The sequence below is a fragment of the Neoarius graeffei genome, chromosome 2, assembly GCF_027579695.1.
Source record: "Neoarius graeffei isolate fNeoGra1 chromosome 2, fNeoGra1.pri, whole genome shotgun sequence".
NCBI classification, from domain to species: Eukaryota; Metazoa; Chordata; class Actinopteri; order Siluriformes; family Ariidae; genus Neoarius; species Neoarius graeffei.
In genome coordinates this window covers 39,207,562-39,329,457 of record NC_083570.1, presented here as the reverse complement: position 1 = coordinate 39,329,457, position 121,896 = coordinate 39,207,562, and the positions used below count along the sequence as shown (strand labels likewise).

Below are 121,896 nucleotides of genomic sequence, written 5' to 3'. Positions count from 1 at the left end.
GCGACCGAATTTAACAAAATTACAACATGTGTATTACCGACATATACCAAAGAATCCTGCCAAGCTTCGTGAAACTCCTCCAAAAATTGTGAGAGGAGTTGATTTCAGAAGGTGACCACCCTTCCCGGGATGGACTGAAATAAATCGCCATGACATCATCCCCCTTCGGACCTTTCAGCCAGCACGGGATTTAAAAGTGTGGTTTGGGGCATTACATTCACTTTAAGGGTACAAAAATAGATATTTGACATTAAATTACTGGCCAAATCTGTGCGCATAAAGGATAACATAAGAGACTGTTGATAGCGATCAATAATACATAGCTTCCCTTCTGTGGAGCTTAGGCCTGGTCCTGACTTTATCCTATAAGATTATTTTTAAAAAATTAATCTTAAACAAACTAATGTGATATGCATATGGTCTGGAGATAACCTCCAAAAATCAAAAGTCATTCAGAAACAGAGAGAGACATACAACCCCAATTCCAAAAAAGTTGGGGCACTGTGTAAAACATGAATAGAAACTGAATGTGAAGATTTGCAAAATCATGGAAACCCTATATTTCATTGAAAATAGTACAAAGACAACATATCAAACATTGAAACTGAGACACGTTATTGTTTTTTGAAAAATATATACTCATTTTGAATTTGATATCAGCAACACGTTTCAAAAATGTTGGGACAGGGGCGTGTTTACTACTGTATTGCATCATCTCTACTTTTATCAACACTGTAAACGTTTGGGAACTGAGGAGACCCATTGCTGTAGTTTTGAAAGAGAAATATCATCCCATTCTTGCCTGATATAAAATTTCAGTTGCTCAATTGTTCGGGGTCTCCTTTGTCGTATTTTCCACTTCATAATGCACCAAATGTTTTAAATAGGAGACAGGTCTGGACTCCAGGCAGGCCTGTTTAGCACCTAGACTCTTATACTACAAAGCCACGCAGTTTTAATATGTGCAGAAAGCGTTTTGGCATTGTCTTGCTGAAAGAAAGAAGGCCTTCCCTGAAAAAGATTTTGTCTGGATGGCAGTATATTGCTCTGAAATATGTAGATATCATTCAGCATTAATGACGCCTTCCCAGATGTACAAGCTACCCATATCACATGCACTAATGCACCCTCATACCATCACAGATGCTGGCTTTTGAACTGCACACTGATAATAAGCCAGATGGTCCCTCTCCTCTTTAGCCTGGAGGACATGGTGTCCATGATTTCTAAAAAGAATTTCTACTTTTGATTCATCAGACCTCGGGACAATTTTCCACTTTGCCTCAGACCATCTTAAAAGAGCTCGGGCCCAGAGAAGGTGGCGGTGTTTCTGGATATTGTTTATATCTGGTTTTAACTTGCATTTGTGGATGCAGTAATGAACTGTTTCCACAGACCATGGTTTTCTGACGTGTTCCTGAGCCCATACAGTGATTTCCACTACAGACACGTCTGCTTTTAATGCAGTGTCTCCTGAGGGCCTGAAGATCACAGGCATCCAATGTCAGCTTTCAGCCTTGTCTCTTGCATACAGAGATTTCTCCAGATTCTCTGAATCTTTTAATGATATTATGGACCATAGATGATGTGATCCCCAAATTCTTTGCAATTTTACATTGAGGAACATTATTCTTAAATTGTTGCACTGTTTGCCCTCACAGTCTTACATAAAGCGTTGAACCCATCCCCATCTTTACTTCTAAGAGACTCCACCTCTCTGGGATGCTTTTTTTTTTTATATCCAGTCATGTTACTGACCTGTTGCCAATTAACCAAATTAGTTTTTTTTTTTAAGCATTACACAACTTTTTCAGTCTTTTGTTGCCCGTGTCCCAACTTTTCTGAAACGTGTTGCTGACATCAAATTCAAAATGGAGCATATATTTTTCAAAAAACAAAATTTCTCAGTTTCAACATTTGATATGTTGTCTTTGTACTATTTTCAATGAAATATAGGGCTTCCATGATTTGCAAATCTTTGCATTCTGTTTTTATTTATGTTTTACACAGTGTCCCAACCTTTTTGGAATTGGGGTTGTACAACCTGCTGGTATAGTTATCAAATATCCAACTTTCTGCAACTTTGTCCATGGACACTGTATTCTCTTTTATAGTAAAATATCCCCATCATTAGAAGCCCCCCATCATGTGAATTAGAATTCACATGGTCATACTATTTCGTCGGCACATTACACAACCACAATATCCACCTGAAAGACAACGTAGAAATGCTGTCAAAAGAGGACGAGCCATATAATTATCCATCATGGATAACGTACTCTAAAGCAGAATAAACTCAGTCTATGATTCAGGCTCAGCAGGTAGGGTGAGCCTAAAAAGGTACAATTAAAAAAAAAAAAAAAATTATATTGGTTACTGAGCCAGTGGTCTGCCCAAACTCATGACATAATGGCTTATGATCTGCCACACGCCGTCACTCACTGGCTGGATGCCTTCTGCCGTTTGCTCCAGTAGTTGCTGTAAGCCTGTTGGAACATGTCCTTGCAACTTAGCTTGGCATTTAGGCGTGAACAGATAAGGAAGGAGCCACCCATCTTGCGGTGTAGCGAGTAGGTTTCTTCAGGAGGAGGCGTGAGCCGTTGCTTCAGCATGACTGGAATCAGACTGTGGATGCGCTCTGTAGTGCTCTGAGCACCGAAATTGAACGGCTCGGCTGAGGCGAACGCCTCACCCAAGATCATCACTGCATCCACGTGGGCTTTCTCCATAGCCTATGGAAGAGAATGTGTTGCAGTTTTAAAAACAAGTTAGGAAGAGAATATGTGAAGGTGTTTCATCTATGGTCAGGCAAAAATCCCAAGCACCAAAAGCAGTCGTGTAATACAGTCCCTTCCAAAAGTATTGGAACATCAACACTAGTTCATTTGAAGACATTTAGATTTGAAATCAAAAGATGAATGAGACAATAGATCAGAATTTCAGCTTTCATTTCCTGATGTTTACAACTAAATGTGTTAAACAACTTGGTACATGGCATTTTTTTGTTTGAATCCACCCATTTTTTTTTAAATCAAGTGATTAAAAAAAATATTGGAACATATAACTGACAGGGGTTCCTTTTTGCCCAGGTGTGCCCTGTTAGATTGAATGAAGGTTGAATTGGAATTCAGAAAAACAAAGAAAAAGAAATAAAAAAACGCAAACCCAGAGATGAGCCATAAAATTTCTGGAATCTAGATTAACCTCCAATGAAATGATGGAAAGGCCAAAGTGTGGAGAAAACATCCAAAACATATATGAGGGTACTTCAAAAAGTTCTCAGCCTCACCCAGAAACAAGGGAAATAACTCCCATTTTGGGGCATAAATGTATACTACAAAGTCTTATCACCATTCACAAAAACTCAAATGAAAGGAGAAATCAAAGAAAAAAGGAGAGGAAAGCTTCGAGCTGGCGTGATGTTGCTCCAGGACGATGCACCTATCCACACAGCACAAGTGGCAGAAGCAGCCAAATGTGCCTTTGAACTGTTACCTCATGCACCTCACTCACCCAACCTGGCACCATCTAACTTCTGTTTCCCAAACTGAAATCCCACTCACGTGGTCGCCATTTTCAGTGTGATGAAGTCATCCATGCTGCTGAGGAGTATCTGAAGGTTCAAGATGTGCTCTCGTTCTATGAAGGGATAGCGAAGCTTGAACACCGGTGGACCAAGTGCACTGAAGTTAAATGAGACCATGTAGAAAAATAAGGCAAAAACAAATCTTTCTCCTGTGATGTTTTCTGGGTGAGGCTGAGAACTTTTTGAAGTACCCTCATATGAGCTCATAGGTCAAGCACAGTGGAGCTAGTGTCATGGCTTGCATGGCTGTTTCTGAAACAGGCTCACTAAGCTTTGTTGATGATGAAATTCATGATGGGAGCAGCAGAATGAACCATGTGTCATGCATTTTAACACTGCCTGCTCCAATACTTTTGCCTGCCTAAAGATGGGGTGGCGTGCAACCAAAGGTGCCATGTTCTGGATTGTTTAACATATTGAGTTGTAAAGATCAAGAAATGAAAGCTGAAATTCTGTTCCATCGTCTCATTTATCAAACCCCAATGTCTTCAGTGTATAGCATAAGTAAAAGAATCAGCCTTGCCGTTCCAATACTTTCAGAGGGAACTGCATATCATCTACATATATGAATTAAAATTGACAATCAATTAAAATATGACTTGTGTCCCCTACATCATTTATTTGAAAAACCTGCTTCCATTACTCTTTTTCAGATCGTGTCTTTATTGATGGACCAACTACAACCCCGATTTGTGGTTGGTAGAAGAGAGCAACTGGACTTGCTTGAAAAGTCTTGAAGACGTTTCGCCTCTCGTCCGAAAGGCATCCTCAGTTCTGTCTGTCTAATAAGGAGTATAAAGTATTTATCCTCTCATGGATCATCATAGAATCCGAATCAGAATGCTGATGGCTGCATTGTAGGTGGCTGAGAGGTGGGTGTCTATGACATCTATCAGCCACCTACAATGCAGCCATCAGCATTCTGATTCGGATTCTATGATGATCCATGAGAGGATAAATACTTGATACTCCCTATTAGACAGACAGAACTGAGGATGCCTCTCGGACGAGAGGCGAAACGTCTTCAAGATTTTCCAACCAAGTCCAATTGCTCTCTTCTACCAACCACAGATTACTATGTACCTGGATGACTGAGTATCTTCACAGATATGTACAACCCCGATTCCAAAAAAGTTGGGACAAAGTACAACTTGTACTGTAAATAAAAACTGAATGCAATGATGTGGAAGTTTCAAAATTCCATATTTTATTCAGAATAGAACACAGATAACCTATCAAATGTTTAAACTGAGAAAATGTATCATTTAAAGAGAAAAAATTAGGTGATTTTAAAATTTCATGACACCACCACATCTCAAAAAAGTTGGAAAAAGGCCATGTTTACCACTGTGAGACATCCCCTTTTCTCTTTACAACAGTCTGTAAACGTCTGGGGACTGAGGAGACAAGTTGCTCAAGTTTAGGGATAGGAATGTTAACCCATTCTTGTCTAATGTAGGATTCTAGTTGTTCAACTGTCTTAGGTCTTGTCATATCTTCCGTTTTATGATGCGCCAAATGTTTTCTATGGGTGAAAGATCTGGACTGCAGGCTGGCCAGTTCAGTACCCGGACCCTTCTTCTACGCAGCCATGATGCTGTAATTGATGCAGTATGTGGTTTGGCATTGTCATGTTGGAAAATGCAAGGTCTTCCCTGAAAGAGACGTCGTCTGGATGGGAGCATATGTTGCTCTAGAACCTGGATATACCTTTCAGCGTTGATGGTGTCTTTCCAGATGTGTAAGCTGCCCATGCCACATACACTAATGCAACCCCATACCATCAGAGATGCAGGCTTCTGAACTGAGCGCTGATAACAACTTGGGTCGTCCTTCTCCTCTTTAGTCCAAATAACACGGCGTCCCTGATTTCCATAAAGAACTTCAAATTTTGATTCGTCTGACCACAGAACAGTTTTCCACTTTGCCACAGTCCATTTTAAATGAGCCTTGGCCCAGAGAAGACGTCTGCGCTTCTGGATCATGTTTAGATACGGCTTCTTTGAACTATAGAGTTTTAGCTGGCAACGGCGGATGGCACGGTGAATTGTGTTCACAAATAATGTTCTCTGGAAATATTCCTGAGCCCATTTTGTGATTTCCAATACAGAAGCATGCCTGTATGTGATACAGTGCCATCTAAGGGCCTGAAGATCACGGGCACCCAGTATGGTTTTCCGGCCTTGACCCTTACACACACAGATTCTTCCAGATTCTCTCAATCTTTTGATGATATTATGCACTGTAGATGATATGTTCAAACTCTTTGCAATTTTACACTGTCGAACTCCTTTCTGATATTGCTCCACTATTTGTCGGCACAGAATTAGGGGGATTGGTGATCCTCTTCCCATCTTTACTTCTGAGAGTCGCTGCCACTCCAAGATGCTCTTTTTATACCCAGTCATGTTAATGACCTATTGCCAATTGACCTAATGAGTTGCAATTTGGTCCTCCAGCTGTTCCTTTTTTGTACCTTTAACTTTTCCAGCGTCTTATTGCCCCGTCCCAACTTTTTTGAGATGTGTTGCTGTCATGAAATTTCAAATGAGCCAATATTTGGCATGAAATTTCAAAATGTCTCACTTTCGACATTTGATATGTTGTCTATGCTCTATTGTGAATACAATATCAGTTTTTGAGATTTGTAAATTATTGCATTCCATTTTTATTTACAATTTCTACTTTGTCCCAACTTTTTTGGAATCGGGGTTGTATTTAATCTCAGCAAACCTTTGTAGCCGTGTACATTTTTTGAACTTTTCCACCAAGTTTTTTCATTCACATTTTCAAAATTCCAATGAAAAAGTGCTGGATATAAAACTCTACATTGTGTGTGGTTGTTGGAGCTATTTTTTTAATATATATAAAAAACACCCACATATCTAGGTTTGAGTCAGCGTCTGGGGTTTGAGCCTATAGCGGAACTCCCTGTGTACAAAGCATGCGGAGTTGAGCCCCATAATTAAGAGAATGCACCGATCTGATTTTTGACAGCTTGACCGCACGACGTCGGTGTACCACCACAGGGAACCCGATCATAAGAACAAGGCAACGCATCTCAAACACTTGACCACCGGACAACAAAATATGTATCTATATTTCCATAAACTAGATGGGTTTTTAATCCAGCACTTATTTTTAATTTGCTTTTTTTAAAATAACGTGGGATCATTTACGAACACGTTTTACGGAAAATATTCACAACAGTTTCATATAAAATGGTTTTATTAGTCCACTAGCTTGCTGGACAATTGACAGTTTCTGTCATGCAAGGGCAATAGATGGATGCAAGTGCAAGAAGAGTTTTACTGAAAACGTGCTTTAGCAAACAGATCCAAAGTCCAAAACACAAACCAGGGTCAAAACCAGAAAACCAATACAAAATACAAGGCTTGGTAATGTGAGATGCAGGATACAGAGCATATACTTTGCAAAGTCTATATGTTAACGAGAGTCCTTATGTATATGCTGTGATTATGCTCTAATCAGGAACAGGTGCATGCCAATTAGTCCAAATGGCACTGCATGCGCCAATGCATGTGGATGTGAAAGATGTAACCAGACAACTGTTTGACATATCAAGTTTGATATTTGATTACAACTATATAGTAATGATGTAAAGAGAAAGCGCTAGCTCACTGCTGTCCACCAGGCACCCAGCAGAGTCACACCATAATAAAATGTCGTGGTGGTGTTTTTGATGCATGGCATGCAGTGTCAAAGAAAGGAATAAATATGTATCGTAACTGTGGTGCATCTCTCATTATTTCTATCATGGTCACAAGAAAATGCAGCAATTTATTGACGTGAAATTCACTATCCAATTCAATGGTTCATATGCTATATTATTATTATTATAATAGTATTCAGGTTGATTTTGTGCCCTTGAAGAGAGCAACTGGACTTGCTTGAAGATTCTTGAAAACGTTTCGCCTCTCATCCTAAAGGCATCCTCAGTTCTGTCTGACTAATAGGGAGTATCCAGTATTTATCCTCTCATGGATCATCATAGAATCCGAATCAGAATGCTGATGGCTGCATTGTAGGTGGCTGATAAAAGATGTCATAGACACCCACCTCTGTTCAATGATGGTCGTTCCAGGTTGACAAAAATGAACGATCCTCTCTGGCTAAGATGTCTGCCAGTTTTCTGGAAGTCCTCTCATAGGGATTTCATCCAAAAGTGCGTAGAAACAAACAGAACTGAGGATGCCTTTAGGATGAGAGGCGAAACGTTTTCAAGAATCTTCAAGCAAGTCCAGTTGCTCTCTTCAACCAACCACAGATTACTATGTACCTGGATGACTGAGATTCATCACAGATATGTTTCTACGCACTTTGGGATGAGATCCCTATGAGAGGACTTCCAGAAACCTGGCAGACAGCCAGAGAGGATCGTTCATTTTTGTCAACCTGGAACGACTATCATTGAACAGAGGTGGGTGTCTATGACATCTTTTATCAGCCACCTACAATGCAGCCATCAGCATTCTGATTCGGATTCTATGATGATCCATGAGAGGATAAATACTGGATACTCCCTATTAGTCAGACAGAACTGAGGATGCCTTTAGGATGAGAGGCGAAACGTTTTCAAGAATCTTCAAGCAAGTCCAGTTGCTCTCTTCAACCAACCACAGATTACTATGTACCTGGATGACTGAGTTTTGTCACATATATTTTGTGCTCTTGCAAATATTTTGCTAATAAACTCATCAGGAGCGCTGCTTTTAGGCACTGCCCAAATATCTATATTGTTTATTAAAGATGCGCAAGTCTGCACTTTTAAGTATGATGGAATATCAACAGCCATTTTCCTATTTATGGGAAATGAAATTTCAAAGAAGGAACAAGAGTGCTCTGAGAGCACAACGTCCCCTGCTGGCAACTGTGCCATAACTCTGGCAAAATGCAACTGACTTGAATGAAATTGTAATATGCGCATTACTGACATATAACAAAGAACCCTGCCAAGTTTCGTGAAATTCCTCCAAAAATTGTGAGAGGAGTTTATTTCAGAAAGTGAGCACCCTTCCTGGGACGCACAGACATCACCACGACATAATCCCCCTTTGGGCCTTTCAGCCAGCGGGGTATTTATTTAAAAAATAAAAAAACATAATAAATATTGTGAGGGAAGTTGATTTCAGAAAGCAAGCACACACACCTTGATAAAATTGCCAAAGTACAAGTTTGTTAATAATCAAGGGCATAACTCTGGTAAAATTTGCCAAAATTAAAGGAAATTTCAATCTGCATATAACGGTCATATAACAAAGCCTTTTGCCAAGTTTGGTGAAATTCCTCCACAAATTGAAAGAGGAGTTGATTTCAGAAGAACGTACACCCTCATGAAATTGTCATAGTACAAGTTATTTAATCAAGGGTCAAAACTCTGGTAAAATTTTTTAGAAACAAAATTAAATCGCAATCTGCGTATTACCGTCATATAACAAGGCCTTTTACCAAGCTTCGAGAAATTCCTCCAAAAATTGTGAGAGGAGCTGATGTCAGAAGGCAAGCACACCTTCATGAAATTGTGAAAGTACAAGGTTGTTAATCAAGGGCTGTAACTCTGGTAAAATGTGACTGAATTTAACAAAATTACAATATGCGTACTAATGACATACAACAACGCGTTTTAGCAGGTTTCATGAAATTCCTCCACAAATTGTGAGAGGAGTTGCTTTCAGAAGGAAAACACACCCTCACAAAATTGTCAAAGCATAATGTTGTTAATCAAGGGCTGTAACGGTGGTAAAATGTGACTGAATTTAACAAAATTACAAGATAAGTATTACCGACATATAACAAAGAATCCTGCCAAGTTTCGTGAAATTCCTCCAAAAATTGAGAGAGGAGTTGATTTCAGAAGGTGAGCACCCTTCCCGGGACGGACATTGCCACGACATAAGTCCCCTTCGGGCCTTTCGGCCAGCGGGGGATAAAAATGTTCAAGCACAACATAATAGAGTGTTGAACATAGAATGAGACTCCTTTGTGAAAAGGCATAAAAAATAGGACATGCTTATGTTTTTGCAAATATTCATCAAATTCCAAAAATTGTGTGTGTTTTTGCCATGTTCACACTTCTCAGATTAACGGCAATTGAATTAAAGGCAAACGCACAAGAGATGTTTCTACGGTAACATTTAACTTTTGCCTGCACCTACTGGTGGATTATGTTTAACCTTCATCCTACCAAGTGGGGTCCATCTGGACCCCGCACCTATATGTTTGTTTGCCATTTTAAAAATATGTGACATACTGCCTCACCGTTTTATGAATTTGTCGGAATTTATGTCTTAATTAAAACACTAAAGCACCGGAAGATCAGCTTTTTGCATTGTGAAGGTATAATTAATTTGTTACTGGGGTCCAACCGGACCCCAGAGTAAAGTTTATCTGTCTTTCATTTTATAATTGAATAGCACACTGAAAGTTAACTTCTTTTATTTCTTTTATGTTCCATAATGAAACTACCAAGGCCTTCCTTCTTGGGGTCCGTGTGGACCCCACTGCTGCAATAAGCACAGGCTGCAAAACAAAAGCCTTAAATTATTTTACAATTACTTTTTTGTTTTAAATTCTGTAAGAAAAGACCTAAGTTGTAATCCAGAATGTTTTACAACTGCATGAGCTGCAAAAATCATGCATATAATGCCAATTTTTTTTGTGGCGCTATAATTTGCTACATGTATGCTAGTTATTGCAATATTATTGCAATGTTATTGCATTTATAATACATCATTGATATTCAGCCATAGTGGATTTTGTTCTTCAATAAAGTTATGTCTGTTTGCTGCATTGAATTGGTTCTTACTGCATTGATTTCAAGGTATTCCCTCCTGGGGTCCATACGGACCCCGCCTGGTAGTTTGTGTATGTAAAATTGGCTGGTAGGATGAAGGTCAAGTGTGTTCTTTATGCCTTGGGCCCTTTAGTGTATTGCTGTTATTAATACAAGATGTTCTGAACAAAACTTATCTGGTGATTATGTCTTTATAAGCTTTAATTTTAAAGAAAAGTATTGGGGTCCAAACGGACCCCACATGGTAAGATTAAGGTGTAAAATAGCATGGTAGGATGAGGGTTAAAAAAAAAAGTTATATGATTGATACTGATGAAGTGTTTTAACTACTCTGTGTGTGTGTGTGTGTGTGTGTGTGTGTTCCTACTTTAGACTCGAATCCAGTGAGAAACTTCATATCTACTGAACGCTTCAGGACTCCTTCTCTGTCCCCGTCTGCAGCTGCCTTGATGATCTGTTACAACGAACACTTTAAAAATCCACTTTATACATCATGTATAATTAATGACCTAGTAATAAATCCATTTTTCTTTTACCTCTATGTAGCTGTCTGTGAAACTCTCATCAAAGCCTCGAGTTGCACCGAAGTCCAACAATGCAACCTGTATACACAATCAGGAGCCTGATTTCTAGGAAATCATTCCTTTACTGAGCCATATCAACAGAACAGTTACGCCAAAAGAAAAACTCTGACCGAACAAAGACGACGACTATTAGATTGTATGCTTACTATCACTAAAACCACAATAACCAGCAGATTCGATACCTTGTGGATCTGTGGGTCATACAAGAAGTTGGACCAGTTGGGGTCTGTTTGCATGTACTGAAATTCAAAGAGCTCTCTCAGGCAGAGAACCAGAATGTTCTTACAGATCTGAAAAATACAGCACAGAGACAAAACATTGACAGGTTGATGCTGCAACGATGAACAAGCAGGTTTATTAAATCACAAAAGAACACCATCAGGTGTCTAGCTGACCGTTATTATAAAAGGTTCTTGCCAAAGAACTGGTTTCATATAAATAATTAGGGTATTACATTGCAGGAGGGGTTGCATGACTACTAATAGAGGCTTTGCACCGTCACGTGACACCCCCCCCATAGCAACGGTAACTATGCCGCCATGACAGGAGGCATGCTTGTAGTGCTCCATTCAGACGAATTAGTTATTGATCAGTATTGGAAGGTTTTGCTGTGGTTTTGGATGTGTGAATTGTTTTGAATGAAACAAAGACATTAGATTTTTTACTTTACCAAAAGTAATTCATAATTGTATATAATATATAAGCATAATATGCATGTAACACTTTGAGCGGGTGGTTAGAGCACAGAAGTGTGGTAGGCCAGAACTGAGTTTTCAAAAACTCTTTATTAGCAGTTTTTCAGCATTCACACTCTCCCAGTTCACACAGACACACACACACACACACACATCATCCGTCTGGCTGGGGAGAGACCTCCCTTCCTCGGCTCTCTCTCTCCTTATATAGGGCGCGGTCACTGGGGAAGACACGCAAACACAAATTAACAGACATCAGGTACAGTGATTCTGCCACTTACCTTCCCTGACTCCGCCCTCCGGTCACAGACCGATGCTTGACCACGCCCCTGCTGCCACAATGCATAATTATGATATGGGTGTCTGTGTACGTATGGATGTGTATAGTTATAGGTATTAGGGTGCATCAGTTGCCCTCACTTTCATAAAATCTGATGCATTTTTGTTTGGGTGTTCCTTTTCACCAATAAAGACATCCTGTAAAATTTTTTGACCATATTCAAAAGTCTAATGGTGGCACCATGAGGTTCATTTTTTGCCAAAAAACGCTTATTTTATGTTTTCGCATAAGGTTTGAATCGCAATGTTGGACTCCGTTTATTGATTTCTTGTGAGCCAGAGATCATGTTAAGAACCTTTGCAAAGGATTGAGAAGCATTAATGTGATTCACAATACATTTGTATTGTTTAAAAGTAGTTGAACGATTCAGTGAACAGCTAAAACTCAAACTGTGCTTGATAATATATTTAGAATATGTACTAAAAATGTGTATCTAAGATATTTGGTATACTCTATAAGGTGCCATAATGTTTCATGAAAAGTGATTGAAATTTTGTCATAAAAGTCATAAAATATCAGCTTTTTCCAGAACTTTGAGCTCCTGGTGCCACCATTAAACTTTTGAATTTTGTCAAAATATTTCACCCAGTGCGTTTTCTTACCAAAAGGAACATAAAAACAAAAATGCATCATGATCGGAGGAACTTTTCATTTTTAGGGGGCAACTGATGCACCCTACTGGATGTACAAGTGGGAGAGTGGGAGCTCGTCCTCACAGCACTGGCCATGATGAAATTCATTCTGCCACAATGCAGAGATTATATTTAAAAGTGTAACTTCAGTCCCAGCTCTGAACCTAACTCCACCCACTGCATAATTTTGAAAAATACTAAAAAGTTGGGGGAGACGACAAACTCCTGTCAATGACGCGTCTCAAATCAGCATGTATTTGATATATTATTTGGCTGCCCACCTCTAATTAGAGGGCATTGACTTTTTTAAAAATAAAATTTAAAAATGATCTAAAGAAATACCAAATGGTTCACTCTACCTTAGCATCGGCCATGCAAGGTTCAGGATGATTTTAACCAACAGACAGCGCTTTTAGCCATTTTCAACCAATAAAATGCCAATTTTTTTTTTTATATAAAAATGGCAATTAAACCAGCAGTGATTTGTTTCATCACAGTACAGTCATATCATTTAGTTGACAACACAAAACGAGTACTCTGAGAGCACAATATCCCCCGCTGGCAACTATGCCATAACTCTGGTAAAATTTGATTGAATTGAACGAAATTGCGATATGCGTATTAACGACATATAACAAAGAATCCTGTCAAATTTCATGAAATTCCTCCAAAAATTATTAGAGGAGTTAATTTCAGAAGGTGAGTACCCTTCCTGGGAGTATGGACGGACAGACAGACGCCATGACATAATCCCCCTTCGGGCCCTTCAGCCAGTGGGGGATAATAACACACTGAAGTGTGCAATACCACTTTAAATTTTATTTAGCTTTAAAACAAGAAAAAAAAAAATACTGTCTGAGGAAGAACTTCAGGTCTTGTGACAATTAATACAAAAGTGACAAGGTCTTAAAAATCTTTTCCCAGTATCATCTTTTGCAGTTGACTGTAGAAGTGGCTTCATCTAGTCTGAAACATCTTCAGACTAAGAAAGTAGATTTACTGTGCTTCCTGTCTCACAGGGTTCCCCCCCACTAACAGAATCAGATACCATTCTTGGAAGTATACAAAATTAATATTTAAAATAACGCATATTTGTCCCCCAGTTAATCAGGAAGTCATGGATTACAGCTTGAAAGTTCCTACACACTCCAATCACCTCAATAACGTACAATTTACATGGGAAACATGCTTCAGTTACTACACTGTTCACTATAATTTCCAGGGGTGCCAAAATTAGTGGCACGTTTTTGTTGAAAATAATTCTTTTCTTGATGAGGGATTTGTTTTTCTCTCAGTCAATTTTTCTTATTTTTCCAGTATGAGCTGAAGCTACTTCACCAAAAGGTGGATTTTTTTTTCTAACCCTTTTTATTAATCTTTATAAGAGGTGCCAATAATCATGGATCGCACTACAATTACCGATAGTGTGGTGTTTTGAGCTTCAACAGCTTGGATTCAGCACAAACTTCATATTCTTTTTTCTGCCCCAAAAATAATTATAAGAACAAGTAAAACATTTCAAATTGAACTGCATTTCTTGTAAATATTCTCGGGGCGCCAATAATTTTGTCTGTGTAATATTTGAGGCAGACAAAAAAAAAAAAAAATTAAATTTGTTCGAGGAAAGTAGTGTTTCCAACTAGACTGAAAAGTTAATTATTGTAATAATTTCTTGAATGGTTCCAATAATTTTGGAGGTGCCCGTAGCTACCTGTATAAACATAAATGAACAAACAAAAACAGTATATGCTGATGCTACATTTCTGGTTTGGTATACATTTCTACATAATTCCTACGTGTGTAAAAATGAAAGTTACACATGGATCCTTAACATGAACACACGACACTGTAGGAATAATGAGTATCGTGTCATTATGCGAACAGCAGAAAAAAATAGACACACTGAAACAGTTGTCTATGACTGTATATTTAAATCCTTAAGTCAGAACTCACTTCATTTTTGAGGTCCTGCGAGAGTTCTTCAGCTTGATCCAGGGGGAAGCCTTGCACCATTTCAGTGGTAAGAACGTGCCGGCTGCTCAGCTCGTCAATCACGTCAGGCACGTAAAAGAAGGGATGACCTTCCAAGAGCTTCCTGCCAAAAACCACAGCTTACAGTAATGGAGCAGAAATAGGCCATGCCATACTGTATGTGCCATATCGCTCAAAAGTATAGTTAAACTAGAAGGGCACTCCGAGATCGCAGACTTCCGCCAAGGACAAGTCAACCCTCTCTTCTAGGACAAAAACCACTTTATCTATTTGGATATATTCCCAAAGCTATTAGAATTATGTGCCTACGTGTGTACCTGTGAATTTGGACTGTGATATGGAGTCATCATATTTCTACACTGACTAGGTTTTTAGCTACTGTACTTTAATGCCATCTACTGGATTTTAAGATGTATGTCATTGTTGAAAGCAGAATTCAACCATGGCCAATTGCCGTATCTTGCAACATTAGCAAAAATTAAACTAAATTTGTGGATCCATCCTGTGACTCTGTTCCACTCCAAAATTTGACAGGTTCTTCCTTGGCCCATGTGACACCCTTCCACCAAGTTTCATGGAAATGAGGTCTGTAGATTTTTCACAATCCTGCTTACAGACAGACAAAGAAATAAACTGCACTTAAAAAAAAATTAATTAAAACTACTTGGCAGAGGTCATCACTGACTGGGAAATCATTTGTTTGTTTAAAGCTATACAGTAGGGTGCATCAGTTGCCCCCTAAAAATGAAAAGTTCCTCCAATCATGATGCATTTTTGTTTTTATGTTCCTTTTGGTAAGAAAACACACTGGGTGAAATATTTTGACAAAATTCTAAAGTTTAATGGTGGCACCAGGAGCTCAAAGTTCTGGAAAAAAGCTGCTATTTTATGACTTTTATGACAAAATTTCGATCACTTTTCATGAAACATTATGGCACCTTATAGAGTATACCAAATATCTTAGATACACATTTTTAGTACATATTCTAAATATACTATCAAGCACAGTTTGAGTTTTAGCTGTTCACTGAATCATTGTTCAACTACTTTTAAACAATACAAATGTATTATGACTCACATTAATGCTTCTCAATCCCTTGCAAAGGTTCTTAACATGATCTCTGGCTCACAAGAAATCAATAAATGGAGTCCAACATTGTGATTCAAACCTTACGCGAAAACATAAAATAAGCGTTTTTTGGCAAAAAATGAACCTCATGGTGCCACCATTAGACTTTTGAATATGGTCAAAAATTTTTACAGGATGTCTTTATTGGTGAAAAGGAACACCCAAACAAAAACGCATCAGATTTTATGAAAGTGAGGGCAACTAATGCACCCTACTATACAGCCTTTCAATTTCATAAAAATCAGTGAAATTTAGTTCCTTCTGAAATTTGGTCATCGTGATGCATGTTTATTTCTGCAATATCTCAAAAAACAAACAAACAAACAAACAAACAAACAAAAATAAATAAATAAATAAATAATCACCCATGCCATTCTGTGGCTTGGAAGTTATTTAATTTGAGCGGATTCCCAAGCAAACAACATGCATGAAATCGCTTGCTTCGTACAGTCAAGCAGACAGAGTAAGTCCATGTGCACATGAGCAGGTTTACCTTCTTTTCCTTCTTCGAGTTTTACGGCAGCTGGCATCCAGTGTTGCATTACTGCCATCGACAGGTTTACCTTGACCGTGCACTGACCATTACATCATTCTATCACCAAACGAACAGCTGATCACACCGAGGTGCTCGCTGAGCGCCGATATTTATTAGTTTGGTCCTGCGTTTCCTTTCCTTCGTATAGAACATAACGTCTTTTCTTCTCGCTTTCCATTACTGTAGTCAGTCTTTCACGTTTCATTCGCATCCTCCACTTTTCTCTCCCGTTTCAAATATGTATCCCACAACGTCTTGCACAAACGGGGAAAGCCCACCACGTGATGCATGACAAAGTATCTTGTATTGGGTTATGGTGAAACAGGAAAAAGTGGAGAATGTAGGGCCACATGGCCCTAAATTCATTAATTGTTCTATTAAAAAAAACAAAAAAAAAACAAACCTAATACAATTAACTGGAAGTCTGTGATTCAAATTCAGTAGCTTTCAGTCCACTAAACAAAAATAATTGGGTGTCAGGGAAAATTCGGTTTATGACCTACACTTAAAATTGGAAAGGCAGTCTACCTTTAAATGGTTTTGTGGCACTGGAAAAAATTTTTTTTAAAGTTGCAAAGAAGTGAGGTTCAAACTTTAGAAAAGTTTTCCAATTTTCAAACTTTCCAACAGGCTTATACAAAAACCACATTTTTCTGTTTTGTATTTTAGAAAGATGTAAAAACAAAAACCTACAAAACTGGTACATCCCAAACAAAACACTAAAATACCACAAAATTACAAACTGCTGCAAAACACAGGGCTTTCCCCAGAGCGGCCCAGACTGTTCTGTCAGTTGGTTTGGGCTTTATGCTCAGGGACACAGAAACCAGCACTTTACAGAGACACTCACTGTTAGCGTTGCCGGATCATATAAAACGTGCAATAACACAGTGCAGGGCAGTTTTACGTACAAACCCCATTTCTGGAACATTTATATTTTCAAAAATGCAATAACATTGCGGCGGCACGGTGGTGTAGTGGTTAGCGCTGTCGCCTCACAGCAAGAAGGTCCTGGGTTCGAGCCCCGGGGCCAGCGAGGGCCTTTCTGTGTGGAGTTTGCATGTTCTCCCCGTGTCCGCGTGGGTTTCCTCCGGGTGCTCCGGTTTCCCCCACAGTCCAAAGACATGCAGGTTAGGTTAACTGGTGACTCTAAATTGACCGTAGGTGTGAATGTGAGTGTGAATGGTTGTCTGTGTCTATGTGTCAGCCCTGTGATGACCTGGCGACTTGTTCAGGGTGTACCCCGCCTTTCGCCCGTAGTCAGCTGGGATAGGCTCCAGCTTGCCTGCGACCCTGTAGAAGGATAAAGCGGCTAGAGATAATGAGATGAGAATAACATTGCATTTATTTATTTACTTTTTTTTTAACTTCTTTTGAACCTTTTCTTTGTACTTTTGTCAGTTAAATAAAGATGTCCAAAGTTTTCCCTGACAAACAGTTTTTAGACACTAAAATTCCAGAGATTTTCATCCCAAACCCGGGGGGGGGGCCTTCTTCTCCCCACACAAGCTCAACCCCTCCCTCTTCAGCCCAGTTATCACCTATTCGACTTTACATTGTTATGTAAATGCTGAGCACAGGTCAGTTTGAGTAAAGAAGCATCTGACGGTGTGTGTGCGTGCGTGCGTGTGCGCATGCTTGATATAAGCGTCATACAAACATTTAGATTAGATTCACTTTATTCATCCCACACTGGGGAAATTCACTTGTTACAGTAGCAAGAAAATGTCAAACAGATAACAAATAAAACTGAAAGAAAAATTAGACAAATGAAAGATTAAATACAGAGGGCTATTTGCATTATCTACCGTGAAAAAGTATAGAAAAATTGCCTTATCGAGAGGCTCGGAAAAATTGCACATTACAGGTAGACTCCGTATACACACACACTAATTTATTTTTATTTATGAGGAGACAAGTTGCTCAAGTTTAGGGAGAGGAATGTTAACCCATTCTTGTCTAATGTAGGATTCTAGTTGCTCAACTGTCTTAGGTCTTTTTTGTCGTATCTTCCGTTTTATGATGCGCCAAATGTTTTCTATGGGTGAAAGATCTGGACTGCAGGCTGGCCAGTTCAGTACCCGGACCCTTCTTCTACGCAGCCATGATGCTGTAATTGATGCAGTATGTGGTTTGGCATTGTCATGTTGGAAAATGCAAGGTCTTCCCTGAAAGAGACGCCGTCTGGACAGGAGCACATGTTGCTCTAGAACCTGGATATACCTTTCAGCATTGGTGTCTTTCCAGATGTGTAAGCTGCCCGTGCCACGCACTAATGCAACCCCATACCATCAGAGATGCAGGCTTCTGAACTGAGCGCTGATAACTTGGGTCGTCCTTCTCCTCTTTAGTCAGAATGACATGGCGTCCCTGATTTCCATAAAGAACTTCACATTTTGATTTGTCTGACCACAGAACAGTTTTCCACTTTGCCACAGTCCATTTTAAATGAGCCTTGGCCTAGAGAAGATATCTGCGCTTCTGGATCATGTTTAGATACGGCTGTTTCTTTGAACTATAGAGTTTTAGCTGGCAACGGCGGATGGCACGGTGAATTGTGTTCACAGATAATGTTCTCTGGAAATATTCCTGAGCCCATTTTGTGATTTCCAATAGAGAATCATGCCTGTATGTCATGCAGTGCCGTCTAAGGGCCCGAAGATCGCGGGCACCCAGTATGGTTTTCCGGCCTTGACCCTTACGCACAGATTCTTCCAGATTCTCTGAATCTTTTGATGATATTATACACTGTAGATGATGATATGTTCAAACTCTTTGCAATTTTACACTGTCGAACTCCTTTCTGATATTGCTCCACTATTTGTAGGCGCAGAATTAGGGGGATTGGTGATCCTCTTCCCATCTTTACTTCTGAGAGCCACTGCCACTCCAAGATGCTCTTTTTATACCCAGTCATGTTAATGACCTATTGCCAATTGACCTAATGAGTTGCAATTTGGTCCTCCAGCTGTTCCTTTTTTGTACCTTTAACTTTTCCAGCCTCTTATTGCCCCTGTCCCAACTTTTTTGAGATGTGTTGCGGTCATGAAATTTCAAATGAGCCAATATTTGGCATGAAATTTCAAAATGTCTCACTTTCGACATTTGATATGTTGTCTATGTTCTATTGTGAATACAATATCAGTTTCTGAGATTTGTAAATTATTGCATTCCGTTTTTATTTACAATTTGTACTTTGTCCCAACTTTTTTGGAATCGGGGTTGTATACACACACATATACATACACATATCATCCTCATTATCTCTAGCCGCTTTATCCTGTTCTACAGGGTCACAGGCAAGCTGGAGCCTATCCCAGCTGACTACGGGTGAAAGGCGGGGTACACCCTGGACAAGTCGCCAGGTCATCACAGGGCTGACAGACACAGACAACCATTCACACTCACATCTATGGTCAATTTAGAGTCACCAGTTAACCTAACCTGCATGTCTTTGGACTGTGGGGGAAACCGGAGCACCCGGAGGAAACCCACGCGGACACGGGGAGAACATGCAAACTCCACATAGAAAGGCCCTTGCCGGCCACGGGGCTCGAACCCGGACCTTCTTGCTGTGAGGCGACAGCGCTAACCACTACACCACCGTGCCACCCATATATATATATATATATATATATATATATATATATATATATATATATATATATATATATATATATATATTTTGTGTGTGTGTGTGTGTGCGCGTGCGTGCGTGCATATATATATATATATATATATATATATATATATATATATATATATATATATATATACACACACACACACACACAAAATAGTTTAAGGCCCACATTATTGCACATAATTGCATCGATGAGAGATGGCAGAGGTAGTAGTGGTGAAGTAGTGCAAATATTTTGCGCAGAACTCGCAACTTTCAAGACAGACTGTATCAAATGGTGTAAAATAAGTGTTTTATACAAGAATAAAACTGAATACGTTAAAAAAAAAAAGGACTCAATGAGAAATCCCTCTAGAATTCTAAATATTAAATATAAACAAATTTAGAACTTGAACAACACTGGAGGCATATTTCCCGTTGTGTTACATTACTTTTCCCCATGCTGTTTTTAATCATTTGAGAACTGACAATATTAATTGTTGCAGTTTAGTAAGTGGAATTTTTCCCCATTGTAGCTTGATACAATGTAGCTTAAGCTGCTCAACAGCCCTTGGTCGCCATTGTCCCAATACTCCTCTTCATGACGCACCATATATTTTCAATAGGAGACTGATCTGGATTTCTGGCAGGCCAGTCAAGTACATGCACTCTGACTACGAAGCCATCCTGTTGTAGTGCATGCAGAATGGGGCTTGACATTATCTTGCTGAAATAACCATATAGAGTTCTTTTTCCATGTTGCCTTGATGGCAGCATAAGTCGCTATAAATCAAATATATGCTTCTGGGTCAAATGGTACCTTCACATGTATGCAAGTCCCCCATGCTGTGGGCACTGATCCCCCACACCATGACAGATGTTTTTTGCACCTTTCCCCGTGAAGTCTGGATAGACCATTTCACCTTTGGCACGGAGAACTCGACATCCGTTTTTTTCTCCCAAAAACAAGCTGAAACATGAACTCATCTGACCACAACCCACATTTCTACTGTCTTTCGGTCCATCTGAGATGAACTCGGGGCCAGAGAACTCTGAAGCGTTTCTGTACAGAACTGATGTATGGCCATCTCCTTGAGTAACAGAGTTTCAGGTTGCATTTCCTGATGCAGCGTAAGACTCTGTGAAGTGACGACGGTTTTCCGAAATATTCCTGACCCCATCTGGCTATATTTATCTCAGTAGCATGACAGTTCCTCATGCAATGCCGTCTGACGCTTGAAGGTCACACACATTGAACATGGAGTTTCCCTACATGGACTGAGATTTCTCCAGATTACCTGAATCTTTTCACAATATTATGTACTGTAGATGAGGAAAGACCTAAATTCTTGGCAACCTTGCTTTGAGAAATGTTCAGTTCGACCTGATTGACAATTCTCTCATGAGGTTTGGCACAAAATGATGAGCCATGACCCATCTTTGCTTGCAAAGACTGAGACTTTGGTAGGATGCTTCTTTTATACCCAACCATGATACTTTCAAGATTGGCGACCTGCCCAGGGTGTACCCCACCACTTGCCTGAAGTCAACTGGGGTTGGCTCTGGCTTCCCCGTGACCCTGAAGGATAAGTGCTATAGATAATGGATGGAAGGATGGATGGATGATACGCTCACCTGTTCTCAATTCACATGCTTACTGTGGAATGTTTCAAAATGGCGTAACTTGAATTTTCTAAAAACTTTTCACTCTTATTTTGCCCTGTCCCAAATTTGAGTGTGTTGCAGGCATGAAATTTAAAATGTGTTTATATTTACAAAACACAATCAAGATGGTCAGCCAAAACATTAAAAGTAACTTCTTTGTACTTTCGCCAGTTAAATAAGGGTTCAAGAGAATTTACAAATCGCAGATTTTTATTATTGCACTTTTAGAAAATATCCTAACTTTTCAGAAAATGTTTGTACATCCTGCCTTGCTGTGGACGTAAACTCATTTACTCACTTCCATAGTCATCGCATGTAGTGGTTTAAACGAAGGCTGAAAGATGGGGACGACTGAGTGCCCTTGTTTTTGACCTGTTTGAGTTCAAACTCCGCTATATTTACTACCCTGCTGAATCATGGTACTGTTGCTTGGCATCAGGTCATCGAAACCCAACACTTGACTGAAAAAAAACAGAGCCCTTCTGAGTAACCTAAGGGTTATTTATAGCAGGTGGTTAAGAGAGTTTATCTATAATACCCCATCTACAGACTTTCTATTTCCATCTGGCAATGGCCTTCTTCTCAATCATCTTTAATAACTTCATATCTCTTGTGCTTTGTCAGTCAAGCCACATACAACTTGCTCATAAGTTCAGCATAAGGAATCACACTGTTGGATAGGAGACTCTCAGCGAAATGTTTACATATTGAATAATAATTTCAGCAGGCTGTGTAATAGTTGTCTATTTGCCATAAAATACCACTTATATTATGTGAGGTGTAATAAAAACATTTTAAATTAATCAGGCCCACAAACCATACTGTGTGTGTGTGTGTGTGTGTGTGGGGGGGGGGGGGGGGGGGGGGGGGGGGGGGGGGGTGGACAAAACAAAACAACAACAACAAAAAAAACAACAACAACCTTCTTCCTCGTCATCTCCAACCAGGAAACGCTAGCTATTTAACAGTTATTCCACGAAACAGAGCTGCACATGAGCTGATAGCCGACGAGGCGCGTTTTATTCCATCCACATTCACTGGATTTTGAGAAACGGAGCATTTTTATTTTTTGCAAATTCGATAAATAAAAACTTTATACAAAACATCCAACAAAATCCTTTCCACTTAGAATGTAAACAACCTAGCGAAATGACTAGCAATTTGTGAAAAATGCTGCTATAATAATAATAATAATAATAATAATAATTCTTGAAAAAAGATACATTCTTTCCATCAAATACTTTTATTCCATATTTTGCTGCCTTTTTTTTTGTATTTTTTGGGGTTTTGTTTTCGAGTAGAGTTCTTATTTCATCCTCGGTTGGTTCAGCAACACGTTCCGCCATTTTGTTTTTCTCTACTCACGGTATATGAGCTGATCGCCTAGTAGTAGAGTAGCCAATCAGAGTGTGCGATTGCTCATATCCAGTGAATGTGGATACAATAATGTCTCTTCATCTTTTGATTTCAAACCCAAAATGTCTTCAATGTATAGCAAAAACAGTAGAATTGGTCTTGCCATTCCAATAATTTTGGAGAGGACTGTTTATGTTTAGCCAGTCTATGTGCTAAAATCTTGAAGATATTTTTTTGATCAAGGTTCAACAAAGAAATGGGTCTAAATTTAGCAGGATGAGTAATATCCTTTGCTTTCTTTAATGAGACATACACTCATTAAACACTTCATTAGGAATACCTGTACATTTCCTCCTTCATGCAATCTCCTGATCATGTGGCAGCAGTGCAATGCATAAAAGCATACAGATACAGGGCCAGCAGATTCAGGTAATGATCACATCAACCAAACAGAATGGGGGGAAAATATGATCTCCGTGATTCGAATCGTGGCTTGGCTGTTGGTGCCAGATGAGCTAGGTTGAGTATTTCTATAACTGCTGTTCTCTTGGGATTTTCACGCACAAGAGTGTCTCAAGTTCAGAACTGTGCAATAGAAGTTCTGAGAATGTAACACCTTTTCAACAAGAGACATTCAGTGGAGAATAGCCAGACTGGTTTGAAGTAACAGAAAGGCTTCAGCAACTAGAGAATAACCATATACGTTCCAAGAAGCTATCAAGATCCCACCAGTAACAGCAAAATATATGTTAAAGGTAGACTGCTTTTCAGATTTTTCAAGTGTAGGTCATAAAAAGAATTTTCCCTGACACCCAATTATTTTTGTTTAGTGAACCAAAAGCTACTAAATTCAAAAATCACTGACTTCCAATTTTATGTTTTTTAAAATAGAACAAATTAATGAATTTAGGGCCACATGGCCCTAAAGTCTCCGCTACTTTTTCCTGCTTCACCATGACCCAATACAAGATACTATGTCATGCATCACATGGTGGGCTTTCCCCGTTCACTCAAGGCATTGTGGGATACAAATTTGAAACAGGAGACAAAATGGAGGACATGAGTGTGTGAATGACATGTGAAAGACTGACTACAGTAACGGAAAGCGAGAAGAAAAGACATTTCTTGCAAAAGAAAGGAAACGCAGGACTAAACTAATAAATATCGGTGGTTAGCAAGTGCCTCGGTGTGATCAGCTGTTCATTTAGCGACAGAATCAGAATAACTGTCAGTGCACGGTCAAGGGTAAACCTGCGCACGCGCACTTTCTCTGTCTGCTTGACGAGTGATTTCATGCACATTATTTGCTAAGGAATCCCCTCAAATTAAATAACTTCCCAGCCACGGAATGGCCTGATATGAGATATTACAGAAATAAACATATCACAATGACCAAATTTCAGAGGGAACTAAATTTCACTGATTTTAGGAAATCGAAAGACTGTCTCGCTTTAAGGCCATAAAAAGAAATAAAATACTACTACCAGAAAAAAAAAAAAATCCAGCACACAAAAAGTACCAACAAGCTAAAACCCCAGACCCTTCCCTTCCCGAGACAGTGGGTCACTAAATCCATGAAACTCCATTTCAAACCCCAAGACAAAAGAACCTCTAGACATCTAAAGGATATTGGTTACATTTTACATTTAATAAACCTGAAGTTTAATCTATAAATGAGTTCATCCACATTTTGCAACGGAGGGTCACCGAATTTGTGGCCATTTCAGTGTAGGAAGTGAACTGAAAAGCATGGTCTCCTGCCAGTTAACTCACTTGAATTTGCGGGCGCACTCGGCCTCCCGGAGATAATCACACTCCAGGACCAGCTCTCGCCGCATCACGTCTATCAAGTGCTCTGGAAACAGACCTACTCAGACAAACAGAAAAAGAAACATGTGAGGAACTTTTAAACAAGCTATGAATTACTTTTAAAAAAAAAAAAAAAAAAAAAAAAAGGCATTTAAGTGTCTCGTAGAGTCCTGAGAAGACCGGTAAGGGTTGTTTTACAATCAGGGTACACAAGCTAAAAATCACATTTAACACATTTAATAAACACACACCTCCGTGCGTTTCACTTGGTTGTTTATTGTAGCCCTGTGATAGCTCTATTTACCATGCAAAAAAAAATTTGGTGATAATGTTATTTTTGGTGAATGTATGGCAATATGTGTCATATTTAGCAAAATTACTCGTGTCATTTAGAAAAAGTGCTTTTTTGACCACAGGTAGCTCCAAAAGGGATGCACTTAAATCATTCTTTATACCATAAAACAAATATTTAGTTCCATATCATTGGAAACATAGTTAAGTTTTAATGTTGAATGCCAGTAAGTTTTCAGACTATTTTGATCAAATTAGTATGGAATTGTGTAAAAAAAAAAAAAAGTCCTCTCTGAGACAGCTAATTTTTCAATATAAAATAACATATCTATAAATATCTAAAATATCTATCTAAAATAACATATCTAAAATATTTTCATCCCAAAATGTGGTCAAGATATTGGGACATAAGCCTAGGTCACAACCGGACGTACGATTTTTTGGCTGTGCGATTTTTAGCTTTTCCCCCAAATCGCTGCGTTTTTTTTGTTCGTGGAGAAAGACGCACGTTGGCCGTAAGTTTGTCTTGCAACCTGAAAAAAACGTAAGCGCCCGTAGAGTTTGTTTGACATGACAAAGAACCTCTGCGGCCGGTCTGCGGCCAGTCTATGGCTCGAAAATCAGCACGTCACACGTGCACCCTCCGTGCGTTTCACGCGCGCCCTCCGTGCGTTTCTTGCACGTAGACCGGCCGTAGGAGCACGTACGGCCGGTTGTGACCGAGGCATAAAATATTAGAGACAACTAACACAAAGCTTACAGCCTTATATTTAAAAGCACTATGGAAGTAGTGGATTCTGAATTGTCAAAAAAAATGTCCTCTCCGAGAATCACTTCATTTGTTTCTCCCAGCCCTGCTTAAAGCTACACTTAATCCTCTTTATCTTATAGCAGATTACGCAAAACTACCATACACATATGTCAAAAAATGACCTGAAATCTGTTCTTTAACTTGTCCTTCACTTAAAAACTGGTACAAGAACCAGTTTGAATCAATTTGAATTTTGGACCCCTGTGACACAAATTTGTACCCTGATTGTAAAACAACCCGTAAGTGAATCATATTGGATCTGTACAGGAACAGTAAACAGCTCTTTATGCTCTTCAGGGTTGCTGTCAACAATTGAACTTTTGGAGAATGCAAACTAAAAACAGGGTTAAACAGGAATAATTATACAGTTTTGGTTAATAACAGTACTTTTTAAACACAGATCTGGTCCTGGCCATTAAACCACTGCATTAATGTACAATGGAGAATAACCCCACCACCCCGTGACCACCCCACCAAAGCACAGCTATATGGAGATTTACCCCCTATATCAGAGACTCAGAGAGCGCAGATTGCGATTTGCTGGGCATTGCTTCAGAGCTGAACAAGAACTTGCTAGTGAATTGCTTCTTTGGACCCCCCCGACATGGCCATCTTCATGTGGGTCGTCCCATGACGACATATTAAATCAACTCCGTTCAGACACTGGGTGCCAACCAACCAATCTCCCAGCAATGATGATGGATGGCGTTGGACGGGTCAAGTTTATCAGAGCTCGTTTGACCGATGATGGAAAGTAATATTCACCTTCAGGCAGGGCATTGCTCATGCTAAGAACGGTCATCAGGTTGTTCACGTCGCTGTTGATGCTCTGTGCAACTCCAGGGTACTGTAAACACACACATACAAAAAACCCCCAGTACTGATTATTGTATAATGCAAGTTACAGTGGCCATGACGGCAGTTGATACGAGTGATTATTTATTGTGAATGAATCTACGGTATATGTAGGCGGACTAGAACAGCAGCACACTAGTCCTGTCTGTACTTGATGTGATTAAATCCATGCAAAGACTCATGATCCCTTGTGTTGCCATGTGCTATCCAGTTAACAGACATTCTTGACATGTTTAATCTTCCTCTGTAAACCACCCCCCTTATGCTTCAAGAGGACCACTACCACCATTATGTCCCAAAAAAAGCCTCTGGCTGAATTCCCATAACCCTGTTTCCCCAACCTTGTTGAGTTAAAACCCATATATTATGGGCAGCACGGTGGTTAACACTGTCGCCTCACAGCAAGAAGGTTCTGGGTTCGAGCCCAGTGGCCGGCGGGGGCCTTTCTGTGTGGAGTTTGCATGTTCTCCCCATGTCTGTGTGGGTTTCCTCCAGGTGCTCCGGTTTCCCCCACAGTCCAAAGACATGCAGGTTAGGTTAACATGGGACGGCCTTGGGCTGAAGTGCCCTTGAGCAAGGCACCTAACCCCCAACTGCTCCCAGGGCACTGTAACATAGCTGCCCACTGTTCTAGGTATGTGTGTGCTCATTGCTCACTTGTGTGTGTTCACTGCTTCAGATGGGTTAAATGCAGAGGACGAATTTCACTGTGCATGTGACAAAGGTGGCTTCTTCTTTTATATATGCTTATTATCCTCCGCCATGAAGTACGCAGGGGGATGTAGGAATGGAGTCCATCCATCTCAATCTGGACAAGTTTTCTCAGAAACTACATACAGTTGTGGTCAGAAGTTTACATACAGTGATATGAATGTCATTTTGGCCATGTATGTCATGTCAATATTTGGGCTTTCAGTAATTTCTTTGAACTGTTCTTTTTCTGTGGCAGAATGTACAGCATACATATTTAATTAAAAAAAAAACAAAAAAAAAACAAACAAACAAAAAACACACTAGAATTGTGTGCAAGTTTTACTTTTCTTTGGGTTTTCTGAAATCAACACAGGGTCAAAATTATACATGCAGGGTCAAAAATTTACATATGCTCACTTAAATTATTAATTCAGAGGTGCTGAAACTTCCAAAATGTCTCTCATCTTGCCAAGGCCGAGGTCTCTTAACTTCCTGTTTGTGATCATGATTGACTACAGCTGGCAGCTTCTCTGTGCCTTCATAAAAAGGGTTTGTTTACAGCACTCATTGGCTTGACCAACACACAGTAAAATGGGAAAGTCCAAGGAGCTCAGTGCAGATCTGAGAAAGAGGATCACAGATATACACAACTCTGGAAAGTCTCTTGGAGCCATTTCTAAACAACTGCAAATTCCAAGATCAGTTCAAACAATTGTATGCAAGTTATTGTGAGGTGTAGTCACTTTGCCAAGCCACTTGGCTTCAAGAAAACCCAAACTGTCACTCTCAGCTGAAAGGAAATTGGTTTGGATGGTCAGGAACAACCTGGGAACCACCACCACGGCACAGCCCTGCCATGAACTGGAAGCTGATGGATCACTGTCTACAGTTCAGATCACCATGGACTAATAAGCTGCTATCCAAGAAATAACCCCCTGCTCCAAAATTGACACCTTCAAGCTTAACTAAAGTTTGAAGCTGACCACACGGACCAAAAAAAAAAAAAAAAAGCCTTCTGGAGGATAGCTGTATGGTCAGATGAGACAAAGATTGAGTTGTTTGGCCACAATGACCATCATGTACAGAGGGATGCTGTACCAGCTGGTGGTAGGCTCATCATGCTCATGGCTGTTTTGCTGCCAGTGGAACTGGTTCATTGCACAAAGTGGATGGAATAATGAAGGAGGACTACCTCAGAATTCTTCAGAATCTTGAACACGACTTGGGACTTACAACAGGACAATGAACCCAAACATGCGTCAGAGCTTAAAACAAGTCCTGACTTCAACCCTACTGAAAATATATGGACCGTGCTTATAAGTCGAGTCCATGCCGAGGAAAAAAAAAAAATTAATTGAACTATACCAATTCTACCATGAAGAGTTGTGAAATATCCAACCAGAATTCTGCTGGAAGCTTGTTCATGGTAAACAAAAATGTTTGGTCAAGGTGAATCTTGCGAAGAGACATTTTACCCAAATATTAGGTGTGCTGTATGTATAATTTTGACCTTGTGTTTTCAGAAAACCCAAAGAAAATTAAAACTTGTGCACCAAAATCTAGTGTTTTTTTTAATTAAAGATGTATGCTGTACATTCTACCACAGAAAAAGAACCGTTCAAAGAAATTACTGAAAGCCCAAATATTGCCATGACATTCATATCCAAGATGACATTCATGTCACTGTATGTAAACTTCTGACCACAACTGTAAGCTACATCAATGAAACTTTGCGTGCTCATACTACTGCAAAAAGCTGGGTAGCGTTTTATGAAGGTGTCATAGCACTTACGACGTCATAAGTCCGTATTAAAGCAGTGGGCTTATAATGGCGTAAGTGTTAAGAGGTTTTCATAAAATACTTGTGGCAGGGGATAGAACAAGAAGACATGGTCATCACTATGTACATCTGCCACCCTTGCCAATGTGCTTAGATCAACAGATGATGCACACTTCTCACACATCTAGACAAACAAACAAACAAACCAGTCATGTTAGCATACTGTCCATTAACTACAGCTCTGCATTTAACACCATCATGCTTGCCATGTCCGGTGCCCCCAGGGTTACTTCCTCAGTTTTTCCAGTTCCATACCACTTCAACATCACTTTCAAGTTTGTATGTCAGATTTCAGTCTCCCAGCACACAATCTACTTTTCTATCCAGTCATGAGCAACCAGGTTAAAGAACAGTTCATCAGGACACTAAACAGTCTCTAACCCATTCCCGCTAACAACTTGTCAACGAGTCCTCATACATGTTTACGGCACATTTACTGTCGTTTTATATCCTGTATATTTTATATTGTACCTTATAATGTTATAATGTACTCACCTGGATCTTCATAGCTACCTCTCGGCCATCCTTCATTCTGGCCAGATGCACTTGCCCGATGGAGGCAGCAGCAAAGGGTCTCTCCTCGAACATTTCCAAATTGTCCCTCCAGTTTGGGCCCAGGTCATTATTCAGAGCTTTCTGTACACAGATTATTGCATACACAGTCCTCTGTACATTTTTGTAGGACTGAAATACCTTATATGAGGCGAAACATTATTATATTACTGGAAATATGATGCATCAGTGTTTCCCCACATATAGGTGATACCTTGTGGCCAGGTATGTACTGAGAAGTACATTTTGTCCAATGCTGGAAGATTATTCTCCTTTTCTATTAATTCTTGTAATTTTTTTTTATTCTCTGAGAGTTTGGTTGCTAATTATGCTACTTGAAAATAAGTCAGTAAATTGTTTGGCATTAAATGTGCTGCATCCCAAGATCTGTGCATCATTTACGTGTTGAGGTTAGAACAAAGCATACAGTGGATATAAAAAGTGTACATACCCCTTTAAAATATACTTTTTTTAACATCAGAAAAACCTGAGACCATGATAAATAATTTCAAAACATTTCCCACTTTTAATGTGACCTATAACCTGTACAATTCAACTGAAAAACAAACAAATCTGTTGGGGGGAAACATAAAATTAAAAAAAAAAAAAAACCACAATAAGCTGGTTGCATAAGTGTGCACACCCTTAAACTAATACTTTGTTGAAGCACCTTCTGAGATTTAATTACAGCATTCAGTGTTTTTGGGTCGGAGTCCATCAGCCTGCCACATCTAGACTTGGCAATATTTGCCCACTCTTCCTTGCAAAAGCGCTCCAAATCTGTCAGATTGTGAGGGCATCTCTTTTGCACAGTCCTCTTCAGGTGACCCTACAGATTTTCAATTGGATTTAGGTCTGGGCTCTGGCTGGGCCATTCCAAAACATTTTTAGGATCATTGTTGTGCTGAAAGATGAAATTCCTCTTCATCTTCAGCTTTCTAGCAGACACCTGAAGGTTTTGGGACAAAATTGACTGGTATTTAGAGCTGTTCATAATTCCCTCCGTCTCAAGCCCCTGTTCAAGCTGAAGAAAAACAACCCCAAAACATGATGCTGCCGCCACCATGCTTCACCGTGGGTATGGTGTTCTTTTGGTGATGCGCAGTGTTGTTTTTGCACCAAACGTACCTTTTGGAATTGTGGCCAAAAAGTTCAATCTTGGTTTCATCAGACCATAGCACATCTTCCCACATGCTTTTGGGAGAGTTGATGTATTTTTTGCAAAATTTAGCCGGGCCTGGGTGTTTTTCTTTGACCCTACCTCATAGTCCAGACATATGGAGAATACGGGAGATTGTTCTCATGTAGTACACAATCAGCACTTGCCAGAAATCCCTGCAGCTCCTTCAGTGTTGCTGTAGACCTCTCGGCAGCCTCCCTGACCAGTTTTTGTCTCATCTTTTCATCAATTTTGGAGGGACGTCCAGTTCTCGGTAATGTCACTGCTGTCCCATAGTTTCCCTACTTCTTGATGACTGTCCTCACTGTGCTCCATGGTATATCTAATGCCGTGGAAATGTTTTTGTCCCCTTCTCCTGACTGATACCTTTCAACAATGAGATCCCTTCGATGCTTTGTAAGCTCTCTGTGAACCCTGGCTTTTGCTGGAGGATGCAACTGAGGAAATGTCTGAACTTTATTTGGGGTTAATCAGAGTCATTTTAATTGATGGCGGGTGTGAACCCAAAAAGACCAAATGCTGTAATTAAATCAAAAGCTGCTTCAACAAAGTATTAGTTTAAGGGTGTGCACACTTATGCAACCAGCTTATTGTACATTTTTTATGTTGTCCCCCCAACAGATTTGTTTGTTTTTCAGTTGAATTGTACAGGTCACATTAAAGGTGGGAAAAGTTTTGAAATTATTTATCATGGTCTCTTTTTTTTTTTTACATCAGAAAAACCTTACACTTTTTATGCACTGTATGACCATATCTGGGGGAAGCATTGATGGGTATGCTCTAAATGTAGATATATTATGCAGTATAACTGAAGAGGTTGTTGTGCTCAAAACAGTGTTTACCATCATCTGCTTGATGGGCATGAAGTCTGCACTCTGACGGACCCGCTCAAAGATCTTTGCGAGGTGAGGATTGATGAAAGCATCGTCTGGGGGGAAAAATAAAAAAATATAAATGACTAGAATGTTCAGGCTTTGTTGGTAAAACACCTGCTCACGTTATGCAAGTTTTATAGTGTGTAAATATACGTGTCGAAACCTCAAGAAGAATTCAGGGAGGAACTGCAGTGCACTGCAGTAATAAAGGCTAAAAGGTAGTAGAAATGATTGTACAGCTAATAAAGGACCTTCATCCCAATCTTCATGTTTCTCTGGTGTCTGCAGTAATTATGAACTTTTTCATCCGCAGGGTGAGCAAAGGACTTCTACGGACAATCCAGTGGTTTCTGAAGCACTTTACTTAAATGCTACATTTTTACCTGTATATACCAGTGCTGTAGTCGAGTCACTCAACCTTGAGTCTGAGTCCAGTCTCGAGTCCCCAGTGTTCAAGTCCAAGTCATTAAAGAAAATTTCGAGTCAAGTCCACTACTGATCCGAGTCGAGTCCGAGAACAAGACTCTAACGGAACCGTTTGACGGTGACTGTTGCTGCCTTTATGTGAAAGCATCTCTGCTACTGTGTTGGACTAACATTACTGCTCGACCGCCCCGTTTTAGTTAACAGGCTACAGATAAAAAGCTTGCTCATTGCTCAGCAAGCTCCGCCCATTATCAACAGGGCAAGGAACATAGTGCGTCACTTCCTTCTCTGGGTGGAGTCTTGCCAAATGATGACTGAAGTTGGAGGTTGTCCCTGTCGTCTCCTCAATAGTTCTTCTACATATGGAACACATAGCAGTGCTCCCCCCCACTGCGTGAGAAGTCTGTATAAGCAAAGCGGACAATCCTAGGGACGTTCTCTCCAGGCATTTTAGCACCATTAACGTTAGTTTGTTCTTGAACATGATGTATGAACAGGTGAATGTGCGTTCTCTTGCACAAAATTAGTATAAAAATGAATGTAGATATAAATATCTTATGCCAAATTATTATGGCAGGTTACAAATAATAAAGAAAAAATCCGAGTCCTCGTCTCCAATTTACAAGTCCGAGTCATCAGTGCTCAAGTCCAAGTCAAGTCACAAGTCTTTAAAATTAGGGCACAAGTTGAACTCGAGTACTACAAGCCTGCTATATACTACTTACATATTCCTCATACACTCCTCACATTCATTCATAGGATTTTCCTCATACGCCTCACAATGTCTTCTTTCTCAGCATCACTGATTAGGGAATAAAATGTTACACATGATGCTATAAAAACCAATTAAAGTCCGGTGCATCAGCTACCCTTACTAGGTTGCATCAGTTGCCCCCTAAAAATGAAAAGTTCCTCTGATCATGATGCATTTTTGTTTTTATGTTCCTTTTGGTAAGAAAACACACTGGGTGAAATATGTTGGCAAAATTCAAGAGTTTAATGGTGGCACCAGGAGCTCAAAGTTCTGGAAAAAGCTGCTATTTTATGACTTTTATGACAAAATTTCGATCACTTTTCATGAAACATTATGGCACCTTATAGAGTATACCAAATATCTTAGATACACATTTTTAGTACATATTCTAAATATATTAATCAAGCACAGTTTGAGTTTTAGCTGTTCACTGAATCATTGTTCAACTACTTTTAAACAATACAAATGTATTCTGAATCACATTAATGCTTCTCAATCCCTTGCAAAGGTTCTTAACATGATCTCTGGCTCACAAGAAATCAATAAATGGAGTCCAACATTGCGATTCAAACCTTACGCGAAAACATAAAATAAGCGTTTTTTGGCAAAAAATGAACCTCATGGTGCCACCATTAGACTTTTGAATATGGTCAAAACATTTTACAGGATGTCTTTATTGGTGAAAAGGAACACCCAAACAAAAATGCATCAGATTTTATGAAAGTGAGGGCAACTGATGCACCCTAACACCTACACATACACTCATTAGAATATAAAAGCTGAAGCAAAAGCTGTTGAGCATTCTGTTAAATGAAAACCTCGGAGTTTACTGAGCTTGGAAGCTGACAAGTGTTTGAATATGAAATGGTGTACACGTTAAAATTATGAACATTAAATTAAATTCCTTTTTCTGTGTTGTATTTAATAAATGTACACTTTTGCGAATGCTTATTCCTTTGGTTTGAACCTATTAGCTGGACGATTTGCCTTTAAACAACAGCAACATAGAATTTGAAATAACGGGTTACAGTTGTCAGAATCTTAAAAAGTCAAACAAAACCCAAAAATAAACGGCGTTTGCTGATCACGGAAAGTGCCCTGATGTGCCCTCTGCACGTCTCATTCTCATCTCATTATCTCTAGCCGCTTTATCCTTCTACAGGGTCGCAGGCAAGCTGGAGCCTATCCTAGCTGACTATGGGCGAAAGGCGGGGTACACCCTGGACAAGTCGCCAGGTCATCACAGGGCTGACACATAGACACAGACAACCATTCACACTCACATTCACACCTACGGTCAATTTAGAGTCACCAGTTAACCTAACCTGCATGTCTTTGGACTGTGGGGGAAACCAGAGCACCCAGAGGAAACCCACGCGGACACGGGGAGAACATGCAAACTCCACACAGAAAGGCCCTCGCCGGCCCCGGGGCTCGAACCCAGGACCTTCTTGCTGTGAGGCGACAGCGCTAACCACTACACCACCGTGCCGCCCTCCCTCTGCACGGTTTAATTAAAAATAAAACTTTATAACTTTTAAAATGGATAAATTATGATATTGCTAAAAATAGGCTTACCTGGCCACAGCCATTTACACTGAAACCGGATATCCAGCTGTGACATTAATAGCACCCTAGAACATCGTTTAGGTGGGAAAGCCATGGCCTAAAGGTTAGAGAAGCAGCTTCGGGACCAAAAGGTTGCTAGTTTAATTCTGGACCAGCAGGAATGGCTGAGGTGCCCTTGAGCAAGGCACCTAACCCCCAACTGCCCCCCCAGGCTGCTCACTGCTGTAGGTATGTCAGGGTCCTGTTGTACATCGCTCTGGATAAGAGCGCCTGCTAAATGCGTGTAATGTAAACCTTCTAATTCTAAAAAAAAAACATCACAAGGTATCACTTCTCTCTCTCTCTGTGTGTGCGCGTGCCTGTGTGTGTTTTCAACCCATCTGAAGCAGTGAATACAGAGAAAGAACTTCTGTGCCGTAATGTATGTGACAAATAAAGGCTTATAATTCTAACAAGAGTGCTCCGAGAGCACAATATCTCCCGCTGGCAACTATATCTATGCTATAAATGCTTAATACACCCTCATGAAATTGTCGAAGTACAAGTTTGGTAATCAAGGGCCATAACTCTGGTAAAATGTTACTGAATTGAATGAAATTGCAATATCCGTATTACCGACATATAACAAAGAATCCTGTCAAGTTTTGTGAACCTTATGGTCTTTAGCAAATCTCAGCCTGGCTCATCTTTGCTTCTCATTGATGAAGGGATTTTTTTTCTAGCTATGCAAGACTTCATCCCTGCACGGAGGAGCCTCTTTTGAACCGTCCTTGCCATGCACTTAACCTCAGCTGCCATTTGCCATTCTTCTTGACGGTCATTTGATGTCATCCTATGGTTGTTGAGTGGCATTCGAAGGAGTTCATCATCCCGCTCAGTGGAGAGTTGTGTTTGCCCTCTGCCAGTCTGTAACTTTGTCGTCCTCAATGCTTGCTGCTTGACCTTGTTCTTATGGACTGATGTCTTTGAAATTTTTTAGGAGAGAAGCAACCTGATGCTCACTGTATCCCTCTGCTAGCAAAGAAAGAAGTGAACCCTTCCTTTTCTCACTCAAATCTTTTCTTTTTAACTCTTTTGGCAAGATGAATCAATATTTTTGCATTCCAATTAAATTTAAGGTGCTACTAGCACTGTTTTTGCCATCCAAATTGGTCCTATTGCAAGAGGATAGTGATGACCACAGCAGTGGTTTTTATACTTTTCCTCATTAAATAAGAATTGGTTCAGGTGATTTCCTAATCAGTACCTCAGTACGTAAAATAAGGAGTGCTTGTGTTGGAATTCCAGCACAGACACTGGAATGAAATGGCTGCCATACATAGAGATGCTGATTTAAGAAACAAGAGTGCTCTGAGAGCACAATATCCCCTACTGGCAACTATGCCATAACTCTGGTAAAATGCGACTGAATTGAACGAAATTAAAATATGCATATTACTGACATATAACAAAGAATCCTGCCAAGTTTCGTGAAATTCCTCCAAAAATTGCAAGAGGAACTTATTTCAGAAGGTGAATATCCTTCCCGGGACAGACGGACAGACAGACAGAGCCACAACATAATCCCCCTTTGTGCCTTTCGGCCAGCGGGGGATAAAAATTGAGAGGGAAGTTGATTTCAGAAAGCAAGCACACTTTGATGAAATTACCAAAAGTACAAGTTCGTTAATAATTAAGGGCATAACTCTGATAAAATCTGCCCAAACTGAACGAAATTTCAATCTGCGTATAACTGTCATATAACAAAGCCTTTTGCCAAGTTTGGTGAAATTCCTCCACAAATTGAGAGAGGAGTTGATTTCAGAAGAACGTACACCCTCATGAAATTGTCAAAGTACAAATTATTTAATCAAGGGTCAAAACTCTGGGAAAACTTTCACAAATGAAATTAAAATTGCAATATGCGCATTATCGTCAAGGCCTTTTGCCAAGCTTCGAGAAATTCCTCCAATAATTGTGAGAGGAGCTGATGTCAGAAGGCAAGCACACCTTCATGCAGTGGCGTGCACAGATAGACACGAGGTGGTGCTCAAGCACCTGCCCCTCTGCCCTCTGTCCAAAAAAGTGCCCTTTTGAATTTTTTTTTTTACAGTTTACTGAGGCCAATGTCGACATGATCTTTTAGAAAAGCCGCGGCATTAAAAGCGTGTGTGAAAATAATGTCCCGATGTGTGCCCCCTCCGCACACACACCGGACCTCTGTCTCTCTTGCTCTGTCACATGAATAAGCGTGCAGTGCATTCAATGTGAGGCTGCAGCAGCATAGCGTCCTGGAAGCCACGGCCTTGTCGTAGCGCAGACAACACATCGGGCAGTCAGTCAGCTCTTCCCCTGCCCCACCAGCCAGGTAACACATGAATCGAGTGAAGATGTATTGTTTGCCCTCTAAGCCCAAGCTGTAATTATTTTGTCGTGAAGTAGCCCATCGCATACAGAAACAACTGCACATGGCAGCCTTTGCCAGCTTATTTGCTCCCTTTCCATATAGAGAAACAAACTGAACATTTTAAATGTAGCCTAAACCATTGAGGCAACCCCACTCTCCATCAATTCCGACCTGTTTTTATAACGTGATTAAGAATATCACGTTATGCTAGTATGCACACCGTTATGTAAATAAAGGAGAGCTCCGCTGAGCCCATTGAGTGTGTACATTTCGTTACAAATTTTAAGATGATCTCACGGAAATCTGTGAATAAACACAGTCTTGAGACTCAAGTCAGTGACGGGAAGATCAGACTTTCAGACTTTATCAGACTTTTTAAAGATGGAACTACAGAAAAATACCCAAAACTTTGATATGATTATGAACACAAGAGGAGGGTTAAATCTCAGACTTTTATAATAAGGTGTTCCACATGCGCAAAAAAGTGCCCTTTTTCCCCCCCCAGAGCACTTGCCCCCCAAAATGTCTGTGCACGCCACTGCCTTCATGAAATTGTGAAAGTACAAGGTTGTTAATCAAGGGCCACAACTCTGGTAAAATGCGACCGAATTGAACAAAATAACAATATGCGTATGACCGACATATAACAAGGCCTTTTGCCAAGTTTTGTGAAATTCCTCCACAAATTGTGAGAGGAGTTGATTTCAGAAGGAAAACACTCATGAAATTGTCAATCAAGGTTGTAACTCTGGGAAAATGTGACCGAATTTAAAATATGCGTATTACCAACGTATAACAAAGAATCCTGCCAAGTTTCGTGAAATTCCTCCAAAAACTGTGAGAGGAGTTGATTTCAGAAGGTTAGTACCCTTCCCAGGACAGACATCGCCACGACATAATCCCCCTTCGGGCTTTTCGGCCAGCTGGGGATAACAATTGAAGTGGTCTCAATTTTGTTCCAGAGCTGTGACATGGACCTGAAGAAAATTTCACACATTCCAAAGCAAATACTTCTGCTACCATGCCCACTTTCAAGAATATAATAATCTGTACTCATTTAATACAGATCACAAACTCAAAAAATAATAATAATTAAAAAATAAAAGGGTTATCCAGTTGCTGTGATTAACTTCTCAACACCCCCCCCCAAAAAAAATGTTCCATAGACATACATTTTGATCGTGATTAAATATTTTGATATATATATATTTTTAAAAACACGAACACACAAAATTCATATTCAAATATTTTCATCATCTTCCAAGCTGTATAGGAGTTAGCACTGCATGGCATAAACAAGGCTGTAGGGGTGCAAAAATACACTGACACGATGCAAAAAATGCGACTATGTGCGTCATGGAAACATGCGATTCTATTAGCTACGACTACATAGGACATGCTTATAGAAGCAAGTTATTTATAAATCAGGCTATCTATTATCACCCAGATGAGGATGGGTTCCCTTTTGAGTCTGGTTCCTCTCAAGGTTTCTCTCTCATGTCCTCTGAAGGAGTTTTTCCTTGCCACCATTCCCTCAGGTTTGCTCATCAGGGATAAATACATTTATTCAGGATAAAATTAGTTCATATGCTTAAAAAAAAAAAAAAGTATTTTTCTGTAAAGCTACTTTGTGACAATGTCTGTTGATAAAAGCGCTATACAAATAAAAGTGATTTGACTTAAATATGCAATCCAGTTGCACAGTTTGAACACCAGAGGTCCCAATCTGCACATCCCATTGCAACAACCAGCACACACACATTATATGGTTACAAGACCACGTCATAACTGTTAAAATAGCTCTTCAGTAGCTTTCAAACAACAACAACGAAGTCTGTGGAAATTGGGCAATTTAGCCAACTTCTGATCTCCATTTCTGCTTTGGTGCTCATTATGCTTCAGTCGATCTTTTTCTAGGTCCGATACTTTGCTTTTTTGAATCAGAATTTTTGAGAAAATTTATAAGTGCATTTATTTATTTTTATGATATGGTGAACCTGTAGTCCATTTTGTTTACCTCTGTTCATAGCAATTTTTAAAAATCTTTTCAGTCATTATTTTTCTTCATTTGAATTTTGTTCAAAATATCCAGAGAATTGAAATCAACTCAAAGTCGTGAAGCCAGTATCATGAACTGAATCACAATTTTGACTAGGGTGTACACTACCGTTCAAAAGTTTGGGGTCACCCAGACAATTTTGTGTTTTCCATGAAAAGTCACACTTTTATTTACCACCATAAGTTGTAAAATGAACAGAAAATATAGTCGAGACATTTTTCTGGCCATTTTGAGCATTTAATCGACCCCACAAATGTGATGCTCCAGAAACTCAATCTGCTCAAAGGAAGGTCAGTTTTATAGGCCCTGTCCACACGGCAACAGATTCAGGTGAATCTGATAAAATTGTTTATCGTTTCGGCCTGGCGTCCACATGGCACCGGCGTTTTGGGTGCCCCAAAACGAAATCTTTTGAGAACGGGTTCCAGAGTGGAAAAATCTGGCAACGTTGCCGTTGTGAAGTCGTCTGGATGAGTAGAACGGATTTGTTTACGATGACGTCACAACCACATGACTGTCAGTGCTTCACGCCGGGTAGAAGTGTAACGAACTCGATGCGAGTTGTCAACAAATCCTATAACTTGGTTCATGAAACGCGCTTACAGAATATTTTCACTGTGAATATTTATTCAGGCATGAAAACGGGTCGGGGTGAAAAAGGTGAGAAGGGTGCGCGAGTGGTGACGTGGGTTCGGGTGTTGTTTTATTTTGTTTGGGGGGTCCTCCCTCAGAATAAATATTGTAGCCTCCTTACTAAGTATACTGTATTGACATTTGCACAAGGACATACAGTACAAATACAAATTCAAATACATGTAGTTATAGTGAAATTATGCCCTGGAAAAAAATGTGAATAATAGAACGAAGAAAGTGGAGAACACAAGGAATAGTGATCATTTTTTCCTTTTATTTGCCTGGACCACCAGTGTCTCCATGGCCCGTTTTCGCTGAGTTGACATGTTTCAGCCTTGCCCGCTTCTCTCCTTCAGCAGTCTGTTTCTTGGCCTGCTGAGCACTGCAAGTTGCTTGAGAGCCATACTTGCTCTGCTGCTGCTGCTTTTCCTCCTTGTTCACCCTCTGCTGGTGTTTGTATGTGGCTGCTGCAGAGTTAATGTTCTTGCACAATGTTCTGTCCACTTCCCCAAATTTCACGTCCTCCCTTCTAAAGAGCTGCATAGCTGTCGTCCCCCTGGACATCAGCGTGTACTTGACCGTCTGTATTGCATTAAATGTTTCCACATTCATGTTGCCACTCCTTTGATCAATTACATCATTCATCAGACTAAATGAGGACTCGACTCTAGGTCCATGAAAGATGGAGAGGCAACACTTAACCAGTGCGCCCAGGGAGGGTTACTTGTCTGGTTTGTCGAAGACATGACCCCACCACTCCACAATGCTCTCTCCCTCCTTGAAGCTGGGGATGGTCAGGTCAACACTGAACCGCACAAGCTCCCTCTGGATATCCTGGTCTGCTGGCAAGAGGTGCCCCAGCATACCACTCAGCCTGCCAAGATATGGAAGTACCTGCAGCTTTCAGCTCTTTTTAAATCAAGGCTGAATACTTTCTTCTTTGCTGCTGTCTTTTATTAAATCAAATTTGAGGCTTTTAATTTGATTTCTTTCAGCACGGACAGCACTACAAAATGGCGTCTCCACTATACAGTGCCCTATATAGTGAGTAGCGAGCAATTTCGTACACAGGGATTGTCAAAAGACGCGCGCGCCCTCTTTCGAATGCTGACGTAATCAAGCCGGAAGTTTTGTTTGTTTTGATAGCGATCAGGAAAGTTTGAAAAAAGTAGGAAATTCAGTCCAATGACTCAGTCCAGCTTCCAGCGGTCTGGTCTGCACTCTGACTGATGTGTGCACGCTCTGGCCAGCAGGAGAAGAGGCGCGAAATGATGCTGCTTGCCCGTCGCAGCGAGATGTACTCGTTGCTATGGCATCAATATCAAAGCAGGAGGAGGAGGCGCAAACCGGCACGAATTGTCTATGGGTGCGAAGCGACCTCCTTGCCCTTTGGGTCAATATCAAACCCCCCCCCATTTTTTTTTCTCATCGGATCTACACGATTCACGTAGGTCACCCATTTTGGTTTCAAAACGGCGAATTTCGCCGAAAGGCGAGGGATTTTCATGTATGTTTATTGTGTAATGGTGCAAAGTGAGAGAGAGAGAGAGAGAGAGAGAGAGAGAGAGAGAGAGAGAATAGCCCTTAGGGCAGAGTCTTTAGTCCAAACACTGCGGAAGCAGTACCAAACCGCGCACCACCCGTGCGCTTTCCAAAAACAAAAACAATCCCGTCAGCAAAAATAGAAAAAAAAAAAAAAAAAAGAGCGGTCTCACCTCTTCAGATGTTGGTTTAAGTCCGACAATACATTCCTCAAAAAGGGCGTAGAAGAACAAAGTAATCCATCAACGTGTAGCATTCAATTTATTCCAGACCATTAAAGAATTCTGGAGGATATCAGAATGTTGGCGTACCGGCTTCCATCTACCCCCATTCATTCCTCTTTCCGCGTCTTTCGTTTTACGCTACTGATTAATAATCAAAACTATGTGGGTGATGCTACAGAAGAAGGGGTTTATGCGCATGCGTCTACTTCTATTGTTCTGGTGTCTCCGATGGGACCGTCTTACAGCGCACGTAGAGGTGTGGCATGTGTATTGCATCGTTTTCAGCAAGCGTTGCGTTGCCATATGAACCTGAAATTTTACTGATCCGTTGCTCATGTGGACGCGATATTTAAAAAAAAAAAAAATCTCGTTGCCATTGTCGTGTGGATGTAGCCATAGCTTCTCTAAAGAGCTCAACTGTTTTCAGCTGTGCTAACATGATTGTACAAGGGTTTTCTAATCATCCATTAGCCTTCTGAGGCAATGAGCAAACACATTGTACCATTAGAACACTGGAGTGGTAGTTGCTGGAAATGGGCCTCTATACACCTATGGAGATATTGCACCAAAAACCAGACATTTGCAGCTAGAATAGTCATTTACCACATTAGCAATGTATAGAGTGGATTTCTGATTAGTTTAAAGTGATCTTCATTGAAAAGAACAGTGCTTTTCTTTCAAAAATAAGGACATTTCAAAGTGACCCCAAACTTTTGAACGGTAGTGTATTATTATACGCTAAAAGCGTGAGGAAAATACAGGGAAGAGAGACAACATAAGAACACTGCTTACAAACACGGCTGCTATTTGCTCAGTTTTCCCTGTTAACTCGTTTAACCTTATGATCATGATGTAATGTTAAGGATAATTACTGTTCATCGGCGAGTTTCCCAAAAGCACCACAGCACGAAGATCACGGTTGCATGGTAGAGCGAGCAGCACAAAGAACACTCTTTGCAGTTAAGACGCTCTTTGCGTTAAGAGACTCGGCACGGACGTCTATTTCTCAAACAGCATTAAAAAGTGCAAAGACTAGGATTTAGTCAGAAAAGGACTACGTATGTTGGTTTCACATTTTAAAAAGCACCTTTATGGTTGTTGCAAAAACACAGACAAACCGAGAGAGAGACAGAGAGAGACTTTAAACAGTTCATGGAGCTATTTGTTTATTATAAGCCATCTGTGCTTATTGTGAGCAAGGGACAATCCTCACAGAGTGAAAGGTCAAGCTTCTCTGCATGGCTGCTGGCTTATTTTAAGCTCAGCCCATGCCGAGGCTGTTCTGCAAGACACCTGTTTAACTAACAACTGTTCAAGGACAATGCCAGTCATATACCATTTACCACTGCCATGTCTCCAAGTCTTTAGTTCCCAGAAACTATAATGTGTTAGCAGATTGTGAGATTTCTTTTCGTCAAATGTCAAGATGGATGGTGATGAGAGGCAGCAAAGCCGTTCCCTCCCACCACCACCACACACACAAAAACTAAGACACTAAGTGAAATAACTGACATTTCCATCACATTTGGATCTGCTCACTGCAAATGAGTATGCTATCAAAACCACTAAATAAATAAATAAACAAACAAACTTAGAGATACGCAGAGCCATGGCCTCGCTTTTTGTTTATAAAAGCCTTGAGACCTCAAGAATGGCAAAGGAATAGTTTTAAGCGTTAACAATAAATCTAATATAGTAATTTTTACAATTAAAATGATTCATATAGGTAGTGGTCTGAGTGAATGACCTTGACGTCCATAACGTCACAGCAGGAAGTCTATTGGTCTCATCGCCATTTCTGCTATACTAAAACACAGAGCTGACTGCAACTCCGATCCTCCATTTTGAGCTAATTTATCGCCATGCCACGTAGATGTGTCGCTGGTGGGTGTAGCAATACGACAGAAGGTGGATTTACGTTGCATTCATGACCCAAGAATGTTCAAACTGCAAAGATTTGGACGCGTTTTGCGAGAAGTTCACGGGCACATTGGGCGCCTACGAAGTGGTCTCTCCTCTGCTCTGCACATTTTACTGAAGACTTGTACGAAACCTCTGATCTGTTGAGGAGCGTTGGCTATAAGCCCGTACTGAAAGAGGGTGCAGTACCAACAATTAAAAGAAAACTACAAGAAAAGGAAAGCAAGTTCAGTTGCACCAGTTCACCTGAAGCGTGAGCCGAGGGTTGTTGCTAAAACCCGGGAAGGAACGGGACACATTATCGCTTGGGCAGTGACCTCCCCATGGTTGTTGCTAAAACCGGTGACATCCCGTCCCATCCCGGGTTTTAGTAATTGCCTGAGCCGAGCAGTAATGGCGGAGTACTCAGTATGGAGAAAATGGAGAATGAGTGGACCAGCCGCGTCTGATTTCTCCGCTGGATATGCTTGCCTCAGCAGCAATATCTTGTCCTTACATGAAAGAAGCGAATGAACGGAGAACTGAACGAACAACTGAAAGTCAGATTGTTTCAAAACAATCGGCCACAAGATCAGCCTTCAACAAGCGAGAACACAGACTGGTAAGCTGCGACTCTCAAACACCACTCGTTGTTTACCTGCATTTAGATTAATACATGTAATTTGTATTGTGTATTTAAGTTACCGGTATGAGATTACTTAATTTGCTTCATAAATGTGATTGTCGGCGACACGGTGGTGTAGTGGTTAGCACTGTTGCCTCACAGCAAGAAGGTCTGGGTTCGAGCCCCGTGGCCGGCAAGGGCCTTTCTGTGCGGAGTTTGCATGTTCTCCCCATGTCTGCGTGGGTTTCCTCTGGGTGCTCTGGTTTCCCCCACAGTCCAAAGACATGCAGGTTAGGTTAACTGGTGACTCTAAATTGACCGTAGGTGTGAATGTGAGTGTGAATGGTTGTCTGTGTCTATGTGTCAGCCCTGTGATGACCTGGCGACTTGTCCAGGGTGTACCCCGCCTTTCGCCCGTAGTCAGCTGGGATAGGCTCCAGCTTGCCTGCGACCCTGTAGAACAGGATAAAGCGGCTACAGATAATGAATGAGATGAGATAATGGATGGATGGATGTGATTGTCTCAGTTCATCTGATTATTTAATTAGCCTTTAACGTTTTATCAGTGAAAATGCATGCATGTACATGCATGTTGCATAAGTTATAGCAACTATCCTGTTTTAATGAGAGTCAACGCACAATCAATGAAGTCAAATCAGTCTTAGTTGAGCAAGTCGGTAACGCTATTTCTTATTTTCACCATAAATTATTTATATGACTTTGGTCTATAGCTGTCAAAGGCCTCGGCCTTAAAACCAGTTCCTGCTGTGACGTCACGCACTCAGGGCTGGCTGGCTCAGCAGTGCGGCTCGAATGCTAACTTTGCAGTCAATTTTAACTCTCGAAGATATATAGTTTTTTATTCCCCATTTATCCAGCATACAAGAATCAAGGATGGAGATACTATCCACTCAAAAATGTATTTAAATATAAAAGGTTATGTACATCTCCTTTAAAGGAGAACTGAAGTCATTTTTAAACTTGCTTTATTTCTTAATTAACGTGTTATTCAATTACGTTTTTGGTTTTAGTAACCTGATATCGTGACTCGTATTGGCAACTAACTGCAATTAAATATTATACTTATTGGCCTATTTGGTTTTTAGCCATGTTGAATTTAGTTCGTTTGGTCCACGGCAGGCGTTGCTTATCCATGTGATCTTCATGAGACTTGCGTGAGGCTTCGAAACATGACGTGTCAGCCAGGTGTCAGTGCTGCCATTTTGAAAACTGTTTTCCAAACGAAATATTGCAAAAAAAAAAAAAAAAAAAAACACGAGTTTAAATGATGATTACTGCCTACTTTTTTCAAACTTTCCTGATCGCTATCAAAACAAACATAACTTCCGGCTTGATTACATCAACATTCGAAAGAGGGCGTGTGCGTCTTTCGACAACGTTGGCAGATGTTGGTCACTTTGATTTCCGCTGTACGTTTTAATTCCGTCCTACGATGTCTCGCACAGGTCTCAGTGAATCTCGTTTACACCCATCGCTTTGACATATGGACTGATATATTACATAGCATATTTCAAAACACTCAACCTGCTATAGCAGTGACAAAAAAAAAACTATCAAAAATGCATTCCTATATTATATTTAATAAAATGAGATAAATAGAATTTTGATTTAAACAAAAAAAAAAAAAAAATTGCCCTCAGGTCTCCGTTAAAGTTTAAGATACTTTAAGAAACTTGTCCAAGATAATTTTAATCCATGAAGTAACCAACAGTAATGCTGACCTCCTGTTCCAAGTGTGACTACCAGTAACGAGACTCTCGCCAACCAGTTATGTAAGCAATGAGTAGCAGAGTTTAGTGTGTCACCTTAATGTTAAGGATGAGCAAGGCTCATGGCCGCCAAGAGTGTGAAAATGAGCAGGGGTCATAAAACGTAATATCCAGTAATCATGAGTGTGGTTAAGAGCATGATGTAGTGAGGTCCTTCTAATATATGAAAGTTATTCACCTACCCTGAATGCTGAGCATCTGTCCCAGCTTGAGCGCCGCTCCGCGTACTTTACACAGCGTCCTGACAATACGCTCTGCATTGGCCTCAGACAGGAACGGGCTGGAGTGTAAAACAGCCTTTTTGTTTCCTGGGAGGACAGATTATACAAATAAATACTCAAGGTTTTTAAAAGTTGGTAAAACGTAACAGAATTGTTCAAGTCTGGGCAACACAAGAACCACAAAAGTAAACCAATGCCTCATTAACAAGGAGCACACAGACAAGATCGTATGTAGGATATATGAGTCACTGACGTATAAGGATTTTGAAAGGAAATCTGTAATTCTGTAATATTTGGGTGAATACTTAAGTGGCTATTTATATATTTTTAACCAACTCCAGGGTTCCCATGTGAAGTCAAATGTCAAACTCTCTGGCTTTTCACAGGCTGCTGTTGTACTGAGCAGACCAAAAAATAAAAATAAAAAAAAAATAAACACCAGCCTTGGTATTTTAAACCCACTGATTTGCAAGCTTTATTCAGATATGTTTTTTGGTACAAAACTTAACGATTTAATTCCTTAAAGCTGTCCTGCCTTTCAGATTTTTCAAGTGTAGGTCATAAAAAGAATTTTCCCGACACCCAATTATTTTTGTTTAGTGGACCGAAAGCTACTGAATTCAAATCACAGACTTCCAATTTTATTAGTTTTTTTTTTTTTAACAGAACAGTTAATGAATTTAGAGCCACGTGGCCCTAAATTCTCTGCTATTTTTTTCCTGCTTCATCGCGTGGTGGGCTTTCCCCATTCGCGCAAGGCATTGTGGGGTACAAATTTGAAACAGGAGAGAAAAACGGAGGACGTGAGTGTGTGAATGAAACGTGAAAGACTGACTACAGTAACGGAAAGCGAGAAGAAAAGACGTTATGCTGCGAAGGAAAGGAAACACAGGACCAAACTAATAAATATCAGCGCTCAGCGAGCACCTTGATGTGATCAGCTGTTCGTTTAGCGACAGAATGATGTAACGGTCAGTGCACGGTCAAGATAAACCTGCGCATGCACACACAGACTTCCTCTGTCTGCTTGACTGTGCGACGTGAGAGATTTCATGCGCATTATTTGCTCGGGAATCCCTTCAAATTAAATAACTTCCCAGAAACAGAATGGTCTGGGTTTTTTTTGTTTGTTTATTTTAATATTACAGAAATAAAAACATACATCACAATGATCAGAATTGAAAGGCTGTCTACTTTTAAATATAATCAAAGAAAAATACTGCATGGAAAATATTACATTTTGATAAACAGCAACTAAAATTTAAACGTGCGACAAATAAAATATAGTATATAAATAGTATAGTATATAAATATAGCATAGTGGATAGTATAATATTTTTGTCTCATTTGTTTAACTGGGTTCTCTTTATCTACTTTTAGGACTTGTGTGAAAATCTGATGATGTTTTTGGTCATATTTATGCAGAAATATAGAAAATTCTAAAGGGTTCACAAACTTTCAAGCACAATTGTGTGTGTGTGTGTGTGTGTGTGTGTGTGTGTGTGTGTGTGTGTGTGTGTATGATTTTTTTTATTGCTTTTGATGATTTCATATATTTTTGTAATATTTTTATTTTCTAAATAAATAACATACTGCTGTTGTGGCACGGGAACCTGTGATTGGTGGATTGCCGACAAAGGGTGTCTCCCATTGGTTGTAAATTGTGACATAAAAACCGTAAACACATACGGGACGCACTGATTGACAATTCACATACTGAAGCCAAACGGAGATGTCTGGCATCTGTTGCCCGAAGAAAACTACAGCTAAAAAAGCTCTACTACCGGATTACTTGGACAATCCTGGTCAGAAAGAAGTGAAGAATAGATATACACAGAAATTAGGAGTTTATTAGGAGTCCTGATCTGTACAAAGTTCCTCGAAATGACTGGAGTGATGGTGCAGATTTGTGGCCTAGCACTAGCTACATCTTGGAATATACACCTTATTTTTCCCGAAAAGTCCCGATATGGAAGAACAATTAAAAAAAAAAAAAAAAAAAAAATACAAAAGCAAGAAAACCTTCTTTGTGTCAAGACTTTCTCGACATCAGCTTTTGGGAACAGAATGTTGTGAAAGCTGAAGCATTTACTCTCAAAGGACTCCGACCTGAACTGTGGGCTAGATGGTATCCCCACCCCTCCATGTCTCATCAACCCCAAGGACATACAGTTACACAGCTATTTGCGCTCCATCATTTATACAGTGATGTTTATTATTGTTAAAATAGTATCTGAAGTGTTAGTTGTAAAATAAAATATCTTGCTCTAGACTTTCAAACAATATTGTAAGATTTCATTTTATCTAACAGTAGATGGTACAGTAATTACAAACACTAACAATCAGCACATTCCAGTTGTAGCTGTAGTCATACAGTCATACAGTAACTATAATCACCCTTGTAATAATAATTTCAAATCAACGGTTAATGTTCAGTTCCCTCTTCATTTATTCTCGATTCAAAAGGCACAACTGAGTCACACAGGTTGATCAGTGTGTAACTGACAGTAACAATTTTATCCAAAATAGTTTTTCCTGCCTTAGTCAATTTATTTCCATTTCACATGTGTGCAGCTGTTGTAAAGTTCAGTGTGTTTGTGTAGAACTCTCTTGAACTGTAGGTTCATTTCTACACTCTGGTTCCACAGTGACATTTTGCACAGGACTGTGTTCCTTTGATAACAGAAACAAAGTCCTAGCACTGTTATAATGCTCATTCAAAACTCTCCACAGTTTATTATACCCTAAATTATTCATTCCTCTGCTACTAGAACGTCTTTCTTTCTGAATATGTCTGCATATATTGGTGTTATGGTTTTGTGGATTTATCATAATTATGCTTCTTCACCTATAAATTAATAATAATAATAATAATAATAATATCAAATGTATTCTGTCCAAAATAAAATAAAGCTCTGGGCAAGTGGAATTGTTTTTCAGGCAAGTATGATTTGGGTGCTGCTTACACATTGGGCAAGTAAGACTGGGAGACTTTTTTCGAGGACTGTATCTGTCTGTGTTTACACGTCTCTCTGTCACTTAGTCTTTTAATCTCTCTCCACTGCTTTAATCTGTCCTTACCATTCTTTTCTTCTGGGCGCAGGCTTTTCTTGGCCACCTCAGCCAATGCTCCAATGCCAAGACCTACTGCGAGGCCTGTTACACACACACACACACACACACACACACACACACACACACACACACACACACATAAGGAGGAGAGGCTTTACACAAGTCCCACTTACATTAAATTCACAAGATAACACCTTTTTTTTTTTTTTAAACATGAATCCATAAAAAGCAGCCATTCAGACAAAAATCAGCATTTCTGTTTGTCTACAGTTTCACCCCATTCATTCATCGTCAGTAAACTCTTTATTCTGGATCTGGAGCCTATTCTGGGAACACTGAGCGCAAGGCAGAAGAATTCGCTCCAGATGGAAGACCAGTCCATCAAAGGACAACTGAAATGTGGGATAAAGGGCATGCCTTAAACTCTATATCCAACCTGGCAGAAGGTTCTCTATGGCTTGAGCAACCAATAACTTTACTCCTGTAAAAACAAACGGTGTTGCTTCCAAAAACAAAACAAGACGACTCATCCAAGTAACTAGGCCTACTTTGCATGCGTTCACACCTGTTTGCTATTTGCCAAGTAACCTTCTACCCTTAAAAGTAAGGGGAATTACATACTGGGTGAATTACTCAAGCAATAGTAAGCCACAAATAGTAAAATACAAGTCCTTAAGTACCTAACACACACACACACACACACACACACACACACAGCATGTAGAAATACTCCTAAAACAATAATGTTTTCGAGTTCATTGCTGCACAGCTGTATACAGACAAAATATGTAAATAAAAATGTTAATGTTTAACATTATCATTTAATAGGGCTGTAAAAGTCCTGTATAACATTCTGCATAACTAATAAGTTTACTAGCATTATCCAAAACAAAATTGGGCTCTTACAATACTAACACTATCTATAAACAAAAGATAAGAACAAAACGCTTAATAAAAAATTAGATAAGAATAAGATCAAAAATTCTGAAAAAAAAAAAACCACAGGAAAATTATACATGTATACAAATCCAAGACAAATCTAAATAAGGATACTAATAAACAGCATACAGCAACAACAAAAATCTAATAATAAAAAGCAAAAAAGCAAGCCTATGTCCTTGAAGAAGAAAAGAATACAAATTCTGTTTAAAAACTCCTTTACATTGTGGCATGTAGTGCAATCACAAGGCTATGTGTAACACAGGGTTTGAGAAATTATGGAGAAGCCGGAGAGGAGTTGTGAGCCAGGCAGCCTCACGGTCAAGCACAGAACATTTAAATTAACCCTACTTTATTAGAGGTTAAGCAGCTGAAGTGCTTTAAAAGTAAATGTGTACTCCTTCCTGGCAAGCTAGTGAGATTACAGGTCAGCTCTGGTGAATGATTAAACAAGCTGTTTGTGCAGGTTAATCTACCAAAGATCTGGAAAAAAAATTAATAATAATAATAATAATAATAATAATAAAGCTTTCCACCACAGGTCGAATATAACCTTGTACCTCAGTTCTTCAAATACTACACAAGGGTGAAATTCGTGTAATGTAGGATATTTTACAGTAATTCACCCTCATGAAACATCAAATTAATGTGTTCCATATTACAGTAATTCACTATAGCTCAGCTCTTCAAAGCCACACTGTACCACAGCGCTTATACCTCAGCTCTTCAAGGCCACACTGCAACTGGCCTCTTGTACCTCAGCTCTTCGAGGCCACACTGTACCTCAACTCCTTAAAGCCACACTGTACCTGGTCTCTTATACTTCAGCTCTTCAAAGCCACCCTGTACCTCAGCTCTTCCACCTCCTCTGTTCAAAGCCACCATGTACCTCAGTGCTTCACAGCAACCCTGTACCTCAATGCTTCAAAGCCACCCTGTACCTCAGCTCTTCTACCTCCTCTGTTCAAAGCCACCATGTACCTCAGCGCTTCAAAGCCACCCCGTACCTCAGCTCTTATACCTCCGCTGTTCAAAGCCACCCTGTACGTCAGCAAGTTCAAAGCCACCCTGTACCTCAGCAAGTTCAAAGCCACCCAGTACCTCAGCTCTTACACCTCCGCTGTTCAAAGCCACCCTGTACCTCAGCTCTTGTACCTCCGCTGTTCAAAGCCACCCTGTACCTCAGCTCTTATACCTCCGCTGTTCAAAGCCACCCTGTACCTCAGCGCTTCAAAGCCACCCTGTACCTCAATGCTTCAAAGCCACCCTGTACCTCAATGCTTCAAAGCCACCCTGTACCTCAGCTCTTGTACCTCCGCTGTTCAAAGCCACCCTGTACCTCAGCTCTTATACCTCCGCTGTTCAAAGCCACCCTGTACCTCAGCTCTTGTACCTCCGCTGTTCAAAGCCACCCTGTACCTCAGCTCTTGTACCTCCGCTGTTCAAAGCCACCCTGTACCTCAGCTCTTGTACCTCCGCTGTTCAAAGCCACCCTGTACCTCAGCTCTTATACCTCCGCTGTTCAAAGCCACCCTGTACCTCAGCGCTTCAAAGCCACCCTGTACCTCAATGCTTCAAAGCCACCCTGTACCTCAATGCTTCAAAGCCACCCTGTACCTCAGCTCTTGTACCTCCGCTGTTCAAAGCCACCCTGTACCTCAGCGCTTCAAAGCCACCCTGTACCTCAATGCTTCAAAGCCACCCTGTACCTCAGCTCTTGTACCTCCGCTGTTCAAAGCCACCCTGTACCTCAGCTCTTATACCTCCGCTGTTCAAAGCCACCCTGTACCTCAGCTCTTGTACCTCCGCTGTTCAAAGCCACCCTGTACCTCAGCTCTTATACCTCCGCTGTTCAAAGCCACCCTGTACCTCAGCTCTTATACCTCCGCTGTTCAAAGCCACCCTGTACCTCAGCGCTTCAAAGCCACCCTGTACCTCAATGCTTCAAAGCCACCCTGTACCTCAGCTCTTATACCTCCGCTGTTCAAAGCCACCCTGTACCTCAGCTCTTGTACCTCCGCTGTTCAAAGCCACCCTGTACCTCAGCTCTTGTACCTCCGCTGTTCAAAGCCACCCTGTACCTCAGCTCTTATACCTCCGCTGTTCAAAGCCACCCTGTACCTCAGCGCTTCAAAGCCACCCTGTACCTCAATGCTTCAAAGCCACCCTGTACCTCAATGCTTCAAAGCCACCCTGTACCTCAGCTCTTGTACCTCCGCTGTTCAAAGCCACCCTGTACCTCAGCTCTTATACCTCCGCTGTTCAAAGCCACCCTGTACCTCAGCGCTTCAAAGCCACCCTGTACCTCAATGCTTCAAAGCCACCCTGTACCTCAGCTCTTATACCTCCGCTGTTCAAAGCCACGCTGTACCTCAGCTCTTATACCGCCGCTATTCAAAGCCACCCTATACCTCAGCTCTTCTACCTCCGCTGTTCAAAGCCACCCTGTACCTCAGCTCTTATACCGCCGCTATTCAAAGCCACCCTATACCTCAGCTCTTATACCTCCGCTGTTCAAAGCCACGCTGTACCTCAGCTCTTATACCGCCGCTATTCAAAGCCACCCTGTACCTCAGCACTTCTACCGCCGCTGTTCAAAGCCACCCTGTACCTCAGCTCTTATACCTCCGCTCTTCAAAGCCACCATGTACCTCAGCGCTTCAAAGCCACCCTGTACCTCAATGCTTCAAAGCCACCCTGTACCTCAGCTCTTATACCTCCGCTGTTCAATGCCACCCTATATCTCAGCTCTTCTACCTCCACTGTTCAAAGCCACCCTGTACCTCAGCTCTTCTACCTCCGCTCTTCAAAGCCACCATGTACCTCAGCGCTTCAAAGCCACCCTGTACCTCAATGCTTCAAAGCCACCCTGTACCTCAGCTCTTATACCTCTGCTGTTCAAAGCCACGCTGTACCTCAACGCTTCAAAGCCACCCTGTACCTCAGCTCTTATACCTCTGCTGTTCAAAGCCACGCTGTACCTCAGCGCTTAAAAGCCACCCTGTACCTCAGCTCTTATACCTCTGCTCTTCAAAGCCACACTGTACCTCAGCACGTCAAAGCCACACTGTACCTCAGCTCTTATACCTCCACTCAAAGCCACACTGTACCTCAGCACGTCAAAGCCACCCTGTACCTCAGCTCTTATATCTCCGCTCTTCAAAGCCACCATGTACCTCAGCGCTTCTACCTCCACTCATCAAAGCCACACTGTACCTTGGCTCTTATACCTCCGCTCTTCAAAGTCATACTGTACCTCAGCTCTTCAAAGCCACACTGTACCTTGGCCCTTATACCTCCGCTCTTCAAAGCCACCATGTACCTCAGCGCTTATATCTGCAACCTTCAAAGCCACACTGTACCTCAGCTGTTTTACCTCAACACTTCAAAACTACATACCTTGGCTGATCTACCTCAGCACTTCAAAGCCACACTGTACCTCAGCTCTTCATTGATTTCCCAGAGCCCTCAACCTCAACTGAAGATTAACAGCTAGAACTAAAATCTTCTCCTTTCAAAGATGAACATGAGAATATATAGAAGCCAGCAGTGAACATTACAACTGGCTAATTGATATCAGGGAACTACTTTTACTAAATAGTAAAAGGACTTTTACTTGCAAAGTGCAGTTTTGTACTGCATCTTTTTTAGAAAGTAGCCTGTGATGCATGTAATTAGTGCTGACATGCTGTATACAGCTACCGCTTCGTGTAAATATTAACCCAGGCCTCAGTGAGAAACCGCAGATATGCTGGCTAATAGGAGCAGGCTTATGTGCACACTTACAGGTCTTGTGTTCAAAGTTGGTAAAAACTGATACTCAAAATCACACACCTATTGTAACATGAATGCGCTTTAAAATCGATTTATCTTACCTCCAAAATTTGCCAGTCTTCCCAGTCGTGTCACAGGAACCTTTTGCTCCCTTGCTCTTTCACTCAGCTAAAAATAGATCAGAGCATTCAGAATGTCTAGCAAGGGAAAGAACTACATTTTTTCTATGATTTAAAAAAAATAAAAAAAATACAGCACAACTTGAATGTTGTTAAGCTCTAAAGTTGAAACTGCAAGCCCCCCCCAACAACGGGCCTCATTTATCAATCTTTTAGTAAAGTTGTGTGCAAACGTTTGTTAGTCAAACCAAAATGAAAAATACCTGCTAGATTTAGAAAAGTTTCAGAAATGCTGATTTTCACCCAGGAGCACACATGTTACAGCATTTGGTGACAAAGCATCACACACAAAAATCCACCAAAGCTCACAGAGTTGATAAAGAGTAAAAGGTAAAAATACTTTAAGAGGTAGAAGCAAAGGTTATTTTAATTCTCACACACTATTATTATTATTATAGGATTCTTTTTTCTTAATTGAGCAGTGTAAAAGCACTCGAAATGCTGGAGCCAAATTACACAAAAAGTGAATTCGATCTGAACAGAAAATGGTTCGACATGAAAATAAACCAAATGAAATCTCTATACTGTACCCTGGCGATCATGGACAGCAAGCATCACATCATGCAGAGAAACTGCTATGCTTAATTGTTTTGTTTTTCTTTAATTAAAAGCTAGACAGCTTTTTGATTTCATAAAAAAGTCGGTGAATATATATACACTTTTTTTTTTAATTAAAAAAAAAAAAAAAACCCACACCACCACCCAACCCCAGGCCATTCTGTGGTTGGGAAGTTATTTAATTTGAGTGGATTCCCGAGCAAATAATGTGCACGAAATCGCTCGCTTTGCGCAGTCAAGCAGACAGAGGAAGTCCGTGTGCACATGCGCAGGTTTACCTTCTTCTTTTGGGTTTTACAGCAGCTGGCATCCAGTGTTGCATTACTGCCATCTACAGGTTTACCTTTGACCGTGCACTGACAGTTCCATCATTCTGTCGCTAAACGAACAGCTGATCACACCGAGGTGCTCGCTGAACACCAATATTTATTAGTTTGGTCCTGCGTTTCCTTTCCTTCATATATAACATAACGTCTTTTCTTCTCGCTTTCCATTACTGTAGTCAGTCTTTCACATTTCATTTGCACACTCACGTCCTCCATTTTTCTCTCCTGTTTTAAATTGCTATCCCACAATGCCTTGTGCAAACAGGGAAAGCATACCACGTAATGCATGACGTAGTATTTTGAATTAGGTCACGGTGAAGCAAGAAAAATAAAATTGTGGAGAATTTAGGGCCACATGGCCCTAAATTCATTAATTGTTCTATTTTAAAAAAAAAAAAAAAAGAAAAATAAATAAAATTGGAAGTCTGTGATTTGAATTCAACAGCTTTTGGTCCACTAAACAAAAATAATTGAGTGTCAGGGAAAATTCTTTTTATGACCTACACTTAAAATCTGAAAGGCAGTCTACCTTTAAAGCCAAGTGTCACAAGGACTTCCTCCTTTTCTACAGTCGCATTTTTAATTGAAGGACTGGTCGTCTTATTTAATTAACTTACAGATCTGCATTTGTTAGCTTTCTTTAATGTAATATGTCTTCGATTTATATGATTTGAAGCCAAGCTGGACATAGTTAGCCTTCTTCTGTGTAAATTTACACGCAAACTCAGGAGCATGAGTAGGATATGGACGCTTTGCTGTAATTACAGGATTTTCACGAATACCAAATGCTCCGACAAACAATTTACAAATAAATCAGTTTGTCTCCAGACAGATAAATGAGGCCCAGTCAACCTGAAGAAATTAAAGAAAAATAATAGTATCAATGATGGTTTGAGGAAAACAAAGTATGTAAGACTTTGCTGCAACATAAACTTTACATTACGTTTTGCCAAAAAAAAAAACCCCTAAACCTTCTGGCAAAAACTAAATTCATGTAATCAAGTAAAACAGCACAATACACAGTCTGGTTATTCGGGTGAAGACGAGCTACAAGATCGGCCTTGTTTACCATTTGTTTTTGGGGCTTGCTGATGCTCTGCTTGGACTCCCTGGCTTTGTTGATGTCTTTGGCCGTGAGCCCACCTACAGACGAGTGATCCTGGTGGTATGAGCGAGTCCCTGTGAACTGCTTTGTCGGATCCTTATAGCGTTCAAAAACATTGGATTTGCCTACTGACTGGTAGGATGTTCTAGCACTGTCCACACTGGCATCCGTGAACGCGTTATCACACTGCTCTGTCTGGGTCATGCCCTCAGTGTAATCCTCCTCACTGGAGAAAGCATACTTATCATCCATGCCTGTGCTGAAGTCCGTCACACTTTGTTGCTTGCTTCCAAATTCCTGCAGCAATTATAGACCAGAAGGAGCAGAAGGTTATTTTAAAAAGAACATTACTGCTTCAATACTTTTAATAAACAAGTGAAAGCAAATGCAAAAGCCCTAATGTGCTACACTGAGTTTTTATACACTGACTATCAGACTTAATAATATTAACAGAACAGTAATTATCTTCATCTGCCAGTGTGCTGATTACTGTACTGATTAATTGATGAAGGCATTTATGCGCATCCCAATTTTGTAGACATACACAGTGGCATGCAAATGTTTGGGCACCCTTGCTGAAAATGTCTGTTACGACAAATAGTTAAGTGAGCAGAAAATTAACTGATCATCAAAAGGCATCAAGTAGGCATATCAGGTGGAAATTCAAATCCAATCCAAATTGCTTGAGACTGCTCTCATTGAATTCAGAATTGAATGCTAAACAACGTACTTCTTACAGAATTAAAATACGTTTATCCGTTCTTGAGATTACAAATCAAAGATTGAAAAAAAACCGGCTTAATTTTTAGAAAACTACGGTAATATTCTGTATGAGGATCACATGGTCCAAAATGGGCCTCATTAACAAATGAGATCAAGAGTTTCTTCTTAATAACTTTATTTTTCAGGATATTTACATGAAAATTGGCGGGCACATACAGTTAGGTCCATATATATTTGGACACTGACACAAATTGTTTTTTTTACCTGTTTACTGAAACATATTCAAGTTATAGTTATATAATGGACATGGACATAAAGTCCAGACTTTCAGCTTTCATTTGAGGGTATCCACATTAAAACTGGATGAAGGGTTTAGGAGTTTCAGCTCCTTAACATGTGCCACCCTGTTTTTAAAGGGACCAAAAGTAATTGGACAATTGACTCAAAGGCTATTTCATGGGCAGGTGTGGGAAATTCCTTCGTTATGTCACTCAATTAAGCAGATAAAAGGCTTTGACTCAAAACAACATGACAGTTCTGTGGAAGTGAGTAGAGGGTTCCTACAAACAAAACGAAGTGTCTCTAGCTCTGCAAGTGCACGGACAGAGTGTGTAGAAGAGTAAATACAAAGCCAGTGACCTTACCTGAAGTTGGTCTTCTCCAGATGCCATCTTCATGGGACAGTCCATAAAAGTAGAGTGCCGAGTGCAGAGCCCATCCCACTGGAAATGCACAATTGTGGTATGTTGTGCATTTCCAGCGGGATGGGCTCTGCACACGGCACTCGACTTTTATGGACTGTCCCATGAAGATGGTATCTGGAGAAGACCAACTTCAGGTAAGGTCACTGGCTTTGTATTTACTCTTCTACACACTCTGTCCGTGCACTTGCAGAGCTAGAGACACTTCGTTTTGTTTGTAGGAACCCTCTACTCACTTCCACAGAACTGTCATGTTGTTTTGAGCTTTGCAATGGTTTTAAAACTAGCGTTTTGTATCAGCAAAAAGACATGCCCCGCGCACTGCCGTGTTAGCGCTTTCCGGTTGAAATTGCAAAAAAACGAATTTTCTCAAAACACATCCGATTGATGTGATTGTGGTAGCAACTCAACGTATGCACTCCCAATAATGCGAAAATAGACCTAGAAAGCATTTCACTCCAGAGTATTCCTTTAAACAATACCAGATTTGGAAACTTAGATGAGCGTCTGCATGCACAGTTTTCACAGCACAACCAGCAAGCGTCTGATATGCATAGTGTCTTGCAAAAGTATTTATCCCCCTTGGTGTTTGTCCTGTTTTGTCGCATTACAAGCCAGAATTAAAATGGATTTTTGGGGGGTTAGCACCATTTGATTTACACAACATGCCTACCACTTTAAAAGGTGCAAATTGTTGTTTTATTGTGACAACCAATAATTAAGATTGAAAAAAAAAAAAGAAATCTGGAGTGTACATAGGTAGTCACTCCCCCCAAGTCAATACTTTGTAGAGCCACCTTTTGCTGCAATTACAGCTGCAAGTCTCTTGGGGTATGTCTCTATTCGCTTAGCACATCTAGCCACTGGGATTTTTGCCCATTCCTCAAGGCAGAACTGCTCCAGCTTGTGTACAGCAATCTTCACGTTATGCCACAGATTCTCAATTGGATTGAGGTCTGGGCTTTGATTAGGCCATTCCAAGACATTTAAATGTTTCCCTTTAAACCACTCCATGTAGCTTTAGCAGTATGTTTTGGGTCATTGTCCTGCTGGAACATGAACCTTTGTCCCAGTCTCAAACCTCTGGCCGACTCAAACAGGTTTTCCTCCAGAATTGCCCTGTATTTAGTGCCATCTATCTTTCCTTCAGTCCTGACCAGCTTTCCTATCCCTGCAGATGAAAAATATCCCCACAGCATGATGCTGCCACCACCATGCTTCACTGTAGGAATGGTGTTTTCAGGGTGTTGGGTTTGCACCACACATGGCGTTTCCCATGAAGACCCCCCCAAAAAAAAAAAAAATTTTAGTCTCATTTGACCAGAGAATCTTCTTCCATGTGTTTGGGGATTCTGCCACATGCTGTTGGGCAAACTCAACTTTTTTTTTAAGCAATGGCTTTTTTCTGGCCACTCTTCCATAAAGTCCTGCCCTGTGGAGTGTATGGCTTAAAGTGGCCCTATGGACAGATACTCCCATCTCCGCTGTGGATCTCTGCAGCTCCTTCAGTGTTATCTTTGGTGTCTTTGTTGCATCTCTGATTAATGCCCTCCTTGCCCGGTCTGTGAGTTTTGGTGGGTGGTCTTCCCTTGTCAGGTTTGTAGTGGTACCATATTCTTTCCATTTTGCTATACTGGATTTAATGGTGCTCCCTGGGATATTTTTTATTTTATGATTATTATTTTTTAAAATAACCCAACCCTGATCTATACTTCTCCACAACTTTGTCTCTGACCTGTTCGGAGGCTCCTTGGTTTTCATGTTGCTTGCTTAGTAGTGTTGCAGAGTCAGGGTCCTTCCAGAACAGGTTGATTTACACAGACATCATGTGACAGATCACGTGACCCTTAGCTTGCACAAAGGTGGATCTTAAATCAACTAATTATGTGACGAAGTGAATTGGTTGGACCAGATCTTATTTAGAGGTTTCATACGAAAGGGGGTGAATACTTATGCACACTCCAGATTTCTGTTTTTTCATCTTAATTATTGTTTGTGTCACAATAAAACAGCAACGTGCACCTTTAAAGTGGCAGGCATGTTGTGCTAACCCTCCAAAAATCCATTTCAAGCCTAGGTCACAACCGGACGTACGATTTTTTGGCCGTGCGATTTTTGGCGTTTCCCAAATCGCTGCATTTTTTTTCTTCGTGGAGAAAGACGCACGTTGGCTGTAAGCTTGTCTTGCAACCTGAAAAAAACGTAAGCGCCCGTAGCGTTTGTTTGACACGACAAAGAACCTCTGCGGCCGGTCTACGGCTCGAAAATCAGCACGTCACACGTGCGCCCTCCGTGCGTTTCTTGCATTTTTTGCACGTAGGAGCACGTACGGCCGGTTGTGACCGAGGCATCAATTAGAGCAGTGGTTCCCAAACTTTCTCTGCTGGGCCCCCCTTTGGTAGATAAGAAAATTTTTGCACCCCCCCGACAAAAAGAGAAAAAAAAAAAAAAAAACCCGGACACACATACACATTTTGTTTTCAGACTCCATTGCAGTTTATTAATACAAACCTCAACCTTTTTTGAACAAATAAAAGTAAACTGCCATAAACTACAGGTTGCAATATAATTATTTTAAGTATAACTGTTTTCAAGCACCTTAACTGTGTAACAGGTTTCTTTTTTTAATATTCAACATTATCAATGCAGTTTTCAAACATTGCCTCTCTGCAAAAATGGGTTTTAAAACATGACCAACTCCCTGAGAAGAAAAAAACAAAAACCTAAAGACTTGTTGTGCAAAAATGACACCTTTAATCCTCGCATCTTTTCAGTGACTGGTGTGGGCCTGCTTCATGCTGCAGATCTTCTCAAATCTGGGTTGCAGTTTTGAGATTGCCACTCAGAGTTCATTTTCAATGTCCAGCTTTGATCTGTATTTTGTCTTGATTGAGGCCACAGCAGAAAAAACCTCTCTCACATACAGTCGGAGGAAAATGTTTGTACACCCTTTGGAATTTTTTACATTTCTGCCTAAATTATTCATAAAACGTCACCTGAACTCTCCAGCAATCTTAAGAATGAACAAACAGTGTCTGCTTGAACTAAAACCACTCAAACAATTACATGTTATCATATTTTTATTGGCCATAAGATGGAAATATTGACAGGATAGGGAGGCATAAGTAAGTACACCCTTAGCTAAGGCTCATCCAAGAGCTAATTAGATGATTAAACAATTTGACTCAGGTGTGAGCCAACCTGATGTCCAATCACTGAGGTGTGTCGTAAGCTACCCACCCCACTGGAAAACCAGTTAAAAGGTGCGTTTTGATGAGAGGCATGTTCTGTGCATCATGCCTCGCTCAAAGGAGCTGTCTGAAGACTTAAGACACAAAATAATTGATTTGTATAAAGCTAAAAAGGGTTACAAAACCATCTCTAAGACCCTTGGTGTTCATGTGTCTACAATTAGAAAAACTGTGTATAAATGGAGACAATTTGGAACGGTTGTTACTCTGCCAAGGAGTGGCCGCCCTGCGAAGATCACTCCAAAGGCACTTCGAGTCATCATCAATGAGGTAAAAAAGAATCCAAGAGTGTCCGCTGAAGACTTGAGGAAATCACTGAAACATGCTGACATCTCTGTGGACACATCTACTATAAGAAAGACACTGAACAAGAATGGGATTCATGGGAGAAGGCCACGGAGGAAGCCATTGCTGTCCAGAAAGAACATTTCTGCTCGTTTGGAGTTCGCGAAAAAGCATTTGGATGTTCCTCAGCGCCACTGGAAAAACATATTGTGGTCTGATGAAACCAAAGTTGAATTGTTTGGGGGGGGGGACACACACCACATCATGTGTGGAGGAAAGTCGGTACAGCACACCATCAGCAAAACCTCATCCCCACCGTCAAGTATGGCGGCGGTAGCATCATGGTGTGGGGGTGCTTTGCTGCCTCTGGGCCTGGACAACTGGCTATAATCAATAGAAAAATGAATTCTCAAGTATATCAAGATATTTTGCAGAAAAACCTGAGGCAATCTGTCAAAAAAGTTGAAACTCGAGAGGATGGGTCCTGCAACAGGACAATGACCCTAAACACAGAAGCAGGTTGACATTAGAATGGTTTCAGAAGAACAAAATTCACGTTCTGGAATGGCCCAGTCAAAGCCCCGACCTCAATCCAATCGAGATGTTGTGGCATGACCTCAAGAAAGCCATCCATTCCAGGCATCCCAGGAATCTTGCTGAATTGCAACAGTTTTGCAAAGAGGAATGGTGCAAGATTTCTCCTGATCGTTGTGCCCGTCTAGTCTGCAACTACAGGAAATGTCTGGTTGAAGTTATAGCCAGAGGAGGGTCAACCAGCTACTGAATCAAAGGGTGTACTTACTTATGCCTCCCTATCCTGTGAATAATTCTAATCTTACGGTCAATAAAAATATGATAAAACGCAAATGTTTGGGTGGTTTTAGTTCAAGCAGACACTGTTTGTTCATTCTTAAGATTGCTGGAGAGTTCAGATGATGTTTTATGACCAATTTAGGCAGAAATGTAAAAAATTCCAAAGGGTGTACAAACATTTTCCTCCGACTGTAGGTAGGATGTGGCAAAAGGAAGAAGTATGGCCAGGGCTCTCTTACCTAGCAGTGGGTAATCTTTTTCCACTCCAATCCAAAATGCAGCCAGTGTCTTTGACAAACTGCAGCCTCATTGTTGAATCAGAGGTGACATCAATGAACTGTTCCTCCTCTGACGTACTGGAGTCGGCAGGTGGTGTTGCACTGAAGGGGTCACGGATCCAGTCATATTCTTTGGGATCCTGCATCAGGAAATATTTCTGGAAATGGTTCTGAAGGGCAGAGATGTGTGCTTTCATGCATGGAATCACTGTGTTCTGCAGTTTGTTGTCTTCAATGAATGATTTCAGGTTCTCAAATGAGTCCACATTTCCAACCTTCACTCGCTGCAGCCACATCTCAAGTTTTCTGGTGAATGATGTGATTTTATCTGCCAGATGTGGGAGGTGTGTATTTGTGCCCTGCAACTGCAAATTCACTTCACTGAGTTTCAGAAATAGGTCACTGAGGTATGCAAGTTTCATGAGGAACTTGTTACAGTAAAATTTGTGGGCAAGATCATTGCCCTCTTCCTTCAAAAAGATGCGGATTTCATCTCGCAGTTCAAAGACCCTGGACAGCACCTTCCCACGTGACAGCCATCAGGACTCGCTGTGAAACAGAACAGCTGTGTGGTCGGAGCCCATTTCCTCGCACAGTGCCGAAAAAATCCGGGCTTTGACAGGTCGTGTTTTGATGTAGTTGACGGTGGCAATGACGCCAGTCATTACATCATTCAGCTCGGGACTCAGCTGTTTAGATGCCAGGGCTTCACGGTGTATCATGCAGTGCGTCCACTGCACATTGGGGGAGACGGCTTGATGAGCGCTTGCAGCCCTGCCCGTTTCCCAGCCATAGCCTGCGCCCCGTCAGTGCAGATCCCCCACACAGTCCTCCCATTTCAGGTTGGCCTCTTTCAAGTAAGAGTCAATGATTTTAAACAGTTCTTCTGCTGTGGCTCTGCCAGTAACTTTTTGCAGAAAAGCAATTCCTCCCTCATGTCATCTCCATCTATGAATCTGACGTAAGTAATGCCGCTTTTCCACTACAAACGCGGCTGAGTCGGGCTGAGCCATGCCGTGCTGAGTTGGGCTGAGTCGAGCTGAGCGGGGCTGTTGGAGTTGCATTTCGACTACCACCGCGCTGAACCGTGCTGGCTGGAAGTGGGTGGACACATTGGGTGGAGTTAGCGAAAGTGGGTGGACGTCACGTGATGTCGTTAAGCGGCGCAAACAGTGACATCAGTGATCTTTTAAGCAGTAGTCTCACGACCCGAATAGTAAACAATAAACATGGAGGACATGGAGTCGTTAGTGTTGCTGGTCTTGGTGCTGTGGCTTGTTGTCACTGACAACGCGGACAGATACTGGCAAGAGCGTATAGATGAGGCGAGGCGCATAAGGCTTCAGAAATTCTCGTAATTCGTAATTCTTCTTCTTCCGGGTTTACGGTGTTTACAGATCCCAGCGTGCTTGCGGGGCGTGTGGGCATGTGAGGACACTCCTCCTCACCAATCAGTGCACAGGGGAGTGTCTCCTCACGCCCCTAGCCCCACTCGGCTCGGTTTGGCTCGCTTCAGCCCCACTCCAAAACCGTGCGAGTTTTGGGGGCTAAGCAGGGCTGAAGCGAGCTGAGTCGTGCTGTTTTGAGATAGTCGAAACGCGAGCCGTGTTGGGCTGAAGTGAGCTGAAGCGAGCTGAAGTGAGCTGAAAAAGGGTAGTGGAAAAGGGCCATAATTAATAAACAGTCTTTGTTACTGTCAGTGGCTTCATCCATCTGAAGAGAAAAGCGGCTGTCACGCACTGTCATTAAGCTGCTCCTCTATGTCCTTTGACATGTAATAAATGCACCTGCCGATGGTGGTGTTGGACAGAGGAATAGCCCTTAGTTTGCTGGCTGCAGTGTCATCAAGCATAGTTGATACCATGTCCATAGCACAGGGAAGTTGAGCATTTGCCGGCATGGATGCAGCTTTAGTAAATAGGGACTGTTGAGCACGGCGGTTTACGAGTTTTTGTCTGAAAAACTCAACTGGCTTGTCTTTGTGCTCTGGATGTTTTGTCTCCAAGTGGTGTCTTAGCTTGTTTGGCTTCAAGCTGTCACAAGCTAGCACTTTAAGACAGACAACACACTGTGGTCTCTCCTCATTACCCACTGTTGTACAGGTGAAGCCAAAGACAAGATACGTGTCGCCATATTTTCTTGTCTTTGCCTTGGAATGAACTTGCTTTGGAAGCAAATTTGGCGATGCTTCATCCTCTGATTTGCGTTTACGTGGGAGCCCCGCGCCCCCCGCCAAAAACTTCTCCATGTTATGCTAGCAGTGTAATTTATTGATTCATTCATTCATTCATAATTATTAGAGCTTGTAATGCAACAAAACAGGACAAAAACCAAGGGGGATGAATACTTTTGCAAGAAACTGTACATTAAGGTAAAGATGAGACTTTTTTTCCAGAATGTTCTGTGAGATTTGTCTATCATATTTGTTTTGTACAATTGTAAAGTGGAAAAAAAAAAGGAAAGGAACACTACGTGAAAGTTTGAGCACCCCCAACACATTTGAGTTCTCAGGTAACTTTTCCAAGGTTCCAGACCTTATTTAGCTTATTGAGCTGTGGCTTGTTCACATTCATCTTTAGGAAAGGGCAGGTGATGCAGATTTCAAAACTGTATAAATTCTCCAACTCCTCAAGCTTGTCCCTAAAATCAGCAGCCATGGGCTCCTCTAAGCAACTCCCCAGCATTATGAAAAATAAAATAATTGATGCTCACAAAGCAGCAGAAGGCTACAAGAAGATAGCAAAGGTGTTTCAGGTAGCCGTTTCCTCAGTTCATAACGTTATTCAGAAATGGCAGTTAACAGGAATGGTGGTCAAGGTGAGGTCTGGAAGACCAAGAAAACGTTCTGAAAGAACTGCTTGCTGAATTGCTAGAAAGGCAAATTTAAAAAGTTTGACTGCAAAAGACCTTCAAGAAGATTTAGCAGACTCTGGACTGGTGGTGCATGGTTCAACTGTGCAGCAACACCTGAATAAATATGACCTTCATGGTGGAGTCAGCAGAAGAAAACCTTTCCCATGTCCTCGCCACAAAATTCAGCATCTGAAGTTTGCAAAGGAACATCTAAACAAGCCTAATGCATTTTAGAAACAAGTCCTGTGGACTGATGAAGTCAAAATAGAATTTGTTGGCCACAATGTGCAAAGGTGTGTTTGGAGAAAAAAGGGTGCCGAATTCCAGGAAAAGAACACCTCTCCAACTATGAAGCATGGGGGTGGATTGATCATGCTCTGGGCTTGTGTTGCAGCCAGTGGCACAGGAAGTATTTCATTGGTAGAGGGAAGAATAGATTCAAATAAATACCAGCAAATTCTGGAAGCAAGCATCATACCGTTTGTAAAAAAAAAAAGTTAAAAAGAGGACGGGTCCTACAACAAGATAATTATCCGAAACACCTCAAAAGAGGTGCAAGCTGAAGGTTTTGCCATGACCTTACAGTCCCCTGACCTAAACATCATTGACCGGAGTGTCAACGACGCAGTAGCTCACACGGTCGTAGCATGAGAAACCAGACTTGTTTATTTTTAATTAGCCAAGCTGCTCTTCATGAGGACAATAAGAACAAGTTGATCTTCAAAACAAAACAATGAGAATCAAAAACCATTGAAAACTGAGGGAGGAGGAGGAGGAGGAGGAGCGATTTTCCTGAACGTTCATTAATCAGCAACTTGTTAATGAGAAACCACAAAACCAGGGAGTAACTTTTGTGCAGACTGATTAGATCTTCCAAACAAAACAAACAATCAGAATCAAAATCCATTGAAAAGTCAGGGAGGAGTAGCAATTTTTGTGAACTGTAAACGAACGACAGATGCATGATGGCAATAGCTCATCGCTTACAGCCTGCGAGCTAAAAATCTGTGGATAAATCTAAAAAAGAACAGTGCATGCAAGACGGCCTAAGAATCTTGCAGAATTAAGGATGAATGGATGAAAATACCCCAAGTAAGAACTGAAAGACTCTGAGCTGGCTACAAAAAGCATTTATAAGCTGTGATATTTGCCAAAGGGGGTGTTACTAAGTACTGACCAGGTCAGGTGCCCAAACTTTTGCTTCAGGCCCTTTTCTTTTTTTTTTTTTTGGTATTTTGTACCTGTACATGATGGAAATAAAATGTGACCTAGCCAAAAATATTAAAGAAATGTATCATCTTTACCTTTACGCCCTTGGGTGATCAGTTCATCTTCTGTTTACTTAACTACAGTGGATATATAAAGTGTACACACCCCGTTAAAATCGTTTTTTTGTTTGTTTTTTAAAAACAACATAAAAACCTAAGACCATGATAAATAATTTCAAAACTTTTCCCACCTTTAATGTGACCTACAACCTGTACAATTCAACTGAAAAACAAATCTGTTGGGGGGGGGGGGGAACAACAACAAAAAAAAAAAAGCGTACAATAAGCTGGTTGCATAAGTGTGCACACCCTTAAACTAATATTTTGTTGATGCACCTTTTGATTTAATTACAGCGTTCAGTCTTTTTGGGTCGGAGTCTATCAGCCTGCCACATCTAGACTTGGCAATATTTGCCCACTCTTCCTTGCAAAAGCGCTCCAGATCTGCCAGATTGCGAGGGCATCTCTTGTGCACAGCCCTCTTCAGGTCACCCTACAGATTTTCAATTGGATTCAGGTCTGAGCTCTGGCTAGGCCATTCCAAAACTTTAATTTCCTTCTAGTGAAGCCATTCTTTTGTTGATTTCAATGTATGCTTAGGGTCACTGTCGTGCTGAAAGATGAAATTCCTCTTCATCTTCAGCTTTCGAGCAGACACCTGAAGGTTTTGGGACAAAATTGACTGGTATTTAGAGCTGTTCATAATTCCCTCCGCCTTAACTAAAGCCCCTGTTCCAGCTGAAGAAAAACAACCCCAATGCATGATGCTGCCACCACCATGCTTCACCGTGGGTATGGGGTTCTTTTGGTGATGCGCAGTGTTGTTTTTCCACCAAACGTACCTTTTGGAATTGTGGCCAAAAAGTTCAACCTTGGTTTCATCAGACCATAACACATTTTCCCACATGCTTTTGAGTGTGTTGATGTATTTTTTGCAAAATTTAACCAGGCCTGGATGTTTTTCTTTGACCCTACCCCATAGTCCAGACATATGGAGAATACGGGAGATTGTTGTCACATGTAGTAAACAACCAGTACTTGCCAGAAATCCCTGCAGCTCCTTCAGTGTTGCTCTCGGCCTCTCGGCAGCCTCCCTGACCAGTTTTCATCTTGTCTTTTCATCAATTTTGGAGGGATGTCCAGTTCTCGGTAATGTCACTGCTGTCCCATATTTTCTCCACTTCTTGATGACTGTCTTCACTGTGCTCCATGGTATATCTAATGCCATGGAAATGTTTTTGTCTCCTTCTCCTGACTGATACCTTTCAACAATGAGATCCCTTTGATGCTTTGTAAGCTCTCTGTGAACCCTGGCTTTTGCTGGAGGATGCAACTGAGGAAATGTCTGAACTTTATTTGGGGTTAATCAGAGTCATTTTAATTGATGGCGTGTGTGAACCCAAAAAGACCGAATGCTGGAATTAAATCAAAAGGTGCATCAACAAAGTATTAGTTTAAAGGAACAGTCCACCGTATTTCCATAATGAAACATGCTCTTATCTGAATTGAGACGAGCTGCTCCGTACCTATCCGAGCTTTGCGCGACCTCCCAGTCAGTCAGACGCAGTCAGACGCGCTGTCACTCCTGTTAGCAATGTAGCTAGGCTCAGTATGGCCAACGGTATTTTTTGGGGCTGTAGTTAGATGCGACCAAACTCTTCCGCGTTTTTCCTGTTTACATAGGTTTATATGACCAGTGATATGAAACAAGTTCAGTTACACAAATTGAAACGTAGCGATTTTCTATGCTATGGAAAGTCTGCACTATAATGACAGGCGTACTAACACCTTCTGCACGCTTCGGCAGCGCATTGATATCTGAGCTCCGTATCAATGCGCTGCCGAAGCAATTATTTATCATGGTCTCATTTTTTTTTACATTAAATCCCCCCCATCATTTTAATGGGGTGTGTACACCTTATATCCACTGTACTCACAGGAACAGACATTTTAAGTAAGGGTGCTCAAGCTTTTGCATGCCACTGTATGACAGGAACCCAACACGAGAGCTTCTTTATGGCTCAAGAGAGAAGAAAAAGAGGGAAAAAAAAAAAAAAAAAGAGCTGGTGATGATTGTGCCAGCTTCAAATTTAGCTCACACTAGAAATCCCTTTCCCGGCTGCTCCCGAAGGAACCCTGACCAATCACAACGGCCGCTCCAACAGAATGTCGGAGGGACCAATCCCCTTTACTTTCCCAGTTATTACTTTTAGCACCTGTCCGCGATATTTTCTGAACTTTGTCAATTCTGCTTTTCTAAATAAATTGAAAATGTTAAATCATTTAAATACCTGTGATCTCAACCAATGTAAGGTGGTTCACAGATGAAAGAATGAAAGCAGTAAAGACCACACGCATACATGCTCTGTTATATGTACAACCTTTCTTTGTCCCACAAATGTCATGCAAGAAAGAAAACAAAAACGCCTGTGACTTTGTTGGTTCCTGTCCAATCCCAGTCCTGATATCTAGTTTACCGTGCAATACAAATAAGTCCTTTATGAGCTCCTATAGTCAACATGGTGGAAGAACAGATTATTAGTTCAGTCACTCAATGGTAGCTAAGAACCTATTAAAATGACCTCATTAATTCAGGTGTACATTGCGGAACAACACCCACCTGTATTTTCTGTATGGCCACGCTCATAGCCTGCTCTGCTGTCATTTGCATGCTTTGTGTCACGGCTCCGCCGTTCCTCAGGGCACTCGTTTGGGTCTCGAGCACTGCCTGGCTCAGCCTGGCCAGACCCTTCATTAGCAGGACCATGTCACTCGCCATGGCGCCACCTCACTTCTAGGAGAGACAGTCTGTAATAATTCCAGAAATAATGGAATGACACTTTAGAGATGAAACCTAAGCCAAAAATATGTTAGCTAACATAATAGGTATGGTGAGCTGGGTAGTTAGGCTTTTCTACTTTTGCAACCTTGACCAAAAGTTCTCTCATCTCATCTCATTATCTCTAGCCGCTTTATCCTGTTCTACAGGGTCGCAGGCAAGCTGGAGCCTATCCCAGCTGACTATGGGCGAAAGGCGGGGTACACCCTGGACAAGTCGCCAGGTCATCACAGGGCTGACACATAGACACGGACAACCATTCACACTCACATTCACACCTACGGTCAATTTAGAGTCACCAGCTAACCTAACCTGCATGTCTTTGGACTGTGGGGGAAACCGGAGCACCCGGAGGAAACCCACGCGGACACGGGGAGAACATGCAAACTCCGCACAGAAAGGCCCTCGCTGGCCACGGGGCTCGAACCCGGACCTTCTTGCTGTGAGGCGACAACGCTAACCACTACACCACCGTGCCACCCCTGACCAAAAGTTAAATAAATAAATAAATAAATAAATAAATCCATCCATTATCCATTTATCCTGTGCAGGGTTGTGGGCAAACTGGAACCTATCCCATCTGACTATGGGCTAGAGGTGGGGTACACCCTGGATAAGTCACCAGATCATCACAGGGCTGACACATTGAGACAAGTAACTATTCACACCTACGGTCAATCTAGAGCCACCAATTAGCTCAACCTGCATGTCTTTGGACTGTGGGGGAAACTGGAGCACCCAGAGGAAACCCATGCACACATGGGGAGAACATGCAAACTCCACACAGAAAGGCCCCTGTCGACCACTGGGCTGAAACCCAGAACCTTCTTGCTGTGAGGCAACAGCGCTAACCACTACACCAATAAAACCCAGCTCACTAAGTCAGCGAAACAACCAAATCGCCAATTGCCAAGCATGCAACGATTCACCAAATTCATGATCCAATTCATGCTAACGGGTTCACGATTCAATTTTCCCATGATATTTTTGAAAGTTGATAAATTTTCTTTATTCCTTTTGTTAAATTAAAAAAAAGTTAAAACAAACAAACATTTTGTTTCATTTTCTTAAGCTATAGTCACACTACAGCTCACGACGCTTTTCGGTGAAAATGAGGCGTTTTGGTGGCGATGCATGGTGATCTACAGGTGAGAAAGTTGTGGTCACACAGCAGGCGAACACTTAACCGTCACGCCTATACGCGCTCGAGCGGCCATGCTCGCTCACAGGACCCAATCATTATGGGAAACACCGGATGCTGATTTGAGTGCAATCAGCACACGCAGAAAGGACACAGAGGCTTTGCAAAGTATCATCATTCACTGTTGCGTTTGTTTCTAGCCATGTTTATGACTTTGCTTTTGGTTTCATTTTTGTAAATACCACGCCTGCTAATGAACAATCTTCCTGCACTTAGATCCGTTATACCGCTGCACACCTGACAGAATACTTCATAAAGTCTCTGTGAAAACAGCATCCTTATATGCGCGTGCTGATTGCTGAAATCAGCATCAGGTGTTTCCCATAACCACTGGGTTCCAAGCGCATGCATAAAATGCTCCGAAGGATCTCTGAATGTCAATGCACTTTTTTTTTTTTTTTTTAACTCTTGGTGAAGGTTAGGTTATGCTGAGCCACTACGTTGTCGAGGCATCCGTGAGCACGGATTCAAGACAAATGCATCTCAAGAGGCTTGAAGAAGGTTCCCTGAGCTTTGGGAAGTATTCCCAAACCCACCTGCGAGTATTCACCGCTTAGTTTGCCAACAAAAGACATTGCCACCAAATTTCAATAGATGCACTGACATTTTTCACAATTTTTTTGGCCACTCATGAGGTGGAGACACACCAAAAACAACTTGCAAAGCTTGGAGAACAAATCACTGTGTATTGTATGATTGGTGGTGATGCATCCAATTTTTCAGCACCAAATATTCGCAAACCCATCGCGAGCTATAGTGTGACCAGGGCCTTAATAACCAACTATAATTATTTGTCCACATTTGTAAAGGTTGGAGAAAAATATAATAGCCTATTGACTAAAACGTTCCTTCTATTAAAAAATGAAAAACTTAAATAGGCCTTTTTAAAATAAACTTTTATGAACATTTGTACTACCACCATTTGCTTCTCTTTTCTTTAGCTTTCAGCAGTCTGTAAAAAAGACAGCTCTGATTTAACAAAAAAAAAAAAAATATTTGTACAGTTGATCAGCATGGCCTAAAGGTTAGAGAAGCAGGTTTGGGACCAAAAAGTTACCAGTTCGATTCCCTGAAGCAGCAGGAATAACTGACGTGCCCTTGAGCAAGGCACCTAACCCCCAGGCTGCTCTGGGTATGTTGTACATCATTCTGGATAAGAGCATCTGCTAAATACCTCTAATGTAATGTAATAAAACAGTTCTTTCCATTTTAGATCTTTGTGTGTGTGTGTGTGTGTGTGTGTGTGTGTGTGTGTGTGTGTGTGTGTGTGTGTGTGTGTGAGAGAGTGAGTGTTTTTTCAGCATTAGACCTGTGTTACTTTCCCCTACAGTGAAGTCACGGGCATTCCCACTACTATACTGTATTGCACCCTCTGCTGTCTGAACAAATGATTACAGTCAGGAAAAACTAAGATTACGCAGCTCAATAACTCACAATTCATTTTTTATTTCATCAATTTAATTGTCACATTGTATGTCTCATCATTGCATGCCTATCAAATGCAGCAAAATAATAAGTGTGCATGATGCCCTCCCTGCAGCGATGTAAGAAATCTGATCATAAGTGGTCCCTGGAGCACATTCAAAACATGAGGCGTAAACAGCTATGTGGTTTGGCTGTCCACTTATGATCGCATAACTCAAGACGGATGTGGATATCAGGTGTGAACAAGGCCGGACTAAAGTGCAGACGATGGTGGGATCCAGAATAAGTAGCACACCAACTGCAGCATTGAGAAGCATCTTTTAAAGTCGGCTATACAAACCAAATGTACATTTTGTGAAAATTGGGTCATTTATTTCTCAGCAAGAAGGTCCGGGTTCGAGCCCAGTGGCCGGCGAGCGCCTTTCTGTGTGGAGTCTGCATGTTCTCCCCGTGTCCGCGTGGGTTTCTTCCGGGTGCTCCGGTTTCCCCCACAGTCCAAAGACATGCAGGTTAGGTTAACTGGTGACTCTAAATTGACCGTAGGTGTGAATGTGAGTGTGAATGGTTGTCTGTGTCTATGTGTCAGCCCTGTGATGACCTGGCGACTTGTCCAGGGTGTACCCCGCCTTTCGTCCGTAGTCAGCTGGGATAGGCTCCAGCTTGCCTGCGACCCTGTAGAACAGGATAAAGCGGCTAGAGATGAGATGAGATGAAAGTAGCCAACTGTGCCAGTTTGGTTGGTATAAACTTGTATTAAGTCCACTCTGATAAGTCGGTAACTAAGAAAAAAAAAAATACACAGGCTAAGTGAAGGAAGAAAAAAAAAAGGTTGCAAGGTAAGAATGCTGAAAAAGGTCATGGATTATACTGGATGGACACCAGCTATTATTCCAAAATACTGACACAATGTTCCTGTGAGAGACGTAGCAGCACTGGCATTTTGATAAAACACTTGGGAGAAGTGTTTGTGGGGTTTTGATAGAAGTAGTAGTGCATTTTATTAAAGCTGGGTTTTTGCACAGCATTACATTTAGGCTTCTCCTTTTTACTTCTTCAAAATATTTGTAAACTAATCAAAAACTTTTTTTTTTTTTAAAAAACAAGTGCATGGTAGTTGGGTATGAACTTGCATTCTGCCACAGTAATTTTCTCCAGGCACATGGCATGACCGAACATGTACCTTAAACATTCTGAGCATCTTACAAGACCGAGATGAGACAAAATCATACAGACGTTACGGTAGTTTAGTTAAAGCGGAGAGCCATAGAACACCAACAGCCAACCAAAAAGCCAGCAGAAGGAAACAGCTCTCTTCCCCCTATTCTTATAGCACAGGATTGTTTTTATAGAAAGAAACGCTTAACAGGGGCGGTGTTCTGATAAACTGTCCGACACGTCAATGCGTCCTACAAAGCCCCACTGTGCATGCGCAGAGCACAAAACGTCATTTCTTGGCATTTGAACAGATTTTTGTCCTACATCAGCTGTGCTATAAACAGTGCAGAATAAACGGTGCAGATTAACAACGTGCATTCAATCTTTACTACTTAATCTAACATAATGCTGATTTCTAACCATTGCGTGAGTCTTGCAATACATCTGAAATATCTCCCCTTCACAATCTTCCACCAAAGCGCTTCAACTTCTGACCTATCTGATCAAACGTAAAGTAAAGATAACTTGAAAGAGAACAAGTTATATTACTTCATTTATTTGAGGCAACGAGTTTCCACCTTTTTTTCAAGTAAGCTTAACTTATTCTTTTTTACAGTCAGTACGTTTACATGCACATCCAAATCGAGCTACTGTCGGTAATCGATCTAAGGGTCCCAGCAGGGGTGCCAGAGAAATCCAATCCTACATGCACACAAGGAAATCGAGCTATTGTGTGAGGTACAGTGTGCACCAGAGCCACAGGTGGCGCTACACGCCCCATCGTGTTGGTACACTTCTGGTTGTCGTCATGAAGAGCTATTCAAGAGTGTAAACAAAGTCATCAGTCTCCTCATTGCTCCAGAAGTGCACGTTTTTGCTCGCCATTTTCTCTTCTTCGTTCGTTCGTTCTCCTTGTTGCTCCTGACCTCTTCTGCTGCTCGCTACTACTACTATTGTCATGCCGACCGAGACTGTTGTGTTTCCCGCTTGTGGTCTCGTCACTCCCGGAAGGGGCAGTGCTGAAGTAAGTAGCTCGACTACGTAGCTCGATAGGGTTTACATGCACTGAGTAGCTCGGCTACAATCGCATAATCTAGGTCGCGTAGCTCGATTACGAGAAATCCAGTTCGGTTCGATTTTAGCCGAGCTACGGCAGAAATTCGATTTTCTCTATGTGCATGTATATTCTGGTGGGGTCATTTGAATTGTCAAAACTTCCTACATTCATATGTTAATGTAAAGGCATATTCTGATGGTCATTGAGTTGTCAGAAAGTCCTGCATTCATATAAAGTAAAAGAATATTCTGACGAGGTCGTTTGAACTGTCAGAATGTCCTACACTCCTATTTTAATGTAGAAGCATATCAGAACACCCTACATTCATATATTGTAAAAACATATTCCGATGGTCATTTGAATAGTCAGAACGTCCTACTTACTGTAGAAGCATATTCTGACGTGGTCATATGAGTTGTCAGAACGTCCTGCGGCGTCATTTGAATTGTAAGGACGTCCTACACTCATATTTTAATGTAGAAGCATATTCTGAAGGGGTCTTTTGAATTGTCAGAACATCCTACATTCATTTATTAATGTAAAAGCATATTCTGATGGGGTCATAGGAGTTGTGAGAACGTCCTGTGGCGTCATTTGAATTGTAATAACGTCCTACACTCATTTTAATAGAGCAAATGGTACTTGTGAATAGTGACAAAAAAAACTATTAATTCTACATATTCTGACAGGGTCAATTGAGTCAGAGCATCCTAGATTCATATGAATGTAAAAGCATATTCTGACGGAGTCGTTTGAATTGTCAGGACGTCCTACATTCATATGAATTCTGACAGGGTTGATGGACGTTGCATCAGTGTAGAAGCTGTTCTTTGCAGAGGGAAAAACCGCGAACTATGACTAAAAGTTAAAGTTGAATCACACTGTAGGATTTCCTGCAATGTAGGACTGCTCGACAGATATGTCTGACAGCCCCTCCTACCGTAGGACGCTTCGCGGATGTAGGACCGTTTACCAGAACAGTGGCACGGTGGTGTAGTGGTTAGCGCTGTCGCCTCACAGCAAGAAGGTCCGGGTTCGAGCCCCGTGGCCGGCGAGGGCCTTTCTGTGCGGAGTTTGCATGTTCTCCCCGTGTCTGCGTGGGTTTCCTCCGGGTGCTCCGGTTTCCCCCACAATCCAAAGACATGCAGGTTAGGTTAACTGGTGACTCTAAATTGACCGTAGGTGTGAATGTGAGTGTGAATGGTTGTCTGTGTCTATGTGTCAGCCCTGTGATGACCTGGCGACTTGTCCAGGGTGTACCCCGCCTTTCGCCCGTAGTCAGCTGGGATAGGCTCCAGCTTGCCTGCGACCCTGTAGAACAGGATAAAGCGGCTACAGATAATGAGATGAGAAACGGTTAACAGTCCTCACGGACATTTGCACACAAAACAAGTTGTTTGGATTTGCCATGTAAATTTTTAAAACAAACAAAAATCACAAGTTAGCGTGAACTAGTGAGTCTGTAACTCTGGAAGGATTTTCAAAAAAATGTTTGCAAGTGCACTGGACAGCCATTTTTAATCTTACAAATCATTTCTGGCAGTAGTGCGACCCCATTTTCACATCATTCGGCTCGCTGGTAGTTTTACACTCCTGAGGACGTGTAGCTTCCATCCAGCATTTTTATTTCCGATAAGTAAGAGCAACGGACGAAAAACAAACCCTATACCATATGATTTACTACAGGATACAGCTTATTTTCCATCTATCCATTATCTGTAACCGTTTATCCCGTGCAGGGTCGCAGGCAAGCTGAAGCTATCTCAGCTGAATATGGGCGAGAGGCGAGGTATACCCTGGACAAGTCACCGGATCATCGCAGGGCTGACACTGAGACAAACAATCATTCACACCTACGGTCAATTTAGAGTCACCAGTTAACCTAACCTGCATGTCTTTGGACTGTGGGGGAAACCGGAGCACCCAGAGGAAACCCACGCGGACACAGGGAGAACATGCAAACTCCGCACAGAAAGGCCCCCGTCAGCTGCTGGGATCGAACCCAGAACCTTCTTGCTGTGAGGCGACAGCGCTAACCACTACACCACCGTGCCGCCCAAAGCTTATTTTGTTACATTTTAATATACAGATACAATTTTTGTACCAGTAGAGCAAAGCAAGTCAAGTATATGACCATGATTGTGTGTGGGAAAGTCAACATGCTGAGTTAAACCAAAACATTCAAAGACGGTCAAGAGTTCATCAGTAAGGGAGCAACTAATATCAACATGAATATTAAAGTCACCCAGAAGAATGACAGCAGAACAGACAGATGAGGCTACAGTTAGCAGTTCATTCTGTTCAGACAGAAAAAGAGATGGTGATGATTTGGGAGGTCGATAGATTAAGATCATCAACATCGGTGTGGGAATGGAGGTTTTCAAAGCCAGATATTCACAGGATGTTACATCATGAAAAACAATCTCTAAGTTTCAAACCACATCGGAAAACTGCAGCTAGACCTCCACCTTTCCCTGTGAGACGGGGCTTCGAAAAATGTGTGTATCCAGCTGGTGAAGACATATTTAAATGTAGATAGTCCTCAGCCTGTTGCCATGTTTCCACCAGCAGAAGTATGTCCAGGGTCTTTTTGATAATTAGGTCATTCATGAGTGACGCTTTGTTGGTGATGGAGTGGGAGTTTAAAAGGCCAATCTTCGCAGGAAACACAGGTGACAATCCAGAGACAGCAGAACATTGCAGTTTCCCAAGTGAGCGAAGAACACTGTGATTAACTCCATGAGCATTCTTGTTGACCTTGGCAATCCGATTGCGTGTCCATATGATGGGTATGGAAGACTCCGAAGCATAATGAGCAGTCGGAGAGCGCGAAGAGCGGTGAATATACCGAGGGCGGCGCGCGATTCCAATAGAACGGCACAGATTAAATACCGCGGAATCCAAGCGGTGCCGCGCACTAAGGCTTTTTAATTCCTCCGGTGAGTAGGTGTAAAACATGGGTAAAAGCCCAGGCCACAAAACCAATACCCAGACCCACAGTCACGATCCAAAAACAGATGGACAGACACAGTCCAATGTAAGGTGCAAAGCCACCTAGCCTAACACCGCTCATAAACGTAGCCAAAACACCAGCGCAGTTCCACACCCAGAGTACAGTGCAGGGAAGCAATTTGACTAACCAGCACATAAAACAGACAACAGCGTGGTGAAAGGTGGAAACTCGCTCACCACTGCTGAAGTCAAGCGGGTGGAAAAAAGCGGGGGCTCGCAGGCGGGTTAGCTACAGGTGATTGCAAAAAGCCGGTGTCAAAACCAAGCAAGAAGAGTCCGAAATTAACCGAAAAGAAAAAAAAAATGGAAATACGTTGCCAAAAATCAAAAGCACAGATAAAGAGAAAAAAAGAAAACGCCGGGGAGAAGAGGCAGCAAACTCGCGCACTACGTACTCTCAACCGGAAACAGGAAGTGTTTTAATGAAGCAAACCTCACTGCCATTTTTGTTTACAAACTCTTGTTTAAGTGTCCTTGGGTTTGTGAAAGGCGCTATATAAATTGAACTTATTATTATTATTATTAATAAATAAAGTGAAAAGTTGCCTCTTAAAGGAATAGTCCACCGTACTTCCATAATGAAATATGCTCTTATCTGAATTGAGACGAGCTGCTCTGTACCTCTCCGAGCTTTGCGCGACCTCCCAGGTCAGACGCAGTGAGACGCGCTGTCACTCCTGTTAGCAATGTAGCTAGGCTCAGCATGGCCAACGGTATTTTTTGGGGCTGTAGTTAGATGCGACCAAACTCTTCCACGTTTTTCCTGTTTACATAGGTTTATATGACCAGTGATATGAAACAAGCTCAGTTACACAAATTGAAACGTAGTGATTTTCTATGCTATGGAAAGTCCGCACTATAATGACAGGCATACTAACACCTTCTGCGCGCTTCGGCAGCGCGTTGATACGGAGCTCAGATATCAATGCGCTGCCGAAGCGCGCAGAAGGTGTTAGTATGCCTGTCATTATAGTGCGGACTTTCCATAGCATAGAAAATCACTACGTTTCAATTTGTGTAACTGAACTTGTTTCATATCACTGGTCATATAAACCTATGTAAACAGGAAAAACGCGGAAGAGTTTGGTCGCATCTAACCACAGCCCCAAAAAATACCATTGGCCATGCTGAGCCTAGCTACATTGCTAACAGGAGTGACAGCGCGTCTGACTGCGTCTGACTGACTGGGAGGTCGCGCAAAGCTCAGAGAGGTACGGAGCAGCTCGTCTCAATTCAGATAAGAGCGTATTTCATTATGGAAGTACGGTGGACTGTTCCTTTAAGTACGGCGGGGAACAAACCCACAGAGCTTTGTGCTGGTTCTGGGGTAACTTCAGACAGAGACATTAATGGCCCTTTTCCACTACCCTTTTTCAGCTCGCTTCAGCCCGACACGGCTCGCGTTTCGACTACCAAAAACCAGCACGACTCAGCTCGCTTCAGCCCTGCTTAGCCCCTAAAACTCGCACGGTTTTGGAGTAGGGCTGAAGCGAGCCAAAGCGAGCCGAGTGAGGCTGGGGGCGTGAGCGGACACTCCCCTGTGCACTGATTGGTGAGGAGGAGTGTCCTCACATGCCCACACACGCCCCGCGAGCACGCTGGGATCTGTAAACACCGCAAACCCAGAAGGAGAAGAATTACGAATTACGAGAATTTCTGAAGCCTTATGCGCCTCGCCTCATCTATACGCTCTTGCCAGTATCTGTTGGCGTTGTCGGTGACAACAAGCCACAGCACCAAGACCAGCAACACTAACGACTCCATGTCCTCCATGTTTATTGTTTACTATTCGGGTCGTGAGACTACCGCTTAAAAGCTCACTGATGTCACTGTTTGCGCTGCTTAACGACATCACCTGACGTCCACCCACTTTCGCTAACTCCACCCAATGTGTCCACCCACTTCCAGCCAGCACGGTTCAGCGCGGCTGTAGTCGAAATGCAACTCCAACAGCCCCGCTCAGCCCGACTCAGCACGGCACGGCACAGCCCGACTCAGCCGCGTTTGTAGTGGAAAAGCGGCATAAGTCAACAAGAGACGGTCACTATTTTTAAAACCGCTCCACTATTTCACAGCTATGCGTGCATAGTACCTGGGCAAGGACCCAAGTTCACAAAAGGATCCATGGGTGCTTGGGTAAAGCTTGTCTGGTGGTGAAAATAGCAACAATATGGAGGACCAGGGATAAAGATCAGTTGGACTCCTGGACCTGAGAATACCACTTTATCCAATATGTTTATCAGCATTTCCTCTTGACTGCATTTGCAATTTAATATGATATGGACACGAGAGTTTTACTGGGAAATACACTGCTCGTATTTTTCACACAAGCCACATCCAGGACATGGAGAACCAAAACAAACCGTGACAAATCTGTCAGTCATGAGGAAATCGATGAATTGTTTTGATAAATTTGGGGACTTTGTTTGGGAATGTCTATATAATAAAAAGAAAAAAAAAATCACGTTAGGTTGAAGATCTCATCTCATTATCTATAGCCGCTTTATCCTGTTCTACAGGATCTGAGCGACATATTTAAATAATACTGGCTGGCGTTGAGTGGTATATCAGATATATTCCATTCAGCTAGCATAATACTGAAGGAGTCGAAGACGAATATATCTGATAGACAACAAAAAAAAAAGCCAGCCAATATTCATCTCATTATCTCTAGCCGCTTTATCCTGTTCTACAGGGTTGCAGGCAAGCTGGAGCCTATCCCAGCTGACTACGGGCGAAAGGCGGGGTACACCCTGGACAAGTCGCCAGGTCATCACAGGGCTGACACATAGACACAGACAACCATTCACACTCACATTCACACCTACGCTCAATTTAGAGTCACCAGTTAACCTAACCTGCATGTCTTTGGACTGTGGGGGAAACCGGAGCACCCGGAGGAAACCCACGCGGACACGGGGAGAACATGCAAACTCCACACAGAAAGGCCCTCGCCGGCCACGGGGCTCGAACCCGGACCTTCTTGCTGTGAGGCAACAGCGCTAACCACTACACCACTGTGCCGCCCCGCCAGCCAATATTATTATAATAATAAAACACACACACACACACACACACTTCATATCAGCATTGTCGAAGGCCAACGCTAGCTTATCCGCGACTCGGTGCTGTTAGTGCAGCAGTTCAGTTACTTTCTAGCCGGTGTAGTGTTAGCGAAGGCCAATACTAATGCAGCCAAGCTGAAAATTATAATTATTTTCCCTGTGTAATTTACTGAGTTACTTTTAAAATCAACATTGACAATGCCACACAATGAAGCGACCTGGCAGTCAAAATTCTCTCAAAATCTTCAGCATTTAAATGACGCAAACCCCGCGGCCATGTTTGTTTACAAACTGTCAGTCACTCGCTAGCGCGGAAGTTTTACATCTCCGATGTGTCTCCTTTCCAGTTTTTCGATGCCCTTTGGTGTTTTTCTCTTGTAAATACGCGTGAAAAATATATAATGAAGTTTTGGTAGCCTTTCAGTTGTTCAGTGCATCTTTAGTTTCAGTTTATTTATTTAGTGCTTAAACCTAGCACTGGATTAGCCTCGCCTTCTCTCTTTCCTGGCCGACAAAGAAATGATCGTGTGCACGTGCAGCAGAAAAGTTCTGTCATTGGATCTTCGCGTCAGCTCCGACGCGCGATATGTCGTCTTGACAACATTCAATATTGTAACAATACTGCATGCTCATTCTCCATTGGGGAGAGTAGTGTAATACATGGAGGATAAGCGATATGACAATATTGCATACCATCAATTAACCTACTAGAAGAGAATAGAATACATGTTTTTATTCCATGGAAAAAGTGTCCTGTATGTATAATAATTCCTGATATTTCACTTTGATGATGTCACTCCCAGTGTTTTCCTGCTGACTTGACTCGTATTGTCAAAATGGCTAAGCAGTTCAAAATTAAAATTATTTTGATTAACATGCGGGGGGGGGGGGGGGGGGGGGTTGTGTGTGTGTGTGTGTGTGTGGCTGTGTCCATATAATATAAAGAACATTACACGGTGGCTCGAAGATAGAAGATAAACTTCATATCTACACTCACCACTTAAAGTTTCATATCTTTGCACAATCGTGTATTATCCTATATTTTTTTCGCAGTCCAAATCCTGTGCTCTGATTGGCTGGTGAGCGGGTCCGTATCCTACGGTACGGACGTCTGGCGACTCACTCGTTCACAACAACAAACATAGTAGCATTTTTTGTCAACATTTATCCTTATTTAAAAAAAAAAAAAGATTTATTTATAAGATTATCAAAAATCTTAAATTTTTGCCAGCATCTCTCAGGAAAATAGCATTAATTTTACAGCATGGATAGCGATAACGACAGTGTTCACAGCGAAAGCGAGTTTTACTACCCTGAGGAAGAAGAAATAAAAGAAAAAAACATTTCAGGAGAAAGCTAAAAACCTGTGACTTGCTAACACCGAGCAAAAACATGGCTGAATCCTGAATGACTCCTAAATATATAAATAGGGGACTACATAGGTGGCTAAATGTAGTTTTTTTCCCTGCCATGGAAGTGCACTTGTATACCGAGGAGGAAGCAATTTGCATTACAGCCGTGAATGAGGATTCAAAAATGGCGGCTCGGCTCGGTTTTCTCTTTCGGGCGCTCTCGTTTTCTGTTAGAATTTAGTAAAGAAAAAAGTTGTTAAAACCAACAACAATAACAAGACCGCAAAAGATCGCCATTTATAAGCGACGAGAAACAGCAGCTGTACAAACGCGAAGTCATCCATTATTATTATTATTATTGCTGCTGCTTCTTCCGTGTTGTTTTTGCTCCGATATTCACACAAAGGTTTATGCAAACGTAGTAACGTAACTGACGTATACAACGACGTAATGACGTGGCTTCCCTTTGCACCGTGAGCTATGGAAAAGCAAACTGGTTCTCAGCTGGCTCGCAAGTTGAACGAGTTGTGAACCAGCACCAGCACTGGAACCGATTTGGTGGAAAAGGGGTAAAGATGTGTCATTTTGGAAATACTCAGACCCAGTCATCTAGCAATCACAATTTGACCCTTCCACTTGCCCATTTTTCCTGCTTCCAACATATCAACTTCAAGAACTGACTGTTCTCTTGCTGCCTAATATATCCCACCCCTTGATGGGTGCCATTGTAATGAGATAATCAAATGTAATTCAGTTTACCACTCAGTGTTTTTAATTTTAATATTGCATTCTGATCTATTGACGGAAAACCATAAAGACAGCTCTGAAAGTAGGAGACTTGGGTGGATACAAGCTCTCCAAGAGGACATTTCAGAAGGCGACTGGGCCAAAATTTGTTCAAAGGCACTCACTCAAACCATCAATACCCGACTGAGATTAATTCATTATAATTGGACAATGAGGACTTGCATCATTCCAGTGAAATTAAACAAATGTGACCCTAATATTCCAGACCAATGCTACAAGTGCAATATTTATCAAGGTACTTTGTACCACTGCCTATAGGAATGTGAGGAAATTCAAAAATTGTGGAAGTCTGTGATACATCTCTCAAATAACATCTGCATTGATCCCCTTAAGCCCTAAACTGTGTATACTAGGTTTATACCATGACAATTGTTCTCTTCCAAACAGAGAAAGAAAAAAAAATTGGTAGATCTTTGTCTTCTACAGGCTAGGCACTCTATCACCCTTTACTGGAGACAGGTCCCTCCCTTGGTCAATGGTAGAAAAACTTAAAGGAGATACACAGAACCTGGATTTTTAAATAAATTTGAGTGGATAGTATCTCCAGCCTTGACTCTTGTATGCTGCTTAAATGGGAATTTAAAATATAGATATTTGAGAGTTAAAAATCGACTGCAAAGTTGGCATTCGAGCTGCCCCGCTGAGCTAGCCAGCCCTGAGCGCATGACGTCACAGCGGGAACCGGTTTTAAGGCCGAGGCCTTTGACAGCTATCGACCAAAATCATATAAATAAAAATTTAAAAGTAAGAAATACCGTTACCGACTTGCTCAACTACGACTGATTTGACTTCATTGATTGTGGGTTGACTCTCCAGCCACTGGGGGTGCATAAGCGTACTCTTGGTGCCAGTCCCAAGCCCAGATAAATTGGAGAGGGTTGAGTCAGGAAGGGCACCCGGTATAAAACTGTGCCAAATCTAACATGCAGATTGAAAAGAGAAATACCATACCGGATCGGTCGGGGCCTGGGTTAACAACGACCACCTCTGGTACTGTTGGTCAAGAGGGTGCTGGTGGAAAGTATGCTACTGTTGTGTCAAAACGGAGAAGGAGAAAGAGAGGGGGGAGGCGTGTTAGGAGAGAGCGTGAAAGATGGAAGGGAAGGAGCTGAGAATTGAGGGTAGGAACACTGAATATGGGAACACTGGCAGAGCGAGAGAGTTAGCAGGTATGATGGAAAGACGGAAGTTGGACATTTTGTGTGTGCAGGAAACGAGGTGGAAAGGAAACAAGGCCAAGAACATTGGAGGTGGATGCAAGTTGTTTTATTATGGAGTCGATGGAAAGAGAAATGGTGTTGGCATTGTTTTGAGGGGAGAGTTGGTCAGAGAGTGATAGGCATGAAGTTGGAGATTCAAGGAGTGGTAATCAATGCTGTGTGCGCGTACGCCCCACAGGTTGGATGTGAGAATGAAGGAGTCTTTCTGGGAAAAGATGGATGAAGTGATAGAAAGTATACCGAGGGAGGAGCACGTGCTGATAGGAGCAGATTTCAACGGACATGTTGGCGAGGGAAACAGAGGAGATGAGGACGTTATGGGCAGATATGATGTAAGAGAGAGAAATGTGGAAGGGTACATGGTGGTTGATTTTTCAAAGAGGGTGAATTTGGCAATAGTCAATACATACTTCGAGAAGAAAGAGCAGCACAGGGTGATGTTTAAGAGTGGAGGAAGATCTACACAGGTGGACTACATACTCTGCAGAAGGGGTAACCTGAAGGAGATTGGAGACTGTAAAGTAATGGCAAGGGAGAGTGTAGCTAGACAACATTGAGTGGTTGTGTACAGGATGAGCTTGAAAGTGAAAAAGAAGAAGCATGAAATAGTGGCGCCGAAGATTAAGTGGTGGAAACCAAGAGGTTGAACACCAGAAGGAGTTTAGGGAAGAAATGAGACAAGCATTGAGTGGTAATGGAAGTCTGCCAGAAGATTGGGATACTACTGCTATACTAGTAAGAGAGGCAGCAAGGAAGGTGCTAGGGTAGTCATCGGGAAGGAGAAAGGAAGACAAGGAGACATGGTGGTGGAACAAAGAAGTGCAGGGAATTATAAAAGAGAAGAGGCTAGCAAAGAAGAATTGGGACGATCAGAGAGATGAGGAAAGCAGGCGGTTATACAGAGCGAGGAGACAGAAGGCAAAAAGAGCGGTAGCGAAGGCGAAAGCAGGTGCATACCAGGAGTTATACAAAAGACTGGAGACCAAAGAAGGAGAGAAAGATTCGTTGGAGACAGCAAATCAGGAAGCAGAGTTGGTTAGTAAGGATGAGGTGAGGGCAGCCATGAAAAGAATGAAGACTGGGAAAGCAGTCGGACCAGATGGTATCCCAATTGAGGCTTCTTGGAGATGTTTGGGTGATACAACTGTGGAGATCCTAACGAGATTGTTTAATAAGATCCTAGAGAATGAGATAATGGAATGAGATATGGGAAAGGGTATTGGAGGCGAGATTGAGAAGAGAGGTAGCAATCTGTGAACAGCAGTATAGGTTTATGCCAAGGAAGGATGCAATTTTTGCTTTAAGAATGTTAATGGAGAAGTACAGAGAAAGCTACATTGTGCGTGTGTCGACCTGGAAAAGGCATACGATAGAGTGCCGAGAGATGAGTTATGGTATTGTATGAGAAAGTGTGGAGTGAATGAGAAGTATACCAGAGTGGTGCAAGACATGTATGAGAACAGTGAAACAGCAGTGAAGTGCACAGTTTGAACGACTGAATGGTTCAAGGTGAAGGTGGGACTCCATCAAGGATCTGCTTTTGAGTCCTTTCTTGTTTGCCATAGTGATGGATAGCTTGATGGACGAAGTGAGGCAAGAGTCACCATGGAACATGATGTCTGCGGATGATATTGTGATATGTGGTGAAAGTAGAAAGAGTTGGGTTTGGAGAGATGGAGGTATGCATTGGAATGAAGGTGAGCAGTAGCAAAACAGAATACATGTGCATCAATGAGAATGGGGGATGAGAGTGTAGTGAAGATGCAAGGAGTAGACGTAAAGAAAAGTTGGTGAATTCAAGTACCTGGGGTCAACTGTGCAGGAAAATGGGGGCTGAGATAGTGAGGTGAGAAAGAGAGTGCAGGCAGGGTGGAGCAGTTGGAGAAGGATTTCGGGAGTCACTTGTGATAGAAAAATCCCAGCAAAAGTGAAAGGTAAGATGCATAAGATGGTAGTGAGACCAGCTGTGATGTATGGATTGGAGACCGTACCCTTAACGAAGAGACAGGAGGCAAAGTTGGAGGTGGTGGAGTTGAGGATGTTAAGGTTTATGATGGGAGTGACAAGGTTGGACAGGATAAGGAACGAGCACAGAGGGACAGCACATGTGGAGAGCTTGGGAATTAAGCTAAGAGAGATGAGACAGATAGTACGGGCACATCCTGAGAAGAGATGCAGAGCATGTTGGAAGGAGAATGTTGAGGATGGAGCTGCCAGGCACACAAAAACAAGGAAGGCCAAAGAGGAGATACATGGATGTGGTGAGAGAGAACATGAAAGTGGCAGGTGTGGTAGAGAAGGATGCGGAAGACAGGGAGCAATGGAGATGAAAGATCCGCTGTGGCGACCCCTAATCGGGAGAAGCCAAAAGAAGAAGATGATGATGATTGTGAGTTGACTCTCATCAAAAACACCCTCATCAAAACAGGACAGGTGTTATAACTTATGCAACATACAAGTACATGCATGCATTTTTCACTGATAAAACGTAAAAGGCTAATTAAATAAATCAGATTAACTGAGACAATCACATTGAAGCAAATTAAATAATCTTATACCGGTAACTTAAACACACAATACAAGATACATGTATTAATCTAAATGCAGGTAAGCAACAAGTGTTGTTTTTGTTGTTTTGTATCCAAATAAGAGTCGCATCTTACCCGTCTATGTTCTCACTTCTTGAAGGCCAATCATTTTGAAACAAACAATCTGACTTTCAGTTGTTCGCTCAGTTCTCCATTCATTCGCTTCTTCCACGTAATGGCAAGATATTACTGCTGAGGTGAGCATATCCAGTGGAGAAATCAGACGGCTGGTCCACTCATTCTCCATTCGGAGTACTCCGCCATTGCTGCTTGGCTCAGGCAATTACTAAAACCCAGGATGGGATGGGACGTCACCGGTTTTAGCAACAACCGCGGGGAGGTCACTGCCCAAACAATAACATGTCCCGTTCCGAATTTTAGCAACAACCCTCGGCTCACACTCCAGGAGGACTGGTGTAACTGAACTTACTTTCCTTTTCTTGTAGTTTTATTTTCCTTTAATTGTTGATACTGCACCCTCTTTCAATACGGGCTTATAGCCAACGTTCCTCAACAGATCAGAGGTCTCGTACGAGTCTTCAATAAAATGTGCAGAGCAGAGGAGACCACACTTGTAGGCGCCCAACATGCCCATGAATTTCTCACAAAACGCGTCCAACCTTTGCAGTTTGAACATTCTTGGGTCATGAATGCAACATAAATCCACCTTCTGTCACGTTGCTGCACTGGCCAAAAACACATCTACATGGCATGACAATAAATCAGCTCAAAATGGAGGATCGGAGTTGCAGTCAGCTCTGTGTTTTAGTATAGCGGAAATGGCAATGAGACCGATAGACTTCCTGCTGTGACGTCATGGATCTCAAGGTCATTCACTCAGACCGCTATGGAATCAATTTTGTGCCAAAATGTTCATACAATACTTTTGAAATATCAAACAAAAACGACAAATCAAAATACAAAAAAAGAAAGTCAATTTTTTTAGACTGGCAAACAAATTATTCGTGTAATCGTGCAAAATATCAGTCTATTACTCTTCAGAAACCTTTTATTTTTGTTCCGCGTCTTTCTCAGTGTTGTTTGACGTAATTTATTCTCGTTTGCGCTGCCTGACTTTTTGCTTGCAGTTTTGGCACAAACTTCACGTGTGGGTGGGCTGTCCAGGAGTGCATTCCCATTGGCTAACTTGTGTTTGACTAACAGCTACGCTCAGCCATTCCCCGGAGGCTGTTGCGGCCATTTCCTACTCGGATTCTGGCGGACTGTTTGACGAGTGACCGATCCACTGACGGTAAACAAGGATCGAGTGGACTTCAGTGGCGACTATGATATTGAATTAATTCAACAAAGTGTAAATTCAATATCATAGTCGCCACTGAAGTCCACTCGATCCTTGTTTACCGTCAGTGGATCGGTCACTCGTCAAACAGTCCGCCAGAATCCGAGTAGGAAATGGCCACAACAGCCTCCGGGGGAATCGCTGAGCGGAGCTGTCAGTCAAACACAAGTTAGCCAATGGGAATGCACTCCTGGACAGCCCACCCACACGTGAAGTTTGTGCCAAAACTGCAAGCAAAAAGTCAGGGAGCGCAAACGAGAAAGCTGGAATCTCAACCAAAATAAATTACGTCAAACAAAACTGAGAAAGATGCGGAACAAAAATAAAAGGTTTCTGAAGAGTAATAGACTGATATTTTGCACGATTACACGAATAATTTGTTTGCCAGTCTAAAAAAATTGACTTTCTTTTTTTGTATTTTGATTTGTCGTTTTTGTTTGATATTTCAAAAGTATTGTATGAACATTTTGGCACAAAATTGATTCCACAGACCACTACCTATATGAATCACTTTAATCATAAAAGTTACTATATTAGATTTATTGTCAACGCTTAAAACTATTCCTATGCCATTCTTGAGGTTTCAGGCATTTATCAGTCCCCCCAGTTTTTCGCGATTCTGCGATCGCGTGGATTCACGCGTAATCAACCATATGCCGCATATTTCCGCGAGGCTGCATATTTCCTACTATGTCGCATAATTATCGCAAAATAACACAATCTACTGGCGGCATTGTGGGGAAAAGTGACATCATCGGTCGCGTGCGCAGCCATTTTCACTGATCATTTCATTTTCACGCATGCGCACACACACGTGAAAGGATTGGAACAATCGTTAGTCATGGCGACTAACAAGTCGCACCTGCCGTCATTTATATCAGCAAGTGACCGAGCGAAGCAATATCCCTCGATTTTACATGCCAGTGGGGGGAAATTATTTTGTAGCCCATGTAACAAAGTACTAGACCATCGCCGAAAGTCAACTATAGAACACCACTTATTAGGCCAGAAGCACCTGAAGGCTGAAGAGAGTTGGCGGTCCAGAAGGCAAAGACAAATGACAACGACAGAATCATCAGAAAACAGAACAACGGTGGCAACAGCTGAACGTGTACAGGTAAGATACAATGTTATTGTCATATAAGGTCTAGAATTGAGGTTTTGATAACTATTTGTAAACGATTGTCGAAGTCGCTTTGGGTTTAAAAAGCGTCCGCTAAGTGTGATGGTCTGTTGCTAGCGAGCTCGTTTGGGGTCAGTCGAGGTAATGCTAGCTCTTGAAATGGAACGTTTGCATGCGTTTTGGCATACAAACGTAACATGACTGATCATAAATTCACACAACAGTATGGCGCATGAACGCCGCTGTTTATGTCTGTAACATCCGCAAGATTTTCATGTGGCTGTATACATGATGGAACTTAGACGGCTGGAGCGACTTAGCCTAGGTCTACTCAGTGCCATGACTAAAATGCACTTGAAGTCATACCTCTGCGACCAGCCGTCAGAAAAATAAAAATAGATTGGCAAGAGAAAACATCAGTCCTATTCATGGTTTTAAAAAATGGTCTGTCATACAACACCTACAAATGACTGTTGTTCTCTTCATTTGTCTGTCTTCCCCTCATTCACGGGCACTCAGACACAGCTCCAACACGTACCTGTGCAGGCACCGATGGTGTGTCTGGAGCTGAATGAATGAGTGAATTAATTAAAGAAATAAGTTTTCCTGTTCAGGATTGAGAGGCATTCTACTACATTTACCAAAGTTAATTTAAAATAACGAATGGATATATGGCAGATGGTTGAAGCAGTGATTTGTGTGGTGAAGTGGACTAAAATCACTCAAATTTTGTATTTTGGTATTTTTGCAGACTTGTGAAGACTGGGTCCGCATGTGCACCGCACTCAATATTCCACTATCAAAGACGGACCATCCCCTGGTGAGACTATTCCTGTCAGAAAAAGTAATAAATGGAGGGAGCATTCCAAGGTCTCACCAGCTGCAGGAAAAGTACCTGGGAGATCTTTATGCAAAGGAGAAGTCTGAATTAAAGAAAAGGGTATCTGGGAAACATGTCGCAGTCATATTTGATGAGACACCTGATGTTGAGGGAAGGTGCGTTCTCAACATTTTGCTTGCGCCCCTGGAGAAAGACCCATCTGGAAGAATTGTAGCTTACCTGGCCAACACCATTTTTTTGGATGTGTGCAACCATTCCACTGTGTCCATGTCTGTGGTAAAAACACTGCAGGAGTTTGACATCGCCAATGAAAATGTCATCGTGTTTGACACAGACAATGCAGCATACATGCTGAAAGCTTATCGCGAAGCTTTGAAGTCTTTGTTTCCACAGTCCATTCACATAACCTGCACGGCACACATCATGAATTTGATTGGAGGTGCTTTCCGCAAGCCTTTCACTGAACTCAATGCATTCATGATGCACTTTAGTCAGATGTTCTACATGGCAGGAGGACGAAAAAGAAGATACCTGTCCCACTTGGCAGCCAAAATGGAAGGCTCCAAGGCAACAATGGCACCCAATCCCTGTGCTACCCGTTGGAACTCCTGGTTCTGTGCAGCAGAATACCACGCAAGACACTTCTCTTTCTACCGAGAGTTTCTTCAGTCAGAAATGCAGGTAGGCACAAAAGTAAATTCATCATGTAAATTTGCCATGTAACAACACTGCTGTGAAAAAAGCTAAAATACCTAAGTGATTAAAAATGTATAGAGGCGTATTGTTTGGGACCTATGTGCTAGGCTGCTTGTGTTACGTCTCATTGTCCCAGTATCAATAATCATTATCCATCAATTCCATAGGCCCTGCTGCTCCCAATACTCAGATAATAGTAATGAAACAGGTGAAATTTACATTAGCTTTATTTGTTTAATCTCATCACATCCTTTTGTCTTTTTTCCTTTTACTCCTTCAGGTTTGTGGTCGTAGTGCCCCAATGTCAGTGGAAAAGCTTCATGAAGTATTCGAAGATCCTGTCCAAGTCCAGTGTCGACAAATCCAGTTGAGAATCATTTCAGACAAGTGCAAGGTGATGTTGCAACTGTTGGATGTTTTCCAAAGCAGAACCCCCGTCACAACGAAGGTGTTTAATTACCTTGAAGACTTGCAGATGAACCTAGCAGCAAACAAAGCGCTCCATGAAGATGTTTGTGCTGAGTACTTCTCTCAGTTTCCCTTGACTGGGGTGCAAAAGTCAGAAATTCTCAGGCAGGTTGAGGAAGCATTCGGTGCAGCTGAAGAAAAGGTTACAAAACACATGTCCAACGGACAACCTGGGATTGAGTTTTTGAAACAGGTCAGGGTCTTCCAACCAAAATGCATTCCTTTCATGCCAACTTGCCCAAAAAGCTACAATGCCATCCCTGGCTTCGATTCAGTGCCAAGTGAGGAGCTCAGCAACTACCTCAACAAGTTTGGTCCGGAAGCACTACAAGTTGCTGACAGTGGAACTGTCGACCTTGATGTGTTTTGGCTTGGCCTGCGAGAAAGGCTCCCAAGCATGAGCCAGTTGGCTTTGATGTACATGAATGCTGTGTCAAATTCAGCCGATGCCGAGCGCAGCAACAGCATATACAAACTTGTTCTGTCTAACAGGAGGCGGTCAACATCATGTAGCAACCTGAAGGCTCTAGTTTTCCTTTACTACAACCAGAAAATTCAGTGTGGTCTTTTTGAGTCAGAAGAGCCACATGATGAAATTGACATGTAAATGCCCATGGGACTATGTTTTTCGTTTTGCTATTGTTCGGTTGTCTGTTCATGTTGTCTTCAGTGTGTTGAGGAGTCACAAAAATGCCAATGCACCCACAATCACCCATAATGCAGCGCCATCATGTGAAAATGTGTTCTTGTTTCTTGACTTATGGAAAGCATTAGACCTTTCTCATTGTCCAGATGGGATGGGAATCACTTATGTATTGTGAATATGAGAGACTGCCAATCATTTGTCTTTTTTGTTTTGGATAACTAATAATTATCTAGCATCACTCAGTACTGGGTTAAGTTCGGTTTTACACTCCAGTAGAAAAGTAATGATTCTGGCAAAAAAATAAAGGAAACAGTGTTTCTCAACCTGTCTGTCGTGATTTAGTCTTATTAAGCCTGTATTCACTTTTTGATGTCGTTTAAAAGTAAATAAAACAACAAAAAAGGGGCGCATAATTCTTCGCATAAAATGAGAAAATGCCGCCGCAAAATCAGTGATTTTGATCGCATAATTCACGAAAAAACATCGCGCAATCCTGGTGGGACTGATTTATAAATAAAAAGTGAGGCCATGGTTCTGCGTATATGCTTTTCTCAAGCGCGGCCCTTGAGAAATTGACTTATGTGGTGAGAGGGAAGGCTTCAAGTTTCATAACATCTGGGACAAATTTCTCAACTTTGTTAAGACTGGTGACATTGGAGAAGCACTGGAGACATAACAGTGTAAAGAAGTAACCACCAATTATATACCAAAGCATGTTGTGTATGGATACAAACTGTCAACCCGTTTTTTTTGTTTTTTAAATACATTTTTTAGTCTGTTTTTGTGTGTGTAATGTATTATGTATTTATTTTATCACACTTTGGTTTAATGCGTTGTATTAATTCTTTAATTTTCTCTTATTTGGAATTATTGTCTTTTAAATTTTCCCTTAATTATATTTATCATTGGTTGCTATTTTTATTACTGCCACATGTTCTAAAATGGGGATATCCTATCTATACATTGCTGTGTTCACACTTATACCGGTACGAAAGTGGTATAACTGTATCGATACAAAGTATCCCGGTACAGTTTAGTGCATCTGTCAACACTAGCGAGAAATGTTTGCGGTTTTCTTTCACGGTAGTTGAAATGCGTGTGCGCGAAATGTTTTCGTGGTTACCGAGTAACTTCCTTCCGAGAATATGGCGGATGAAACAACGTGTGTGTGCTTTTTGTTGTCAGTGTACAGTCTATCTCTGGTGGTCATTTATTCAGTTGAATCGTATAAAACGCGCGAGGCAGCTGAGAAAGAAACAAACTAATCTCCGTTCTTCACTATTTTATTCAGCGAAGACATCGATTGAGGTGTGTGACTTTGCGCATGCGCATTATATTTGTATCGATACAGAACCGCTTCATCTGTCCACACTACAGCGAAGTGCTACAGTACCGATACTGTACCAGTACGAAACCCATACATTCGTGGGTTTCGTACCGATACAGTTATACCGCTACAGTACTGGTATAGTTGCTAGTGTGGACAGGTGTTGCGGTACGAAAGTAGTTTCGTATCGGTACAAAATCCCTAGTGTGGACAGGGTATATGTCTAATGGAAAATTCAGTAAAGAAATGTTTTTTAAAAAATTGCATTCTGCTGCTTGGAAATGACATTTCAATTACATTAAAATGTGCATCATTGTATTTAGTTAGTTGCTTTCTTCAAGATATCTACACTACACTTCAGAACATAATACTTCTGTAAAAAGGAAATAACGATAACAGGCTTGAGTGTGTATATGTTCCACTTGCAACCATCTGATACATTCAAAGAAGAGTGTGCAACATACAGAGGTGGGCAAAGAACCCAATTTCACATACATGTCAACCGATACGGAATGTCCGTATTTTATACGGATTTGATTCAATAAACGTAGTATACGGGCGTACAAATCAGTGTTGCACCGATACCGATACCAGTATCGGGCGGGGCCCCGATCTGGCACTAAAATGGTGGTATCGATATTGGCGAGTAGCAAGAAATAGGGCGCTGATACCATTTACCGATGCTAGTATGACACTTGAACGCAGCCTTCTCTCCCGACACCCACTACACTCTGTGTTGTGTGATCACACGTGATCACTGTGCATGCCTGCCAAGCACGCCAAGCAGCTATTGCTATTGACCTGCTCCAGACCAATGAGAGCGGGCCAATAGCCGCTCTTAACCAATACAGGGGCAGCTTTTTCATGCGGAGGAAAAACAAACCACGAGAAGAAAATGTCGGCGGTCTGGATATATTTCAGCATAGAAACTCCGGCAAGTACAATGGCTACATGCAAGATTTGCGGCCTGAAAGTTTCGAGAGGTGGAGTTAAATCGGCCAGTTTCAATACCTCGAACCTGATAAAACATTTGAAGACGAAACATGTGAACGAACACAAAAAGAGTTTGAGGTTGCAGCAACTGCTAGCAAGAGAAAGGGGGATGGACCGCAGCAACAAACCCTGGTCAGTTCACTTCGTAGGAAGGAGCAGTGGGACGAGAAGAGTGAAGCAGCAAGACAGATGTCCGAAAAAAAATCACCGAAATGACTGTTCTTTGTAACCTGCCCCTTGCCTTTGTTGAAAGCGTGGGATTCAGGCTTTTTATGGCTCACGCAGTACCTAAGTATAAGGTCCCGAGTCGCAAATACATTACAGAGACTACTATCCCTGCACTAAAAAATAAAAGTTATGTTATGAGGATACTAACATTTAAAATAGTCCTTTATTTATTTTACCAAATTCTGGCTGCACTTAGAGTAGTGCACATCAGCCTAGACCTAGTTTACAGGAAGAAATCATTTCTTATGTCAATTCTGATTAATCTGATTTGTTCTTACCTCAGATACTCCTTAATGCTGCTATCTCTCAAATATACCTCATTATTTCAATATAATTTTACTTTCTTACTGCTGCACTAGTATTATACATGTTATAATTTCATGAAAGTTGCACTATTTTGGCCTTTGAGAGCCAAAGCTCAGGGTTTAAAAGAGTTTATTCAATTATTAATGTAATTTTACTTTCTCACTATTTTGGCCTGTGAGAGCTAAAAGTTTATTGAACTATTGTCAGTCATCCATACCAGGTAGGCAATAAAAAGTTCTACTGGATTCACTTTGTATTAGTCTTTTTCCTGTTTCACAAAGGTAAGCAGCAGCCTGACAAAGCCATGATAGCAAGGATTTTACATCCAAGTATGCAGATACACACACACACACACACACATTTCAAACGGAGTGGTATCGGTATGGTATCGGCCGGTACTGCACAGCCAGGTATAGGTATTGGTATCGGGGCCAAAAAAAATGGTATCGGTGCAACACTAGTACAAATAAAGTTATACGGATTCTTTAAAAAAACTTCAACATTTATTTAGAGCTATAATCAATTCCCACAATGATAAAAGAGCGCATAACATTTACAAACGTACTGTACACCACAGACAGCACAAACAGCCAGTAAAGAGTCTTATGAAATGGTGCGTTATCTTGTGGTAGCGAGACTTCGTTCCACTTTTGATCATGCGCACACCGCATTGCGAGAATCCCGCCAACCGGGAAGTAACATTTTGTTTGAAAAGCGCATTTCCACCTGAGCGACGTTCAATAGCGACTGAAAAGATTCTGAATGGGCACTCCGGCAAGATCAACACAGACACTTGCTGTGACATGCAGCCTAGTAAGGTATTGGTGCAGACTACTAAAAAAGCGGTCATGGAGTACAATTCAAAACATTAGAGTGACACTTTGTGTTTTTGTCGAACATTGGAGCTTTGTATTCATTCTGAAGGTTTATTGTTATTAATATTGAATAAAAAGTAACTTGGATACATCATTGTTAATTATCATTCAAATTTTAGGTAAATTATTTTAATTTGCATCTTATAAGGATTTTATAAGGGAAACACGGATTTTGGAGGTTGGTTATACAGGTTTGATTGACCAAAGGTTGACATGTATGATTTCATTACTTAAAGGTCTCCTTGCATCGTTTTTTCATTAATTGTGCGGTGGTCTCTAGTATGAATGAATGCCCTGTGAGCCGGTTTTGGTGAAAAAAATGCTGTGGTTCTCCTGTTTCAGGCTGTTCTAGTTTGGTGGAGGAGTGGGTGGCGGGAGAACGGACAGGATTTCAGCTCTTACTCATTAATATTCATGACATGTAAACGTGCTACCTCTGATTGGCTAACAGCACTGTGACGCTACCTCCAGTGAGTTAGAACAAGCGGATGTGGGGGTCTTTGTAAAAACTGTTTTGATTGGCTATTATGGTCTCGACGTCGATGTTTTGACCAATAACAATGTAGATAACACGAATTTTACATCACATTCAATGAGATTTAAACAAGACTAAAGATGGCGACTTACAAATAATGTGTAAACATCGTTAGAGTTAAAGGAACAGTCCACCGTACTTCCATAATGAAATATGTTTTTCTCTGAATTGAGACAAGCTGATCCGTACCTCTCCGAGCTTTGCGCGACCTCCCAGTCAGTCAGACGCGCTGTCACTCCTGTTAGTAATGTAGCTAGGCTCAGCATGGCCAATGGTATTTTTTGGGGCTGTAGTTAGATGCGACCAAACTCTTCCACGTTTTTCCTGTTTACATAGGTTTATATGACCAGTGACATGAAACAAAGTTCAGTTACATAAATTGAAATGTGGTGATTTTCTATGCTATGGAAAGTCCGCACTATAATGACAGGCGTACTAACACCTTCTGCGCGCTTCTACAGCGCATTGATACCTTCACTCGGAGTTGTACCATTTTTTTTTTTTAGACAGGGCGGACGGACCAGGGCATTCGCCCGCCTGGCCGTGCCCGACGAGGAGCGTTCTCGGCCAGCTTGGGAGGCAGACGGCAGCCCCTCCTGGAAGTGTGGTTTTACCATGGGCCTCATGCGGAAAAATGACAAAGTCCCAATTTTACCATGGGGCTCGAGTTGTACCATTTTTTTTTTTTTTTTAGACAGGGCGGACGGACCAGGGCATTCGCCCGCCTGGCCGTGCCCGAAGAGGACTGAAGGTATCAATGCGCTGTCGAAGCGCGCAGAAGGTGTTAGTACGCCTGTCATTATAGTGCGGACTTTCCATAGCATAGAAAATCGCTACGTTTCAATTTGTGTAACTGAACTTGTTTCATGTCACTGGTCATATAAACCTATGTAAACAGGAAAAACGTGGAAGAGTTTGGTCGCATCTAACTACAGCCCCAAAAAATACCGTTGGCCATGCTGAGCCTAGCTACATTGCTAACAGGAGTAACAGCGCGTCTGACTGACTGGGAGGTCGCGCAAAGCTCGGATAGGTACGGAGCAGCTCGTCTCAATTCAGAGAAGAACATGTTTCATTATGGAAGTACGGTGGACTGTTCCTTTAATCAAGTTTGAACGGCATGAAGGAACATACCCCAACCCCCCGAAATTAATAAAAAAAAAAAAATTCTCAACAGATTTGGCATAATATAAAAAGGTCGTTTTTTACTCAGAAAAAGCGGAAAACCGCCGAAAAGCGGAAAACTCTCATCCCTGCCTAGCTTGTGACCATGTCATGCATGCTAACGTGGAGAATATGAACATGCTATTTTGTAACAAAAACCTTTGAACAAAAAGTTCATGTTTTACTTACAGCTTGTGAGCTGGTGGTCGATCGTCTTGACGGCACAGATCCAGGTATTAAAAACAACCTCGAAGCAAAACCACTACTGAAGGCACCAAAGTTTGAAAAGTCACTGTGGTTGAAATGATCAGAACACAGTACTAACGTTGCATTATACTTCGCTGGTGGTGTTCCAAAGATAAATTCCAACTATTTCTTCTTCAGCTCTTCTATCTTGGGCAAGAAATGTAACGTTGATGTCTTACTGCCACAAATAACACAGGCACGAACTTGTCCAGACATGTTTTCAACTTGCTGTTAGGTCCTCTTCGTGAGCTACTGACGAGATGGGCTCTGCTATCTCTCCTCGCGCTTAAATCCGAACTTTCTTCCCGTGGGCAGTCGCAAGCCAAGGTGGGCGAGGCCATGAATACTAATTTTCGAAGTGACGTAAATTCGTATGGCTTTTTCTGATCCGCTCGTTTTTCCGACTATTTTCTTTCATAAGCTAATACAGGGAATGGGAATAGAATTACATTTTCGCATGCATATGCAACTCGGAGTGAACTATGGTATTTCAAAAAGAGCCAGTATTAAACGTTTTTGGTGGAAGGGCACCTTTAAGTCAAAGTACAGATCCCACTGGTCAGATGTTACTCTGATACAAGTGAAAGTTGTACAGTCAAATTTTTACTTAAGTTAAAGTACTTGCTTTTAAAAATACTTAAGTATTAAAAAGTACATTTTCTGTCAACGCATCGTTGTATTATTGCCACAACGCTTACAAAACCTAATGCCATTAACAAATACAGAAAGGTGAATTCACAAAATGAAAGTATGCTGTGCAATCATGGTGGTTTAACATTAAGCTAGCTAGTCAGTGAAACCCCACCGGACATGCTAGCAAACTCTTTTCAAACTTGAAATCATATTGGGTAGCTAATGCTACTAGAAAAGAAAGATTCCTACATTGTTTATTTGGCAAGATTATGCTAAAACATATTTCTGAAAGGACTTCAGATAAGTTAACGTTATTCGTGTTAGCGCAACTCCGTTTTTACCTGCTAACTAACAGTGTCCAAGTTAACTAGCTATGGGTAAACATTAGCCATGGACAAGGCTGTGGCAACTTGACAGGCAAATCCATAGAAAGTAATTTGACTAACCAGACTGCATAGCTTTGCAACGTTATCGCTAGCTCTAAAAGCACAGACAACTTCATTGCAAGCTTTCTCTTGGAATAAAACGTTTATATACCTCAACGTGCTTCCGCAGGTCGGACGGCAAGTTTTTGTAGGCCGTGAGACGGTTAGTTTTCGGCAAACAAACAAAGCAAACATTTAAAATGAAACATGGGTTCTAGCTATAGTCATGAGTGCTTGCATTCGCCAGAAGAACCACCTCCTTCCATTCTGCCATCAACTGATCGTGTTAAATAATGCTGCTGAGAAATCAGTGACCTTAATTTTATACAGTCCATGGATGTGACGTAACCCTAGTGATTACTGACAGGCTGTCTCAGTGTCACCTGCGAAAAAATCAGTCACATTTTAGAAAAGAAAAGGAAAAAAAAAAAATCACTTTCAAAACTGCTTCATAGTAACAAGGACCTTGATAGAAATGTAGTGGAGTGAAAAGTACGATATTTGCCTTTCAAATGTAGTAAAGTGGGCAGCACAGTGATGTAGTGGTTAGCATTGTTGCCTCACAGCAAGAAGGTCTGGGTTCGAGCCCCGTGGCCGGCGAGGGCCTTTCTGTGTGGAGTTTGCATGTTCTCCCCGTGTCCGCGTGGGTTTCCTCCGGGTGCTCCGGTTTCCCCCACAGTCCAAAGACATGCAGGTTAGGTTAACTGGTGACTCTAAATTGACCGTAGGTGTGAATGTGAATGGTTGTCTGTGTCTATGTGTCAGCCCTGTGATGACCTGGCGACTTGTCCAGGGTGTACCCCGCCTTTCGCCCGTAGTCAGCTGGGATAGGCTCCAGCTTGCCTGCGACCCTGTAGAACAGGATAAAGCGGCTACAGATAATGAGATGAGATTTTGCTGAGCAACATGGAAACCGCCGCATTCAGCTGTTGTAGGCATGACAAGTTCATGTTATGCTCACTGGTGAGCCTTTACAAAGCGTGAGGAAAAAAACCTATAAAATGTGACACTGGTGTAAATGGTTTAAGTCACGCTGAACTTGAAGCAGTGTTGTTATTGTTTTTTAGTGTCTGTTCTTTTGCATATACAGTATAAAACTGTCCAGAAACAGCATAGACCTCATCTGAGAATGTGTGTTCTTCGTGAACAATAAAAGCATGAGATTAAGTTTGTCTGTATGAGTTTGTAAATGGCAGCCCGTGCCCTTCTGTAGTGTGTACATACTATTTGTCAGCAAACTGCGATAACTGTGATTAAATTCAGTATATATACACACACACACACACACACACACACACACGTCTGTAATACGTTGCCACCCCTCAAAAATTCCTGCCCCCCTCTTGCCACCCCATAAATATTTTTCTAGATCCGCCCCTGCAGCCTGCATATTCAATGTGTCCTGTAGAAATGCAGAAACCTGATCTACAACCATCATATTTCAGGAGGAGCAGGACAGAATGCTGTTTGCTCAAAGAACCATGAATTTAAAAGCCGCTTCTGAAAGGGTAAAAGGTCAAAGCAAGAAGATCTGAACATATGCACGCTTACTGAACTCCTGAATACATAAGCCACATCCAAAACATAGTGATCTTACCAAACTCATTAGACAACATGTCCACCTTGAGCTTCAAAAAGGACACAGACTAAATTTAACTGAAGCATGTTTCCACTTCCAGAACTGCAGGAAGAAGGAGCATGAGACAGCTCCACCAGTGTTCACTTTCATCCTGCATTGGTTCACAATCACTCACAGCACTTTCGATGATTAAATCTTCATGCACAACACTGAAAACAAACACTAACCTCCTCCAGGAGCTGCGAACACACGCACTTCCCTACAGCACACCGCCTTCCTGCCCTGCCCTCCTCGCTCTCTCTGGTGGAACCATGAGGTCATGTCGGATGTTTGTGATTGTGTACGCGCTATAGACCCGCCCACACTTGCCTGCCATTGGTCGTGTCTGCTTTAAATCTTTCCCATAACGAGCCCGTTAGCACCAATGAAATGGCTGCATTGAAAGGGCGGGGCTTCAGCGTCACCGTTCCACAGAAAACCAGAAGCAAACATGCGGCTGGAGAAATGAGACCCAAAGCTGTGGAGTGCAGCGCCTCCATCTGTGGGTCATGTGAACAGCAAGCAGAGCAGAGCAGAGCAGGGCTGGGCTTTACTGCTGTCATTCCATGGAATTTTAAATCTTAGGACAATAATAATAATAATAATAATAATAACTAGATTTGCCAATCCTGAAGGAAATACTACTACTTGCAAAGCAAAAAAAAAAAAAACAAGATACACAAAGAAATTCGTAAGAAAGAGATAAGGGCAAGCGGCACGGTGGTGTAGTGGTTAGCGCTGTCGCCTCACAGCAAGAAGGTTCCGGGTTCGAGCCCCGTGGCCGGCGAGGGCCTTTCTGTGTGGAGTTTGCATGTTCTCCCCGTGTCCGCGTGGGTTTCCTCCGGGTGCTCCGGTTCCCCCCACAGTCCAAAGACATGCAGGTTAGGTTAACTGGTGACTCTAAATTGACCGTAGATGTGAATGTGAGTGTGAATGGTTGTCTGTGTCTATGTGTCAGCCCTGTGATGACCTGGTGACTTGTCCAGGGTGTATCCCGCCTTTCGCCCGTAGTCGGCTGGGATAGGCTCCAGCTTGCCTGCGACCCTGGAGAACAGGATAAAGCGGCTAGAGATAATGAGATGAGATGAGGGCACGGTGGTGTAGTGGTTAGCACTGTCGCCTCACAGCAAGAAGGTCCGGGTTCGAGCCCCGTGGTCTTTTGCCTGTAGTCAGTTGGGATAGGCTCCAGCTTGCCTGTGGAACAGGGTAAAGCAGCTAGAGATAATGAGATGAGATGAGAACAGGGCGGCACGGTGGTGTAGTGGTTAGCGCTGTCGCCTCACAGCAAGAAGGTTCTGGGTTCGAGCCCTGTGGCCGGCAAGGGCCTTTCTGTATGGAGTTTGCATGTTCTCCCCGTGTCCGCGTGGGTTTCCTCCGGGTGCTCTGGTTCCCCCCACAGTCCAAAGACATGGTTAGGTTAGGTTAACTGGCGACTCTAAATTGACCGTAGGTGTGAATGTGAGTGTGAATGGTTGTCTGTGTCTATGTGTCAGGCCTGTGATGACCTGGCGACTTGTCCAGGGTGTACCCCGCCTTTCGCCCGTAGTCGGCTGGGATAGGCTCCAGCTTGCCTGCGACCCTGGAGAACAGGATAAAGCGGCTAGAGATAATGAAATGAAATGAGATGAGATGAGAACATGGGCAGCACCATGGTGTAGTGGTTAGCTCTGTCACCTCACAGCAAGAAGGTTCTAGGTTCAAGCCCAGCAGCCGGTGAGGGCCTTTCTGTGTGGAGTTTGCATGTTCTCGCCGTGTCTGTATGGGTTTCCTCCCGGTGCTCCGGTTTCCCCCAAAGACATGCAGTTAGGTTAATATAGGACGGCCTTGGGCTGAGGTGCCCTTGAGCGAAGCACCTACTGTAACTCCCAACTGCTCCCTGAGCGCTGTTAGCATGGCTGCCCACTGCTCTGGGTATGTGTGTGTGCTCATTGCTCATCTCAATCTTTTATTTCAATTATATATAAACATATAATAGACTACACAAGTCTGCAAATAGCACACTGCTAATCAAGGCAGACTCAGGTTTACAAAGAAAAAAATATTTTATATGAATTAATATAATACTTAAATATGTATGAAAAAGATAATAAAACATACTTGACAAATTAACAACTATTTGGTAACAAAAAGAAAAAGTGGGGGGCATTGTGGCTCAGGTGGATAAGGCGCCACACCATAAATCTGGGGACCCGGGTTCAATTCCGACCTGAGGTCGTTTCCCGATCCTTCCCCCCCCCCTGCTCATTTCCTATCTCTACACTGTCCTATCCAATAAAGGTGAAAAAGCCCAAAAAATATCTTAAAGAAAAAGTGGAGACAATACTTGTTATTCGATATAAAGGTACAATAACATTGAAATATATATATATATATATATAGAGAGAGAGAGGTATACTTGTCATACTGATAATAATAATTCATGCATGGTATTAAATAATATTTAAAGTTAAAACTAAGATAAATATATATAGCTCTTAATTATATATAGAAATAAAGCTATGTAGAAAGAAAGAGTTTGAAGATGTCAACATCATATCCATATCTACTTAAATCAGAAAAAAGGTGGTGTCTGACTTTTTTCTTGAACGACAATTTAGATAAAGATCTTATAGAAGTTGGAATCTGGTTCCATACCCTAACACCAACATGGGAAAATTAGTTCTTTTGTAGATTTGTACGAGAATACTGAGTATATAAGTTCTTGGAGTAAGATGACCTAGTGTTATAAGAATGGATACTAGAAATAGAAGAAAATAATTTACAAATGTTTGAGGGTGCACTTTGATTAACAACGTCATACATTAATTTAGAAATACATTCATAGAAAAGAAGATTCACTGGTAGAATATTGGTTTTGGAAAACAATGGAAGGGCACTTTCTCTATTATCGACAAAATGGATTAATCTTAAAGCTCATAAGAGCTCATGTGTGTGTGCATGTGTGTGTTCACTGCTTCAGATGGGTTAAATGCAGAGAGGAAATTTCACAAGTGTGTGATGAATAAAAGTTGTGCTTTCTTTCTTTCTTTCTTTCTTTCTTTCTTTCTTTCTCTTTCTTCAAGCCCAGCAGCCGACAGGGGCCTTTCTGTGTGGAGTTTGCATGTTCTCACCGTGTCCGCGTAGGTTTCCTCCACAGTCCAAAGACATGCAGGTTAGGCTAATTGGTGGCTCTAAATTGACCGTAGGTGTGAATGTGAGTGTGAATGGTTGTTTGTGTCTATGTGTCAGTCCTGCGACCTGGCGACTTGTTCAGGGTGTACCCCGCCTCTCGCCCATAGTCAGCTGGGATAGGCTCCAGTTTGTCTGCGATCCTGTAGGACAGGTTAAGCGGCTACAGATAATGGATGGATGGATGGATGGATGGATGGATGGATGGAGATGAGGACATGGGCAGCACCATGGTGTAGTGGTTAGCTCTGTCACCTCACAGCAAGAAGGTTCTAGGTTCAAGCTCAATGGCTGATGGGGAGGCCTTTCTGTGTAGAGTTTGCATGTTCTCCCTGTGGGTTTCCTCTGGGTGCTCTGGTTTCCCCCACAGTCCAAAGACATGCAAGTTAGGCTAATTGGTGGCTCTAAATTGGTGTGAGTGTGAATGGTTGTCTCTATGTGTCTTGCCTATGTGTCCTGTGCAACCCTACACAGGGTAAACGGTTATGGATAATGGATGGAGATGAGAAAGCTAATCATCCATCCATTATCCGTAACTGCTTATCCTGTGCAGGATCACAGGCAAGCTGGAGCCTATCCCAGCTGACTACTGTATGGGTGAGATAAGTCACTAGGTCATCCTCCGCAAGGCCCTACACATAGGCAGCCTGAAAGGCTGGAGTGTTCTAGCACAAGTCGGCCATGAGAGTTCATAATTTGATGGTATAATCTGCCACTGGGCGGCACGGTGGTGTAGTGGTTAGCGCTGTCGCCTCACAGCAAGAAGGTCCGGGTTCGAGCCCAGCGGCCGGCGAGGGCCTTTCTGTGCGGAGTTTGCATGCTCTCCCCGTGTCCGCGTGGGTTTCCTCCGGGTGCTCCGGTTTCCCCCACAGTCCAAAGACATGCAGGTTAGGTTAACTGGTGACTCTAAATTGACCATAGGTGTGAATGTGAGTGTGAATGGTTGTCTGTGTCTATGTGTCAGCCCTGTGATGACCTGGCGACTTGTCCAGGGTGTACCCCGCCTTTCGCCCGTAGTCAGCTGGGATAGGCTCCAGCTTGCCAGCGGCCCTGTAGAACAGGATAAAGCGGCTAGAGATAATGAGATGAGATGAATCTGCCACTGACCCAGTGCTCTGGAGGATACAGAGCTGGGATTATGCCATGCCTCCTTAATTAAATGGGTAGTCAAAAGTACTCCTTATATGAAGGGGTCCAGTATGGTATGGACAGTTAGTTTATTTTTCCAGACTGCTGCAGCCCATGGTAGTGCTCTACAGGTAGTGCCCTGTATTGCTTGCTCTTGTTTTCCCAGGGCAGTAGCTTGCCCTGCAACAATCTCACCAAGCCACTGTAGGCTCACTGGTTCCTGTGATGGTGCAGACATACTGTAATGGGGTAAGCACTCAGGCTACATCCACACGACAACGGCAACGAGATGTTATTTAAAAATATATCGCGTCCACATGGGCAACGATCAGTAAAATATCAGGTCCATATGGCAACGCAAAGCTTGCTGAAAATGATGCAATACACATGCCACACCTCTAGGGGCGCTGTAAGACGGTCACTTCGGAGACACCAGAACAATAGAAAAAGTAAGGACGCATGCGCATAAACTATTATGCGCGAGACTTCATATTAGCCACAAAGTCAGGAAAATCTGTTCGTAAAATTACATTATAATGACCAAATACAATGAAAAGTATTTTTCCAGTCTCACCTGTGAAAGGTAATCCCATGTGATCTCGTTTGGACGGCAAACCTGTTGGTACAGTTAAACTCAGCTAATCTTTATTCTCCGCTTTGACCTATCCAATATGGCGGCGAGGATGACGTATGATTCTACGCGGAAGGCGGCGTCTTTAATGGTCCGGAATAAATTGAATGCTACACGTTGATGGATTAATTTGCTCTTCTACGCCCTTTTTGAGGAATGTATTGTAGGACTTAAACCCACATCTGAAGAGGTGAGATCACTCCTTTTTTTCCCTATTTTTGCTGGCGGGATTGACTCTGCCCTAAGGGCAGAGTGTCTCTCTCTCTCTCTCTCTCTCTCTCTCTCTCTCTCTCTCTCTCTCACTTTGCACCATTACACAATAAATATTCACAGTGAAAATATTTTGTAAGCGCGTTTCATGAACCAAGTTATAGGATTTGTTGACAACTCGCATCGAGTTCATTACACTTCTACCCGGCGTGAAGCACTGACAGTCATGTGGTTGTGATGTCATCATAAACAAATCTGTTCTACTCATCCAGACGACTTCACAATGGCAACGTTGCCAGATCTTTCCACTCTGGAACCCGTTCTCAAAAAGATTGCGTTTTGGGCACCCAAAACGCCGGTGCCGTGTGGACGCCAGGCCTAAACGATAAGCAATTGTATCAGAGTCACCTGAATCCGTTGCCATGTGGACAGGGCCTCAGAGTAGTTAAAAGCACTGTAGGGCCCACTATCCCCAAAGGGACAAGGAATGATGGGGAGCCAACAAAGCAAAAGCAGGATGGGTATAGTGTGCTTTGAATGATATTCAGCTCTGGGTAAACGAGCACCTGAAGTGAGAATTGAACCAGGGAGCAAAGGCATACTGCTTCACAGTGTTAACCAAGTATGTCCTAGGGCAGTAGTGCTTATGAGAGACTGTGGAACATAGAGATCATTGAAACAATATATCTAGACTTGGGCGCTCACAACAGTCTGGGAACTCTGGTTATCAAAATGGCTGACTCCCTGGCTGACCTGTGAGGACAACATGGCAAGGTAGTGCTTTGTTCCAAACAAAATATCCCCTTACCTCCCCTGCTCCACGGTCTCCTTCTCACCCAGACCATGTGTGTTTATTCGCTTGCTTTGCCAAAATTATTTCTCTCCTTAACCAATGACGTTTTCCCTCAATAATCTTTTTCAGGAAAAGAGATATTTCTCTCCTTAACCAGTGACGTTTTCCCTCAATAATCTTTTTCAGGAAAAGAGATATTGTCTTAACTAAATCTAGTTATGGTCAGATGAAGCCAAGGCTTTGAAGCATATGTCAAGTATTAGAAGGCATGTCCAATGAAATCCCACTTCAAGACATGTATCAAGTTGCAGAAAACCATGTGTCCAGTGACAAATGAGGCCTTGCAAAACAAGAGTGATGCTATTGGTTTGTCTAAGGTGTAGAGTATTACATATACAGAAGTGAAGCACTGTGATTTGGGGGTTGTTAGTGTGTAGACTGGCAAACTGTAAGCTGAGACTGACATTTTTTTTATTCTACAACTATAAAACTGGATGTAAGTTAAATTAAATATAATAAACCCGTATTTAAGTGTCACTTTTGTCTCATTTCTTTGTGTAAAAACATAACTAATGTTGCACAATCTGTTTTATGGGTGTTTTTCACAGGTATTATTGCTCATTTATGCATATTGTAGCGTGTTTAATGTATGAGGACAGTGTGAAAGCAGTGAGATGTGCAATGGGAATGACGGAAGCATTTAAGGTGGATGTTGGATTGCACCAGGGCTAGGCCCTAAGCCCTTTCTTATTTGCAATGGTAATGGACAGGTTGACATATGACACCAGGCAAAAGGCCACATGGGCAATGATTTTGCAGATGATACTGTGATCTGTAGTGAGAACAGGGAGCAAGTGGAAGAAAATTTAGAGACATGAAGGTGTGCACCAGAGAGAAGGGGAATGAAAGTTAGTTGGAACAAGATGGAGTACATGTGCATGAATGAAGGGGAGGACAGTGGAATGGTACAGCTGCAAGGAATAGAGTTGGTCAAAGCAGAGGAGTTCAAATATCTGGGGCCAACTATACAAAGTAATGGGGAGTAAGGAAAAGAAGTGAAGAAGAGATTGCAAGCAGGTTGGAATGGATGGAGGAGAGTGTCAGGAGTGATTTGTGACAGAAAGGTACCAGCAAGAGTGAAAGGGAAAGTGTACAAGACAACAGTAAGACCAGCTATGTTTAGGGTGACCAGATTTCCCAAGTCTAAAACCGGGACACTTTGCGCGTGACCGTGATACTCGTGCATGCACACGCGTTTTGATGTAAGCATGCGCCGGCTCAACCCATGGCTCAGACAGGTGCTTTTATCATTTTGTAGAAGCTCACTTTTATCAACATTTCAGAGAATAATCAAGTATTTTCTTGTTATCTACATGTACTTCTAAATACAATTCAGTTAAAGTAAGAAAATCAGACAACAGATGTGATGATAGGGAATAGGCCAATAGCCTAAATTTCAACTGATTTATTTCACCTTTGTGAAAATGCCAAGAAAATGCATTGCTTGCATATTAACATCAACATTTTATGCAATTAACTTTTTTTTTAAACAATAGGCTATGCATTGTAACAGGAATGAGCACATGAGCCAAATCGTTGTCACCTCTGAACCTTTACCCAAAATGCCTCTGTTTAATCTTAACCAGTGTAGGCTATTAACTATTTTGAAAACGTGAACCCTGAGTTGACAACAGCATCAAACAAGTCGACAATCTGTGATACAGATTAAAGACAACAAAAAATGTTTCAGAAACACAACCACCCAACCCACCCACCCACCCTAAAGAAGATGCCATTTTATAGAAGAAACCTTTATTCGTCACATGCAAACTTCAAGCACAGTGAAATTCATCCTCTGCATTTAACCCATCTGAAGCAGTGGACACACACACCCAGAGCAGTGGGCAGCCACACCAGAGCGCCAGGGGTTAGGTACCTTGCTCAAGGCAACTCAGCCCAAGGCCACCCCACATCAACCTAACTACATGTCTTTGGACTGTGGGGGAAACTGGAGCACCCGGAGGAAACCCACACGGACAGAACATGCAAACTCCACACAGAAAGGCCCTCGCCAGCCACTGGGTTCAAACCCGGAACCTTCTTGCTGCGAAGCGACTGTGCTAACCACTACACCACCGTGCCGCCCTGGTAAATATATTATTGCATATATTTACATGATGAGAGAATTTGCTCCAGTAGCGCTTTATTGCCCGAGAGCCTGCTGTGAAACTGCAAGCAAGTATAGTCGAAATCGGCCCGGGTAATGAGCAAGGCTTTGAGAGTAGGCACGGTCATGCGGTTCCTCTCGTCAGTCCAGGTGTTGCTCATGAGTGAAAATATTCACTCAACTGGAGCATTGGTGCCAGGTAGGCACATGGCAAACTGGCAAAGCTGGCTGACACTGCTGTAAGGATTCTCCCTACTCTTGAAGTGCGTGAACATCTCCGCCCAGCGCTCATCCGTTAGGCATTATCGCGTAGTAGTTGACAGCCGCTAGCGAAAACACTGTTATAACACGGCCTCTATATTGCAACATTGTACAAATAGATACATTGTAAGATTGACTGCACACACACGCACATTGATGCTGAATTGCTAGAAGCTTTATTGACATCTCGTTGGCTGTAACTGGGACAGTTTGTTAGCGTTTGGTGTAAACCAGGACATTTCAGCGTCCCGACTGACCTTTGTCGGGACTGGGGACATGCAACTCAAAATCGGGACTGTCCCGGTCAAACCGGGAAGTCTGGTCACGTTAGCTATGTTGTATGGTTTGGAGACAGTGGCACTGACAAAAAGACAGGAGACTGAACTGGAGATAGCAGAACTGAAGATATAAAGATTTTCATCAGGAGTGACAAAATTGGACAGGATTATAAATGAGTATATTAGAGGGACTTAGTCCTGGATATGACTTTAAACTGCAACTGGTGGTGAGTCTCAGGTCCGGGAGGACTTGAGTATTGGGGAAAGTGGAGTTACCCCTTAATCACCATTGCTCCCAGGTCCGCTCTGACCTGGAGTGGTAGCACCTGCCTGGGTTCCAGCTATGGGTTAAATAGTACATCACCAATAAGGCGCTGGCAGCAGGGCACTTTTCGGTGCATTGTGGCAGATGAACCCAACAGGGTCAATGGCACACCACCAGATAGCATGCGGAAGAGCCACTCAAATGGCCAATAGATGGCATCAATCAGTAAGTCAGTTGTCACTGCGGGACAACTTCTATACCTGTCAGGTCTGTGGCACTTTTGTGCACAACTTGGCATTAGGTCTGGAGGCCCAGAGAAACAACACAATGGGGACACAACATCGTTTGTCCTACCTTACTGTGCAAGGTGCTTTGCTAGGAGAGGAGAATAGTATATGAGAGCTCACGAGCCCAGGCATTTCATGACAACTTTGCTGGACCATTTGTGTCACCGCTGCGGATGGCTCTGTCATTCTGGTGCGGGCCTCGTATCCCATCTGTATTTCTGCGCATCCTAATGAAGCAGTCATCATCGCTAGTGATGGACAGCTCATCTCATCTCTCATCTCATTATCTCTAGCCGCTTTATCCTTCTACAGGGTCGCAGGCAAGCTGGAGCCTATCCCAGCTGACTACGGGCGAAAGGTGGGGTACACCCTGGACAAGTCGCCAGGTCATCACAGGGCTGACACATAGACAACCATTCACACTCACATTCACACCTACGGTCAATGTAGAGTCACCAGTTAACCTAACCTGCATGTCTTTGGACTGTGGGGGAAACCGGAGCACCCGGAGGAAACCCACGCGGACAGGGGGAGAACATGCAAACTCCGCACAGAAAGGCCCTCGCCGGCCACGGGGCTCGAACCCGGACCTTCTTGCTGTGAGGTGACAGCGCTAACCACTACACCACCATGCCGCCCGTGATGGACAGCTGATGATGACAATTAGAGGGACAGCACATGTAGGACAGCTTGGAGACAAAGTGAGAGAGGTGAGCTTGAGATGGTTTGGGCATGTATGGAGGAGAGATCCAGGGTATATTGGGAAAAGAATGCTGGAGATGGAGTTGCCAGGTAGAAGGAAAAGAGGAAGACCAAATATGAGATTTATGGATGTGGAGAAGGAGGACATGAGGACGGTTGGTGTGAAAGAAGAAGATATGGGGGACAGGAGGAGATAGAGGGACATTATCTTCAGTGGTGACCCCTAACAGGAACAGCCAGAAGAAGAAGTAGCATGTGTAAGCTTAGAGTAAAGTAGAGTGAAGTAATGTTATTTGTGATAGCCTTAAGATGGAGCCAGCAGCAAAAAGATGATATTCACCTGTATGGCAACATTTTACAACTATATCTAAGAAGTTAAATGTAATGTATTTATTATTCTGATGGGTTATTACATGTGACCTTCAATCCCATTACATCTATTCAAAATTTACAGTAGGTTTTTATTCCCAAGGTGAAGTGATTCTATGTGCCAAGGACCTAACTTAGAACAAAACTCCCTCTATGATGAAGCATTACCATGCCATCTTTGAGACCAAGCAGGACAGTGCAGGACTCAGCCAAGGGAGGTAATCATAAAACATAAAGTCATTCTACTGGAACTATGCATAAGATATGTGTATTGGCTTTTGTACATGTTAGCATAAAAATATTAGGCTCGCTTAGCATAGTATTCTGCTCTAGTAACTAGGAAACAACACATGGATGAAGTTTTGGTTAGTATAGTGGCACACAGCCATTCACTTTCGTAGAGGATGAAGGTTTCATACGTGTTATTAAATCACTGCATCCAACCTATATTTTGCCTACAAGGAAGGTGTATATGTGTACAACCCCGATTCCAAAAAAGTTGGGACAAAGTACAAATTGTAAATAAAAACAGAATGCAAGATGTGTAAGTTTCAAAATTCCATATTTTATTCAGAATAGAACATAGATGACATATCAAATGTTTAAACTGAGAAAATGTATCATTTAAAGAGAAAAATTAGGTGATTTTAAATTTCATGACAACAACACATCTCAAAAAAATTGGGACAAGGCCATGTTTATCACTGTGAGACATCCCCTTTTCTCTTTACAACAGTCTGTAAACGTCTGGGGACTGAGGAGACAAGTTGCTCAAGTTTAGAGATAGGAATGTTAACCCATTCTTGTCTAATGTAGGATTCTAGTTGCTCAATTGTCTTAGGTCTTTTTTGTTGTATCTTCCGTTTTATGATGCGCCAAATGTTTTCTATGGGTGAAAGATCTGGACTGCAGGCTGGCCAGTTCAGTACCCGGACCCTTCTTCTACGCAGCCGTGATGCTGTAATTGATGCAGTATGTGGTTTGGCATTGTCATGTTGGAAAATGCAAGGTCTTCCCTGAAAGAGACGTCGTCTGGATGGGAGCATATGTTGCTCTAGAACCTGGATATACCTTTCAGCATTGATGGTGTCTTTCCACATGTGTAAGCTGCCCATGCCACATGCACTAATGCAACCCCATACCATCAGAGATGCAGGCTTCTGAACTGAGCGCTGATAACAACTTGGGTCGTCCTTCTCCTCTTTAGTCCGAATGACACGGCGTCCCTGATTTCTATAAAGAACTTCAAATTTTGATTTGTCTGACCACAGAACAGTTTTCCACTTTGCCACAGTCCATTTTAAATGAGCCTTGGCCCAGAGAAGACGTCTGCGCTTCTGGATCATGTTTAGATACGGCTTCTTCTTTGAACTATAGAGTTTTAGCTGGCAACGGCGGATGGCACGGTGAATTGTGTTCACAGATAATGTTCTCTGGAAATATTCCTGAGCCCATTTTGTGATTTCCAATACAGAAGCATGCCTGTATGTGATGCAGTGCCGTCTAAGGGCCCAAAGATCACAGGCACCCAGTATGGTTTTCTGGCCTTGACCCTTACGCACAGAGATTCTTCCAGATTCTCTGAATCTTTTGATGATATTATGCACTGTAGATGATGATATGTTCAAACTCTTTGCAATTTTACACTGTCGAACTCCTTTCTGATATTGCTCCACTATTTGTTGGCGCAGAATTAGGGGGATTGGTGATCCTCTTCCCATCTTTACTTCTGAGAGCCGCTGCCACTCCAAGATGCTCTTTTTATACCCAGTCATGTTAATGACCTATTGCAAATTGACCTAATGAGTTGCAATTTGGTCCTCCAGCTGTTCCTTTTTTGTACCTTTAACTTTTCCAGCCTCTTATTGCCCCTGTCCCAACTTTTTTGAGATGTGTTGCTGTCATGAAATTTCAAATGAGCCAATATTTGGCATGAGATTTCAAAATGTCTCACTTTCGACATTTGATATGTTGTCTGTATTCTATTATGAATACAATATCAGTTTTTGAGATTTGTAAATTATTGAATTCCGTTTTTATTTACAATTTGTACTTTGTCCCAACTTTTTTGGAATCGGGGTTGTATATGGTATCCAGGAAGTACACTTATTCAACACTGTTTCAACACTGAGCATTGTATTTAAGACTTTGAAAGCAATGGTTCAAGACAAATATCATAATGAAAAAGAGGTAGCAAAGGCACAGATAGAGAAAGCAGCTCCTGTGAGTCTCACTGCAGATATGTGGACCTCAATCCAAATGGATGCTTACCTAGCTATCACCTCAATCTTGTGAACAGCAGTACAGATGAAATAGCCACAGTTCTCCTGGGAGTTAGGCACTTTCCAGAGGCTCATATCACACAAAATACGGTGTATCTGCAGTTACTGCGTCCCTCATGGCAGAATGGGGCATCAGAGGCAAAGTAACATGCATAGTTATGGATGCTGCTCCCAAGATGCAGGTCTATGCTAAGGAACTGAATCTTAAGCTTACAATTTGCATTGCTCACTTTATGAGCCTGGTGAAAAAAAAAAGGTTCTCAACCAGCCTCAATGCGGCCCATTACCGTGATGACATTTTGGCCCCTGTCACAGTTCCACTGGTGACTCGCTACCGCCTAACGCTGCAACAGGATTAGGTGAGACCACATGTCGCCAGAGTCTGTCAGGAATACCTGAGGCAGAACAACGTTCAATGTCTTGATTGGCCTGTGTTTTCCCCAGATTTAAACCCTATAGAGCACCTATGGGATATTCTGGATCTTCGGGTGAGAAGGCATGATCCAGAACCCTTCACAATCCTACAGTTGCGCCAGGCACTTTGTGAGGAATGGGGACACATCACACAGGCTGAAATCCGGCAACTAATTGACTCAATGCATCGGAGAATCCAGACTGTGTGTGACACCAGAGGTGACCATACAAGATGCTGACTTTGATGATCCAGAATAACCCTTGGGACTAATTTGTTTTTCATTCATGACTCTAAAATGGTGTATTTGAGTTAAACCTTGATATTTATTGTGTATTGTTAAATTTATCATGAGAAAATGGCATGTATCGTAATAAACCTGAGTGTTGCGTTGGAAGTTTTGGTCAGTGTATTTTATGTACGATGGTTCATTTGACCAGCAGGTGTCTCTAGTGAGCAAGTGAAGCCTCGAGAAATGAACCACTTCTCAACATATCTGGCTGGAAAGTTTCAGTGTTTCATGAAGCTGGTAACATCTGGCCGTCACTAACCAAATCTCAAGCAGCACAACACTACTCAGTATCTGCGCCGACATAATGTCTGCACGAAGAGTGAAGCAAAGCGGGAGACTTGTAAAGAAGCACGGTCAGATGTGGTGCAGTGGGGCAGTTTGGCTGTACTTCCCAGTCTGGGCATAATTCCCTCTTCCAGTGTTAATATTACCTTTCCAGCATTTAGTAATACATATAGGTTTTCCTCATCTGTTTTGATACTTTTTCACCTTTTGCTTCTGTTTAAAGGTAGACTGCCTTTCAGATTTTTCAACTGTAGGTCATAAATAGAATTTTTCCCGACACCCAGTTATTTTTGTTTCATCTCATTATCTCTAGTCGCTTTATCCTTCTACAGGGTCGCAGGCAAGCTGGAGCCTATCCCAGCTGACTACAGGCGAAAGGCGGGGTACACCCTGGACAAGTCGCCAGGTCATCACAGGGCTGACACATAGACACAGACAACCATTCACACTCACATTCACACCTACGGTCAATTTAGAGTCACCAGTTAACCTAACCTGCATGCCTTTGGACTGTGGGGGAAACCGGAGCACCCGGAGGAAACCCACGCGGACATGGGGAGAACATGCAAACTCCGCACAGAAAGGCCCTCGCCGGCCATGGGGCTCGAACCCGGACCTTCTTGCTGTGAGGCGACAGCGCTAACCACTACACCACCGTGCCGCCGTTATTTTTGTTTAATGGACCAAAAGCTACTGAATTAGAATCACAGGCTTCCAATTTTATTCGTTTTTTAAAATAGAACAATTAATGAATTTAGGGCCATGTGGCCCTAAACACTCCTCCGCTATTTTTTCCTGCTTCACCATGACCTAATTCAAGATACTATGTCATGCATCACGTGGTGGGCTTTCCCCATTCACGCAAGGCATTGTGGGATACAAATTTGAAACAGGAGAGAACAATGGAGGACATGAGTGTGAGAATGCAACGTGAAAAACTGACTACAGTAACAAAAAGCGAGAAGAAAAGATGTTATATTGTGAAGGAAAGGAAACGCAGGACCAAACTAATAAATATCGGTGTTCAGCGAGCACCTCGGTGTGATCAACTGTTCACTTAGTGACAAAATGATGTAACTGTGAGTGCACGGTCAAGGTAAACCTGTAGATGGCAGTAATGCAATACTGTGGATGCCAGCTGCTGTAAAACCCAAAAGAAAAGGAAGAAGGTAAACCTGCACATGTGCACACACCCTGTGTCCGAAATTGCTCCCTACTCACTATATAGGGCACTATATAGTGGGGACGCCATTTTGTAGTGCTGTCCAAAACCTTAGTGAGGATTATTTACACCCTATATAGTGCACTCAAAGTATCCCACAATGCATCACAAAAAGTAGTGTACAACGATGGTCACTAACCAAAGCAATATATCCCATCATGCATTGCGGTCGAGCTGAAAGAAATTAAATTAAAAGTCTCAAATCTGATTTAATAAAAGGCAGCGGCAAAGAAGAAAGTATTCAGCCTTGATTTAAACAGAACTGAAAGATGCAGGTACTTTATATTGATTAATGTGGGAAATGCGCTCAGTATAATATGGATTTATCACAAAAATACATGCATGTGTTTATTATTTTGAAAACCCGCCAGCCGACTGATCTGGCATGTTTTAATTGTGTGACAGTAATGACATAAATACCATCATGACGGACTAGTGTCCGAAAGCTTTTTTTTTTCATTTAACCAATGAGCTCACTATATAGTCCTCTATATAGTAATTCCCTATATAGAGAGTAGGGAGTAGTGAACGAGTAAAGGCCCGGTCCCACTGCACTTATGGATGCAAAGAGGATGTAAAACGTAAAAAAATCTTTGCCATCCGTTGGAAAACGCTATGCATCCGTTGTGTACTCATTGCATACGTGCTTCATACGCTCTATCCATCGAGCATCCGTCCACTGTGATTTCATCCGCGCAAAAAGTTTTGAGCTGCACAAAACTTTTAGAACGGATGAACTTTCCGCCGTGTACGATGTAAATCCGCGACATATACGAGCAACAAACGTTCTATGTCCGTTATCATCCGTTAAACGTCTGCTGTATCCTCTCTGCATCCTCTGGGCATCCTTGCAACTCACATCCGCTGCAGCTGAAAACGGAAAGAGGGAGGAAAGATAAGGTACATGAAACGTCTATTCATCGTTAGTAGCACGGAAATAGAAAAGATGTAAGCATATGCATCTCGTATATAAAGTATTCAAAACGGACAAAGCGTTTATATCTGGGATGTATCTCGTATATTTAGGATGTCTGGAGTATGTCTAGAGTATGTAGAAGGACACCTAGCGCAGTGAACGGTCTGCATCCGATATACATCCGCGCAACATCCCCTTTGTTTCCGTTAGGCGTACGTGATGCATCCCCTTCACCCGCTATGCATCCGCTCTTTCTGCTATGCGTCCGCTTCTCAGTTATCACCGGTAACCCCTTCGGAGCTGTCATCCACTTCCATCCGCTTTCATCCGCTAGGCTTCCTATGAACATGCGTTTAACATCCCCGCTATATACTACCCACGTCCGTTCTTTTCCGTTCTGTTTTCGCCAATTTTGTCCATTTCTGGAGCGGATGAAAACGGATAGAGCCACCCCCGAAATTTTGCTCGTCCGCTGTGTCCTTTTTGCATACGTTTTGTGTCCATCGGCCAGTGGGACCGGGCCTTAAGAGATTTCAGACACAGGGACAGACTTTCTCTGTCTGCTTGACTGCACAAATCGAGTGATTTCATGCACATTATTTGGTCGGGAATCCCCTCAGATTAAATAACTTCCCAGCCACAGAATGGCCTGATATTTTGTGAGATTTTACAGAAATAAACATATATCACAATGACCAAATTTCACAGGGAACTAAATTTCACCGATTTTATGAAATCGAAAGGCCGTCTAGATTTAAAGCTACACAAAACTAGATTGAAACATTTGACTGGTTTTGTGGCCAGGTTTTCGTGTTTTCTTTTCAAATGTTAATGATTTTTTTTTCTTTTTGTTGACACGTACATAAATAAATGTCACCAAGAGTTTGTCACACATTTTTACACAGCTATTTTCATTTTTCACAGGTTATGTAAGGGTTTAAGAAGTTAAAAATCTCAGGACCACCATCGTTGTTACTTTTGCACGTATTTCTAAAATGTTTTTCAGTATATCATGTAAATATATAACATGATGAAAATAAAACATGTTCACTGCTCTGCTGCTTAATGTTCAAACAGAGTAAAACTTCAGCTGAAAGAGGAAATAGCATGATGAGGTGAAGTGGCCAAGTGGTTAGAGCGCTAGACCACTAAGCGAACGGTCCCCGGTTCGAGCCTTGCCTCGCCTCGGACGGTGATCTGGGGCTCGCCTCCTGTCCACCCAGCAGTGAATGGGGACCTGGTGGAAACACTGGGGAAGTTAAAGGCGGTGAGGAAAGGAACTGGCCACCCTACCTCACCGTGCTGGCGGCCTAGACAGAGTGTGATCTCTAACAGGCACTCCCCAACGTACGTACGAAAAACGTATATGGGACTCTTTGACTTTTGAAGGGATAATAGATAAGGAATCACATATCATGTGAAAATATAAGGGTTTTTTCATTATTTATTTATTTATTTTACACTGCCATCAACTGGTTCTCCTTTGGATTCGACTTCAGGTGATAAGATGTTCAGACTATTTGCTGTCTTGCTTATACCCACAGGGGGCATGCACTTTCTGTGAAATATCACCAAGAGTTTTCAGTTGACTAATATAAGACCATAGATGGCTTGTTTCAAGTTCAAAGAGACTGTTTACTTCCGCCACGTGTTCTTTTGGATTACCCTCTGAATCATTACCTGCAGGGACACCAGCTCATGGGTTAAATATTGATCAAATGGTGTTCATTTCAATGCAAAATAGCAGACTGTGATATTATCTGGTGTTTTCTTTTTTTCAAATTGCATCATTTCTTGGCACTCCACTTACTGTGAATCCTCCTTTACAATATTTGAACAAGTGACTGCTTCAGAGGCACACACCTAGACCAAACATCATCACGTTGACAAGAAAATGTAAACGATGTAAATATTAAAGTTTGCAGTTCCATCCAGCATATATCATATACAGGATAGAGCCTGTAATGGATCTATACAGCTAAATGTTTACTCGTTTTTAAATATGATAATTTTAAAAAATACTTATTCTCTCTGCACTGAGCACAATATTCTCTTCCTCATTTAAACCACCGTGCCCTGACCAATTTTCATATAAGGTCAGACATTTGTTTATTCAGGGCGATGGAAAACCATGAGAGAATCATCAGAGGCCTGATTTGTAAAACATCAATTTGTGGTATTATCTATATCAGTATACACTCTTAAAAAAAAAAAAAAACAGTGCGTGGGTGTGGATAGTGGGGATCTACTCATGAGTAAATCATGTTGTCTGTAAAAAAAAAAATCCACACAAAAAATGAGTAACTCAACCAAATATAGGCTACCAATGTTATGCCATACTTATCTTTGTGCTCACAAAGTAAAACAATTTGTAAAAAGAATGCTTGTCTGGATAAGTGCAGACATTCTCAAAAACATTGTTGAGATATTTTGTACTTTAGTAGAAAGATATTGAGTATAAAAATGATAATAAGGGTTGGGTTGTTGTTCTTTTTTGTTTGTTTTTTGTTTGAACTTTGGCCTGTCTCTGGGTCAGGACATGGAACATTAATTTTCATATAATACCAACCAGTCAGTCTCATTCAAAGCAGACTGACCACTATAGCAAAGCATTTTCCATTCATTTAATTGGTCGAGGTGACTCATCTCAAATTTCCTTTATGACTTCAGTCCCCTCTGTACTCGGAGCGTGTCCTGTATCGATTCGAGGTCAGTCTGCACAGTGGAAAAAATGCAAATGTGGTTTCAAGAAGCAAACTTTTATTCTTTAATAAATAAGTAAATAAATAAATGTCTGTGAATAATTGAATCGGCCAAGAATACGGAAGAGAGCAGAGCAAATAAAAAAAAAGTCACACTGAACTCATCATAATGCTCATCAGTACTTCCACATGTTTGATTTTATCTTATTACAAGTCCATAGTACTCAACAGGGGGCGGCACGGTGGTGTAGTGGTTAGCACTGTCGCCTCACAGCAAGAAGGTTCTGGGTTCGAGCCCAGGGGCCGGCGAGGGCCTTTCTGTGTGGAGTTTGCATGTTCTCCCCGTGTCTGTGTGGGTGTCCTCCGGTTTCCCCCACAGTCCAAAGACATGCAGGTTAGGTTAACTGGTGACTCTAAATTGACCGTAGGTGTGAATGTGAGTGTGAATGGTTGTCTGTGTCTATGTGTCAGCCCTGTGATGACCTGGCGACTTGTCCAGGGTGTACCCCACCTTTCGCCCGTAGTCAGCTGGGATAGGCTCCAGCTTGCCTGCGACCCTGTAGAACAGGATAAAGCGGCTAGAGATAATGGATGGATGGATGGATGGATGGAGTACTCAACAGGGTATATGAGTGAGTTATGACACTTCTTGATTGGATGCCAAGCATGCTTTTTTTGTGAAATACATACAGGCAGGGCAGCACGGTGGTGTAGTGGTTAGCGCTGTCGCCTCACAGCAAGAAGGTCCGGGTTCGAGCCCCGGGGCCGGCAAGGGCCTTTCTGTGCGGAGTTTGCATGTTCTCCCCGTGTCCGCGTGGGTTTCCTCCGGGTGCTCCGGTTTCCCCCACAGTCCAAAGACATGCAGGTTAGGTTAACTGGTGGCTCTAAATTGACCGTAGGTGTGAATGTAAGTGTGAATGGTTGTCTGTGTCTATGTGTCAGCCCTGTGATGACCTGGAGACTTGTCCAGGGTGTACCCCGCCTTTCGCCCGTAGTCAGCTGGGATAGGCTCCAGCTTGCCTGCGACCCTGTAGAACAGGATAAAGCAGCTAGAGGTAATGAGATGAGATATACAGGCATTCCTACATTGGCTACATGAATGGATTTGCAGTTTATATGGGTACTTTTTGTTTGGGAAATGTGTCAATATAATAAAAAGAAACTCACGTGTTGGTTTGAAGATGTGAAATTTATCTTCTCATGTTGAAAATCTTGCATTTTTCATATGAAATACATCCAGGATCTGAGCGACATATTTAAATAATACTGGCTGGATTTGAGTGGTATATCAGATATATTTCATTCAGCTAGCATGATATTGAATGAGTCGAAGACAAGTAGCTGAATGGAATATATCTGATAGACCACGAAAAAAAGCCAGACAATATTATTATTATACATACACACTCTCTTCATATCGGCATTCTCAAAGGCCAACGCTAGCTTACCCGTGACTTGGTGCTGTTAGCGCAGCAGTCTGGTTACCTTCTAGCTGATGTAGCATTGAGCAGTAGCGTTAGCAAAGGCCAATGCTAGCTTACCCGTGACTCGGTGCTGTTAGCACGGCAATCCAGTGACCTTCTAGCCGGTGTAGTTTTAGTGAAGGCCAATCCTAGTGCAGGCCAATGCTAGTGCAATCAAGCTGAATATTGTTATTATTTTCCCTGTGTAATTTACTTAGTTACTTTTAAAATCAACATTGAGAACTCCACACAATGGAGCAAACTGGCAGCCAAAATTCTGTCAAAATCTTCCACTTTTAATGAAGCAAACCTGGCAGCCATATTTGTTTACAAACTGTCACAGTCGCTTGCTAGCGTGGAAGTTTTACATCTCCGATGTGTCTCTTTTCCGTTTTTTTTATGTCCGTTGGTATGTTTATCTCTTGTAAGTATGCATGAAGAATATATAATGAAGTTTTGGTAGCCTTTCGGGTGTTCAGCGTGTCTTTAGTTTCAGTTTTCAGTTTGTTTATTTAGTGCTTAAACCTAGCACTGGATTAGCCTCATCTTCTCTCTTTCCTGGAGGACAAAGAAATGCTTCTGTGCATGTGTAGCAGAAAAGTTTTGTCATTGGATATTCGCATCAGCTCTGACATGTGATGTCATGTTGTCTTGACAACATGCAATATTATAACAATATTGCACGCTCATTCTCCATTGGGGAGAGTGGTGTAATACATGAAGGATAAGCAATACGATAACAATATTGCATGACATCAATAAACCCATTAGAAGGGAATAGAATACATGCTTTTATTCCATGGACAAAGTGGCCCGTATGTATAATAATTCCTGATATTTCACTTCGTTGATGTCACTCTCAGTGTTTTCCCGCTGACTGGACACACTGTGGCAAAAAAAGGTGAACCAGTTCAAAATTAAAATTCTTTTGACTGACTTGAATTTTTTTATGTGTGTGTCCATATAATGTAAAGAACATTATCCATCCATCCATCCATCCATCCATTATCTCTAACCACTTTATCCTGTTCTACAGGGTCGCAGGCAAGCTGGAGCCTATCCCAGCTGACTACGGGCGAAAGGCGGGGTACACCCTGGACAAGTCGCCAGGTCATCACAGAGCTGACACAGAGGCAAACAACCATTCACACTCACATTCACATCTATGGTCAATTTAGAGTCACCAGTTAACCTAACCTGCATGTCTTTGGACTGTGGGGGAAACTGGAGCACCTGGAGGAAACCCACGCGGACACAACATGCAAACTCCACACAGAAAGGCCCCCATCAGCCCCTGGGATCGAACCTGGACCTTCTTGCTATGAGGCGACAGCACTAACCACTACACCACCGCTATATACACACACACAGCGGTCACTTTATTAGGAACCCCATCCACCTGCTATTTTCTGCAGTTCTCTAATCAGCTGATCCCTTGACGGCAGCACGATGCATAAAATCATCTCATCTCATTATCTCTAGCCGCTTTATCCTTCTACAGGGTTGCAGGCAAGCTGGAGCCTATCCCAGCTGACTACGGGCGAAAGGCGGGGTACACCCTGGACAAGTCGCCAGGTCATCACAGGGCTGACACATAGACACAGACAACCATTCACACTCACATTCACACCTACGGTCAATTTAGAGTCACCAGTTAACCTAACCTGCATGTCTTTGGACTGTGGGGGAAACCGGAGCACCCGGAGGAAACCCACACGGACATGGGGAGAACATGCAAACTCCACACAGAAAGGCCCTCGCCGGCCCCGGGGCTCGAACCCAGGACCTTCTTGCTGTGAGGCGACAGCGCTAACCACTACACCACCGTGCCGCCCGCATAAAATCATGCAGATACAAATCGAGAGCTTCAGTTAATGTTCACTTCAAACATCAGAATGGGAAACATTGCCATCTCAAAGTGTAACTTTCTTTCACTGTGGCATGGGTGTTGGTTTGAGCCGGATGGACTGGTTTGAGTATTTCAGAAACTGCTGATCTCCTGGGGTTTTCACACAGAGTTGACACAGAATGGTGCGAAAAACAAAAAACATCATCGAGTGAGCGACAGTTCTGTGGGTGGCAACACCCTGTGGGGAGGAAAATGGCTAGCTTCACTGTAAAAAAAAAAAGTTACGCCAACTTAAAAATGCAAGGCAACTTACTGCACAGGATTTTTGAGTTTATGTGATGACTAAGATTTTTAAGTTTTGAAGAAAGTTGTGCCAACTTATACTTTTGGTCTCAGATAACTTAGCCTTCATATTCACACAAACTTAATTTTTTCAATTTTACATGATAAGAATTCAACTTTAAGGCCACTAATCTTTCATCCAAGTAAAAATTTCAAAATTTGAATTCAATTTTCTTTTTATCCCACAATAAAACAAATAACAATCCAGTTCAAATAGCATGTTTATTTTAACATGATGGTAGCAAATGACGTGCAGTTTGCAATTTGTCAACCTTTTGAATATGTATGTGTTTTAATAGAGTCACTCTTTATGTTCACTGTATGCATATTATACACCATTGTATGCCATTTGTAGCATTTTAATTGGCTGGTACTGAATTGTTTGCACATTTCGTTTGTCAGATTAGCTTCAGGCTTAAAATAAGTGAATGTGTGACTTAACAAAAAAGCACTGCCACTACAGTTTTATAGCAGTTTTGCTACCATCATGTTAAAATAAACATGCTATTTGAACTGGATTGTTATTTGTTTTATTGTGGGATAAAAAGAAAATTGAATTCAAATTTTGAAATTTTTACTTGGATGAAAGATTAGTGGCCTTAAAGTTGAATTCTT

At 41.9% G+C, this 121,896-nt stretch overlaps 2 protein-coding genes across 4 annotated transcripts; one reads left to right on the top strand and one right to left on the bottom strand.

Annotated features, from left to right (window-relative positions):
* Window positions 1-588: 588 nt before the first annotated feature.
* On the bottom strand, window positions 589-99,533 carry coq8aa (coenzyme Q8A, genome duplicate a). Of its 3 annotated transcripts, none has more exons than XM_060914193.1 (15): window positions 99,446-99,533; window positions 68,733-68,920; window positions 55,905-56,237; window positions 53,874-53,940; window positions 49,066-49,140; window positions 45,946-46,071; window positions 31,824-31,909; window positions 29,745-29,885; window positions 26,627-26,708; window positions 24,724-24,817; window positions 14,605-14,746; window positions 11,167-11,274; window positions 10,937-11,002; window positions 10,768-10,854; window positions 589-2,732 (listed from the first exon to the last, which is right to left on the bottom strand). In XM_060914193.1, exons 2-15 carry the CDS (start codon window positions 68,889-68,891, stop codon window positions 2,439-2,441), a joined length of 1,860 nt encoding a protein of 619 aa, XP_060770176.1. In that variant the 5' UTR covers window positions 68,892-68,920; window positions 99,446-99,533; the 3' UTR covers window positions 589-2,438. The 3 variants fall into 3 exon arrangements, with proteins under 3 accessions (XP_060770176.1, XP_060770178.1, XP_060770177.1); XM_060914195.1 differs by having other exon boundaries at window positions 68,733-68,906; window positions 99,446-99,512; XM_060914194.1 differs by having other exon boundaries at window positions 99,237-99,509.
* Window positions 87,879-90,868, top strand: LOC132869415 (uncharacterized). The gene is made up of 3 exons (XM_060902730.1): window positions 87,879-88,250; window positions 89,008-89,778; window positions 90,074-90,868. The coding sequence occupies exons 1-3, from the start codon at window positions 87,975-87,977 to the stop codon at window positions 90,866-90,868; spliced, it is 1,842 nt and encodes a 613-aa protein (XP_060758713.1). The 5' UTR covers window positions 87,879-87,974.
* Window positions 99,534-121,896: the final 22,363 nt, after the last annotated feature.

Coding starts and splice junctions, on each gene's coding strand:
- LOC132869415 (XM_060902730.1), top strand. CDS start 87,975: ATGGCGACTAACAAGTCGCACCTGCCGTCATTTATATCAGCAAGTGAC. Junction 88,251..89,007: donor CAACAGCTGAACGTGTACAG/GTAAGATACAAT, acceptor GTATTTTTGCAG/ACTTGTGAAGACTGGGTCCG. Junction 89,779..90,073: donor TTCTTCAGTCAGAAATGCAG/GTAGGCACAAAA, acceptor TTACTCCTTCAG/GTTTGTGGTCGTAGTGCCCC.
- coq8aa (XM_060914193.1), bottom strand. CDS start 68,891: ATGGCGAGTGACATGGTCCTGCTAATGAAGGGTCTGGCCAGGCTGAGC. Junction 56,238..68,732: donor TGGCCATACAGAAAATACAG/GTGGGTGTTGTT, acceptor TAATTGCTGCAG/GAATTTGGAAGCAAGCAACA. Junction 31,910..45,945: donor ACAGATGCTCAGCATTCAGG/GTAGGTGAATAA, acceptor TTTTCCCCCCAG/ACGATGCTTTCATCAATCCT.